Source organism: Dama dama, chromosome 19 (genome assembly GCF_033118175.1).
Source record: "Dama dama isolate Ldn47 chromosome 19, ASM3311817v1, whole genome shotgun sequence".
NCBI classification, from domain to species: Eukaryota; Metazoa; Chordata; class Mammalia; order Artiodactyla; family Cervidae; genus Dama; species Dama dama.
In genome coordinates, this window is record NC_083699.1 from 66,312,195 (window position 1) to 66,456,373 (window position 144,179).

A 144,179-nucleotide genomic window follows, 5' to 3' on the forward strand; every position below is an offset into this window, starting at 1 on the left:
TAGATGCTGAGACAACCCATAGCTTCAAATTGTTGTTGTTGTTCATTCACCAAATCATGTCCAACTTTTTGTTGGACTGCAGCATGTCAGGCTTCCCATCCCTCACCATCTTTTGGAGTTTGCCCAAGTTCATGTCCGTTGAATCCGTGATGTCATCCAATCATATTATCCTTTATCACCCTCTTCTCCTTCTGCCTTTAATCTTTCCTAGCATCAGGGTCTTTTCCAATGAGTCAGCTCTTTGCATCAAGTGGTCAAAGTATTGGATCTTCAGCTTCAGCATCAGTCCTTCCAATGAATATTCAGGGTTGATTTCCTTTAGGATTGACTGGTTTGATCTCCTTTCTGTCAAAGGGACTCTCAAGAGTTTCTCTAGCACCACAGTTTGAAAGCCTCTGTTCTTTGGTGCTCTACCTTCATTATGGTCCAGCTCTCACATCTGTACATGTCCACTGGAAAGACCATCGCCTTGACTATATGGACCTTTGTCAGCAAAGTGGTGTCTTTGCTTTTTAACATGCTGTCTGGGTTTGCCATAGCTTTCCTGACAAATATACACTGATATTTTACTTTTAGCTTGTTGTCAATTTCCCCATTTGAGAAATGTCAAGCAATGTTTATCTCATGCCTTCAGTGGGGTTCATCAGAAGCAGACTCTGAGATGAGGGTATGAACTATGGATGCAAGTGATTTATCTGGGAGTGGAGCTCCGGTGACACTGTTAGGGGAGTGGGGATGGAGAGAGGAAGGGAAGCCTGCCAGCACGGGCAGAGTTAGTGAACAGGCTATTGCTGGAGGCGCCTGGGGCTTGGTTCTGCTGGAGACTCAGGGAGATTGTGCTGAGCTGTCCTCAGAGTGGTCCCACCCAAAGGGCGAGGGAGCTGGGGTATTTATCCATTACCTGCTTCCAATCATGGGCTGCTGTCTGCTCTCACTCACTGCTGATCATGCTTCTGGCCAAAGAATACACACAGACAGAGTCTCAGGTGCTGTCAGGAGAAAGGCAGCAATGAGGGGGTGTTGGGGGATCGGGACCTATAGCCTTGTCCCATACCCTCTCACACGCCGTTCTGATGGCTTGCTGCTGCTTCTTCTTGCCTAGGCTATGTACACATCGAGAAGGCAGACATTTACTTCCTTATTGACGGGTCTGGCAGTATCCACCAAGACGACTTTCTTGCAATGAAGGTGTTCATGAATGAGGTGATAAGGATGTTCCACGTTGGGCCCGATGGAGTCCAGTTTGGAGTCGTTCACTACACGGATAAAGTCAGTTGTCAGTTCACCCTCAGCCAGCGCTCCAGTGTGGCGGGGCTGGAGGTAGCTGTTGACAGCATCCGGCAGAAGAGAGAGGCCACCAAGACAGGTGAGGCCCTGGGCAGCAAGATCCAGGTCTTTGCAGACACTGCTCGCAGCAACGTGCCTTGGTATCTCATCGTTGTCACCGATGGCAAATCTATGGACCCGGGGGCTGACGCTGCAGAGGCGCTGAGGGGCCACGGAGTCACCATTTATGCAGTTGGAGTCAGAGATGCTAATATTGTTGAGCTTCAAGAGGTCGCTGAAGACAGAATGTTTTTTGTGCATGATTTTGAGTCCTTGAAGGCCATCCAACAAGAAGTGGTACAAGACATCTGTTCCTCAGAGAGTAAGAATTTTTTTCTTCAATCTCACTCTCTCTCTTAGTATATATGTCTAATCTATTTGAATAGGCTTCATTCTGGAACTATGGATTCACAGGTCTAAAAGTATTGGACACAGAGTGACCATGAGCTAGAATAAACCAAGATGGTTCATATGACAGATATCTATCATATGAACTATCTATAGATCTATAGCTCTATCGATCTATAGATAGATCTCTATCATATGGCCGTGTCCTATTTTGAGACTGATTTGTGCTGGGTCACAGAAATTTATTTCCTTGACTTCCACTTCCACCCCCTTTATAAATATTGCCATATTGTGTATGTGTCACCCCAGACTCTCCCTGGGGACGTGTAATTAATTGTTTCAGACTCTGACTAAATGCTCTGTCCTGCTTCTTCTTCCCTCCAGCCTGTAAGAATAGGAAAACGGACATTATCTTCCTGATGGATGGTTCAGAATCCATCTCGCCAAAAGACTTTGAAAAGATGAAGGAGTTCATGAAGCGAATGGTCAAACAATCTAATATTGGTGCTGATGAAATTCAGATTGGCCTCCTGCAATTCAGCTCAGACTCCCAGGAAGAATTCAGGCTCAACCGATACACCTCAAAGGTGGACGTCCACAGAGCCATCTCAGATGTTATGCAAATCAATGGTGGCACATACCCTGGGAAAGCTCTGAACTTCACTCTGACTTTTTTTGGGAGTTCAAGAGGAGGGAGGCCCAGTGTCCATCAATATTTGATTGTGGTCACTGATGGGGTCTCCGGGGACAATGTAGCTATACCAGCCAAGGCCCTGAGGGACAGAAACATAATTATTTTTGCCATTGGGGTGGGCAAAGTCGAATTCTCCCAGCTTTTGGAGATCACTAATGACCTGAGCAAAGTGTATTATGAAGAAAAATTTGAGTCCCTGCAAAATCTGTAGAAGGAAATTCCTTACCAGGTCTGCATTCCACAAGGTGATTGACAGAGGGCTTGTTACTTGATCCACAAGCCCACAGTAGGCATTAGGGACCCGGTTGGCTCTCTTAATAAAACTAATACTTTTAGCCTTGTCCTGGGAATCTTTTTTTTTTTTTTTAATTTATTTTATTGAGTATTGATTTACAATGTTGTGTTAATTTTTGTTGCACAGCAAAGTGATTTAGTTATATATATATATATACATATACTTTTTCATATTCTTTTCCATTTATGTTTTGTCACAGGTTATTGAATATAGTTTCCTATGCTATACTAGGACCTTGTTTATCTATTCTCTGTATACTAGTTTATATCTGCTAGTCCCAGACTCCCGATCCACCCCTTTCCCAATCCTCCCCAGAGGGCAAGCACAAGTCTGTCCTCTGTGTCTGTGAGTCTGGTTCTGTTTTATAGATAAGTTCACTTTGTGTCATATTTTAGATTTCACATATGAGTGATACCACATGGTATTTGTCTTTTTCTGTCTGACTTACTTCACTTAGTATGATAATTGCTAGGTCCATCCACGTTGCTACAAGTGGCATTATTTCATTCTTTTTCATGGCCGAGTAGCATTCCATCATAGGTGGTGTTTTTTGTATAGGGCCTGGTCTTTGGACTTCCAGAGACCAGGTTAAAACATTACATCTCCCCATAACCCTGTTAATAATTAATAAATAGATATTATCAATATTTTACAAGTGAGAAAACCAAGGCACAACAGAATCAGGTTGTTTAGTCCAGGTAAATAGCAGAGATGAGATGTGAACTTAAGGCAGTCTGGTTCTAGAGTCTGCATACTAAATATTGTTCTATATTGCATTTTGGTACAGTACAGAAGGGTACAACAGGACCTCTCAAATTTTAGCGTGCATTTGAATAACCTGGAGAGCTTGTTAAAATGCAGTTTCTGATTCAGTAGGTTGGGGTGGGATTCTGCATATGTAACAAGCTCCCACATGATGCTGATCCTGCTGGGCTTCGAATAACACTTAGAGTAGGAGGGTATATGATACGGTGCATGTGTGCATGCTAAGTCGCTTTAATTGTGTCTGACTCTTTGCGACCCTGTGAACTGTAGACCGTCAGGCTCCTCTGAGCATGGGATTCTGCAAGCAAAAATACTGGAGTGGGTTGCCATACTCTCCTCCAGGGTATCTTCCCAACCCCAGGGGTCAAATTTACGTCTCTTATGCCTCCTGCATTGGCAGCTGGGTTCTTCATCACTAGTGACTCCTGGGAAGCCCAAAGGAAAGTACAGTATGGTACAATATAGTATATAGTGTAGAGTCATGTGGAAGAATATAAAACGAAGTGCATAAAGCCCAATAATCCTGCATCAACCTCATGTGCTGCTGCTGCTGCTGCGAAGTCACTTCAGTCATGTCTGACTTTGTGCGACCCCGTGGACTGCAGCCCACCAGGCTTCTCTGTCCGTGGGAATTTCCAGGCAAGAGTATTGGAGTGGGTTGCCATTGCCAACCCCCAAGTGAGGCAGATGCTATTATTGAAAGGTTGCGGCTGTGAGCTGTGAGCTACATTAGGATTCATGACCTCCGGAGGACCGTATTTTGATCTGGGTCCAGAGACGAGGCTTGATCACTCGAATCTTGTGTGTAATAAAATTTTATTAAAGTATAAAAAGGATAGAGGAAGCTTCTGACACAGACATCTGAAGGGGGTAGTAAGAGTGCCCCCTTGCTGTTAGCAAGTTGCTGATCAGATAAAGAATCACCTCAAAACTGAGAGAGTTGCATCAGGTGCCTCTCCCACAACATTTTGAGATAGCATTGGCACAAGGTGAATCATCCCATCATAAAACAATTGACATGAATCTTAAAGAAAGGCAGATTTGAAAGCAAATGCATAGTTTCATTTACATAGCTTAAGAGAACATTCCCATGAGTAAGATGTACTGGCTTGTTGAGCCATTATTGGTTCAAGGTTTAGCCTTAGGTGGAACAGATTTGAAGAAAGGCAGATTCCAAGGCAAATACATAGTTCATTAACATAGCTTAAGAAAAACATTTCCATAAGAAAAACACTTTGGTTGGCTCAAGGTTTGAAGAAAGGCAAGTTCAGGCAGAACCAGGTGTCCTCAGGACAACACGGAATTTAAAAGAAACCTCCTTTTAGTTTTGTATAGAGAAAGAGAAAAAAAGTCTGCCGCTTAACAGTTTATTTCCTCCAGTTGGGGAGCCCTAGCCTTCCTACCTGTTGCCCTCTCATTCTTATACTCAGTCTCCAGGTGAGAAAAATAAAGAGAGAGGTTATGAAGCACAGATGGGAAATAATGGAGGCAGAGTTTGAACTTCCCAGCAGTTTGGTGTCAAAGCCAGAGCCAATTTTTCAGAGTATTAAATGAACATTTTTGATTCTACTATCTCAAGAATCAATCCTAAAGGAAATCCACCCTGAATATTCATCGGAAGGACTGATGCTGAAGCTGAAGCTCCAGTTCTTTGGCCACCTGATGTGAACAGCTGACTCATTGGAAAAGACCTTGATGCTGGGAAAGATGGAAGGCAAAAGGAGAAGGAGACGACAGAGGGTGAGATGGTTGGATAACATCACTGACTCAGTGGACTTGAATCAGCAAACTCTGTGAGACAGTAAAGGACAGGGGAGTCTGGCATGCTATCGTCCGTGGAATTGGAGTCAGAAATGACTTAGCAACTGAACAACAACGAATCTCAAGATTATCACTACTTTGCAGTGCTTTTGGTAAATTCAGAAATCAACCGAGGGACTTCCCTGGTGGTCTGTGGCTAAGACTCCATGCTCCTAGAGTAGATAATCCAGGGTTTGATCCCTGGTCAGGAACTAGCTCCCACATGCCACACCTAAGAGTTCTTATGCCGCAACTAAGACCTGGCCCTGCCAAATAAGTAAATGTTGAAAAGAAAAATCGATTGAAAAGAGAGCATGTATAGAATTATTTGTTTAAAATAAGCATGGATGATGAAATGTCCTTCCGCAGTTCAGTTCTTCAGGAATCAGAGTCCTGGAGACTTTGATTTATTTTTGCTGTTGTTCTGTTTCATTTTTGTTGTCTGTCATTATCTTGGAGAGGAGTAGAGGTACAGGATTCCAGCTTCTCTTCTCAGGTCATTTTGAGCCATTTAATAAATTAGGATTTGTAGTTATCTCCAGTTCTGTGTTATCTTGTACTTTAATAATGGCTAAACCTAATTGGTTCTAGACTTATAAAGCTGAATCAGACAAACTTTAGAGGTTATCTGGTAAGAGTCAGCCCTCTTTGTTAACAGGGAAAGAAAATGCTCCTTGCATTACAGGGGAAAACCCAGTGAAAATGCTTCTGGGGAAAATGTAAATTAGAAATGTCAGAATAATATTCCATACTCAGAATTTTTTTTTTTTTTTTCTGAATTCAGATCTGATATAGAAATGGGATTTATATCTGTGAAATCTCTTTATGGCAAATTTCAATTAGAGACTTAAAAATCAAAACAAAGCCAAGATATTTTATATGGAAGGATGGGAGTAAGGCACATTCTGTCTTTTCAATTCCAGAAAGACATCTGGACAGCTCGCACAGAATGTGACATTTAGGGGATTGAACACTCATGAGTCAGCCCTGGATCTCAGATCCCTGAGAAACTTCAGCCACTGTTTATGACTATTTTAACTGGTGAAGGGTCCAATGTTTATTTATTTTCCTTGAAACTTCCTTCTCCCCAAATTTGCCGTTTTGTTTTGTGATTCTGGGCCAAATACTGCAGTTTATGCTGATCTAAAGAGAAAATGCCTGTCTGCATGTCCTGTCTTGCTTTGACAATCCAACACCATGCTTGTCAAGAAATAGTTACTAAATAGCAGTCCTTTTGTGATTGATAAGTTACCTTTTGAAGTTTTCACCCAAATTCTAATCCAAATGCATTTTTAACCATTAACTTTTCCTCCTTAGTGAAATTTTGTAGATGGTCTTATTATGAAAGGGTAGGTGTAGCCAAAGCTGTGGTTTTTCCAGTAGTCATGTATGGATGTGAGAGTTGGACTATAAAGAAAGCTGAGCACCGAAGAATGGATGCTTTTGAACTGTGGTGTTTTGGAGAAGACTCTTGAGAGTCCCTTGGACTGCAAGGAGATCCAACCAGTCCATCCTAAAGGAAATCAGTCCTGAATATTCATTGGAAGGACTGATGCTAAAGCTGAAACTCCAATACTTTGGCCACCTGATGTGAAGAACTGACTCACTGGGAAAGACCCTGATGCTGGGAAAGATTGAAGGCAGGGGGAAAAGGGGGTGACAGGATGAGATGGCTGGATGGCATCACTGACTCGATGGACATGAGTTTGAGTAAACTCCGGGAGTTGGTGATGGACAGGGAGGCCTGGAATGCCTCAGTCCATGGGGTCACAGAGTCGGACATGACTGAGTGACTGAACTGAACTGAGGTGTAGCCTGAAAGATCAGTGGGCCTTCCAATTCTAGCTACACCCTTCTAGGAGGGGTTAAATGTTTTCAGGTAGGAGAAACATAAAGTTGAGAGTGATAATCAGTCTTGGCCTTTTCTAATATGCTTCTCTGAAACAAGGTGTCTGCATGGGTGATGAATGAAACTTCCAGGGGAGAAGGGAATAGTACAGCTTGTACTGAAAGAGACTCAAGGCTGTTTTATATTTTGTCTTCATTCATTTGGGGAACATTTAATGAGCCTTTGCGTTAGACACTGGGAAAGTAAGATGACATAGTCTCCACTATGAGGGAATGTTTGTTCAGAGAGAGATCTTGTAAAGTAATAGTGGTTATGCAGGGGCATTTAATAGCTCAACTTGAGGGCGTGGGGACATGAATCACAGATGCTTTAGGGAGGGGGCTTTTGAACTTCAACTTGAAGGACATGTGTGAGTTAACCAGATTAGAATGGAGGGAATGGGAAAGGATACTTCAGGTGGAAGGAATAGGATGTGCAGAGGTTCTTTTGAAACAGGTCTTATATGAAACAGTATATATGTATCAGTTAGTTTTTGCTGCGTAACAAGCCATCCCCCAAAGTAAACAACAGAGATTTGTCAATGAAAATAATCAATAAGAATAGAAGTCTTTTCTATTTTGTTTTCTAGTTTTTTCTTTGAGCCAAACTGAGGACTAGCCTGGAAGCCCACTCTCTAGATTACTCTGAGAAACTTCTCCAGAGAAATAGAGTTTTCAGTATAGTTTTATATCCCATCAGAACAAAGAACATTAAACAAGTCAGGGTTATATTTCTTCAGAGTTTAAAAAAAAAGAAGATTCCAGCAAGGACACAGCATATCAGCATGGCCTTGGCACATGGGAAGGGTGTCTTATCATCAAAGGAGAACAAGCATTGGCATCCCAGGAAGAGAGGCATTTAATCTTTATTTTTAACAAGGGCGTTCTTTACTTCTGTGTCCCTTTTCTCTAATAATTAAAGCTGATGTACAGCATCTGTTTGATAGGCCACAAATGGGCTACTTTAGTTAGCATAAAATTCAGGTTAACTCATGTGTAAGCCAGACAGATTTCCCTATATCTCAATATGTGAAAATTTCTTTCATCACACCATTACTTCGCTTATACTTCTGTGGGTTGGCTGGAGATTCTCCTTGAAGGACCAGATTGGCTGATATCTTCTGGGCTGGGTTGTGCAGTCATAGGTGACTAATTTGACTTCTTTCTCCTCTACCAGTGTAGATGTGTCTGTAGGAATCAATCTCTCCACTTCCACGAGGCAAGTTCAGCTGAGGCTTCAGTGGTTATTGCCAAAGCTGATGCAGGAGCTGGCTGTGCTTTCCAATATCAGCTGTGATGTTACGGGCCAGACCAACGTGATGCTCTGCTACCACGGAGCATCAAAGGGCCAGCTCATCTTTGACTCAGGATTTGAAAAGTACAGTGATGAGACCATTCAGAAGTTCTTGATTCACCGGGGTGCCAGGAGCAACCATATGGATGTGGATTTTTTGCAGTCCCTGACAGAGAGTGCTATCCATCTGTCTTATGCCAATGTGAAGGTAATAAATGCTAAGAAAATCTGTTTTGGGGCCATTAGGCAGGGTTGGAGGGGTAAGACTTTTGTGACTGAGGCCAACTAAATTGTTCTTCACTGCAGAGCTTACCCAGAAGAACTCTAGGTACTCTTACTCAGTAAAGACCAAGAAGAGACATGTTTTCATTCAGTCAGCTAATATTTACCAAACCCTGGAGGCTCTGCTGAATGCCAATAGGAATAAAAGGATATAGTCCCTGCCCTCAGGTTGCCCACAGCTAGTGATCCAGATTTGTTCATGGCACAGATTCATCCCAGACATCTTGGAAGATATTAGTTCCTATGGTCACTCATTGTCACGTAGAGTAAGGCTCATTATTTTTCTAACCACCCCCTTGAGCCATATTTTGTGACAGTTAAAAGCTCCCTACAGTTAAACCTCCCTTCCTGGGTCCCCAGAACTATGCACCCACAGGAGTCCACAGGAATGAAAAGGTCTCGTGTAACATGTATTAGGAAATTACATCCCCGAACTTTGAAAGTTACATTGAATTTTTCTTTCAGTCCTGTATCCAATGGGTTTATTTCTTGAATAATGGAATTCACTTTTTAAGTTAATTTTCTCTGGGTAGAAGTAGCACATTTTATTTGTAGAAAATGTATTAAAATGTGGGAAGTTTTGCATTGATGAAGATGAATATTGTAAAAATTTTTGGAAGCTATTTTTAAGTGAATACATTAAGCCGGTTCAAATTCTTTTTTGGGGGCTGGGGAGCATGTAGGGGAAGACATTGAAATGTAAGTGAATGTGTAATAAAGTAACAAATAGATCAATGGGTAAAACCAAAGGGAACAGGGTGAAAGGCTGGGTATACCAGAAGACCTAATGAAGAGAGGTGCAATTCACAGCACCTGTCTTCTCCATTGCCTTTTCCCAATTCCCTCCCCTCCTCCTCTCTCTCTCCCGGCTTCTGCAAGCCCTTTCTCTCTCGTAAACAACAGGTCCTGTTAGTGTTTAAAGATGGGCCAGATGATGATCTAGAGAAACTGAAGGAAGTATCTGAGCTTCTTGGCAGCAAAGGTAAGTGCAGGGCATTGCCCTGTGGGGGCTGTGTTCCTGCCGCAGGGCTGACACAGTCTTGCAGATTTCCAGACGCTGACTCCAGGTCGTGGGACCTCATGCCCTTGAAGCTGACGTGCAGTCTCCCTCTTCATATGAACTGGGGACTATTCAGGGCTGAGAGACCCCAGACTCCACATCCTCAGTACTTGCTAAGGGTTGCTCTGAGTGAGACAGAACTGACCAATTACCAGCCTGGCGTCTGCTTTGGAGGGTTACAGGGGCAGCTCCTGCTTCTTGTGGAGTAGATGGCCTCTGTTCTTTTAGGCTCTCTGGGAGCCATATGTCTCTTTTTTCCTAAACTAAAGTCACCCTACACCTTCTTCCCCTGCCTTTCCTCCCGCCTTCTCCCTGATTTTTTCTCTTTAGTCAACTCCAGGGGCTGCTGCACAATATATACCTACATGTCAGGCAGTTCTGTCGCTCAGTCGTGTCCGACTCCTTGCAACCCCATGGACCGCAGCACGCCAGGCCTCCCTGTCCATCACCAACTCCCAGAGTTTACTCAGACTCATGTCCATCGAGTCGGTGATGCCATCCAACCATCTCATCCTCTGTCGTCCCCTTCTCCTGCTGCCTTCAATCTTTCCCAGCATCAGGGTCTTTTCCAATGAGTCAGTTCTTCACATCAGGTGGCCAAAGTACACATATATCCATATACTCTAAATATAGTTGGTTTAGATTATTATATTTATTTCAGGTGCCCAACATAGCGATTCCATATTTTTATAGATTGTGATCCACTTAAAGTTGTTGTAAAATATTGGCTTTATTCACTGTGCGGTACAATATATTCTTGTGGCCTATTTATTTTATACATGGGAGTTTGTATTTCTTAATCCACTCACCACTGGTAATGACTAGTTTGTTCTCTGTATCTATGAGTCTGTTTCTATCTTGTTATATTCACTTGTATGTTTTATTTTTTATCTTCTACATATAAGTGATAACATAAAGTATTTGTCTCCTGTCTGACTTACTTCACCAAGTATAATACTCTCTAGGTCCATGCATGTTGTTGCAAATGGCAAGATTCCATTCTTTATGGCTGAGTAATATACCCTTGTGTATACAGTTGACCCTTGAACAACCTGGAGGTTAGGGGTGCCAACTGTCCCTGCAGTTGAAAATCCATATATAACTTTATGGTTGGCCTGCTGTATCTACAATTTAATCCACAGTTGAATCCACAGATTCAACTGGCCATACATCATTATAGTACATGTATAGCTATACACCATTGTAGTATTATAGTACTTAATTATTGAAAAAATTTGCATTGTAGGTGGACCCTTGCAGTTCAAAGCCATGTTGCTCAAGAGTCAGCTATATTTAACCCCATCTTATTTATCCATTTATCTACCCATGAATACGTAGGTTACTTCCATATCTTGGCTATTGTAAGTAGTACTGCTATGAACATTGGGTTGAATTTATCTTTGAATTAGTGTCTTTGTCTTCTTTAGATATATACCAAAATGTAGAATTGCTAGATCATATGGCAGTTCTATTTAAGTTTTCTGAGGAAACTCCACACTCTTTTCCACAGTGGCTATACCAACTTACATCCCCACCAACAGCGTAGGAGGGTTCCCTTTTCCCCACAGCCTCACAACATTTGTTGTTTACAGACTTTCTCATACTAGCAATTCTGACAAGTGTGAGGTCACACCTCATTGTGGTTTTGATTTGCGTTTCTCTGATGATTCGTGATGTGAATATCTTTTCATGTGCCTGTTGGTCATCTGTATGTTTTGGAAAAACATCTGTGCAGGTCTTCTGCCCATTTATTGATCGGGTTGTTTGCTCTTCTGATATTGAATTGTATGAGCTGTTTATAAATTTTGGATATTAACCCCTTATTGGTCATAACATTTGCAAATATCTTCTCCCAATTCTGTAGGCTGTTTTTTTTCATTTTGCTGATGGCTTTTTTGATTTTAGGTCCTATTTCTTTCCTTCTGCTTTTGTTTCCTTTGCTTTAGGAGATAAATCCAAAAAATAACACAACAATTTATGTCAGGGTGTTCTGCTTATGTTTTCTTCTAGGAGTTTTATGGTTTTTGATTCTCTATTTAAGTCTTTTTATCCATTTTGAGTTTTTTTGTATATAGTGTGAGAAAATGTTCAAGTTTAATTCTTTTACATGTTCAGTTTTCCCAGTACCATTAGTAAAGAAATTGTCTTTTCTCCATTAGATAGTTCTGCCTCTCTTGCCATAGAGTAAATTGACTATGAGTATATGGAATTATTTCTGGGCTCTTTATTCTGTTCTACTGATATATGTGTCTGTTTTTGTGCCAGTGTGTGTCTGTTTTGATGACTGCAACTTTGTAGTATCATCTGAAATCAGGGAGCATAGTATTTTTAGCTTTGTTCTTTTTTTCTCAAGATTGCTTTGGCAAATCAGGGTCTTTTGTCATTCCATATAAAATTTTGGATTATTTGTTCTAGTTATGTGAAACATGTCATGGGTATCTTAGTAGGTATTGCATTAAATGGAATATTTCTGTGACAACTTGCTTTCAGCTGAATTTAATGCATAGATTGCCACTGGAAGTGTAAAATGTTACAACTTCTCTGGAAGGGAATTGGGAGTAAATGACAAAGGACTGCAAATTCTGCCTCTCTGCTAGATCTGCAATTCCATTTCTAGGAATTCATTTTAAGGAATACTTAAGAATATGAATACAACTTTTAACTGTAAGATTTTACGGTAGCCTGTTTACAATAGCAAAAAGCTAATGGGCATGTGTGTGGTCTGTGTATCAATTTGATGTCTAAAATATTAACGCTATTATTTGTTCTGAAATTCTACAGTACTTTTTAGCCAAATTTAAGAAGTGTTCTTTTCCATATGTTTTCCCTTTTGTGGAAAAATCCAGATGACCTATTAGTGCTTGCATCAATAGAAGAAGCTAAGTACAGTGTGCAACCTTCAAATCTCAGAGGGGCAGAATTTCCTGAGGCAGGCCTTATGTATAAACAGTATCTTTTTGGTGAAAAAAAAAAAAACACAACAGGAAACCAAAGTTAAAGAAAAAGAAACAGATCCAAAGGTGGAGTCAGAATTGGCTCTTCCTGCAACAAGACTACCCGCCCTTTGTTGCAAAACCTCTATATAACCCAGCTCCTCCCCTTGCCTCCTGGGAGCAGTTCTCTCAGGGTCACTTGAGATGCTGTCTCCTGGGCTTGAAGTTCTGAAAATTCCCACTGAATAAAACATAACTTTTAGGTTGCGAATATTTTTTAAGTTGGCAGAAACAAAAAACATGGGCTACAAGAGGGCTCTGAGAGTCCTTCCTGGTTCCACCTAACTGTTTACCTTTTAGCTGCTGGGATTGAAAGGTATCAGACCAATTCTTTAGGAAGTCACGCTGTGAGGTGGCTTTGATTTGAGGGAAAAAACACAGTTTGAGAAAAAGACAGATGAGGATATAGGAAGGATGGGATGATGGACAGATATCTGGGGCCAAAACAAGTCAGACTATTAGAAAGACATGCAAGGAAATCGCCCACCTGTTGGTCTTTTGAAGGATTCTCTGGACTCCTGACTATTGGCCTGGAAGGTGTCCATAAGTTAGAGGAGCTCCAGGAGCTAGAATTTGGCAGAGGATTTGCATATAATCAACCTCTGAGCATCACACTGCACACCCTTCCGAGCATCTTACTGAAGCAACTTGTAAATTTTCTTTTTTTAAACATCATCCTTTCCTAAGTCTGTTCATGCTAATATTTCTAAAACCTTGAGGGAATTTTGTTTCTTTAGTGTGTAATGTGCTGTAGGTTAATACAGCATTGGGAAAAAAAAACCATTATGTGAGATGGATTTTGTTTTCAGGACACAATTGTAGAAAGAACATGCTGCAATAGGTATGCTAAGTGCTTTGGAGAGGACGGGCACAGAGGTGATGGTGGGAGCCCAGGGGGAAAGGTGAGTTCTTGCTGGGTGTGTGTGGGGGAGGGGAGAGAGATTTTGTATCTGTTACACTCGAGGCCTGTGTTAGATCTTTAATACACCTTTCCTGATTCTGTCCTCTTAACAGACCTCTTTTACAGGCATAAAATTGAGGGTCAGAGAGGGAACACCATTTTCCTGAAGTTGCACAGTTACAAAGAGGCATTTTAGGGTTTCAATCCCTGTGTCTGCTTGACTCCAGGGCTCATATCCTTTCCACTATACTATGCTGTCTCCTTACTTTTATTTGACACTTTCGCAGGTTCTACCACTACACAGAAGTTTTCACTCGTCCACAAAATTTTCACTTGTCCACTATCTGTTTTCTTTATGGTATTCAAAGCCTCTTCCCCTCTGATCTAAATATCCTATTTTATACCAGTAACCTCGGAGGATAAATACAGTCACTGGTTTACTGGTGGTTGATTTGCATCTCTCTTTTAATTCTGTAGTTAAGTGATAGGAAAATTACTGCTTCCTACAGTTCCTTAAGGGGGACTGTCTCATTAGAAATGGTCTTCAGATACCCAGGGACACAAGGTTCCATTCTGACAGGACTAGAGCCTCATGATGGGTGGGTAATTGCAAATTCATGTGGAAGGTTGAATCAAACCCATTGGTTTTTACATTGTCTTTTTCTAAGGTTTTCCATGAGATGGTTGGAATGAGCTCTTACTGACTTTGTAGATCAATCTTAATTTTGAACAGTGCATAATTACTTTTTGAAAAATAAATTGCAATCATGACTTAGCACTAGATTTCCCCCCCCTCTTATTATTCTTAAATATAGGATTGGAAGGTCAGAAAATCAAGCTTGGGAACCTTGATTATTTTTTTAATAACTCGTTTTGAGACCAAAGATTGACACATCCTGAATTCTTGATTTCTCTGCCCTGTCTGTTAGTGCTTGGATGTATTACTTTCATCTTTATTAATTACAAATAGACTATGGCTCTCACATTTTATTTACTGTATTTTAGACTTAATAAACATCTCTGGCTATAAAATGGTAAGCCATACTTCCTTGAGAGGAAATAGTTTGTGTATTTAGAAATCTAAGAAGAGTAAAATGAGAGAGTAAAGGATTGAATCATACAGAAGTAGACAACCATTTCTCATAAGTTATATGGGCTCTTGTTGTTGTTAAGTCACTCAGTTGTGGCCGACTCTTTGCGACCACAAGGACTGCAGCACACCAGTCTTCCCTGTCCTTCATCATCTCCCGGAGCTTGCTCAAACTCACGTCCATTGAGTCAGTGATGCCTTCCAACCATCTCATCCTCTGTCGTACACTTCTCCTCCTGCCCTCAATCTTTCCCAGTGTCAGGGGCTTTTTAAATGAGTCAGTTCTTCACATCAGGTGGCCAAAGGATAGGAGTTTCAGCTTCAGCACCCGTCCTTCCAATGAACACCAGGACTGATCTCCTTTAGGATGGACTGGTTGGATCTCCTTGCAGTCCAAGGGACTCTCAAGAGTCTCCTCCAACACCACAGTTCAAAAGCATCAATTCTTCGGCGCTCAACTTTCTTCACAGTCCAACTCTCACATCCATACATGACCACTGGAAAGACCATAGCTTTGACTAGATGGACCTTTGTTGGCAAAGTAATGTTTCTGCTTTTTAATGTGCTGTCTAGTTGGTCCTAACTTTTCTTCCAAGGAGCAAGTGTCTTTTAATTTCATGGCTGCAGTCACCATCTGCAGTGGTTTTGGAGCCCAAAATAAAGTCTGTTATGTTTCTATTGTCTCCCCATCTATTTGCCATGAAGTGATGGGACCAGATGCCATGATCTTAGTTTTCTGAATGTTGAGCTTTAAGCCAACTTTTTGACTCTCCTCTTTCACTTTCATCCAGAGGCTCTTTATTTCTTCTTCACTTTTGCCATAAGGATGGTGTCATCTGCATATCTGAGGTTATTGATTTTTCTCCTGGCAATCTTGATTCCAGCTTGTACTTCTTCTAGCCCAGTGTTTCTCATGATGTACTCTGCATATAAGTTAAATAAGCAGGGTGACAATATACAGTCTTGACATACTCCTTTTCCTGTTTGGAACCAGTCTGTTGTTTCATGTCCAGTTCTAACTGTTTCACTTTAAGACAGGCCAAGAGTATTTGTTTTATATGTCTCTGTGCATTATGCTTGACATTTAGTAGATTATTAATAAAATGTCAACTCAGTGAGACAAGGGTGTCTATCACTAATAATTTTTATTTCCTGAAGATTTGAGAAGTGAAGGATTTGAAGTCCATGTTATTTATTTTGATTTCTTTTTTTCCTCAGGGAGAGAGAGGTTTTGATGGGTTACCTGGTTACCCTGGTGAAGAAGGTAGCCATGTAAGTGCAGAATCTTATTTTTTTCTTTAAAAGAATATGGTAAAAGGGGTCAAATATTAGTCATACTTAATTGCACTTAAGTAATAAATTAAAGAGAACCAAAGCCATTCTTACAGGATCACTCAGATCCTGTCCTGACTGGCTGAAAAGGTGATGGAGTTATAGTCACCCACTGATGGTTTGCATATAACCCTGGATGCATCCTGGGGTGAGGAAACTTCTCCAACGTGATTGACCATGGATAACAATGTGTATTGCGGAAAGAACTGTCAGCTTGGGGACTGGAGTTTACCACATTAGAGGTCAAAACTGAAATAATTTAGAATTATTCATTTTATTTCAAAATAACAAAAATAAACCCATTGCAGAAATGAGACATTCCTTTATGAAAACACCATATATTTTCCAAAATAAAATGTTTTAGTGACTGTGTTTTTTTTGTAGTTTTAAGCATCTTTAATGTCTAACTTCTTAGAGAACAACTGCACCGCTATATCTGCTTCTGTCCCGAGTCTGTTGTGATGTCACTTGGCTGTTGACATCTTAAAAACTCTGATATATACTTGGGAGAGAATGTGAATGAAAAAGAAAGCACAGCATTTTATTGTAATTGGGAAAACAGTTTTAGCTTTGTGAGCACCCTTTCTCAAAAGGTCTTGGGGACCTGAGGGGTCCCAGTACCAAACTTTTCATACTACGGGTGTACACAGGTATTAATGTTTTAATCGCTCCACTTAGAATAGCATGTCGCTTTATTATTCTGAACATTTAGAATGTTTGAACTTGCAAAGTAAGCAGAAATTAAAGAAAAATGCTGAGACCTATGTAAGTGGATCTGTTTGATTACATTTGTGGGAGAATTGCTCAACTTTTTATTTTGTCTTGGTAAGCATGGTCTCAGATATTAGAAGTACATTCAGAAATGTGAGTTGTGAACTTTTGTTATTTTACTTAGCAGTAGTGATAATATTGCTTCCTGTTTTTATGATGTTTTAAGATGTTGTCTAAGTGTTATTTTTTTCTGTTTGGTTTGTGGTTCAGTGAGCCTGGTCAAGCTTAAGAGAATAACTTAGCTAACCCTAAGGCCGTTAGGCCATTGATACTAATTTCAAACAAATACCATCTTCAAGCCTGCCTCTATCTAGGATGGATGATGATTTTGTCCCCATTCTCTAATGTCTTAACACCCTAAAATCAAGATATTTTATAAAGACCCCCTAGTACAGAGCTAGGAATATAATGTGAGTGCTATACATAGTCTTATATAATTAAAACATTTTAAGTAGCTGCCTTAAAGAAAGCTTAAAAAAAAAGTGAAGTTAATTTTAGTAACATTTTACTTAACTCAATAAACCCTAAGTGTAATCAACATGTAATTAATATAAAAGTTGAGATAGCTTACTTTAAGAAATATGCTGCCTTTGAAATCCAGTGTGTATTTTGTACTTAGATCACATCTCAAATGAACCAGACATGTTTCAAGCCATCAGTATCACCATGTGATAGCATAGCTCAGCAGGGCTTGTCTTCTTTGCATTTCTCACAAGAGAGGCAACTTCTAACTATGTAGTCCTTTGAATGGCTTTTAAAGTTGCTTCCCTTCAAAGCAGGTCAGGTTGGACTTAAGGTTAGACTTTTGCTTAACAGCAGAAGTACCACTTGCAGGCGGACAGGTTTCAGAATGTGCCCAGAATTTGTAAGTTCAAGTTCAAAGTGTCCGAGTCTTTCCGAATCCAAGTTCCTACTGCACATCTCAAGACAGGTCAATCAACTGAGAGACAGGTGTTTGGCCAGGAAACAGCAACTTTATTTGGAAAGCCAGCAGACTGAGAGAGTGGACTAGAGTCCCACAGAACCATCCAGCCCAGGTTTGAATGCCAGTTCTTTTTATGGAGTGAAGAGGGGCCAAGTGAAGAGGTCAAGGAAAAGAGGTGTATATTGTTGCAAGCCAGATTGGAGGGGTTGTGATAATTTTTTCTTTCCCACATCCATTCATGGGTAGGTCCGGTCAGGATGCTTCCTTTGGGCTAAACAAAGGTATTTTGGCTTAACACAGGAGTGGGAGGCAGGGTTAACTGAGATGGGCCATTATGTACACTTAAGCTGTAGGCAACATCCCTTTGGTGATTAACTTGCAGCAGAAGCCGTAGAATGTAAAGGTAGTTTTACTGAACCCAAGTCTGTGTTCGCATGCAGAGCAAAGCCAAACACTGCACTGGAGCTGGAGCACACAAAGGTTCATCTCAGGTTAAGAAGGAAGAAGGGGCAGGTGGTCCCCCCAAACCTGAACTCTCTGAGGGCGTGGGTTCCAGCAAAGTGTTTTAAAAGGCCAGATGGGGGAGGGGCATCCCAGGTGTGTGATCAGTTCATGCACAATTCTCTGATTGGCTGATAATGAGGTAACAGGGCTGTTAGGTTAACATTATCAGCCCTTAGGCACCAGTAGGCCTGGGGGCTACCTGCTCATGATTATCTAGTAGCTAATTTCTTCCATTTGGTGGTTGTTTTAGCATCTTAGGAACTCGGTAAATATGGTCAAATACCATTATCTAGGTACTGTAGAGAGGAGCTACAACAGAGGGTATAGGAGAGGGATCCATACCCAGTAGGGTCCTGCTTGGTTACAATTAAAGTAAAAGAAACCCATCCAACATGGAGTCAGATTTGTTCTTCCCTATTACAAGAAGACAAGTAGCTAACTGTTTCAGGTATCTATTTTCCCCTGCCCCCAACCCCAACAACAATAACAGCAAGAACACCCACGGTGGTACAAAACAACAGCCACCCCCTGGGACGCTGGGTGGGGAAACTGAAAAAGGAACTGTTTCCTGCTGTTTGCTGGGTTTCTGGGGGCTCTCCCACTTCCCTTTGCCCCTTGGTTCACTTGCCGCCTGTCCTGAAGCCTAGGGCTGGAGGACCGCTGCTGAGGTGGCTTCCTCTGCATCCCTGGAGGGGCTGGGAGGCAGAAGGGCAGGCTGAGGGGGAGTGGCAAGGCTGCAGGTTCTCACAGGGAGGGGCCATGCAAGAGCCAGGGCTGAAGCTTGCTGGCCACGTTCTGTTGGTTGCAAGGGTGTCACTAAATCCAGACCAGATTCCAGACGGAGTGGGGGGTTAGACTCCCCCTCTTGATGTGGGAGTGAAAGGCCACAGAACAGAGGAGTTTGGAGGTTTCCCTGTGGCCGTCTTTGGAAAATACAGTCTGCCAGACTCGTGGATGCTGTATATTTTCAAATTTTACCTGTAATGAGATTTAGGGATTTTGAAGAAAATTAGAGAGACCAAGGGAACATTTCATGCAAAGAGGGGCACAATAAAGGACAGAAATGGTGTGGAGCTAACAAATGCAGAGGGTATTAAGAAGAGTTATCTTTGAGAAGATAAACAAAAGTGACAAACCTTTAGCTAGACTCACCAAAAAAAAAGAAAAAAAAAAAAAAAAGAAGAATCAAATCAACAAAATTAGAAATGAAAAAGGAGAGGTTACAACAGACAATGCAAAAGTACAAAGGATCATAAGAGACTATTATGAGCAACTATATGCCAATAAGATGGACAACCTGGAAGAAATGGACAGATTCTGAGAAAAGTTCAAACTTCCAAGGCTGAATCAGGACAAAATAGAAATTATGAAGATGCCAATCATAAGCACTGGAATCAAAATTGTGATAAAAAAATCTCCCAAAACACAAAAGCCCAGGACCAGATGGCTTCACAGGTGAATTCTATTAAACAGCTAGAGATGAGCTAATGCCTATTCTTCTAAAACTCTTTCAAAAAATTGCAGAGGAAGGAACACTTCCAAACTCATTGGCCTCATATGAGGCCACCATCACCTTGATACCAAAACCAGACAAAGATGACACATAAAAAGAAAATTACAGGCCAATATCACTGATGAACTTAGATGCAAAAATCCTCAACAAAATTCTCAAAACAGAGTTCAACAACACATTAAAAAGATCATACACCATGATCAAGTTGGTTTATGCCAGGGATGCAAGGATTGTCCTAGCTATGACAATCAGAGAAGAAAAAGAAATAAAAGGTATCCAGGTTGGAAAAGAAGAAGTAAAAATCTCTCTCTTTGCAGATGACATATAACTAAACATAAAATCCCTAAAGATACTATCAGAAAATTACCAGAGCTAATCAGTGAATTTAGCAAAGTTTCAGGATACAAAATCAACACACAGAAACCACTTGCATTCCTATACACTGACAATGAAAAATCAGAAAGAGAAATTAAGGACTCGATCCCATTCACCATTGCAGCGAGAAGAATAAAATATCTACGAATAAACCTACCTAAGGAGACAAAGGAGCTGTGTATAGAAAACTGTAAGACACTGATGAAAGAAATCAAAGACAACATAAACAGATGGAGAGAGATTCTATGTTCCTGGGTTGGAAGAATCAATATTGTGAAAATGATTATACTACCAAATACAATCTACAGATTCAAGGTGATCCCTATCAAATTACCAATGGCATTTTTTAGAGAACTAGAACAACAACAACAAAAATCTCACAGTTCATATGGGAACACATAAGACCCTCAATACCCAAAGCAGTCTTGAGAAAGAAGAATGGAGCTAGAGGAATCCACCTGCCTGATTTCAGACTATCCTACAAAGCTACAGTCATCAAGACAGTATGGCACTGTCTCAAAAGCAGAAACATAGACCATGGAAACAAGATAGAAAGCCCAGAGATAAACCCACATACCTATGGGCACCTTATTTTTGGCAAAGGAGGCAAGAATATACAATGGGGCAAAGATAGGCTCTTCAGTAAGTGGTGCTGGGAAAACGGGACAGCTACGTGTAAAAGAATGAAATTTGAACACTGCCTAACACCGTACACAAAGATAAACTCAAAATGGATTAAAGACCTAAATGCAAGACCAGAAACAATAAAACTCTTAGAGGAAAATATAGGCAGGGCACTCTATGACATAAATCACAGCAAGATCCTCTATGACCCATCTCGTAGAGTAATGGAAATAAAAAAAAAATAAACAAGTGGGACATAATTAAACTTTTGCACTTTTGCACAGCGAAGAAAACTATAAACAAGGTGAAAACACAACTCTCAGAATGGGAGAAAATAATAGCAAATGAAACAACTGTCAAAGGATTAGTTTCCAAAATATACAAGCAGTTCATAGAAGTCAATACCAGGAAAAAACAACCCAATCAAAAAGTGGGAAAAAGATCGAAACAGACATTTCTCTGAAGGAGGCCTACAGATGGCTAATAAATGCATGAAAAGATGCTCAACATTACTCATTATTAGAGAAATGCAAATCAAAACTGCATTGAGATATCACCTCATACCAGTCAGAATGGCCATCATCTAAAAGTCTACAAACAATAAATGATGAAGAGGGTGTGGAGAAAAGGGAACCCTCTTGCATTGTTGGTGGGAATGAAAACTGCTACAACCACTATGGAAAACAGTATGGAGATTCCTTAAAACACTAGGAATAAAGCCACCATATAACCCAAGAATCCCACTACTGGGCATATACACTGAGGAAACCATAGTTGAAAAAGATCCATGTACCCTACTGTTCACTGCAGCACTGTTTACAATAGCTAGAACCTGGAAGAAACCTAGATGTCCATCAATAGATGAAAAGATAAAGAAAATGTGGTATATACATACAATGAAATATTACTCAGCCATAAAAAGGAATGCATTTGAATCAGTTCTAATGAGGTGGATGAACCTAGAGCCTATTATACAGAGTGAAGTAAGTCAGAAAGAGATTCTAGAAAGTTGGTACTGGTGAAATTATTTGCAGGGCAGCAATGGAGACACAGACATAGAGAATAGACGTAAGGAAACAGTGGGAGGGGGGAAGGAGAGAAGGGGAGGTGGGGAGAGAGTAACAGGGAAACACACATCACCATGTGTAAAATAGATAGTCCATGGGAATTTGGTGTATGACTCAGGGAACTGAAACTGGGGCTCTGTAACAACCTAGAGGGATGAGATGGGGAGGGCGGTGGGGGGAGGTTCAAGAGGGAGGGGAACATATGGCTGATTCCTGTCAATGTTTGACAGAAACCAACCAATACCGTAAAACAATCATCCTTCAATTAAACATAAATTAAACAAGCAAAAAAAAAAAAAAAAAAAAAAAAGCCAGCAAATTTGGAAAACCTAGCAGTGACCACAGGACCAGAAAAGGTCAGTTTTCTTTCCAGTCCCAAAGAAGGGCAATGCCAAAGAATGTTCAAACTATCACATAGTTGCACTCATATCACATGCTAGCAAGGTAATGCTCAAAAAACCTTCAAACTAGGCTTCAGCAGTATGTGAACCAAGAAATTCCAGATGTACAAGCTGGATTTAGAAAAGGCAGAGGAACCAGAGATCAAATTGCCAACATGCGTTGGATCATAGAAAAAGAAGGGAATTCCAGAAAAACATCTATTTCTGCTTCATTTACTATGCTAAAGCTTTTGACTGTATGGATCAAAACAAACTGTGGAAATTCTTTAAGAGAGGAGACCACCTGACCTGCCTGCTGAGAAACCTGTATGCAGGCCAAGAAGCAACAGTCAGTCTGGAACAACGGACTGGTTCCAAATAGGGAAAGGAGTAATCAAGGCTGTATTTTGGCACTCTGCTTCTCTTACTTCTGTGCAGAGTACATCATGCAAAATGCTGAGCTGGATGAAGTTCAAGCTGGAATCAAGATTGCTGGGAGAAATATCAATAACCTCATATGTGCAGGTGACACCACCATAATGGCAGAAATCAAAGAGGAACTAAAGAGCCACTTGATGAAGATTGAAGAGGAGAGTGAATAAGCTGGCTTAAAACTCAACATTCAAAAAGTAAAAATCGTGTCGTCCAGTCCCATCACTTTATAGCAAATAGATGGGGAAAAAAATGGAAAGAGTGACTGACTTTATTTTCTTGGGCTCCAAAATCACTGGGACTAGTGACTGTAGCCATGAAATTAAAAGATGCTTGCTTCTTGGAAGAAAAGCTTTGAAAAACCTAGACAGTGTATTAAAAAGCAGAGACATCCCTTTGCTGTCCATATGACAAACGTCAAAGCTATGATTTTTCCAGTACTTACTATGGGTCTGAGTTGGGCCATAAGGAAGGCTGAGCATTGAAGAACTGATGCTTTCAAACTGTGGTGTTGGAGAAGACTCTTGAGAATTCCTTGGATAGCATGGAAATCAAACCAGTCCTAAAGGAAATCGGTCCTGAATATTCATTGGAAGAACTGATGCTGAAGTTCCAATACTTTGGCCACCTGATCTAAAGAACTGACTCACTGGAAAACACCCTGATGCTGGGAAAGATGGAGGGTAGGAGGAGAGGGGGCGACAGAGGATGAGATGGTTGGATGGCATCACCTACTCAGTGGACATGAGTTTGAGCAATTCCAGGAGACAGTGAAAGACAGGGAAGCCTGGCATGCTGCAGTCCTCGTGGTAGCAAAGAGTTGGACACGACTGAGTGACTGAACAACCTATAATGAGATGGTGGTTTATTAGGCACAGATTAAGTCTTTGTTTATGTCAAATTAGTCAGATTCTCTAAAGTCACAAAAAATAGTTACATTACTTCCATAGTAACAAAAACAGGTAACATTCGTTGAGAGCTTCCTACCTGCCATAGGTACCACACTATACATTGTATACACATTTCTTCTTTTCATGTGCAACATAAAGATACTTTTCTTCTTCTAATTCCATTTCTCCTGTAATAACTTGCACCAGTCCAACATTTGAAAAGCTCTTAGTGATGTAATTCCTTCCATTAAGTCATGACTATAATTTTTAGCTTTAATAAAGCAACTGCTGTTGAGCAATTGAACACCAATTTTTAAACAGGATAGAACTAAATTCTGAATGAGAAACTCAGTAAGCCCGAATTTTCTTCTCAAAACAATTTAACATATATGCCCATTTTAAGACAATTCCTATTTTCTCCCCCATTGTACGCAGACACTTTTCCATCTGAGCCATCAGGGAAGTCATTATTTTCTCATGAGAACATTCTAAAATTGTTTTGCACAGTTAGAAAATATGAATTTATAGAGATGTAGGTGAATGAGACCAATGTCTACTTATAATATTTAACTTAGTTACACATAAACATTTTAAAGTCTTTCATTATATAAGAAGTATACTAAATTAGAAATTATTCTTTTTTCTCTTTCTCATGTTTTATCAAACCATTTTATTAAAAATTCTTCCCACATAGTTTCTATGTCAGTTACTTTAGTGTTATTGAAGCCACTTCATGGAAGCATCTCACCTGGCTTTCTAGAGTATATTGTGTTCACTTTTAAGTCTGTTTTTGAAGACTGTCCTTGCAAATTTTGCATTCAGCTTCAAAAACCCTTTGCCTCACTTTCCTTCCAAGAATATTTTTATGGTTTCCACTATAAAACAAATTTATTGTTTGTAAAAGTGACTGTTAGAAGTCTTATTTCAAGGTGTGTGCTAAGGTGCTTCAGTCATGTTTAACTACTTGTGACTCTGTGGACTGTAGCCTGCCAGGCTCCTCTGTCCATGGGGATTCTCCAGGCAAGAATACTAGAGTGAGTTGCCATGCCCTCCTCCAGGGGAGCTTTCCAACCCAGGGGTTAAAGTCTTGTCTCTTATGTCTCCTGCATTTGCAGGCAGGTTCTTTACCACTTACTGTCACTGTTTCATGGTAGCTAACATTTTAAATCATAATAATCTCTGTTAGATTTCCTTACCACACCCTTTTTTCTCCTTTTTAAACTAATCTGATGGGTGACCTCCATAAACATCCCATAAATATCTCAAATTATCTCTGACTGCGTGTCAATACAATGCTGTTCAAAGTTAAGTAATGGAGTCTTCCAAATATGAGAAACTTTGTAAAAACTTTGGAAGATTCAAAATTAGGAATACTCTTTTCTGAGGACTGATTTTGGAAAAAAAAAGCACACACACAATCATGTATGTACAGCAAGTGTTTCTATTTTTAGAAACTAAAAATAGGACTAGGGGGTCTTTTCCTTCACCATTTTCTTTCTAATTTTTAATTGTGGTAAAATATAAAATCAACTTTATATCATCACCATTTTAAAACATTCAATTCAACGGTGTTAAGTGCATTCATGTTGTGCAGTCATTCCCCACCATCCATCTCCAGACATCTTTCCATTTTGCAAGCTGGAACTCCGTACCTATTAAATGCTAACTCCCCATGTCCTCTCTCCTCAACCCCTGGCAACCACTATTCTACTTACTGTCTCTATGCCTTTGACCCTAAGTGCCTCATTAAATAGAATCATAAAAATGTTTGCCTTATTTCACTCAGCATAATTGTTACTGAGTGCAAGTCTGCGTGCCCAATGTACAGTGAGGCCAAACAAACCAAAACCAAGCTTGGAGCAGAGAAAGGTTTATTTCAAGGCCCTCCAAGAAGACAAGTGGCTCAGGACCCCAAAATCCTGAACTCCTCAAAGATCTGGAGATGTACCTGAACCCACATCTGTCTGAAGCCAGAACCTGTGTTTGTCTCATTATCTCTTGCTGTCTGTTAGGTGTAAAACACCTCATTTGTCTTCTCCATGCAATTTGAGGAGTACTTCCAATGTAGTATTTCATGTATGCATTGCAGCAATCCTATAAATGGTTAGAATCAGTACCATCCAGATTCATATTTTATCAGTGGAGGAAACTAATTTATTGAGTCATGTGCTCACAAAACAAGCAGAGCTAGTGTTACTGAGTCCAAGCTTGAGCTGCTTGCCTCTTGACAGGCCCATAAATTGAGAGATGAGTTGTCAGGGTGAGGAACAGCAACTTTATTTGGGTAGCTGGTGGACGGAGAAGATGGTGGACTTATGTCCCAACGAACTGTCTTGCCTGAGTTAGAATTCTGGCTTCTTTTATACTGAAAGGGGAGGGAGCAAAGTCAAATGCCTCCAGGTTCCTGTCAGCTTCCAGAGGGCATATGTTAACTTATTCCCCCTGCAGTCATCCCCCTGCAGTCATCCCCCTGCAGTTACCCACAAGTGAGCCTGGTCAGGAGGTTTCCTGCTGAAAGGTTGCAACTGTGAGCTGTGAGCTATGCCGGGATTCATGACCTCCAGAGGAGAGGATTTCAATCTGGGGTCAGAGACGAGGCTTGACCACTTGAAACTTTTGTGTAATCAAGTTTTATTAAAGTATAAAGGATATTAATCCTTTGTTTCTTCATTTGCTATTATTTTCTCCCATTCTGAAGGCTGTCTTTTCACCTTGCTTATAGTTTCCTTTCTTGTGCAAAAGCTTTTAAGTTTAATTAGGTCCCATTTGTTTATTTTTGCTTTTGTTTCCATTACTCTAGGAGGCGGGTCATAGAGGATCCTGCTGTGATTTATGTCGGAGAGTGTTTTGCCTATGTTCTTCTCTAGGAGTTTTATAGTTTCTGGTCTTACATTTAGATCTTTAATCCATTTTGAGTTTATTTTTGTGTATGGTGTTAGAAAGAGATGGATGTAACTGGAGCCCATTATACAGAGTGAAGTAAGCCAGAAAGATAAAGACCAATACAGTATACTAACACATATATATGGAATTTTAAAAGATGGCAATGACAACCCTATATGCAAAACAGAAAAAGAGACACATATGTACAGAACAGAATTTTAGACTCTGTGGGAGAAGGTGAGGGTGGGATGTTCTGAGAGAATAGCATTGAAACAAGTATACTATCAAGGGTGAAACAAATCACCAGCCCAGGTTGGATGCATGAGACAAGTGCTCAGGGCTGGTGCACTGGGAAGACCCAGAGGGATGGGATGGAGAGGGAGGCAGGAGAGGGGATCGGGATGGGGAACACATGTAAATCCGTGGCTGATTCATGTCAATGTATGGCAAAAACCACTACAATATTGTAAAGTAATTAGCCTCCAACTAATAAAAATAAATGGGAAAAAAATAAAGTATAAAGGATAGAGGAAGCTTCTGACACAGACTTCAGAAGGGGGCAGAATGAGTGCCCCCCTTGCTAATTTTAAGCAAGGAGTTATATATCTGTTAAAGAATCACCTCAAAACTGAGAGAGTTGCATCATGTGCCTCTCCCGAAACATGCATTTTGAGACAGCTTTGGCAGAAGGTGAGTCATCCCTTGGCATAGAACAATTGACATGAATCTTAAAGAAAGGCAGATTTCCAAGCAAATGCATAGTTTCATTAATATAGCTTAAGAGAATATTTCCATGAGTAAGACATAGTGGTTTGTTGAGCCATTATCGGTTCAAGGTTTGAGTCTACTGAGAACCTACTTGAAGAAAGGCAGATTCCTAGGCAAATACATAGTTTGTTAACATAGCTTAAGAAGAACATTTCCAGAAGAAAAAATGCATTGGTTAGCGCAAGGTTTGAGGAAAGTTAAGTTCAGGTGGAACCAGGTGTCATCATGACAACACAGAATTTAAAAGAAACCTCTTTTATTTTTGTATAGAGAAGGAAAAAAGAAAATTTGCCACTTGCAGTTTGTTTCCTCCTCCTGCTTAAGAGAGAAAAAAATCATCTGCCACTTGCCGTCTATTTCCTCAGCTTGGGGACCCCTAGCCTTCCTACCTGTTACCTTCTCATTGTGAGCTAAACAAGTATATTTTAGTTTAACACTCAGGGCTTCCCCAGTGGCTCTGCGGTAAAGTATTTGCCTGCAATGCAGGAGACACAGGAGATCTGGGTTTGATCCCTGGGTCAGGAGGATGCCCTGGAGGAGGAAAGGGCAACCCACTCCAGTATTCTTGCCTGGGAAATCCCATGGACAGAGGAGCCTGGTGGGCTACAGTCCATGGGATTACAAAGAGTCAGACACCACTGAGCATGTACACGTACAGGCATGGGAGGTAGGATTCCCTGAGAGAGGCTGGCATGTCTAATTTATAGGCAACATCCTTTAGTGATTTACTTGTGTGTGTGTGTTAAGTCGCTTCAGTCGGTCTGACTCTTTGTGACCTTATGGACTGTAGCTCACCTGCTGGGTTCCTCTGGTCCACGGGATTCTCCAGGCAAGAATACTAGAGTGGGTTGCCATGCCATTCTCCAGGAGATCTTCCCGACCCAGGCATCGAACCTGCATCTCTTATGTCTCCTGCATTGGTAGGCAGGTTCTTTACCACTAGCGCCACCTGGAAAGCCCTATACTTGTAACAGAATACAAAGTTTCTTCTTTATTACATTAGGACTCAAACCCAGCTCCTTTCATTCTAGACCCAAAGTACCTCTCCCTTTCCCATGTTCCCTTTTACTCTACTGGGCAGTGTATGTAGGGAAGTTATCTGGCCTCATTAAGTCAAAGTTAACTGTTCATATTTGCAGACCCTCTTTTGATGAAAACCTCATGGTTTCATCACGGTTTCACTACTTTCTACTTTATCTTGAATCAGTTCAGCAAAAGGCATGATATTTACCATCCCCTTTCACATCCAGTATTAGATCAAGAGGTCCTATTACTTAGTAGGATTCAGAAAGTCATTCTTCAGATCTTGATTGGATGATACTGTGTGCTAGGCACTATGCCTATCACTGGAAACCCAGAGACAGAGAAATGAGACATTGTCCTTGTCTCTAAGAACTTATACTATAGCAGGAATGTAACACAGAAAACAGACCGTGACACAGTATAGCAGAAAAAGCTTCTCAGGAGAAGAGGTGATATATGGTCTACACCTTAGGGGTGAGCAGGATTTCACCAAGAAGAGAGAGTTAAACAGTGTGGTTTATTCTCTGTGGAACACAAGGAAACTTTCATCTAGTTTTAGCTGCCTGGAGGAATGTGCAAATGCACCTTCTGTTTTGTTTGAATGCTTAAGTTTTCCCAGTGTGGCTTGACTGCATGGATTAAAAATCTAGATAATTTGGATTTGCATGATTTGGAGTCATCAGTGTGGGCAGTTGCTAGATGAACATTCTGATTGCCTTGCAGGTGATCCAATTGGGTCTTTGAGGATGTGAAAGGAATTATAAGGATCGTGCCATATTTTAGTCATTGTGATGGCTGTTATCGCTAGTTGGAATCGATTGTGTGGTGGCTGAGATAGTTGCTGGATTGTCTCTATGTGTGCCTTTATTCCACAGGGAGAAAGAGGCCCCCGAGGCCTTTCTGGACCCCGAGGTGAGGAAGGTTGCTGGGGTGCACGAGGTCACAAGGTGAGTGTGACCTTGACCTGTGGCATTCTTTCCTTGTCTCTGTTCTATCCCTTGAGTTTTTTTTTTTTTTTTTCATTTATTTTTATTAGTTGGAGGCTAATTACTTTACAATATTGTAGTGGGTTTTGTCATACATTGACATGAATCAGCCATGGTTTTACATGTATTCCCCATCCCGATCCCCCCTCCCACCTCCCTCTCTACCCGCTCCCTCTGGGTCTTCCCAGTGCACCAGGCCCGAGCACTTGTCTCATGCATCCAACCTGGGCTGGTGATCTGTTTCACCCTAGATAATATACATGTTTCGATGCTGTTCTCTCAAAACATCCCACCCTTGCCTTCTCCCACAGAGTCCAAAAGTCTGTTCTGTACATCTGTGTCTCTTTTTCTGTTTTGCATATAGGGTTATCATTACCATCTTTCTAAATCCCATATATATGTGTTAGTATGCTGTAATGTTCTTTATCTTTCTGGCTTACTTCACTCTGTATAATGGGCTCCAGCTTCATTCATCTCATTAGAACTGATTCAAATGAATTCATTTTAACAGTTGAGTAATATTCCATGGTGTATATGTACCACAGCTTCCTTATCCATTTGTTTGCTGATGGGCATCTAGGTTGCTTCCATGTCCTGGCTAATATAAACAGTGCTGCGATGAACATTGGGGTGCACGTGTCTCTTTCAGATCTGGTTTCCTCAGTGTGTATGCCCAGCAGTGGGACTGCTGGGTCATATGGCAGTTCTATTTCCAGTTTTTTAAGAAATCTCCACACTGTTTTCCATAGCGGCTGTACTAGTTTGCATTCCCACCAACAGTGTAAGAGGGTTCCCTTTTCTCCACACCCTCTCCAGCATTTATTGCTTGTAGACTTTTGGATAGCAGCCATCCTGACTGGCATGTAATGGTACCTCATTATGGTTTTGATTTGCATTTCTCTGATAATGAGTGATGTTGAGCATCTTTTCATGTGTTTGTTAGCCATCTGTATGTCTTCTTTGGAGAAATGTCTGTTTAGTTCTTTGCCCCATTTTTTGATTGGGTCATTTATTTTTCTGGAATTGAGCTGCAGGAGTTGCTTGTATATTTTTGAGATTAATCCTTTGTCTGTTGCTTCATTTGCTATTATTCTCTCCCAATCTGAAGGCTGTCTTTTCACCTTGCTTATAGTTTCCTTTGTTGTGCAAAAGCTTTTAAGTTTCATTAGGTCCCATTTGTTTATTTTTGCTTTTATTTCCAATATTCTGGGAGGTGGGTCATAGAGGATCCTGCTGTGATTTATGTCGGAGAGTGTTTTGCCTATGTTCTCCTCTAGGAGTTTTATAGTTTCTGGTCTTACATTAAGATCTTTAATCCATTTTGAGTTTATTTTTGTGTATGGTGTTAGAAAGTGTTCTAGTTTCATTCTTTTACAAGTGGTTGACCAGTTTTCCCAGCACCACTTGTTAAAGAGGTTGTCTTTTTTCCATTGTATATCCTTGCCTCCTTGTCCAAGATAAGGTGTCCATAGGTTCGTGGATTTATCTCTGTCTATCCCTTGAGTTTAAGGAAAATCTTAATTTTTCAACATAGCCGTGATGTTTTCTCTCTTTCTCACAGGGATGGTTTCCTAGAAGTAGAAGTAGAGCCTGAGAAAAGGAATCCAATGTAAATAGTTTGTTGGGAGGGGACCAAAGTAGTGGAGTGTGAGATGTGGAGAAGTGAGCTGGAAGGGAAGGTGGCTTCAAAAGGCTGCCTTATTGTTCAGTAACCACTGTGGGTGGACGGAGCTTAATTCTGCTTGGAAACGGTGGGAGCCGGCGTGGAACAAACGTGCACTTCAGTGTTATCCCACTTGAGGGTGGGGGGGAGGTGGGGGTATTCACGCACCCAAATGCTGTCAGGCATTAGCTGAGGCCTGCTGTCAAGGGGCATTAATTTCCCAGTACTTTTGGACCGCCTTGTGTGTGGACAGGCTCTGGTTCCAGGAAAGAACCCTCAGGAGAAGAGTCATAGAACTGCCAGCTGGAGGCGAGGCTTTAGATCCTTAAAAGCTGATGGGTGGGGCATCGTTGCCTTAAATGTTTCTTAACCTTCCAGGATTAGACAGTCTCCTTCAGGCTGGAAAGCCTTGTCTGCGACTTCAGAGACCTATATAGTTTTTCTGACCACAATGACCGTATTCTGCATAGCCTAATAAGTTTCTCTTTCAATCAATTTATCCTGTTGTTCCTGGAAGCCTTCTCATGCTTGTTATCCAGTGTATTCTCATTTTTGTGCGACAAAATATGATTGTTATAAGTGGAAGGTCACTGCTGTTTCCAGCTCAGCCCTTACGGTGTGAGGAGTGGCAAGGTGCAATTTTCTTCACAGCACAGGTGCAGGGAAGTGGTAGTGATCAGAAGGCTGCAATGTCTGTCATGGTTACTGGAGGAGATGTCTTCATTTTGATCTAAAAAATGACATTTTCTTGAAATTAGGGACATATGGTTCTCTAAGTGAAACAATAGTTTTAAAGCCTCATTCAATCTCAGTCACTTTTATTTCTTCTTAACTGTAGGGAGCAAGAGGATTTTCAGGAGAAAAAGTGAGTGACCTTTCTTACTCTTTTCAAACTGGAGAACTGACGCTTTGGGAAACATGATAATGAATTCACTTGTTTTTCCTTCCTTGCGTGAGGGGGGACTTAAAGGTTTCAGAAAAGGGAATATGTCAGATGCTATGAATGGCCAAACTGCCATGCTAATGCATGGCTAGTTGTAGGGCATGTATTTCAGGCTCACAGCGTGGATCTATGTGATAACTTTTAAGCCTTGCTAGTTCTGTAATAATTGAGCCATCTGTTTATCATGTTTATTTGGAAGAGTTTGTCCTGAATTCAAGGCGTGGTCAGGAGGGTCTGGTCAAGCTCGGTGTCAAGTAGGAGAGAGATGCTAGCACACGGCTGCAAAGGAGCTGCCCTATTAGGGAATGACTTTGTATTCAGAAGCAAAGTATCCATTTGCTCACTCATTCATTCAGAAAAGTTTATTAGGTATCTTCTCTGTTCCCCACATTACCCTTGGGAATGCTTCCAAAGTGGTGAAAAGTCAAACAGTGGCTGAGAGAACTCCTTTACTCAGGTCTCCTGATACCACTGATTCACCCCTGTGGCCTGTGCCCAACACAGCATGTAATTTTAGCCCAGCAGTTTCATGTGCTCATATGTGCCTATTCATTCACTAACTCAGTCATGTGTTTGCTAAAAAAAATGCCTGAAACTTGATTTCCTTGGGTGGCCAATAGGAGTAAATCAACCAACCATCCCACATATGCGACACACATCTTATTCTGCTTGCAGAACTGCAAATATTTTTCTTCAAAAGATGCTTTATAAACTCTTTTCTTCAAAAGCATTTCCCTGGTGGCTCAGACGGGAAAGCATCTGCCTACAATGCAGGAGACCCGGGTTCAATCCCTGGGTTGTGAAGATCCCCTGGAGAAGGAAATGGCAACCCACTCCAGTATTCTTGTATGGAAAACCCCAAGGATGGAAGAGCCTGGTAGGCTACAGTCCATGGGGTCGCAAAGAGTCCGACACGACTGAGTGACTTCACTCACTGAGATAGTTGGCAAAATGAAGGATCCGTAATTTGAAAATGATGGAATGCTTGGTGAGCGATCACAATACAGTGGCCAGTTTTTACTTTCATCACTAGTTAACCCCAGTTTCTCAGTTCTTTTCTAAAGAAGATTTTTTTTTTTTTTTAATTGTGAGTCTTTCAAAATGCATGCACTTGCGTACACACTCATTTAATTCCTACTTATTCTACAATGATCCAAGTTTCCATTATGCAGATTCATTCAGGGATATTTGCCAGTCTTTTTAAACTAAAAAAATAGTAGCATATTCTCAGGCTGCTTTTGTGTGCCTTAGCATCAGAATAAAAGAATGTAAAACTATGGGAAAAAAAAAGAAACCCAACGGCAAAAGGACCAACATTAGCATGTAGACATCCTTTGAGGAATGTCTCATTCAGTCTTGTGAGGGTGTTACAGTACTTGTTCCAGTGTAAAAATTTAAAAGGAAGTCTTTCTGTCCATTCAAAATCTGAGTTCCTTTTCTTTAGCAGCTGAGGTGTCTGGAAAAACAGTATATAGAGTTACTATCCACCTCAGGAAGAAAATAATTACTGCTTTTTAATGCTTGAATGCAGTATATAAATGTTGTTTCAGGAGGTCTAGATTCTTGTACCAACTGAGAACAATATTAGCAAAGAAATTAGCATCAGAACAAGAACATGTACCCTGGCCCTCTTTGCCTAATGTTCTCATCTTCCTTTGTACCGCAGGGCAACTCTGGTGAGGAGGGTGTTGATGGCTTGCATGGAGACCAGGTACAGAAAGCCTCTCATTCTGTGGCCTCAGCCCTCTCTGCCCCCACTAGTTTGGCATTAATAGTCTCTATGGTTGTCACGATTGGTCTGGAAATGTAAGTAAATATGCATGCTTAACAATGTCAAAAGTTAGCTTATATATTTGCTATTATCTTAAAAATACAAGGGCCTTAGAAACTTAACTCCCATTTCACATGTTATTGTCCAGTATTTTATTTCTGTCTTTTTATTTTGTTAACTTCTACTAATGAGACATTGTTATAATTATTGTTTAATTTAGTTGATCCTTATCTGGCTTTACCCTCATTTCTGTTGCTATCACTGATACCTTCAAAGGAACATGTAAAGATGGTGTTTCTTTTGCCTAAAGTACAACTTTTAGAGTTTTTCTTTAATAAAGGTTGTAAACTCCCTTGGTTGTTTTTTATCTGGAAAAGAAAAATCTCATGATTTCACACTTTTACTTGAAAGATTGTTCTTTGGTAAACTATTTTCTCTCAGACTTTGGAAATGTGATTTCATATTCTCCTGGGTTTCTATTGTCTTCTCTTGTTAGCTTTTACTGTTAAGAAGGTATCCACTAAGCTGAAAACTTAACCCCAGCTCACCTCCCGATGGCCAGGGCCACCATGCCTGCCCTCCCCTTGAACACTCCACCATAGCCAGTCCTGTTTTCACCTTATAAAGACGGTGGTGTGGGATCGCTGTAACCTTTAGGCTAATGACTGTCTGAAACATTGCCTCCATCTGTAATATGGTTGCAGTATTCTGTGATGATTTGACAGAGAAGGACACCTCATTCTCAAATATTCTGAGTGGTGCCTCAAAGGGCACCAATGCCTCTGCTCTGGTAAAAGACATTGATTCAGTGCAGTTTCCAATCAATGAACACTGCTTCGAACTGGTCAACTTTGGAAACACATGCTGCTGTGGTTCCATGCTGTGGCCTTGAACTCCTGCCAGAGGTTCTGGGAGAATGTTCTGGCACACAAGGCCCAACCCAGTAGGAAGGAAAACTTGTTGACCTGTCTGGGAGAGCGTTTCTACAGCATTGCCACTCTGAAGAAGGTTAGTGTGACCCCACCAAAGAAGTGCATTTCAAGCTTAAGACATGAAAGCGATCTCTTAGATGACTACCTGCAGCAGGATACTTATGAATGTTTAAATTATTTGCTAAACATGGACATCCTGCAGGAAGAGAAGAAACAAAATGGGAGATTAAAAAAATGGCAGTATGAAGCAACAGCAGAGAATGATTAACCAGTACTCACTTGTGTCCATGAGATTTCTCAGGGAGCACTCACCCATGAAACTTGATGCTTGAGCTATGAAACTGTTTGTAGCAAGAGATGAAGATTTTCTTGACCTTTGTGTTGACATGGAGCAGGTATATCTATTGCTCCCTGTCTAAGAGACTTCAGCAACACAGAAACACTGCATAGAGGACAGGAATATTGGCATGAAACAGGTTGCAGCAGAGGCCCAGCAAAGGCTGAGAGTCAGAAAGCTGCCCATGATTCTGGCCTTGAACCTCGAGCGGTTCAAGTACATGCTCCACATACACCAAACGATCTTACCAGGTGGTCTTCCTGCTGGAACTGCAGCTCTTCAATGCCTGCAGTGACGTGGTACATCTGGACTGCATGTACGAGCTGGTTGTGGTGGCGGTCCACAGGGGCAGTGCTCCTAATCATGGCGTTATGTCAATATTACGGTGGTGAAAAGTCATGGCTTCTGGATTTTGTTTGCTGATGATGGGGTAGAGAAAATGGATGCCCAAGCTATTGAAGAACTCTATGGCCTGACTTCAGATATTAAAAAAAAAAAATTAGAATCTTGAAATATTTTATTCTATCCATCAAGATAATAACTTAAAGGACTGTGGGACTCATTTGAGTGGAGGGAAATGTTCAAAGCACTCTGAGCTGCAGACATTTCTCTTTAGACGCCCATCCTCCCCAGAGACCCACCAGCAGTGTACTCTGCATCTTGGGGGTCTGACTGTGTGACTCCTTCCCCTTCCCTCCGGCTCCCCTTCATTTTCCTACATGCAGCACTACTTGTGGCTTTAAGTTAGTCTGAGGTCGTGTTAACTGCAGTCAGATTGTAGTAAGGTTTAGATGAATGACATTTGCTAATTTTAGGATTGAAATCAAGATTGCTGGGAGAAATATTAACAACCTCAGATATGCAGATGATACTACTCTAATCTCGTCAAGGCTATGGTTTTTCCAGTGGTCATGTATGAATGGGACAGTTGAACTATAAAGAAAGATGACCACCAAAGAATTGATGCTTTTGAACTGTGGTGTTGGAGAAGACACTTGAGAGTCCCTTGAACTGCAAGGAGATCCAACCAGTCCATCCTAAAGGAGATCAGCCCTGGGTGTTCACTGGAAGGACTGATGCTGAAGCTGAAGTTCCAATATCTTGGCCACTTGATACAAAGAACTGACTTCTTGGAAAAAGTTGATGTTGGGAAAGATTGAAGGTAGGGGGAGAAGGGGACAACAGAGGATGAGATAATTGGATGGTATCACCAACTCGATGGACATGAGTTTGAGTAAACTCCGGGAGCTGGTGATGGACAGGGAAGCCTGGCGTGCTGCGATTCATGGGGTCACAAAGAGCAGGACACGACTGAGCGACTGAACTGAACTAAACTGAATGGCAGAAAGAGAAGAGAAACTAAAGAGCCTCTTCATGAAAGTGAAAAAGCTGGCTTAAAGCCCAGCATTCAAAAAACTAAGATCATGGCATCCAGTCCCATCTCTTCATGGCAAATAGATGGGGAAAAATTTGCAGACTTTATTTTCTTGCACTCCAATATCACTGTGGATGGTGACTGCAACCACAAAATTCAAAGATGCTTGCTCCTTGGAAGAAAAGCTATGATAAACATAGACAGCATATGAAAAGGCAGAGGTCTGTCTGTCAAAGCTATGGTTTTTCCAGTAGTCATGTATGGATGTGAGAGTTGGACTATAAAGAAAGCTGAGTGCAGAAGAATTGATGCTTTTGAACTGTGATGTTGGAGAAGACTCTTGAGAGTCCCTTGGACTGCAAGGAGATTAAACCAGTCAATCCTAAAGGAAATCAACCCTGAATATTCATTGGAATATTCTTGCCTGAAAAATCCAATGGACAGAGGAACCTGGCATGCTGTGGTTCATGGGGTTGCAAAGACTCAGACAAAGGATTGAGTGACTGAGCACATATTCATTGGAGGGACTGATGCTTACGCTGGAGCACGTACTTTGAAATTCATCAAATAATTGTTCTTTGGCCACCTGTTATGAAGAGCTGACTCACTGGAAAAGACCCTGATGCTGGGCAAGACTGAGGGCAGGAGGAGAAGGGGGTGACAGGATGAGATGGTTGAATGGCATCACCAACTCAACGGACACGAGTTTGAGCAGGCTCTGGGAGATGGTGAAGGACAGGAAAGCCTGATGTGCTGCAGCCCACAAAGTCGCAAAAAGTCAGACATGACTGAGCCACTAACAACAACAACATGCTACGCCACTGGCTCTGGCTGAATTAGAATGGCATTTCTTATCAATGTGGGCAGTCTATTTTATGTCTTCACTAATCTTCATAAATGACTTCCAGGGTCTCATTTCAATGCATTCCTTTAACTCATCTTTGGAAACACTGCTCCCCAATTTTAGCTTCTCTGCATCTGTTCCAAAGGAAGAACAGAGGAATGGGGTGGATGCCCACCTTTTAAGAGCTGAAACTATAGCTTTAAGTTTGTGTGAGTGAAAATGTTTAAAAGGAACCGCGACATTGAATTCATCCTCCAGGTAGAACCTGGTGAAGAGAAGCTGTTGAGGGTGTCTAGTGTCTGCCCTGGGCTGTGCCTACCGGCTGTTAGAATCCCAGGAACTGAGGCAGTGTGGCACTCAGGGCAGGCAAAGCTGAGTGGGGGAAGCTTTTATGCACAGTGGAAAGTTGCTTTTCTCATCTATCAAAGCCAAGTTTCAGGAGAACAGCTCCTTGCGCTTTATTTCCAGTGCTGCTTTTCTTCTGTCCGTGAGTTGTATCTAGCCTTTATCTGATGCTGCTCGGCTCTCCAAGGGATCTTTCCAATCCTGCTGGTGTTTCACAGTCGGTGGTGCCAGGGCGGAGACCCCACGGAGACTGCCTGCGGCCCAGTTCTCCTTAGCCAGGCGGTACCTTTCCTCGCAGGAGTCGCATTGCACAACTGTTCACCTGTTGGCATTTCGGTCGGCGTGCGAGGCCCCTGCAAGGCCCAGGACTAACATGGAACCTTCCCCAGAGGAGATACTGGAGTTAGCTGGGGACACAGGTGGGTCAAAGGGAGTGTCCGTGGGCGGGTAGAGAGATGAACCAAATAGCAGTGTCTCCTTGGCTCAGATTCCCAAGGTGCTTGACAGGACAGAGTTTTGTTTTTTTTTTTTTTTTTAGGAAGAACCTCATCTCACCATAGTTATTTTACTTTTTCACTTTTGTTTTATATGTATTTATTAGATCATTTGAGTATTGGCACCTTTTATTAAAAGGGTCCTTATGGGGGAAAAAAGTTATTCATCAAATAATTGTTCTTTTGTCAGCAGTCTTTTAAAAAATATCAGGCTGCTTCACAAAGTTCCCTTTGTTTCCAGTTTTCCGCCGTTTCATGTGATGTGTCCAGGTGTGGATTACTTTTCACTTATCCTGTTTGGGACTTATTAAGCTTCTGAATCTGAGCATTTTTACCTTCTCTTAAGTTTTGGAAAAGCCTTAGCAGATTATCATTTCAAAGTTTTTATTTTTCCCATTTTCTCTATGATCTCCTTCTGGAAGTCTAATTGAAAATTTGTGGACCTTCTCATTTTATCTTCAATAGCTTGGTCTCTCTTTTATATTTTCTATTTCTTTATCTTTCTGTGCTGGATTCTGAGTAATTTCTACAGTTTCTAGCTCACCAATTCTTTTGTCACTGGTATTTAATATACAGTTTAACCTGCCAATTGGATTTTTAATTTTGGTTATTCTAATTTCCACTTCAAGAAGTTCTATTTGATTTTTCTCTCAAATCTGCTTGATCTTTTTTAAAAATAAAAAATATAGTGGCTGTTTTACTCTTTCTTTTTGTTATTTAAATGTATTAAAGATACAGTAATTCTGGTATCTATAGTCATTTGAAGCCTGATTTGTTGTCTGTTGGTTCTGCTGGTGTCTCCCTCATGGTTTCTTCTCATGTGTGTTGTGACTTTTGATTGAAACTCATTTTTGATGGAACTTTATCTGCAAGAAGTCACTGAAGCGTGAGTAGAATGCTTCTGCCATGTACTCTGTGGCTCTGCCTCCTGGAAGCATGTTAAAATAAATGTGGTTTTCACACCACATACTTGCAGAATGATCAGAAGTCCTTAGGGAAGCCAATGGTTATTGCTCCCCTAGATGCCTGCTTTCTCTTTATTAGGAACTCCAAGGATTTATCTTTTCATTTATCAGCTCATAGATGTAGGTAAGGTATAATTTTTCAGGATATCTAGTCTGTTGTAGAGTCAGAGTTAGATCTTCCTGCTCTTGGCTAGAATGTGAAAGAGTGTGAAAGCTTCCGGTGTGACTCACGTAACAAGGATTCTTTGTATGTGTCCTTTTCTTTTCCTAGGGTGATCGTGGAGTCCCAGGGTCATCAGGAGAAAAAGGAAATTGAGGAAATAGGGTAAAGTGTGAGGATATCCTTCTCTCCTATTTTTCATATTCCTGCTGTGTAAACTCACCTTGACAGCTTGTTTTTAAGCTCTGGGAAAGAATCATCTAGTGACTTTATACTAGACTGGGAGTTAAAGGGCAATAGACATTAGGTGAGTATCTGGAATCTTTACTGAAGGCCTGGCTCTGCTGATAGAGGAATATGTAAACCAAGTTGCCTGCCTTTTGTGGTTTATTACATGCGTCACTCCCTGTCTCACCAGCTGGCTGTGGCTCCCTGTCACCAAGGATTTCATCTCACATCCAAGGCCTTTCAACCACACCCTTCTCTATTCTCGGCCAAGAACCTGTCTTTCCCAGCCAGACTGTGCTTCCTACCATCTCCTGAGGGTTCCTTCTGCATCCCTGCCACTGTGTCTCAGCCTGCACCAAGCTCCCCATCCTTGGATACCCTTTCCCTGACTCCATCTTTTTACAAGATTTTTAAAAACTTTATTGAAGTGTAGTTGACTTGCAATAATTGTAATATTGTAAGTTGTAATAACTTCTGCTGTATGGCAGAGTGATTCAGTTATATGTATTTATTCTTTTTCATATTTTTTCCATTCTGGTTTATCACATTTACTGTTCCCTGTACGATCCTGTAGGACTTTGTTGTTTAATCCTGTGGATACTAGTTTGCCTTCTGCTAACCCCAAGCTCCCACTCTCTGCTCCCCCATCTCCTCCCTGCCTCCATCTTCAATGCTTATTTGAATATCACTTTTCCTTCAGTTCCCATCTTCTTTCTTTCTCCCTTGTGATGCCCTCCTTGGCCCTGTCGGTCTGGCGGTCTCCCCCTTCTGTCCGTCCTTCCCGTGTGTACTGTTCGCCCTGTCAGCTTGAAGTTATCTCTCTGTGTGAGGGAAGGCAGATACCCGATGTCAGTATCGCCACTCCCCCTTGCTGTGCCTTTGGTAGACATCACTAGTCAATTATGGAATCCAGCCTGAAGGGCACAGCACCATAATCAGCTTCTGTTGATTGGATAAAGGGGGTGAAATTTATTTATTTCTTTGTACCCCTCTTGGAATTAGAATAATGCGTTGATTTCCTGATAAGTAAAATGGAGAGTTATAAGGTGTGGCCTTTTATTGAGGTTCAACTTCCAACCTGTAGTTTGTAGACCAAAATTACGGAGAAGGTGGGGCATACCACACTTCCTTCAAGACTGGAGAGCCTTCAGTTTCCACCAAATTTTGTTCAACTCAGTAAATGCCCTTCAAGTGCTTCCTATCTGCAGGGCATTTTGGTAGATACAGAGATGGTTCAAAGGTAAACAAGTCATGGTTATGACCAACAAAGTCAGTGAAGTGAAGTCACTCAGTCGTGTCCGAATCTGCGACTTCATGGACTGTAGCCTACCAGGCTCCTCCGTCCATGGGATTTTCCAGGCAAGAGCACTGGGGTGTGTTGCCATTTCCTTCTCCAGGGGATCTTTCCAAGCCTGGGATTGAACCCAGGTCTCCGGCATTGTGGGCAGACGCTTTACCATCTAAGCCACCAGGGAAGCCTATGACCAACAAAGAGCTGGTTAACTGGTGCAGGAGATTGGATTTGTGTAGGAAGAGCTCTAACACAAGATAGGGTAAAATAAAATCTGTAAGAAAGGTGCAGATGAAGAAGAATGGGAACACACAGTGACTTGGAGAGGAGTCTAAAAGAGAGTATGCTCCATCCAATCAATCGTAAATATTTTCTGAGCATCTATTGTAATTCAGGCATGAGTTCTGTGTCTCAGAACTGGCCTTTCATGGGGAAAGACAGACATGAATGAAATAATCATGGAAATAGATGTAAGATTACTGCTGAGATAAGTAAGTGAAGAGGAGGTAAATTTCAGGGGCATCTGATCCAACCTGTGCAGTCAGGAAGCCTTCATTGAGGAAGTAAAGACAGGAGGCAATTTGGATTAGTAACAACCCAATGGTGAGGAACGAGGAAGGGGGAAGAGACCAGACCTCCCTACTGATGTCCTGTGGGCCTTTGAGGATGAGCTGAGGGCAGGCAGGACTCAGGCATTTCAGGGAACACAGAAAATCAAGACAGTCTTCACTCTGACCTCTGTGAGAGGCACATACAGGGTATTTCAGGCTAAGTTTCAGCTGGCTTAGAAACTTTCAGCAGGAAGGTTTATAGGCAAGGAAGAACATATTCAAAGCCATAGATGTGGAGGATTACTCTGGAAGCCAGCATCTGGGTCAGCAAAAGGAGGAGCTAGTTGTTGGACAAAACAAAATAGGAACCGTATGCCAGATTTTATACTTAGCATTTTATTTTTCCATTGACTCCCTGTAACAGCCCTAATAAGATAGGTGTATCAGTTTTACAAAAGAGAAGATTGTCTTAGAGAAGTCAAATAAATTTGCCTTGCTAGTAAATTAATCAGCAGGATGGGAATTTGAAGTCATGAATTCCCTCTTATCACTATTTCAGGCCAGGGATGAGTTGGGGAGGGGTCTCCAGTAACGTGAGGCGGTGGCTTCTTGTAGAGCCCAGAGAATAGCCGTTTCCTGTGTGTCTGAGACCCAGATCTCAGAGGGGGTGCCCCACGTCACTATTCTCAGAGTGTGTATACCCTCCATCACTTCAGTTCAGTCGCTCAGTCGTGTCCGACTCTTTGTGACCCCATGGACTGCAGCACGCCAGGCCTCCCTGTCCTTCACCGCGTACATAACATCCTCCACAGAAGGTTCCTGCGGTGGAGTGGCTCTCTCTGACTCTGTGGCTCTATAGGAACTAGGACACGGAGATGGCACCATTAACGGCAGATTTTAAGAGAAGCAACCATTTGCTCATCATGTCATAGTCTCATAGCAAGTGGCTCCACCTCTCTTGTTCCCCATCTAGAGCAGTTAGGACCTCTGCAAGCATGTTTTATCTCTTTCTCCTCCTTTTTTTTTTTCTCATGAGATCACTTGCTCTGCTAATGCTGTGCACATCTGTGATGAAGAAAGCCTTCTTCTTTTTGTTGCATGTGTATATATATATGTAGGAGCGCAGGAAGCTGTGGAAAGATCCAGGGATTTGGAGGTGGGGAGGTGAGGTCCAAGTTCCTCATACCCAAATGGGTTAATTCTTGACTTGTCAGTGTTAAATGAGGTAATATACATCTAGGGCTAGGGGTGTCACAGATTTCCAATAAAAGTGTGTTTTTTTTTCCCCTGTGTCTCCTTCTCACCTCTTTGGCAGTGAATGCTTTAAAGTTCAAGTCCTAAATTGTTCTTTTAATTTAAGTCTCACTTCTCTCCCTTTAGGCAATAGGTGACTTTAAAAAGTGACAGTTGTCTTTCAGTGTGATTTAAGGGCTTGACGGGACCACCCGGACAACCTGGAGAGCATGGAGCGCCTGGGTTAAGGGGAGATCCTGTGAGTTATGGTTGAGGGGTTTCTACTGCTTTCATCCAGGGACTGTGAACTGTTTTCTTGGGCACAACAGCAGAGAACAATGAATTGCTAATTAATGAGGTGTCTGTTCAGCCTATGTAAGTACTGCAACAGATAAGAGATTGTAGAGAAAACCCATCTTATAGAACAGCTGGGTTCTTAAAAAGTTTGGAATTTTAGTTGCATTGGGTATTTGGGATGACCGAGCGGATCCAGACAATGAAAAGACACCACTTTGGTACTTTTATTTTTCCAATCTTACTTCCTGTACTTTCTTTCCCTGTCTTTCTTGCCCAGTTGAGCTAAGAAACTTTCCTTTTCTCAGGGGGATCCTGGAGTTGATAGTTTCATCCAAGGCCCTAAGGGAGAAAAGGGAAGGCGTGGACACCAGGTAAGCCGGTCTCTTGTTTGCCTGGGGACACTGGTACCCAGGGCAGCAGATGCTAGCTGCTGCAGAAGACTTGGGCATCAGGTTGGATCAACACAGAAAACCAGAGAACAAACCCGTAGGACTCCATTATCCACAGAGACAGGAACTCTGAATGCTAATCCCCACCTATATCCTTGCCTCTTAGGTTTTTTGTTTGTTTGTTTATGAATCTTATCTTACACAGCATTAATAATACAAGTTATTTACATTTCTGGTCCTTGGTTTCCTCATCTCCAAAATGAAACCATTAGACTCAAGGATGCCTAAGATCTTTCCAGTTTTAAAATTCTCCAATTTTATAATTTGAACAATGCTCAGGGTTTTACACTGCTGGCTTGTTTTCTGTTACTGCCTGTGTTAATTGATGTGTATCAGGTACCAGTCATTTTAAAAGATAAGACTCTTGTCTAGCTCTAAATACTAGAAGTGTCCTGACAGGAGTCATCACAGAAACAAAAGGACTTTATACCTTGGCAGACACTAAGTTTTTTGTAAGTTAATTTTAGATTTTTATGTCCTAGACACTAAAATGCACGACTTGGAAAAAGACTAAAATGACCCAAGTCCTCCCAGTTCATCATTCCGAGTTTCCAGGAATGAAGTCTGCATACCACATGCTTATGTAACTATAGAGGAAACACTCTTACTTTGAACTCCAGTTTGCATCCTTTGACAAAACCTTCCTGGGTCTCCTCCCGGGAATATGACTGGTTCACAACCATTTGATACACATCCAGGTACTGAATAAAATCCAGTTTGTAAAAAGATAATTATTATCTAGCTATGTGAGAAAATTGCCATGACTTGCTGCAAGAATGTCTCATCCTTTTGTCAATTGCAGTTATTTTGGACCAGCTGGGAGGATTTTCTTTGGTGAGTTGAGATCAGAGGCCCTGTGAATAGCCAGCCACTCCATCAGCTATGGTGTTGAGCTAAGGGAACAGCAGGGAAACAACTCTTAACCTGTGTGGGACCCAGTTTCCTCATCGGCAAGGTTGGACTATTAGAGAAATCTTTTCAAAATTTCCAGGAGTCAGTGGGTGAAAGGACCTGATCCGTATAAAGCGTGGTTTGCTCCTGTTTCACTGCTGGGAAGAAAGGGCCCTGTACAAACTGTCTCGTGTGTGTCCACCACAGCACCACGGCCAGGCAGAGAGCCTCCTGCTCACAGCCTTCAGAGGCCTCCATGGCTGACTTTAGCTGAGGGTTATTAACCTTGAACACCAGATCCCCAAATTGTGTGTGCAAACAAGAGCTGCAACTGATGCAGTGTCGTAACATATTGCATCTAGGTTCCCTATACTTTTTACTATGCAGAGCTCAAAGAAAGATCTTAACTAAGTATTCTTTGAATAGATTCAGATAATAGAAGTCACTCCTATAGCTAGGTAAGCAGGCAGCTAGCTGGCGTCTCAAAATTCTCTAAGCCAGGCTTCAACAGCATGTGAACCATGAACTTTCAGATGTTCAAGCTGGATTTAGAAAAGTCAGAGGAACCAGAGATTAAATTGCAAACATACGTTGGATCATCGAAAAAGCAAAAGAATTCCAGAAAAATATCCACTTCTGCTTCACTGACTATGCTAAAGCCTTTGACAGCATGGATCACAACAAACTGTGGAAAATTCTTCAGGAGGTGGGAATACCAGACCATCTGACCTGCCTGCTGGGAAATCTGTATGCAGGTCAAGAAACAACAGTTAGAACCACACATGAAACAACAGACTGGTTCCAAATCAGGAAAGGAGTGCGTAAACTCTGTATATTGTCACCCTGCTTAACTTTTATGCAGAGTATATCATGCAAAATGCTGGGCTGGATGAAGCACAAGCTGGAATCGAGATTGCCAGGATAAATATCAATAACCTCAGATATGCAGATGACACCACCCTTAAGGCAGAAAGTGAAGAAGTAAAGAGCCTCTTGATGAAGGTGAAAGAGGAGAGTGAAAAATTTGGCTTAAAGCTCAACATTCAGAAAACTAAGATCATGGCATCTGGTCCCATCACTTCATGGCAAATAGATGGGGAAACAATGGAAACAGTGACAGACTTCATTTTCTTGGGCTTCAGAATCACTGCAGATGGTGATTGTAGCCATGAAATTAAAAGATGGTTGCCCCTTGGAAGAAAAGCTATGACCAACCTAGACAGCATATTAAAAAGCAGAGACATTACTTTATCACCAAAGGTCCGTCTAGTCAAAGCCATGGTTTTTCCAGTAGTCATGTATGGATGTGAGAATTGGACTATAAAGAAAGCTGAACATTGAAGAATTGATGCTTTTGAACTGTGGTGTTGGAGAAGACTCTTGAGGGTCCCTTGGACTGCAAGGAGATCCAACCAGTCCATCCTAAAGGAAATCAGTCCTGGGTGTTCATTGGAAGGACTGATGTTGAAGCTGAAACTCCAATACTTTGGTCACCTGATGCAAAGAACTGACTCATTGGAAAAGACCCTGATGCTGGGAAAGATTGAGGGCAGGAGGAGAAGGGGATGATAGAGGATGAGATGGTTGGATGGCATCACTAACTCGATGGACATGAGTTTGAGCAAGTTTCAGGAGTTGGTGATGGACAGGGAGGCCTGGTGTGCTGCAGTCCATGGGGTCAAAAAGAGTCGGACATGACTGAGCGACTGAACTGAACTGAGCTGACACTGTAGCCTGTGAAGTGCTATGAGAAGAGAGCCCTCTAGAGAGCAGTCTTGCCTTGGTGTTAGTTCTGAGTTGACTTGCAGTGCAGATTCAATGTAATCTGGAAAGAGAAACTTGACCATGAGCCTAGTGTTTGGGGAAGGAAGGGAAAACCGGTCATGGCTTCACACTTCTGGGGAAAACGAAAACCAATACAACTTTTCTGGAAGGCAATCAGATAACACCCATCCATCAGGACTGCTGATTTTCATGTTTTTTTGTTTTTTTTTAAATATGCAAGTGACAGAAAGCCTGACTGGCAGTGGTTAGCTAATAAATGTGTTTGATAGTCCAGGGGTGGGTGACTCCAGGTCTTGTTACACCAGTTCGATGATGTCATCAAAACCCAGTCCTCAGGGACTCAGCCCCTTCCTTTCCACAGTGCCATCCTCAGCGTGGTTCTTGGGCTTGACACCATAAAGCATTTAGTCTTCACCTTTGCATAAGATGCACATAAGATGCCAGAAGGAAAGGGGCTTTTCCTAACCTGAGTACACCCAGCAATATTCTCTTTAGAGCTCATTTGGCCCATTGGCTGGGTTCTGTTCTCCCCACCCGCCCTCACCCCGTTTTAAGAGAGCCAGAGAAAGCAAGTCTCTGACAAAGGTCCTGAGATCGCGATGATTGGTTTAGACCCGTCATAAACTGGCCCCTTGCAGCCTGGTGTGTTGTTGCAGCGAACAAAGCTGAGGATTTCTTAGCAAGGAAGAAAGGGTTGAGAGAGCATTGTGTAGTCACAACTGTGTCTATCATGGCTTGAGGTGTATACGTACTTGGACCCAGTCTTCACCATTCTAGAAATTTACCCAGACACTCATTATGGGCCAACTGAAAGATTTAGCTCCAAGGATGGTTGATATAGAGACGTTTAATCACTTCTACACTTGAAAGTCCAGTGACAAGTTGTTCATATAAACAGTGGCACCTTCACACGTTAGGCTATTATTAAACCATGAAAAATAGTTTAGAAGACTATTTTGTAATGAGGAGAACATCCATGGTATAATACTCAAGTGAAAAAAACAGATTACAAAACTCTGTATTCAACAAAGGGTCCGGATTGGTAGAATGTATCTATATCTATTTATCCTAGAAGGATAAACACCCAGCAGTTTATACAGTTCTTTTCCTTAATCTTATTCTCTGAATTGTTGAGATACTCTGTGATGAACATGTATTATTTTCCCCCAACTTTTTTATTTTGAAAAAATTTAAAACTACAGAAAAAAGTTGTAGTTTCAAAGAACAGCATTGTGAACACCCATTGTTATTATTGAGCCATATTTGCTAAATGTCTGTCTGTACAAATACATAGATAATATATGTACATATTTTGCTGAGGATCAATTTGAGGATCAGTTGGAAGTATGGCATTTTGCTTCTGAATATTCAGCATGTATCTTTCAAGAGCAAGGATATTCTCCTATATAAGCACAGTAGAGTCATCACATTAAAAAATGTCTATATGGATGCAAAATTATTTTCTAATATATAGTCTCTGTTCAGATTTACATACTTGTCCCAGGAATGCCCTTAAGGCTGTTTCCATTGTTGTTCTGGGACCCAGCCAAGCATTGTACGGTGCATTGAGCTGTCTTGGCTCTGAGGTATCCTAGTCACAACTGTTTCCCAGTTATTGGTCTATTTACAGGACACTGACATTCCAGACCAGTTATTTTGCTAAATATCCCTTAATAAGGATTTTTCTAATTGTTTTCTTATGAATGTGTGTGTGTGCTCAATCGTGTCCAACTCTGTGACCCATGGACTATAGCCCACCAGGCTGAACATTTTTGGAAGCTTAATTAATCCTGAATCCGAGCTCTCAGTCAGTAGAAGAATCACTGTCATTTATCTCATTGCTGTGCTTAGTCACTCAGTCATGTCTGACTCTGCAACCCCATGGACTATAGCCCAGCAGGCTCCTCTGTCCATGGAATTTTCCAGGCAAGAATCCTGGAGTGGGTTGCCGTGCCCTCCTCCAGGAGATCTTCCTGACCCAGGAATTGAACCGGTGTCTTCTGCATTACAGGCGGATTCTCTACCGGCTGTCTCTTTATTGGTGCATTGATTTTGTCACTTGATTAAGATAATGTTCACCAGATTTATCCAGGGTGAACATGCTTTTCCCTCTTTCCAGGATTAACTAGTCTGGGAAGTGACACTCTGAGACTGTGTATTTCTTCTTTCTGTACATTCTTTTATCCAATGGTTCTAGCATCTGCCCAAATAATTCCTCTAGTATGCTGGCTGCAAAAAAAATAATAGTGAAATGAGAAAATGATAGTTTAAGAAAGAATATTATATCTAGAGCAATTGTGAGAGTGCTTTAGTAAAGCCTTTTCCCTCATACTACCTACTTTATTATTTAAAAAATTCTCATTATAAAGAGAATTTATTTACTAGAGATACTTTGAAATTCAGGAAAGTAAAATGTAGGGATAAAAATCAGTAGTTCCAGTAACCAAGAAAGTCATCAGTCTATTGAACTTTTGTTGGTGGCAAAGTTTCTCTCCGTGAGAAAGTCAGGTGAGGATTTCATGAGCTTATTAAAAAATGTTCTAAAACAATATAAAAAGTGAGGAATCATCATTTTGTCTTTCTCCTTATTTGGAATAAATTATTTTTTCATAAAATTTAGCATACTTGAAAAGAACAACATGATAGCACATTTTTTTCTTACCTTAAAAACTTCTGATAAACATAATTTCAATAAGCATTCCTACCATAATGTAAATAACACTTCCCTCATATTGTAGAATATGTAAACTTTTTAGAATCTCATCTTTTATAAATAGCAGTTGGGAGAACAGCTTTGCATAAAGTGTTTTCATTTCTGCATTTCATATACTTTCCCAATTTACGTATTCTTACTAAGGGCTTCCCTCATAGCTCAGTTGGTAAAGAATCCGCCTGCAATGCAGGAGACCCAGGTTTGATTCCTGGGTTGGGAAGATCTGCTGGAGAAGGGATCGACTGCCCGTTCCGGTATTCTTGGGCTTCCCTTGTGGCTCAGCTGGTAAAGAATCTGCCTTCAATGTGGGAGACCTGGGTTCGATCCTGGGTTGGGAAGATCCCCTGGAGAAGGAAATAGCTCCCCACCCCAGGATTCTGGCCTCGAGAATTCTGTGAACTATGCAGTCCATGGGGTTGCAAAGAATCGGACATGACTGAGCGACTTTCACTTTCACTTTCTTTCACTTTCAGCCACGTTGGGCTCGTTAATGGATTCCGTATGGGACAGCCCACATCTAGAGAGTCAACCCAGACATCTAAACTGATCTTCCCTTTACCTCTTGCCTTCCAGGACAGTTCCGGTATTGAAGGACTTCCGGGGGAAATAGGAAATGTCGGCCCTCAGGTAGGTGTGGCTGCTCGTGGGATGTGTTTCATCTGCTTTTGTGGAGGAGAGAGGTAGGCTGGGGGAAAACCTGCCTTGTTTCCTTCTGTAAGGTCTCTGCTTCCCTCCCGTCCTGAGGACTCCAGAGGAAGAGGAGGCCTGCCAGGGCTGAAGGTCAGTGCTTGCTGGGAGAGTTGCTTTTCTGTTCCACATACTTGGCTATTTCATCTAAGTCCTCTCTGGGGTCAAGGGGAATGCTGGTTGGGTTGTTGGTGGCTGTATCATCCTTGGGAAGTTTCCAAGAAGAAAGGAAAGTTTATATGGTTCTCTGCTGCCTCCCCAACCAGCTATTTCATTTAGATGGAAAATAAGCTAATACCTCAGAGGGTTGCTTTTACCTCTGAAGTAATGATTTTTCCATTTAAAGAAGCAGGACTTTCAATGGGTGCATAAGGGGATCTCATAGTCACTAAATAAAGGTAAAAGACTGAGAGTTTGCTATTTCCAAAGAAAGAATGGTAGGATTTGCAGGTGGAATGGGACATCTCTGTGATTTTACCGAGCGCTTATCCAGTACCACTCACTGCACTAGATCTTCATTTATATGGCCTCTTGTAAACCTTTCTGCAACCCCAGGAGTTATGAGCACCATTCGTTACTTTTTATGGCTAAGAGAGGAAATATCAGTTTAGCAAAGTGAAGTTGTTGTCAGAGGCCGCATAGCTTTGTATTCAAATCCAAAGATCAAGGTTACTCTTGGAAATTTTTGTACAAAGTAGAGTAAAATTTGTTATGTAGATTCCTTTCTAACAGATTCTGGTCATGCTGTGCTGGTATTTTTTTCTAGAATTCTCTTGTTTGAGGATGAAGGAAAAGTCAGAGACTGATTTAAGTTATCTCTGAGGTTGGGAATGGGTGAGCGAGTGAATGTGCATGTGTGTCTTCAAGCCACACATATTGCAAAAGCATATCTATTGAGAAATCCCAAGTCTCACACATCCAAACAAGTTTTGTTGACACCAACTAAAGTATTATTTCTCGTAAAACGTTAAAACTTGAAATAAATTCTTAAATAGACCGTTTCTGTGCTTTGAATTCAGTTTCAACACTTGTGAAAGAAATAATGTCTTGAACTGTCCTTTTAGCCTATTGTTTTTATCCCCACACAAGGCATAAAGAAATAGACTGTGAGTTGACCAGGCTCAGTTTCGGAGAAATTCAGTGGCTCTACTTGGTGGAAGGAATTTCCTACTCTTGAATTATTTAATTCTTTTGCTATGCTATGTGCAGTTTATCTAAACAGCCACTGATAGAAGGTCTTCTTCTCAGATGGGTGTTGGGTTTTTGGCTCTCTAAACTAAACTCCACCTCCTGTATCTTTCCTTTTTATTTAATTTAAACCAGAGCTGAGCCTGTACATAAATTTAAAATTCAATTGCACTCACAAGCATATCATGAAAAATGTTTCCCTGCCTGTTCTTTCCCAGGTATTCAGGAGCGTTCATTTTCATCCCGTGGGGCTGTTCCTTTTGGTATTTTTTGCCATTTTCCTAAAGAACATGCATCCTTTGTTATTTCTTGGTTTTCAATTTTAGATGTGTTCTTCTGATTTGTTCCAGTGGAGGAGAAGAATATTTTTTAACCTGTCCATCTCCTCCACATGCTGCCCCCCCACCTCATCTTACAATATACATACTTCTCCACTATTGGTCAAATCAATTTGCTGTTCAGATGGTGGCTGACACATAGTACTTACAGCTATTTAACTTTGGTCTTCCTTGAGCCACCCTCTCTCCCCATTTGCTTTGTGTTCTGTTCAAGTATTACTAGTTAATCATGAAGATCTTTGACAAAACTGATTGCCTCCAATATTCTCAAAAGTAAGGGTTATGACTGAATCACTTTGCCATACACCTGAAGCTAACACAACATTGTAAATTAACTGTACTTCCATAAAAAAAGATTGAAAAATATATAGGCATGGAATTACAATAAAAGAGTTTGGGCTTTGCTGTCTACAACCACATCACTTTCTGACGTGTTACACCATGGATGTCACTAAAGTGATATGCAGATTAGGCAACATTTCATAACCAGTTTCAACATTTCTAGCTTCATGCCTCTAAAATCTGGTCCACATTTATAAATCAAGACATCAACTCTTAAAGAACATAATGATTTAACAGTAAGGACTAACAGATGTGCTTCCCATTTATCTGAATGGTCTCAAAACTTATGAAACACAAATAATTGGTCCATGGATAGATTAATTCTGAGTATAGGATTTCTTCTGTTTGTAAATCTATATGAGTGATCAGTGATCTGGGCAACTTGTGAGCCACATGAGAAAGAAGGCAGCATCATTCGCAAAGTAGTTCATCACCCTCAGTCATGGAAAATGTATCTTCTCTGTAGAAATGAAAGTGTTCATTTGAGGGAGGTATTAAATCGGTTACCAGATGAATCATTTTAACAGATCATCCCTTGCCTAGAAAACTAGCTTCATGCTGTAAGAATTTGTAGGGTTTTAAAGTCAGTTTTTTTGGCGATTTTTTGGTGTGCTTTTTTGCTTTGTTCCAAAATGTCATGCTTGCCACTGAGCTCAACATTTGAGTCTCCTCAGATGGGATAAAGGTCCTTAACACCAGTGAGCATTTAGCTCACAGCCCTTAAAAGGAGTGGATGAACTTTTAAGAACCAGTTATTATGTAAAATAGGAGTTAGGGTTGTTTAAACAAAGTGTTTTTGCTTCTATCACTAGCTTAGGTATTGGAAGGAGACTAGGAAAGACAGTAAGAATATGATTTTTCATTTTCCCAACCAAGTAGGTGGGACCTCCTTATTTTCTCTTCAACTCTGATCCTAGGATGACTGAACACACACTCGCAGATATTTTTTTGTCTTTCTCTTACTGTTTTCAAGTGCCATCTTGCAAGGAAAACTGCCTTGCAGGAATGCTGAAGATGTATGAGTGAACTCAACTAAGTTCTCTTCATTCTGACAGGGTGTGCGTGGAGAATCAGGTGAAGAGGGTTCCCAGGGAGAGCTTGGGTCTCCAGGTTCACAGGTTGTATCCCTGAGCTTGTTTTTAGTGCTGAAGAATATTTGCTTGAAATTTTAACTTAGGTTCTTTGATAGGATTTGACATATATCAGGATGGTCCAGGATGCTGCCCTCCCAAAGGAAACTGCCTCCCAAAGAAAATTGTATAGCCTCTCTTCTGGGCAGGTTAAATCGCAGTAGCTAATATTTACTAAGCAATTACTATGTCCTGTGTATGGCCCCCAACACTTGTATTAGCTCATTTAATCCTTCAGTGGGGGAATTTTTATCATGCCTGTTTTACAGGGGAGAAATGCAGTGAGGATAGAAAAATCAGGTAAATTGGCCAAGCTCACATTGGCCAAGTGACAGAGATGAGATTGAAATTCAGGCAGCCTAGTTACAAATCTATGCTCTTAATGACTGCCTCTGAAGCTGTGTATGCAAATTACTTAAATAGTATTTACTTCATTAAAATTAGGTTCAGTTTGTCAGGAAAAATCAGCAAAGTGTTTATTGAGCATTAAGTATATAGAGGGTGCTTTACAGATATGCCTGAGTCGTTCAGAAGTTCAAGTCCAGTGGGGCGTTGTGAACCACTGAGTGATAACCAGAAATTACACTTCCAACCATTTCTTTTGCAGTCTTCAAAGCGTAATCCAAATCTGTCATTCTATAAACCTCTTTGGAACACTTTCTGCATCTTTCTTTCCAAAGCTAAATTGTTCCCAGGGATCCTCAAAAAGAGAAATTTTAAACAACAGATTTTGCTAACACATTGAATCAATCTCCATAATTTTGAAACTCATATGAGTGTCAGATAGTCATTTGAGAAGGTTTATGCTGTCTTTTTGACTTGACTAAGGTGCTAACAAAAGAAATGGGTCTTCAAAGTGTAATTAGAGATTGTATATATTTTATAATAGAAAGTATTGTCTGAACCTAAGGGAAAACAACTGAGAAATATTCTTGGCTTTCCTTTTTCTCACTGGTTTAATTCAAATGTGGACCCCACCTCTCCTACCACTGTTGTATTCTGGACTTCCTCTTTAAGTTTACTTTATTATATGGCTGAACATAAGGGGAGCTGATCATGAGTAAGATAATCCAGAAAACCTCCCTTGATTCTCACCTTCCCACTGGGGTGTGGATAGGATGGTCTGTTTAAACAGATCATTACAATACCTCACTCAGGAGTATAGAAGCCAGGATCAGTGCTTCTAGTGGGAAACCATTTCTCAGAAATGCTGAAGAAAAATTAAAATGTCAAAAATCAGTGAAGTCAAACAGATTGGAGAGAAAATGAAGAACTCCCCAGCAATTGCCCAGTGAGATTAAGCCAGTTAAAATGTGTTTGGTTTCTTGATAATACCAGAATGCAAACTCTTGCCCTCAGCCCTTGTGTGGATAAGGACATAGTTGATTTTTCAAAGGAGATCAATATCTCAGCTGCTCTTCTCATTTCCCTTTTAGGACTTAAAATTTTTGAGGATTTAAAATTAGTTGAGTGAAAAAAGCGATTTTTAAATTTTAGTGTTCTTTAGATTCAACTGGAGAAGTGGCTAAGAATATAGATACTGCTTAGACAGAGGGAGTGTGGAATGAATGAGCTGTGGGTGCTTCTGGGAGCAGTGGCTGCTTGACTCCAGTGTGATGAATCCGGCTGTGATGGGTCAGAGCCCCTTAATTGGTGCTTTAATGGGCATCCGAGGTGATTTTATGGTTACATGGAAAATAAATAACTCTATAAAAACTGGTTGAATTTTAATGTCATCTCTGGACCAGGGACCAAGAGGAAGGCAAGGACCACCAGGAAGTTTTGGAGAAAAAGGCTTCGTGGGTGCTCAGGTGGGTTTGACAAACTCACGGCTCAACACAGCTGCTCATTCCCCATGGCCAGTTCATAGACCTGTGTGTCCCCGGACAGATAATGTAAAGATACACTGCTTGTTCTGGGATCTGTGGGTATCAGGACTTTCTAGAAATAGTTAATTTGAGGAAATAGACTCTGACCACCAGCTATGTTCCCCTTGCACTCTCAGGGTATGTAGGGTTGTGGGAATACAGTAATGAAGTAGATTCAGTTTGAGCCACAAGGGTGTGTAACACAAGTTCATGCTTACCTGTCGTACAAGAAATAGTACTATCAAAGGGGCGTAAATGGCTGATTTATTCCTCATAAACATATAAGGAAACATTACTTAAAATCATCCCAATTTTATAGAAGAGAAAACTGAGGCTCTAAGGGATTTAATGATTTTTCACCTGAATGGTAAGTGGCTGAACTGGCCACCAACTTGGGTCTTTCTACTGCCTGTTTAGTGCCTCCCCCAGTTGCTATCCCGTGGTTAATGGAAGGGTCAGATGAGGTTGAAGCAGGTGATGAGAAGTGGCTTCCTATGGAAGGAGGTTTTGAGACAGCTTTAAAAACCCAAGCAGCATCATTTGAGCCAGGTATTAAAGTATCTGGAGATTCAAAATGGCCTACACCATATCTCTCTTGGTTGGCCAAGGTCAAGTCCTATAACTGATCGTATCATTTTCATTCTCATTTGATCATATTTCCTGTTTGGAGTGGGTAGAATTTCAGACATTTGCCTTCCCAATTTCTTAGTCAGAGGGTGTCTTTCTCTAGTAGCCAGGTGATTGCTCCAGTTCTTGGTATCTGGAGGATGTGGCCTCTTGCATATCACCCTGCTCCCTCACCTCAGTCCCCTGCTCAGAGGTTAAATGTGCATGTTATGCTCTTTGGAGGATAAAATTAATTGTATCAAACATCAGAGCTGATTTGGGTTTTTGTCTTACTACAGGGGAATCCTGGGCCTCCAGACCCAAATGGTTCAAAAGGAAAAGATGGACCAAGGGGAATGAAGGTAAGTGTCAGAAAGCACACTCTTTCTTGTGCAGCTGGATTCTTTTATGCGAATGTCTCCTTACATGATCATTTCCAGCGTGAGAGTCTGACGTGCTTGGTGATGACACTGACTCTTCATTACCTTGTAGTTAAATAGATGGAGACCGAGAAAGAAAGATGCTTAGACAGCCATATAGAAAGATGGATGGATAGATGGTCACATACATCGTAGACATGGACATATCGATAGTTAGATAGACATACAGACTCACCACCAGTGTGGATTCACATTCTTACACCTAGAAAAAGCCATAGTAATATAAAATTCTGTAACTGGTGCTGCGTACCTGGTTTGTTAATTTTCAATACCAAAATCTTTACTGTAATAAAGTTATCTGTATTTCTCAAAGTCTAGAGGAAGATTTGACGTTAGACTGCAGGATGATGTCACGAGGACTTAAAAGGAATGTAAAATCTCTAAGGAAAATGACATAAAATTGATTGAACTTAGAAAATTAACCTCATGTTTGCCTTTTATTATAAAAGGGAGAGCTTGGTGATGTAGGAGAAAGAGGACTGCCAGGTCTACAAGGAGGAAGAGGGCAACCTGTAAGTCTAGTTTCTCTGTTTTGGACTCCTGATAGAATTTCATGTCACTTGTTCTTGCTCCACACAAAATTCTAACATTCTTGATGAAGACTTAGGGTTACGAATATGGCATGAATCATCAGTAGAGCCTTGTAAATCTCCATAGTTCAAAGATTCCCAGACTCCTTATGCCAATAAAGACTCCAAAGCTATCTTGGGATTTATTGTTGGAGAGGGAGGTTCCAAAAAGACTCTTCTGTTTGACAGATATTTTACGAGCATTTGAGTCTTCAAGAATGCAAAGATGTTCAATGAAACTTTTTTTTTTTTTCTGGAAAAACAAGTAAGACAGTCAATCAGAGTTGCAAGCTTTTAAAGGTCTCAGTTTGATTATTCAGAGCCTGGCATCATCTCTGGAGACCAAAGATGATCTGCAATGCTGTGTCTCTTCACCTTAGTTATTACTCTGAAGGTGAGAGCAAGTTAGTTAGTTCATGACCATTTTCAACTCTACCTCACTATTACAGAGTAATGCCATCATTCTAACTCACATTTCTGAGATTTTTTCATTACAGTAGGAAGGACCTGCTGCTGTTTTGCCCTCAGTATTGAACTTGCATTTTTTCTTTTTTTTTTTAGCAAGCAGAAGAAACAAAAACAGGCCTAAGAAGCTTAAACTTAAATGTGGAGAGGGGAAGAAAATAGGATTACTGTCAAATGCATCTACACGCAAGTCAGATGATAAAGTTAACACTGTTGATTAAACTATCTTGACTTGAAATAATGCTGGCCTATCCCTGGAACAGGCCAGCACTGGAGAGCAGTGCCTTTCTGGATGGTGTCCCCTCAGAGGGGACATCTCCAAAACATACATTTTGGGCCTCTGGAGTTACAGATGCTGAAGGCCTTGCATGCCATCGTCATCACCTCCGTGTGGAATTCCACCATCACTGCTTCCACTATCATCAGTGCCGTCACCATGACCGACATCACCATCACCACCACATCACCCCTCCCCTACCAGCACTACCAGTACCACAGCCACCTGCAGAGGCAGAATAACGGCACCCCCTTAGTCTTTCCAAAAAGAAAAATCATGCTGTGTAGATGTTATTTTTATCCCCATGTAACAGACAAGGAGGTCGAAGCTTATAGAGGTTGAGTAACTTGGCCAAGGTCACTTATAGAACCACTGTTGTAAGTGGAAGAAAATTCAGGTCTGTCTGGGTTTATATCGTATGGACCACATTGGCTCTATCCATCCCTCCTCCCCCAAAATTTCTTTATCCCTAGAGACTTACAAGTTCTGAAGCTTCTTCTGTTGTGATTTTATCCTGCAAACAAAGCAAGTTTAGCCCAAGGGGAACTTTGTACAGTGACTTGGATTCCTATAACCAAGATAGCATCTTGCTGAGGTCAGAATCTTGCTGAAGAGGTGGTCAAAAAATGAACACACACACACACACACACACACACACACACACATGAACTTACTTATCTTGTGGTCTTTTAAAGTTTTAAACCCTTGTCCCCTCCTTATCCTGTGAAGGACATCTAGTGTTTATGCTGTAGAGGTGGGAGAAATCTCCACCAAATCCCTCCAACCTCCACCAAGCCCCTTCTGCCTTCCCTACTTCCTTGCCGTGCTGGTTTGTCCAAGAGTTCAGAGAATATTATCGACCAAGTGTGGTTGTGGATGACTCCACAATTCATCACGTATCTTTTTCTTAGGGTCTTTCCGGTCCAAATGGATATGGACATCCAGGAAGAAAAAGAACAAAGGTGAGTGTTACCTTACAGATTATTCTCAGCTAAAGGCTGTAGTTTTTTTTTTACTTGACTAGAATAAGAGTTAATATCCAAGTGGTGTACCAGAAATGGTTTCCGTGTATTTTTTTTTTTTTATGACATATATCGTAGCTGCCAGAGTTCGCTCCTTAAAAAATAAAGGCTGATTTTGTCACTCCCTTATTTAAAAAACAAATTCCTAGCCCCACCCTAGCACTGTGCATGCCAGGCACTGTGCAACTCCTTGTCTCTGGGAATGCTCTTGCCTTGATTTGGGATGGCCTCCCCATCTCCTTCTTTTGGACCATTTTTACTCACTTTCTTAGACCAACTCAAACATCAGCTTCTTTCTTCTGATGCCCTGTTGGGCTTCCCCGGGTAGAAACTGTGCTGCTCTCTGTGTTCCTAAAGCCCAGGGTCCATGTTTCTACAGTAAGCTTCCCCATCTAGATTGGATTATAATTTATCCCTGCAGTTACCTCCAGTTTGTGAACTTGCCAGCAGGCTTGCACCGTATTCATTGACAGAAATGCTACATGTTTTATTTATTTATTTTTAAATTAATCTATCTTTAAAACATTGCCGTGTGGTTGGTTTACACTGCCGTGTTAGTTTTAGGTGGACAGCAAAGTGATTCATCTACCCATCTGTCCATCTAAAGCTAGTCCTTTTCAGATGCTTTTCCATTATCGCTTGCTACAAGTTTTTGAGTATAGTACCCTGTACAGTAGACCCTTCCTGGTTGTCTATTTTATGTTTAGCAGTGTGTGTTAGTCACTCAGTCGTGTCTGACTCTTTGTGATCCCATGGACTGTAGCCTGCCAGGTTCCTCTGTCCATGGGATTCTCCAGGCAAGAATACTAGAGTGGGTAGCCATTCCCTTCTCCAGGGGATCTTCCTGACCCAGGGATTGAACCTGGCTCTCCTGCATTGCAGCCAGATTCTTTACTGTCTGAACCACCAGTAAAGCCCCCATGTTTAGTAGAGTATAAATGTTAATCCCAAACTCCGCTTTTCCCCTTTGGTACGTTTGTTTTCTATGTCTGTGAGTCTGTTTCTAATAATAAATTCATTTGATCATTTTTTAGACATTTTATTCATTTTTGTATTGCTGGAACAGAGCCTGGCACTGAGGATAGGTGCTCAATAAGTATACTTGAATATTTCCCCTCCTATGTGAATATAGTATTTTAGCAAAACCTCAGGGACAGAGGTTTTGAAGCTTGGAAGCCACATGAAGCTTGAATCAAATGTCATTCGCTACCATTATTCTGGGGGCTTCAGTCTACAAGTTACATTTCTTGCCTCACAAAATAACAAACCCCTGGGCCGCACCATGGTGCTCAGCTGCTGAACAGGACTCTGGGCTGACTCTTCTGCAATACTCTTGTTTCCTCGCGGCTACCACATGGCACCACTGCCGTTTTATCAATCAGAAACGAGCCCCGAATGCCGTCAGTTCTTGGTGAATATCTGTGGAATGATGGAACATCTTGTTTAGCCTTGTCAGTGTACAGATAAGAATATGGAGATTCAGAGAAGTGAAGCAACCTACCTAAGGTCACACAGCTTGAGCCAGATCTGAGTGTAGAAGCTAGCCTTTGGAGTCCCATCCTGGCAGATTAAATCTGTCTTCTCTAAGCTAGAGTTTGCAGAGAGGGGATTCTGGGTGGAATTCAAACCGGCACGTTTGGAGCCGCATGCCAGCTTGAACTAAGCACAAGGGTAGCCCGTGTCACTGTGATACAGTTAACCCTGTGGGACACAGGGCTGCCGTTTACATTTCCCGGCACTGTTTCCTGGCAAGACATCACAGTCTCCCTCAGGGCCCTTATGCTGCCTGGCCTACGACCTTTTCCTCATTGGTTCACTCCTCTCCTCTCCAAGTTGACTTCTTCATACCCTCCTTTCTCCACTCAAGCCTCCAAGACCTGCTTTCTCTTCTACATTTTCAGCAGGTGACTGTGCCTCCTATTTCATTAAGTAAGTAGATCAGTGAGGAGAAAACCGCGGCGTGCATCCACCACCGTGAAGGCCGCCTGCTTGCCTCCGTGCTTGCTTATCACGCCTTCCCTTGCCCTGGATGAGAGTCCATGCCATTATCTGCCTGTGAGCCTCCTCTCACCTCTTGTGGACCAGATTCCATTCTTTGTTTGTTTGTTTCCTTAAAGCCCTGGCTCTTGCAACAGTCACCTTTCTTCCCTGCGTCATTAAATTTTCTTCCCTTGCCATAGACCATTCCCATTAGTATACAAAGAGGTGGAAATACCCCTCATCTAAAACAAACAAACAAACAAACACATTAAAACAAGAAAAACACCCAAACCAAGAAAAAAAAACCCTCTCACTTAACTATGTACTCCCATTGCCCCAATTCTGTCTGATAAAACTCTCCGCAGGAGCAGTCTGTACTAGTGGTTCTTACCCAGGGGTGATTTTACCCTCCAGGGGGCATCTGGCAATATCTAGAGATGTTTTGGTTGTCTGAGCTGGGGCAGGAATGCTGCTGGCATCTCGTAGGTGGAGACCAGACATGCCATTTTATGTCTGTGATACACAGGATAGCCCTTCATGGCCAAGAACCATCACATCTAAAATGTCAGTAGTGCCAAGGTTTGGGAACACCTCCTTCTCTCCTCTGGTTCTCTGAAGCTGATGACAACTGAGCCTTCACTCCTTGGCCCTCCCCTCTCATGACGTCTGCTGCAGTCGTGGTAAGTGTGTGCTGCGTTTGAGGAACAGTGGTGCTAAGTCCAGCGGTCAGTTCTTTGCCCACATCATGCTACGTTTCTCAGCAGCATTTGACAGCGATGATCACAAGGGCTTGTTCTTTAAACCTTTCCCCACCCAACTTCCGGCACACACCACTTCCTTGGTTTTCACTGGCTGCGCTTGGCTGGACCTTCTCAATGTTCTCGAGCGCTAAATGTTGAAGACTCGAGACGACTATATCATCACCTTTCGCTCCCCCGTTAGTTATTCCTGAGATGATCTGATTGATGGCATCAAGTGCCATCCGCCCTCCAATCTTCAGTTTATTTCTCTCCTGAACCAGTCTCTTAAGTTCCAAATATGTTTCCCTTGGTTATCTAATAGGTACATGAAAATTGGCATGTCCCAACCAACTTTTTACTTCTTAAATTTTCTAATCTCTTATTATGGAAAAATCCAAACATATATATAAGTGGAGATACGAACATAATGATCCCTCTTCCGATGTACACATTACCTAGCTCAAACAATGAGAAACACTTGGCCAGTTTAGTTTTATTTGTGGTCTCACCCACTTTTCTTCACTCCCCTCCCAATTATTTTAAAGTACATCCCTGATAGTGTATCAGTTCAGTCGCTCAGTCGTGTCTAACTCTTTGCGACCCCGTGGACTGCAGCACGCCAGGCCTCCCTGTCAATCACTAACTCCTGGAGCTTGCTCAAACTCATGTCCATCGAGTTGGTGATGCCATCCAACCATCTCACCCTCTGTCGTCCCCTTCTCCTCCTGCCTTCAATCTTTCCCAGCATCAGGGTCTATTCCAGTGAGTCAGTTCTTCCCATCAGGTGGCCAGAGTATTGGAGTTTCAGCTTCAGTATCAGTCGTTCCAATGAATATTCAGGACTGTATATTTCATGCATAAATATTTCAGCTTGCATTTCTAAATATCCTTTAAAAATGTACAATACCATCATCACCTGCATGCATGCTAAGTCACTTCAGTCCTGTCCAACTCTTTGTGACCTACGGACTGTAGCCTACCAGGCTTCTCTGTCCATGTGATTTTCCCAGGCAAGAATACTGGAGTGGGTTGCCATTTCCTTCTCCAGGGGATCTTCCCAACCCAGGGATGGAATGTGTTTCTCTTACATCTCCTTCATTGGCACTGGCAGGCAGCTTCTTTGCCACCAGTGCCATCTAGGAAGCAATGATGCTGATAGCTTACGGTGGGTGGTGCTGCCAGATTTCTGAGCTCTGAAGGATACAGTTTCACTCCACGACCAAAGACAGTCTCAGGCACCAAAAGCTTTGTGAAGTGAAGATTTTTATTTAAAGTGAAAGTGAAAAAGAAAGAGTGAAAAGTCACGTCTGACTTTTCGTGAAGAAAAAAGAAAAAGAAAAAGTGAAAAAGAAATAGTTTCTGGCACAGACATCAGAAAGTGGTAGAAAGAGTACCCACTCCCACTATTTTAAGCAGGGCATTGGATACTTCTCAACTGGCTGCTGAAAATAGAGAAAAAGAATACCTCGAGGTCGTAAGAGCTCCCCCAGACCCTCCCCCAAGGCAGACATCCTGAGATAACTGGCCCGAGACTAGCCAGGGAGAACGGGTTTGGGGCAACGTCTGGGGGCGAGGCAGACTGTTGCTGTGTCATCAGGGGGACAAGTCTTGAGAAAGAGGTCCCCAGGCAAGATTTGTTACAATTACAGTCATTAACACAGAGCCTAAGAAAAGCATTTCCACAAGTAAGACACTGGCTCACTCTGTAATTATCAACTCCAGACCTAAAGAAAGGCCAGTTCTCGGGCAAGATGCATTGTTGCACACAGCTTAAGGAAAGCATGAGCGAGAATGTTCATCTCCTCCTGAAAAGGCCCCGGACTCCCAGCCTGGGTTAACTCTGTCAATCCTTTAATATCAAGCATGCAGTCAGTCAAAACTGATTCACCTGCCCGTCACCCTGCCTTCCCCAGCATGGGAAGTAGAGACTGCATCCTGCCAGTTACTCACGACAGATGCTTGTTTCATCTTTAATGTCTCCTTCTCTCCCTGCCTGCATTTAATCCATCAACAAATGTGGGTGAGTCTATCTTCAAAATACATACACGGGGTGAGATTTCATCCCATTTCATTATGGCCAGTGCTGCCGCCCAGGCGAAGCCAACATTCTGTGCTACCTTAATGACGGTCATCGCCACCTGACTGTTCTCCCTGCTTCTGCCCTCCTGGTTAGCTCTGCTTGAAGGAACCAGAGCCATGTTTAAAATACAGAGTCAGACCATGTCACTTCTTTACCCAAAGCCCACCCGGGGCTCCTGATGGCATTCAGAGTTAACTGTGCTGTTCCGTGACCTACAAGACTCTCTGTAATCCACCCTCCCCACCCCCTTATTCTGTGTCACTGTTCCTCAAACTTGGCACCTGTTCATACTCTTGTCTATGGTTTTCACATACTCCTTCCTCTGCCTGGATGCTCTTCTTTGGCACAACTGTTTGGGTCGCTTCCATAATTCTTACTGGAAGAATTATGGAAGAATTCTTTCCCCAAATACCACCTCTCCAAAATGGTTTTGCCTGACACCCTTATATAAAATAGTTACACCCCTCACCCTTACATGTCAATATCTATTCCTTAATCCTTTTTTCCAGAATAGCATTGATCTCACCCTGGCAGAGTGTATGTCCCTTTCTCACTAGCAGGTAAGATCCCTGATGGCAGGATCTTTGTTCTGTTTACCATGGAATTCCCAATGCCTAGAGACATGTCTGGCAGACAGTAGGTGCTAAATACATACTCGTTGACTGAATGCTTGCTTGGTAGCAGTATGTCTTTGGTCTGACAGTGATCACCTACTTCCCTGTAGCAACTTAGTGGCCCTTCCCTTGGTTTCCATTGGATCATACCTCTGGTTACTTTAACTGATAGATAAAAAATGCACAAGGAGAAAGTTTCGTTACACAATATATCAAGGAAGGAGGAAGAATTTGTAAAAATCATGTGCACAGTGTTTTGCATTAAATTGTAGAAGGAAAATATGGCCACTAGGGAGTAGCTGAAGATAACAGCCGTGATCGTTGTTTTTTCTGGCACTTGTTTCTGAGTCTGTTTCCTCAAAATTGTAGCTTCTTCTTTTCTCCCCAAGGAATGTCAAAGAAAGTTTTAATCATATGACACTAAACAAAGCCCTTATCTCGTTTCTGCCACTAGGGTGAACCTGGATTTCCCGGCTACCCTGGTGCACAAGTAAGAAGATATCTTTTTGGCCCTGACATCTGGTATGCAGCATGTGTCATTTGTTTGTCCTTTATTTTTCTTTACACTCATGGTTCTGCTTTTAATCCTATTAAGGGAGAAGATGGTGACCCAGGCCACCAAGGAGAGAAGGGGGCAAAGGGAACCAGAGGGAAGAGGGTAAGAACCAAAGGAATTTCCCCGTGTCTACAGAGGCCACATCGTGACTCACAGGACTCTGGGTTAATGGATTTTTTTTTAGCAGGAAACCCATGTCCTCCTCAGAATATTCTACACCTCTCTTGGTCACTCCCCACTTAATGATAATTAATAAATTATCATTTATCATCTGAATGCAAATGAGCTCACCAAACCATAACACAGAAAATTCAAGTTGGAGTTTCAGTTATGCAGTATCAACTTTTTAAAGAAAGCCTTCGGGGATACCCTTGTCTTTGGTAAATCTAGGCATTATTTGAAAAATGATGGCTTAGCTGCAGGACAAACATTACTGTTTCTTTAAGATTCTTCTAAGCCTTGACTTTCTCTTAGTTTTTCTAGGACTAGGCTCTTAAGAATGTGGCTGCCCTCTTGGTGTTCTTAGAGTCATATTTCCTCTGTACTTTAGGGAGTCTACCATTAAAACCATTAAAATCTTCAGGTTTGGAAGATTCTGTCTTGAAGATCCACAATCACTGGCAGCCCTTCTTGGAAAAAGTAATTGGTGGATACCCAACACCTTGGTAGTGCTTAGCTGATGGATAAGGGGCTTCCCTGGTGGCTTTCAGATGGTAAAGAATCTGCCTGCAATGTGGGAGACAGATCCTTGGAGACTGATCCTTGGGTTGGGAAGATCTCCTGGAGAAGGGAATGGCTACCCACTCTAGTATTCTTGTCTGGAGAATTCCATGGACAGAGGAGCCTGGCAGGCTACAGTCCATGGCATTGTAAAAAGTCAGACATGACTGAGTGACTAACACTTTCACATTAGAGAGTAAGGTCTTTAAGAACATGGACTAGGGTTCAGGGTAGAAAAGAAGAATGGAAAGAGAGTGTGTATTGTCTGGGCACCCAATGACTGGTATTTTCATACACTGGCAAGGACATAAAGAAAAATTTGATCTATGTCTAACCAGACTTGCTGTTGGCTAATATTGTTGTTATTCAGTCACCAAGTCATGTTTGACTCTTCATGACCACATGGACTGCAGCACTCCAGGCTTCCCTGCCCCTCACCATCTCCCAGACTTGCCCAAGTTCATGTCCATTGAATTGGTGATGCCACTCAACCATCTCATCCTCTGTTGCCTTCTTCTCCTTCTGCCTTCAATCTTTCCCAGCATCAGGGTTTTTTTTCCCAATGAGTCAGCTGTTTGCATCAGCTGGCCAAAGGACTGGAGCTTCAAACTTCAGCATCAGTCCCTCCTATGAATATTCAGGGTTGATTTCCTTTAAGATTGACTGGTTTGATCTTCTTGCTGTCCAGGGGACTCTCAGGAGTCTTCTCTAGCACCACAGTTTGATCGGAAGCATCAGTTCTTCAGTGCTCTGCCTTCTTTAGGGTCCTGCTCTCACTTCTGTACATGACTACTGGAAGGACCATAGCCTTGACTATACTGGCTAATATCACCTTGCTCAGTTAAACTTCTCTCTCTTGTTTAAAATTTAAAAAGATAAAGTGTCAGTTACACGCAGATAATTCAGTAGCAGTTCAAATACCTGTAAGATAACAAGCGAGTCCGTGGACAGCATAGACTTCTGAGACACTAAAGATCAGAAGCTAATAGGAACTTTTCCATTCTCTTGATGCCTGACCCTCAATACTCATTTCTTGCATTCATTTAATTATATGACCTGGAGTCTCAGCTGAGGACTGAGACATAGTTTAAGGCTCTGTTTGGAAGTATTTGTGTGAATGCACACACATTGACTGCAGTTAAATATGTAAAGTGGGGCCTCAAGTGGTTCTCACAAAGAGATACATCCCCCCAGTCTCTATGTCCCACTCCACTAACTGGTCCACACAGACTCATTAGACCTTGTATATATGGACAACTTGGAATCTCAAAGTGGGTCTATTGGTCTTAATCAAGCTGTGTTCAAGGGGGATGCTTACTCCTTTGGTTTGGTCATTTTCAGGGTAATGCTGGACTTCCTGGATTTGCTGGAACTCCAGGTGACCCAGGCCCTCCAGGACCAGTGGTAATACAGATTTCTCCTTTCTTTTATTTGAAAGTAAAAGTGAATAAGGATTTGACAAGAGGCATCTCTAAGAAGAAATAAACGTTTAAAATGCACAGGAGAAGCTTTATAGGGAATAAGCCAAACTTGCTTTAGAGGACGTTAGCTTCAAGTCCTTACACAGTATCAGTTCAGTTCAGTCGCTCAATCATGTCCGACTCTTTGCGACCCCATGAATCGCAGGCCTCCCTGTCCATCACAAATTCCTGGAGTTTACTCAAACTCATGCCCATCAAGTTGGTGATGCCATCCAGCCATCTCCTCCTCTGTCGTCCCCTTCTCTTCGTGCCCCCAATCCCTCCCAGCATCAGGGTCTTTTCTAACGAGTCAACTCTTCGCATTAAGTGGCCAAAGTATTGGAGTTTCAGCTTCAGCATCAGTCCATAGTATTTATTAAATATAGATATTTTGACTTAAATGTGGGGCAGATGTTAGAGTGGCTGAAGATTCATGAATCTGTCTAAATGCAAAAACAATACATAAAGTTCACTGGAGAGTGAGTTTGTCCTTGTAAACAAGATGAATGACAACATTTTGCAAAAACCAGGAAGAAATCCTAACAAAATATGACATTTATAAAATCTTTCCTGCATGGACAATGTTACAGGTCCACAGATACTTGTAAAATTCCCTGAAAGATCACTCAGTATGAAAGAGAAAAACTTGAGGTGGTTGTCATTTTGCCTTCTGCTTCATCCTGTGAGGCCAGACTGTCATCCATGAAGGAAGGTGCAGTGAGTCAGCAGTGGGTTGAACCCGGGATCTTCACTCCAGTTTAGTGTTTGCTGGAGAGGTGCACAAAAATCTCAAACATAGATTAAAAAATCTTAAAAGTAGAAGGACCACCATGCCCATTTTACAGATGAAGAAACAAAGGCTGAGGAGGTTATAGTGAACTGCAGGAAGTCACAACTGACTACCTCACAGAGTCCGAATAAGAACAGAGAACTTCAGAGTCCCAGGGTGGCTGGAGCCGGGTGGGTCTGTTGGGACGGTTTCCAGGGGAGACTTGTGTGTGCTTGAGAACAGATAGGGTGGTGGTGGGTGGGAGGAGAGGGAAAGGGGAGGGCTGGGGTCCACTTTAGCACTGCCTATCAGTGGTCCTGGAATCTCAAATGACCTTTTCCTGATTTTGATCCTCAACCGTGGCTTGCTCTCGAAATGACCTGGTCTCTTAAGGGTCTTTCTGTACCGTCTCCCTGGGCACCCTGAACTCTGAGGTCTGGGACACCTCTGAGGTCTGGGACACCTCTCCTAGACACTCTGACTTGCTTCCTTAAGGAGTCAGACAGAACTTCAGGCCCAGAAGGGAGGCAAAGAGTGGTCTCTGTACCTTGGTAAACTTTCTCAAGTTCTCTTGCCAAGTCTTCAGAATAATGTGCTAGACTTCCAAAATCTTGTGTTTGAAACCCATTTCTGTCTTTTCCAGGGCATCAAGGGTCCCAAAGGTATGGTAGATATGATGGTAGGTGAAGATTTTTTTTTCATATTTTCAAGGATCTTTCTTATTTCTTTAAACATACAAAGCATAGTTATTTTGTATTCTCTGATTATTCCAGTATCTGAAATGGCTACAGAATCTGTTGTTTCTCCTAGGTGTGAAGATTTTATTTCTAAACTTTATTTTTTTTTTAAACACAAAAATTTCCACCTTTGCAAGATAGAAATCTGTAAAAATTCTTTAGTTTCTCCTCTTGTAAGTTCTCTTGATATTTTAAAGTTTGTCGACCTTACTCCAGTTCAGTTCAGTTGCTCAGTCGTGTCTGACTCTTTGTGACCCCATGAACCGCAGCACGCCAGACCTCCCTGTCCATCCCAACTCCCGGAGTCCACCCAAATCCATGTCCATCGAGTCAGTGATGCCATCCAACCATCTCATCCTCTGTCGTCCCCTTCTCCTCGTGCCCTCAATCTTTCCCAGCATCAGGGTCTTTTCCAATGAGTCAGCTCTTCGCATCAGGTGGCCAAAGTATTGGAGTTTCAGTCTCTTGATATTTTAAAGTTTATAGACGTCACTCTAGTTGGTTATAGCCAAATCAAGTAAAAGGAATAGAATAATATTTTAAACATTTAAACAATATTTTAAAGAGTGGAATAATATTTTAAATCTGGATGTTTTTGAGTTTTATTAGTTGGCATCAAAGGAAGACTTTGAGGCCTATTTGGGAAGATGCCCTGGAGAAGGGAAAGGCTACCCACTCCAGTATTCTGGCCTGGAGAATTCCATGGACTGTATAGTCCTTGGGGTCACAAAGAGTTGGACAGGACTGAGCGACTTTCACTTTCTTTCACTTTTCACCCCTGTGCAAAAAACAAACAAGTCTTTTTTGTGAAGCTCAAAAATTGCTTATTTGGCATTCATCTTTCTCTTTTTGACTCACTTCACTCTCTAACATACATATACAGAATCTAGAAAAATGGTACTGAAGAATTTATTTACAGGGCAACAATGGAGAAACAGTCATAGAGAATAGACTTATGGACATGGGGAGAGGGGAGGAGAGGGTGAGATGTATGGAAAGAGTAATGTGGAAACTTACGTTGCCATGTGTAAATAGATAGCCAATGGGAATTTTCTGTCTGGCTCAGGAAACCCAAACAGGGGCCCTGTATCAACCTAAAGGGGTGGGATGGGGAGGGAGGTTCAAAAGCGAGGGGATATGTGTCTACCTGTGACTGATTCATGTTGAGGTTTGACAGAAAACAGCAAAATTCTGTAAAGCAACTGTCCTTTAATAAAAAATAAATTAATTTAAAAACTTGCTTATAGAGTTTTTATAAGCCAACACATAGTATAGTACAGGCCACTGTGTCTTATGGCGCCCCTGAAAAGGATTTCAGCCTTATGATTATTTTTCATGTCCCAAGTGCAAAAGTACAGTGGGGGGAGGTAGGGAAGGGCGTGGAGCAACTGAGGAGCAGAAAGTACTGGGGTCGATTGGAGAAGAGGACAGAGCAGAGAGGAAGGGGTCAAGGGAGCCATGAAGGGTTCTAGGGGAGGTGCTGGGGGTAGAATGTCTTGCCTGTCACTCTGAAGAAATATTACAGGAGTCACTAATGTAGAGACCCAAGAACTGAAGGCATTTCTCTGCCTTTTGTGCTGAGATTCCTGGATTAAACTTCTTCAAAATCAGATTTGATTCCATTCCTTTGTGAAGCAGATTTAAAAAAAAAGAAGAGTTTCCCTTATCTACCTATCTCTAATAATATGGGCAGTGTATTATATATAAAATAATTTAAAATATCCACTGGATCCAGAAATATAACTTCTGGAAAGTTTCATCTGCTGTGACAAATTTGGGGTTTTCTGCTGTGGATTAAAAAGCGTCAGATAGGCACTGATTCCTTATAAGCTTTCTAAGTCATGAGGGTGAGGAGGAATATGCTTCAAATTAAATCCTCTTTATTTTACCATCTTTCTAACAGCCTTGTGAAATCATCAAGTTCGCTCGTGAAAATTGCTGTAAGTTGTTAGAAAGGCTCGAAAGGAGACAGCGCTGTAAAGTGGGGATGGAACATGCTTTGGGAGCATAAGTCACCTGGGATTTGGAGAGGCATGGTCCATCCTGGAAGGGTTTTATAATTTATAATACATTCGGCTCAGTTCCCCCTTGGGTAAGTAACCTTCTTCAACATGATCTCAGAAATGAAGTGGATGATATGGAGAACAGTATAAAGGTTCCTTAAAGAACTAAAAGCAGAGCCACCACACTATCCTGCAATTCCACTCCTGGGTGTGTATCTGGAGAAAACCATAATTTAAAAAAATACATGCACCACAGTGTTCATTGCAGCAATATTTACAATAGTCAAGACATGGAAGCAACCTAAATGTCCATTGAGAGATGAATGGATAAAAAAGAATGTGGTATTATAGTGAAGTGGTCATATTAAGTGAAGTAAGTCAGACAGAGAAAGACAAATCTCATATGATATCCCTTATGTGTGGCATCTAAGAAAAAAAGTTATAAATGAACTTATTTACAAAATAAAAATAAAGCCACAAACATATGAAACAAACTTATGGTTACCGAAGGGGAAATGGGGAGGAACAAATTAGGAATTTGGGATTAATATACTGGCTCAGATGGTAAAGGGTCTGCTTGCAATGCAGGAGACCCAGGTTCGACCCCTGGGTTGGGAAGATCCCCTGGAGAAGGAAATGGCAACCCACTCCAGTACTCTTGCCTGGAAAATCCCATGGACAGAGGAGCCTGGTAGGCTATAGTCCATGGGGCCACAAGTAGTCGGACACGACTGAGCGACTTCACTTCACTTCATATATAAAATAGATAACCAACAAGGACCTACCGTATATAGCACAGGGAACTATACTCAATATTTTGTAATAACCTACAAGGGAAAAACATGAAAAAGAATATATATACACATGTGTATATAACCGAATTACTTTGTTGTACACCTGAAATGAACATGACATTATAAATAAACCATACTTCAATAAAATGAGATTAAAACAAATGAAATGGACAAAAGGCATGCTATCTCAACAGTGAAGAATCATTCCACTACAGCATGGCCCCTCACACAATGGTAATTGCACACCTGCCTTTCTTGGTGCTTCTTAACACACAACAGGCAAAGAGAAGCTCTGTTCTTTGATTTCATCCATTTAAACAAGGGAGATCAACAATGAGCCTTCAGTAACTAATGGACCCTTTTAAGTTGACATTTGGGTTTTAAAAATGGAACTATGAATCATCAGATCTGAAGTAATGTTTGTCATATTCCCAGATTGAAATTCATTGACCGTCTTCAATGTACTGCAGGATACTTGCACTCCACAATATCCACTGGTGATAGGAAGTGAGCATTGACGTGGCAAGTTGCTTAGTTTGGGTTTTCTCCAAAACCATCTCACCCCTCTTACACTAATTCTCCCATGTTCTGTCCCTTCCCATTCAGTTGCTGTTCAGAAAGATTCTGAATTTTTTTCTCCTAGAAATCATAAAACATAATACTATTATCTTGACCACAAAGGAAAAGAGTTTCAAAGTTAAAAATGAAACTCCTTTTACATTCAAAAGCATTGTGAAGTAAAAAAACAGAAAAAACAAGGGAAAACATATGCAATATAAGCCAGGAACCCAGGGAAATGCCCTAACTTCCTTACTCTATCATGTTGAAATATATAAAATCACTGCTACTCAATCATTTTCATCTACAAAAACAGACATTTCATAATTTGCTAAACCTGAGTGTAAAAAACTCTTTTAGATTGAAAATGGGTCAACCACATGAATGGAAGACTCAGGAAAGAAAAATTATAATATACCTGTAACAATGATTGACTTCATAAGCAGTCAAAGAATACAAATTAAAATATCTTTTGTTTCAAATTGGAAATATTTTTAAGATGAGAAAAAAGTCCCTATCCAAGGTTGAGAAATGTAGGCATGTCAATTGGCACAACTTTTCTGAAAAGCCACTGGACAATATATTTATCAAAAGCCATAATTGTAGAGACTTATTTGGGGCTGTAATTGGACAGATATGTAAGGTTCAAGTATTCTCATTACAAAGGGATGTTGGCATGAGACATCATAGTTCTCCAGATGATATTGCTCTAAATTTATTGATGGAAGGAATAGATGTTCATCATATATGAAGTGAAAAAAGATTCAGTATAAAACATATCATAAGCTCCAAGTTTTATAAAATAAAACAAAGCAAAGCATGTGTTGTTGTTGTTTAATTGTGTCTGACTCTTTGCGACCCCATGGACTGTAGCCTGCCAGGCTCCTCTGTCCATGGGATTTCCCAATCAAGAATACTGGAGTGGGTTGCTATTTCCTTCTCCAGGAATCTTCCTGACCCAGGGATTGAACTCGAGTCTCCTGCATTGGCAGGTGGATTCTTTACTGCTAAGGCACCATGGCAGCCCCAAACAAATTATACATATATACACATGTATGTGATAAAGTAAGGGTGATTTTAATTTTTGTTTTCTAGTATCTTCCATAAAAATACATTGCATGTGTACACACATTTATACATAATATATGCAACATATTAATAATTGTTATTAATAATATATTAATAAATAATAATATAGTATCAATACTTGAGCTTCACTAGTGGCTCAGAGTGTAAAGAATCTGCCTCAATGTGGGAGACCCAGGTTTGATTCCTGGGTCAGAAGATCCCCTGGAGAAGGGCATGGCAACCCACTCCAGTATTCTTGCCTGGAGAATCCCATGGACAGAGGAGCCTGGTGGGCTACAGTCCATAGCGTCGCAGAGAGTCAGACATGACTGAGCAACTAACACACACAATATTAATACTTAATTACTAATATTACTATGTTTTGCTATATATATGGTTTAAGATAGGTGTGTATATACATATGTGTGTGTGTGTATAGTTTCCGAGTAGCTCAATGTATTATATTTAAGTTCAGTACAGTGTGACTCAGCACTCAAAAGCAAGGACACAAACATAGTTCTTGATCAGAGCCTGAGACAGTTCAGTCTGGAGTTGGTGGAGTGTACAGGCTCTTTGTTATATCATATATATTATAATAATATAAATTTTCCTATTCTGGCATTGGGGCGGGGATGCCATTTCCCATATCAACTCATGACCCAAGATGTCTGTCAATCTTCAGCCAGTAGGTAAAGGAAAGGAAAAGTATACTTTTTTGGAGTAAGATGCTATCCCACTGAGAAATGTAGCCTTTGTTGCAGGCAGCCACACACCCAGTCAGAGACTGGGGTTCTTTCACTATGGGCAAAAGTCGGGAGTGGGTATTGGAGAGCAAGCTGAGGTCTCTGCCACACTCAGGCGGGAGTCACAGAGGCTTGAATTTCTCAGAGGAGATGGTTTTCATATTGATGCTGGCAAACATGTCTTTGCCTATATCAATTAACAATGTCCTCTTTTCTCTCCCAAATCATTTCCCTTCCAGCGTGTTCAGCAGGTAAATAACATTTGTTAATATTCGTTCTGGCCTTCACCTGTGTCTGGGCATTTCCAAATGCCCAGTGTTCCCGACCGAGGTGGTCTTCGCCTTGGACATGTCAGATGACGTCTCCCAGTTGGATTTTGAGAGGATGAGAGACATTTTACTGTCTCTGCTGATGAAGATGGAAATCAGTAGGAGTAACTGCCCCACGGGTGCCCGGGTGGCCACTGTCTCCTACAGCAATGGAACCAATTACCTGGTTCACCTCTCTGATCGCAAGGGGAGGCCCGTGCTCCTGCAGGCGGTCAGGGGCTCTCGCCGGCAGGCTCATCTGGCAGCAGGCACCTTGGGGACGCCGTGAGGTTTGTGGCTAGACACGTATTCAAGCGCGTGCGTGCAGGCCCTCTCCTGAGGAAGGTGGCCGTGTTCTTCCAGGCGGGCTGGACCCGGGATGCAGGTTCTATCAGCACCGCCATGCTGGAGCTCAGCCTGTTGGACATCACTTCTGTGGTCATCACCTTCACAGAGGACCACAACCTCCCGGATGCCCTGCTGGTCAGTGGGGGACTGAGGCTGGGCAGGGGTCCAGGGGTTAGTGCTTAGCATGTGGGGAGTGAGAGCTGGTCAGAGGAAGAATTCTCCAGAAACTGAGTTTGGGGGAGACAGGTGCAGGGATGTCTCATTACAGACTCGGCTGCCAGTGTTACTGCTGGTAGCCAGTGGCCATCCTTGAGTATATACTCCATGCCATGTGCCTTTTAAAGAGTCTTATTGAATTCCCCTCAAACTCTATAAGGTAGATGTCATTGTAGATCTCCTTTTCAGAGTTAAGAATACTGAGGCTTAGACAGGTTAAGTATGTCTTCAAAGGTCAAATATCTTGTTAGGTGCAGGCTGATTTTTATCTAACTTGAGAGCCTGTGCTTACCCACTCTGCTAACCTGTATGATGAGGCAGGGGACAGGGCAGGCAGTCCACAGACTGTAATTTATCTTCTCTATTTTACTTGGGGTATAAAACCCATGGGGGCTTCCCTGGTGGCTCAGTGGTAGAGAATCTGCCTGCTAATGCAGGAGACGCAGGTTCAATCCCTGAGTTGGGAAGATCCCTGGAGGAGGAAATGGCAACCCACTCCAGTATTCTTGCCTGGGAAATCCCATGGATAGAGGAGCCTGGTGGGCTACAGTCCATGGGATTGCAAAAGATTTGGACGTGACTAAGTACTCAGCACATGCATTCTTAAAATCCATATCCATATACAAAGTGGATAAGGGGTGCTTATTTTAAGGATGCAGCAAGATGGATTTTCATATGTGTTAAAAGCCCAATGACGAAGACATAGTTCAAGATAACTGAATACTTCAGGCATTCTGTATGTTTCCTCCTATGACCTTTCCAGCTTCTGTCACCATCGAATGGTTTCATCTGATCTGGTCCTTTGTGCAGATGGAATCTGACAGCATGTCTCTCTTTGTATCTGGCTTCTTTCACTCAGCTTACTGTCTGTTCTCTTGTTCATCCATATAGTTTAATTTTTTATTGAGTAATTTTTTAAACCTAAAGTTCTCTAGCGTTGTATGTATATAGCACATTTTATTTTTTGAAATGGAAAGATAGTTGATTTATAGTTTTGTGTTTCAGGTATATAGCTGATTCGTGTATATATATATATATGAATATGCATATCATATATATATATGTATATGAGTCTTTTTCAGATTCTTTTCCATTATAGATTGCCCCAAGGTGTTGAATATAATTCCCTGGCTATACAGTGGATCTTTGTTGTTTATCTGTCTTATATACAGTAGTATGCATATGCTAATCCCAAACTCCTAACTTATCCCTCCTTCCTTTTAGTCTTCCTTTTAGTCTTCTACATGTACCACAATGTATTCATCGATCTAGTCTCTAAACTTTACTTTTCTAACTAAAACCCATGTAAAACCTTCTTATGGGACATCTGGGATGATTTATAAGAATGAAAGATGATTTCCTTCTTCAGTGATTTCAATAGGCTGATGCATATAAGTTGGAGCTATGTTCCATTGTCAATATTCAACTGTTTCTGACCTGCAAAAATGGAAATGTCATATGGTTCAATCTAATTGCTAAAAAAGTCATCTGTACTGGAATCTTTAGCTTTCTCTGAAGGTTGGGTGTGCAGTTTGTGTGGTAGGTGAGAGATTTTGTTGACATAGCTGTGAATATGCTTCTAGGAATCAATAGGTAAAATTTGACAGCTTGTGAACTGTTGAGAATGATGGACAAAATATCTTTAGTTTTCAGAAATTAAGTTAAGATACTGACGATTAGTCCCTCTTGCCTCCCAGGATGTCTGGGCAGGAATGGGTAAGGGATGGTGGCAACTCTCAGTAACTGCCTTGAATCGATTAGTAAAGACAGAGTGAGACAAGTTGTTCTCGTTCAGTCACTAAGTTGTGTCCAACTCTTTGCTACCCCATGGACTGCAGCACACCAGGCTTCCCTGTCTTCCACTACCTCCCAGAATTTGCTCAAGTTCATGTCCATTGAAAGTGAAGAGGAAATAAAGAGCCTTTTGGTGAAAGTGAAAGAGGAGAGTGAAAAAGTTGGCTTAAAGCTCAACATTCAGAAAACTAAGATCATGGCATCTGGTCCCATCACTTCATGGCAAATAGATGGGGAAACAGTGGCTGATTTTATTTTTTGGGCTCCCAAATCACTGCAGATGGTGATTGCAGCCATGAAATTAAAAGATGCTTACTCTTTGGAAGGAAACTTATGACCAACCTAGACAGCATATTAAAAAGCAGAGACATTACTTTGCCAACAAAGATCTGTCTAGTCAAGGCTATGGTTTTTCCAGTGGTCATGTATGGATGTGAGACATACATACATTGGACTCTAAAGACCAATGAGCAGGAGGAGAGGGGACAACAGAGGATGAGATGGTTGGATGGCTTCACCGACTCAATGGACATGGGTTTGGGTAGGCTCCGGGAGTTGGTGATGGACAGGGAGGCCTGGTATGCTGCAGTTAATGGGGTTGCAAAGAGTCGGACATGACTGAGTGACTGAACTGAATTGATGTCCATTGACTCAGTGATGCCATCCAACCATCTTATCCTCTGCTGCCCTCTTCTCCTTTTGTCTTCAATCTTTCCCAGCATCAGGGTCTTTTCCAATGAGTCAGCTCTTCATATCAGATGGCCAAAATATAGGAGCTTCAGCTTTAATATCAGTTCTTTCAATGAACATTGGGGGTTGATTTCCTTTCAGATTGATGAGTTTGATCTCCTTGCAGTTCAAGGGACTTTCGAGAGTCTTCTCCAGCACCACAATTCAAAAGCATCAATTTTTTGTTGCTCAGCCTTCTTTATTGTCCAACTCTCACATCCATAAGTGACTGCTCTAAAAATCATAGCTTTGACTGTATGGACCTTTGTTGGCAAAGTTATGTCTTTGCTTTTTAATATGCTGTGTAGGTTTGTCATAGCTTTCCTTCTAAGAAGGAAGCTTCTTCTAATTTCATGGCTGCAGTCACCATCTACAGTGATTTTGGAGCCCATGAAAAGAAATCAGTCACTGTTTCCATTTTCCCCTTCTAGTTGCCATGAGGAGATGGGACCAGATGCCTTGACCTTAGATTTTTTTAATGTTGAGTTTTAAGGCAGCTTTTTCACTCCCCTCATCAGGAGGCTCTTTAGTTCCTGTTTGCTTTCTGCTGTAAGAGTGGTATCATCTGCATATCTGATGTTAATATTTCTCCCAGCAATGTTGATTCCAGCTTGTGATTCATCCAGCCCAGCATTTCCCATGATGTACTCTGTATGTAAGTTAAATAATCTACAGCCTTGTCAAGGTCCTTTCCCAATTTTGAACCAATCAGTTGTTCCATGTAAGGTTCTAACTGTTGCTTCTTGACCTGCATATAGGTTTCTCAAGAGATAGGTAAGGTGGTCTGGTATTCCCATCTCTTGAAGAGTTTTCCACAGTTTGTTGTGATCCACATAGTCAAAGGCTTTCTCCTAGTCAATGAAGCAGAAGTAGATGTTTTCCTGGAACTCTCTTGCTTCCTGTATGATCCGACAAATGTTGGCAATTTGATCTCTGGTTCCTTTGTCTTTTCTAAACCCAGGTTGTGTATCTGGAAGTTCTCAGTATATATACTTCTGAAGCTTAGCTTAAAGGATTTTTAACATAACCTTGCTAGCATGGGGAATGAGTGCAATTGCCCAATAGTTTGAATATTCTTCAACACTGCCCTCCTTTGTGGTTGGAATGAAAACTGACCTTTTCCAGTCCAGTGGACACTGCCGAGTTTTCTAAATTTGCTGACATATTGAGTGCAGCACTTTAACAACATCATCTTTTAGGATTTTAAATAGCTTAGCTGAGATTCCATCACCTCTACTAGCTTTGTTCATAGTAATGTTTCATAAGGCCCACTTGACTTTACATTCCAGGATGTCTGACTCTAGGTGCGTGACCATACCACCCTGGTTATCCCAGTCATTCAGACCTTTTTTGTATTGTTCTTCTATGTATTTTTGCCACCTCTTCTTAATCTCTGTTAGGTTTTTACTGTTTTTGTCCTTTATCATGCCCATCCTTGCATGAAATGTACCCTTGATATCTCCAATTCTCTTGAAGAGATCTCTATTCTATTGTTTTCCTCTATTTCTTTGCATTGTTCATTGAACAAGGCCTTCTTATCTCTCCTTGCTTTTCTCTGGAACTCTGCATTCTGTTGGGTATATCTTTCCTTTTCTCCCTTGCTTTTTGCTTCTCTTCTTTTCTCAGGTGTTTGTAAAGTCTCCTCAGACAACCACTTTGCCTTCTTGCATTTCTTTTTCTTTGGGATGGTTTTGGTCACCACCTCCTGGACAATGTTAGGAACCTGTTTCCATAGTTCTTCAGGCACTCTGTCTGCCAGATCTAGTCATTTTAATCTGTTTATCACCTCCACTGTATAATCATAAGAAATTTGATTTAGGTAATACATGAATAGCATAGTGGTTTTCCCTACTTTCTTCAACTTAAGCCTGAATTTTGCAACAAGGATCTCATGAAATGAGTCACCGTCAGCTCCAAGTCTTGATTTTGCTGACTGTATAGAGCTTCTCCATCTTTGGCTGCAAAGAATATAATTAATCTGATTTTGGTATTGACCATCTGGTAATGTCTATGTGTAGAGTCATCTCTTGTATTGGAAAAAGGTGTGGGAAAGGGATTGTTGGGAAGGATTTGTTGTTGTTGGAAAATGGTGTTTATTATGACCAGAGCATGTTTTTGGCGTGGTTCTCCCCTTCATGTATCACAGCCTTGAAGTGGTGAAGGGGCTTGCATAATTCAATGAAGCTATGAGTCGATGCCATTCAGGGTCACCCAGGATGGATGGGTCATAGTGGAGAATTCTGACAAAATATGATTTTCTGGAGGAGGGAAATGCAACCACTCGAGTATTCCTGCTGCAAGAACCCCATGAACAGTACACGAAGACAAAAAGATGTCACACTGAAAGAAGAATTCCCCAGGTCAGAAGGTGCCCAATATGCTACTGTGGAAGAGGGGAGGACAGTTACTAATAGCTCCAGGAAGAATGAAGCCACTGGGTCAAAGAGCAAATGACACTCAGTTGTGGAGGTGTCTGGTGGTGAAAGTTAAGTCTGTTGCTCTAAAGAACAACATTGCATGGGGACCTGGAATATTAGGTCCATGAATCAAGGTAAGCTGGACATGGTCAAGTAGGATATGGCAAGAGTGAACATCGGCATCTTAGGAATCAGTGAATTAAAATGCTTTTTTGTACTGTTCATGGGGTTATTGCGGCAACCAGTGAACTAAGATGGATGAGTATAGGCGAATTTAATTCAGATGACCATTATGTCTGCTACTGTGGGCAAGAATCTCTTAGAATAAATGGAGTAGCCCTCATAGTCAATGAAAGAGTCCAAAATGCAGTGCCTTAGTTCAGTGTCAAAAAAGACAGAATGATCCTGGTTCATTTCCAGAGTAAACCATTCAATACCACAGTAATCCAAGTCTATGCCCCAACCACCGATGCCGAAGAAGCTGAAGTTGACCAGTTCCATGAAGACCTACAAAACCTTCTATAACTAACACCAAAAAATATGTCCTTTTCATCATAGAGGATTGGAATGCAAAAGTAGAAAGTCAAGAGATACCTAGAGTAACAGGCAAATTTGGCCTTGGAGCACAAAATGAAGCAAGGAAAAGGCGAACAGAATTTTTCCAAGAGACAAGTTATGCCTTATTTTTATTTTTATTGAAGTATAATTGACTTAACAATATTTTACGGCTTCAAGTGTGTACAACATAGTGATTCAATATTTTTATACATTACAAAATGATCACCACAGTAAGTCTAGTCATGATATGTCACCATGAAAGATATTGCATAGTTACTATCTTCCCCATACTCTACATTTCATACCTGTGAGTCATTTATTTTGTAATGGGAAGTTTGTATGTCTTAACCTCCCTCACCGACTTCTCTCATCCCCCTACACACCCCTCTCTGGCAACCACCTGTTTGTTTTCTGTATCTACAAGTCTTTCTGTTTTGTTACATTTGTTCATTTGTTAGATTCCACACATGAGTGAAATCAGGTTGTAATTTGTTTCTCCATCTGATTTAGTTCACTTAGCATAATACCATCTAGGTCTGTCCATGTTGTTGTCACATATGGCAAGATTTCATTCTGTTTATGACTGATAGCTCATTGTGTGCATGTGTATACATATCTCTCTCTATGTGTGTGTGTGTATGTATATATATATATATATATATCTGTATGTGCGTGTGTGTGTGCATGCGCATGCAATGTGTTCAGTCACTCAATCGTGTCTGACTCTTTGTGACACCATGGACTGTAGCCCACAAGGTTCTTCTGTCCATGATGTTTTCCTGTCAAGAATACTGGAGTGGATTGCTATTTCCTACTCCAGGGAATCTTCCCAACCCAGGAATTGAATCTGTGTTTCTTGTACCTCCTGCATGGGCAGGCAGATTCTTCACCATTATGCCACCTGGGAAGCCTATATATGTATATAGTCCCCTCTGTCCATGGATATATATGAAAGTGTGAAGGGGAAAGTGTTAGTCACTCAGTTATGTCCAGCTCTTTGTGACCTCATGGACTGTAGCCTGCCTGCCAGGCTCTTCTGTCCATGGAACTCTCCAGGCAAGACTACTAGAGTGGGTAGCCGTTTTCTTCTCCAGGGGATCTTCCTGACCCAGGGATTGAACCTGGGTCTCCTGTATTGCAGGCAGATTCTTTACCCTCTGAGCCACCAGGGAAGCATACACACACACACATACACACACATGACATCTTTTTTATTCATTCATCTGTTGAGGGATACTTGGGTTGCTTCCATTTCATAGCTGTTGTAAATAATGCTGCCATGAACACAAGTGTGCATGTATCTTTTGTATCTGTATTTTGTTCTGTTCACTTCCCAGAAGTGAAATTGCTGGATCATATTGTAGTTCTATTTTTAGTTTTTGAGGAACCACTATACTGATTCCACAATAGCTGCACCTGTTTACATTCTCACCAACAGTGCATGAGGCTTCCCTTTTCTCCACATCTTCACCAATGACTGTTCTTTCTTTGACGATACCATTCTGACAGGTATGAAATGACGTTTCATTGTGGTTTTTATTTCCCTGGTGATTAGTGACGTTGAGCATCTTTTCATGTATCTTTTCATACATGGCCATCTGTATGTTTTTGGAAAAATATTCAGGTCCTCTGCCCATTTTGTAGTCGGGTTGTTTTTTCAATGCTGAGTCGTATGCATTCTTTCTATACTCATTGGATATACGGTTTGCAGATATATTCTCCCCTTCAGTGGTCTGCCTTTTATTTCTGTTGATAGTTTCCTTCACTGTGCAAAAGCTTTTTAGTTCACTGCTGGCTGAAAGGTACTTGCATCTCAGTTCTATCATTTTTTTTTTTTTGGTGTTGTTCCACTCTCCTCTTCATTCCTTAGACATATTCTTGTCCCAAGATGCTGAGGAATCACTCTGTGCCTTAAATTTAACATTTAGGAAGGATGTTAAGCAGTACTTGCTAGCTCAAATGTAGCGAATGACCTTGTTTCTGGTGACATTGGCAAGGAGATAAACCATAAAAACAATAATCACATCCTCAGAGCCTTTTTTTTTTTTTTTTTTAGTTGGAGGCTAATCACTTCACATCATTTCAGTGGGTTTTGTCATACATTGACATGAATCAGCCATGGATCTACACGTATTCCCCATCCCGATCCCCGCTCCCACCTCCCTCTCCACCCAATTCCTCTGGGTCCTCCCAGTGCACCAGGCCGGAGCACTTGTCTCATGCATCCCACCTGGGCTGGCGATCTGTTTCACCATAGATAGTATACATGCTGTTCTTTTGAAATATCCCACCCTCACATTCTCCCACAGAGTTCAAAAGTCTGTTCTGTATTTCTGTGTCTCTTTTTCTGTTTTGCATATAGGGTTATCGTTACCATCTTTCTAAATTCCATATATATGTGTTAGTATGCTGTAATGTTCTTTATATTTCTGGCTTACTTCACTCTGTATAAGGGGCTCCAGCTTCATCCATCTCATTAGGACTGGTTCAAATGAATTCTTTTTAATGGCTGAGTAATATTCCATGGTGTATATGTACCACAGCTTCCTTATCCATTCATCTGCTGATGGGCATCTAGCTTGCTTCCATGTCCTGGCTATTATAAACAGTGCTGCGATGAACATTGGGGTGCACGTGTCTCTTTCAGATCTGGTTTCCTCAGTGTGTATGCCCAGAAGTGGGATTGCTGGGTCATATGGCAGTTCTATTTCCAGTTTTTAAAGAAATCTCCACACTGTTCTCCATAGTGGCTGTACTAGTTTGCATTCCCACCAACAGTGTAAGAGGGTTCCCTTTTCTCCACACCCTCTCCAGCATTTATTGCTTGTAGACTTTTGGATAGCAGCCATCCTGACTGGCGAGTAATGGTACCTCATTGTGGTTTTGATTTGCATTTCTCTAATAATGAGTGATGTTGGGCATCTTTTCATGTGTTTGTTAGCCATCTGTATGTCTTCTTTGGAGAAATGTCTGTTTAGTTCTTTGCCCCATTTTTTGATTGGGTCATTTATTTTTCTGGAATTGAGCTGCAGGAGTTGCTTGTATATTTTTGAGATTAATCCTTTGTCTGTTTCTTCATTTGCTATTATTTTCTCCCAATCTGAGGGCTGTCTTTTCACCTTACTTATAGTTTCCTTTGTAGTGCAAAAGCTTTTAAGTTTCATTAGGTCCCATTTGTTTAGTTTTGCTTTTATTTCCAATATTCTGGGAGGTGGGTCATAGAGGATCTTGCTTTGATTTATGTCGGAGAGTGTTTTGCCTATGTTCTCCTCTAGGAGTTTTATAGTTTCTGGTCTTACATTTAGATCTTTAATCCATTTTGAGTTTATTTTTGTGTATGGTGTTAGAAAGTGTTCTAGTTTCATTCTTTTACAAGTGGTTGACCAGTTTTCCCAGCACCACTTGTTAAAGAGGTTGTCTTTTTTCCATTGTATATCCTTGCCTCCTTTGTCAAAGATAAGGTGTCCATAGGTTCGTGGATTTATCTCTGGGCTTTCTATTCTGTTCCATTGATCTATATTTCTGTCTTTGTGCCAGTATCATACTGTCTTGATGATTGTGGCTTTGTAGTAGAGTCTGAAGTCAGGCAGGTTGATTCCTCCAGTTCCATTCTTCTTTCTCAAGATTACTTTGGCTATTCAAGGTTTTTTGTATTTCCATACAAATTGTGAAATTATTTGTTCTACTTCTGTGAAAAATACCGTTGGTAGCTTGATAGGGATTGCATTGAATCTATAGATTGCTTTGGGTAGAATCGCCATTTTGACAATATTGATTCTTCCAATCCATGAACACGGTATGTTTCTCCATCTGTTTGTGTCCTCCTTGATTTCTTTCATCAGTGTTTTATAGTTTTCTATGTATAGGTCTTTTGTTTCTTTAGGTAGATATACTCCTAAGTATTTTATTCTTTTTGTTGCAATGGTGAATGGTATTGTTTCCTTAATTTCTCTTTCTGTTTTTTCATTGTTAGTATATAGGAATGCAAGGGATTTCTGTGTGTTAATTTCATATCCTGCAACTTTACTATATTCATTGATTAGCTCTAGTAATTTTCTGGTAGAGTCTTTAGGGTTTTCTATGTAGAGGATCATGTCATCTGCAAACAGTGAGAGTTTCACTTCTTCTTTTCCTATCTGGATTCCTTTTACTTCTTTTTCTGCTCTGAGTGCTGTGGCCAAAACTTCCAACACTATGTTGAATAGTAGTGGTGAGAGTGGGCACCCTTGTCTTCTTCCTGATTTCAGGGGAAATGCTTTCAATTTTTCACCATTGAGGGCGATGCTTGCTGTGGGTTTGTCATATATAGCTTTAATTATGTTGAGGTATGTTCCTTCTATTCCTGCTTTTTGGAGAGTTTTAATCATAAATGAGTGTTGAATTTTGTCAAAGGCTTTCTCTGCATCTATTGAGATAATCATATGGTTTTTATCTTTCAATTTGTTAATGTGGTGTATTACATTGATTGATTTGTGGATATTAAAGAATCCTTGCATTCCTGGGATAAAGCCCACTTGGTCATGGTGTATGATTTTTTTAATATGTTGTTGGATTCTGTTTGCTAGAATTTTGTTAAGGATTTTTGCATCTATGTTCATCAGTGATATTGGCCTGTAGTTTTCTTTTTTTGTGGCATCTTTGTCTGGTTTTGGAATTAGGGTGACGGTGGCCTCATAGAATGAGTTTGGAAGCTTACCTTCATCTGCAATTTTCTGGAAGAGTTTGAGTAAGATAGGTGTTAGCTCTTCTCTAAATTTTCGGTAGAATTCAGCTGTGAAGCCATCTGGTCCTGGGCTTTTGTTTGCTGGAAGATTTTTGATGACAGTTTCGATTTCCTTGCTTGTGATGGGTCTGTTAAGATCTTCTATTTCTTCCTGGTTCAGTTTTGGAAAGTTATACTTTTCTAAGAATTTGTCCATTTCATCCAAGTTGTCCATTTTATTGGCATAGAGCGGCTGGTAGTAGTCTCTTATGATCCTTTGTATTTCAGTGTTGTCTGTTGTGATCTCTCCATTTTCATTTCTCATTTTGTTAATTTGGTTCTTCTCTCTTTGTTTCTTAATGAGTCTTGCTAATGGTTTGTCAATTTTGTTTATTTTTTCAAAAAACCAGCTTTTAGCTTTGTTGACTTTTGCTATGGTCTCTTTAGTTTCTTTTGCATTTATTTCTGCCCTGATTTTTAAGATTTCTTTCCTTCTGCTAACCCTGGGGTTCTTAATTTCTTCCTTCTCTAATTGCTTTAGGTGTAGAGTTAGGTTATTTATTTGGTTTTTTTCTTGTTTCTTGATGTAAGCCTGTAATGCTATGAACCTTCCCCTTAGCACTGCTTTTACAGTGTCCCATAGGTTTTGGGTTGTTGTGTTTTCATTTTCATTCATTTCTATACATATTTTGATTTCTTTTTTGATTTCTTCTTTGATTTGTTGGTTATTCAGAAGTGTGTTATTTAACCTCCATATGTTTGAAATTTTAACAATTTTTTTTCCTGTAATTGAGATCTAATCTTACTGCACTGTGGTCAGAAAAGATGACTGGAATGATTTCAATTTTTTTGAATTTTCCAAGACCAGATTTATGGCCCAGGATGTGATCTGTTCTGGAGAAGGTTCCGTGTGCACTTGTGAAAAAGGTGAAGTTGATTGTTTTGGGGTGAAATGTCCTATAGATATCAGTTAGGTCTAGCTGGTCCACTGTGTCATTTAAGGTTTGTGTTTCCTTGTTAATTTTCTGTTTAGTTGATCTATCCATAGTTGTGAGTGGGGTATTAAAGTCTCCCACTATTATTGTGTTACTATTAATTTCCTCTTTCATACTCGTTAGTGTTTGCCGTACATATTACGGTGCTCCTATGTTGGGTGCATATATATATATAATTGTTATATCTTCTTCTTCGATTTATCCTTTGATCATTATGTAGTGTCCTTCTTTGTCTCTTTTCACATCCTTTATTTGAAAGTCTATTTTATCTGATATGAGTATTGCGACTCCTGCTTTCTTTTGGTCTCCGTTTGCGTGAAATATTTTTTTCCAGCCCTTCACTTTTAGTCTGTATGTGTCTCTTGTTTTGAGGTGGGTCTCTTGTAGACAGCATATATAGGGGCCTTGTTTTTGTATCCATTCAGCCAATCTTTGTCTTTTGGTTGGGGCATTCAACCCATTTACATTTAAGGTAATTATTGATAGGTGTGGTCCCGTTGCCATTTACTTTGTTGTTTTGGGTTCACGTTTATACAACCTTTCTGCATTTCCTGTCTAGAGAAGATCCTTTAGCATTTGTTGAAGAGCTGGTTTGGTGGTGCTGAATTCTCTCAGCTTTTGCTTATCTGTAAAGCTTTTAAATTCTCCTTCATATCTGAATGAGATCCTTGCTGGGTACAGTAATCTAGGTTGTAGGTTATTCTCTTTCATTACTTTCAGTACGTTCTGCCATTCCCTTCCGGCCTGGAGGGTTTCTATTGATAGATCAGCTGTTATCCTTATGGGAATCCCTTTGTGTGTTATTTGTTGTTTTTCCCTTGCTGCTTTTAATATTTGTTCTTTGTGTTTGATCTTTGTTAATTTGATTAATATGTGTCTTGGGGTGTTTCGCCTTGGGTTTATCCTGTTTGGGACTCTCTGGGTTTCTTGGACTTGGGTGGCTATTTCCTTCCCCATTTTAGGGAAGTTTTCAGCTATTATCCCCTCGAACATTTTCTCATGGCCTTTCTTTTTGTCTTCTTCTTCTGGGACTCCTATGATTCGAATGTTGGGGCATTTCACAGTGTCCCAGAGGTCCCTGAGGTTGTCCTCATTTCTTTTGATCCTTTTTTCTTTTTTCCTCTCTGCTTCATTTATTTCCACCATTTTATCTTCTACCTCACATATCCTATCTTCTGTCTCCATTATTCTACTCTTGGTTCCCTCCAAAGTGTTTTTGATCTCATTCATTGCATTATTCATTTTTAATTGACTCTTTTTTATTTCTTCTAGGTCTTTATTAAACATTTCTTGTATCTTTTCAATCTTTGTTTCCAGGCTATTTATCTGTAACTCCATTTTGTTTTCAAGATTTTGGATCATTTTTATTATCATTATTCTAAATTCTTTTTTGGTAGATTCCCTATCTCCTCCTCTTTTGTTTGACTTGGTGGGCATTTTTCATGTTCCTTTACCTGTTGGGTATTTCTTTGCCTTTTCATCTTGTTTAGATTGCTGTATCTGGAGTGGGCTTTCTGTATTCTGGAGGTCTGTAGTTCCTTTTTATTGTGGAGGATTAACCCAGTGGGTGGGGTTAGACGATTGGCTTGTCAAGGTTTCCTGGTTAGGGAAGCTTGCGTCAGTGTTCTGGTGCGTGGAACTTGATTTCTTCTCTTTGGAGAGCAATGGAGTGCCCAGTAATGAGTTTTGAGATGGGTCTATGTGTTAGGTGTGACCTTGGGCAGCCTGTATGTTGACATTCAGGGCTATGTTCCTGCGTTGCTGGAGAATTTGCGTGGTATGTCTTGCTCTAAAACTTATTGGCTCTTGGGTGGTGGTTGGTTTCAGTGTAGGTATGAAGGCTTCTGGACAGTCACTTATTACTTAAAGTTCCATGTAGTCAGGAGTTTTCTGGTGTTCTCAGGTTTTGGGCTTAAGTCTCCTGCCTCTGGATTTCAGTTTTATTCTTCCTGTAGTCTCAGGACTTCTCCAACTATACAGCACTGATAAGAAAACTTCTAGGTTAATGGCTAAAAGATTCTCCCCCATTAGGGACACCCAGAGAGGTTCACAGAGTTACATGAAGAAGAGGAGAGGGAGGAGGGAGATAGAGATGAGCAGGAGGAGAAAAAGGGGGACTCAAGAGGAGAGAGACAGATCTACGCAGTTGTCTGTTCCCAGAGTGTTCTCCATAGCCCCGTCACCTACAAAGATTCACAGAATTGGATTGGGAAGAGAAGGGGAAAGGAGGAAATAGAGGTGTTCTGAGGTAGAAAACAGAGAGTCAGGATTGGGAGAGAATAATCTTCGGTTTAAAAATAGGGCTTCTCTTCTTTTTTTTTTTTGTAAGGTTATAGTGTATTGAAAATGAAAATTAAGGAGTAGTAGAGGAGTACTAGAGGACTTTCAAAGAAATAAGAGAAAAAGAAAAATAGAAAATAGAAGAGAAAAAGGAAAGAAAAAAAAGAAGAAAAAAGAAAGAAAGAAAAAAAAATTTTTTTCCCCTAATTAAAAAAAATCATAAAAATCTATGGAAATGAATATTAAGGTGTAATGGGGGAGTAATAGGGGATTTTAAAGGAAAATAAAAGAGAAAAAATAAAAAATAAAAAATACAAAAAGAAAAAAAAAAAAAGAGAAAAAAGTAAAATTATATCTAGGAGTTTCTCTGGAGCTGTTGCGGTCAGTGTGGGTTCGGCTCAGTTTCAGATAGCTCCTCGTTCCAGCTTACGCTTCTCGATATCTACAGGCCCCTTCCGGTGTAGTCGGTGTTTTCTAGAGGGATTTTAATCTGTTGCACCAGTCCCTTCTGAAGCAGTTCCCTTTGTTTATTTGGCTTCTGTTTGCCGGTCTCTTCAGAGCCTCATTTCCGCCCTGACACAGGCGGGCGGAAGTGGACTCTTATTCAGGTAGCTAGTTCCGTCGCTCTGCGGGGAGGGGCTGGCGCTGCAGGGAGGGGCTGGCACTGTGGGGACGGGCTTGCGCCACGGGGACTGGCTGGCGCTGCCGGGAGGGGCTGACGCTGCTTTCTCCATCTGCGCTGCTCAGGCTCCCGGCTGTTCTATATGGAGCGCGCCCCGTGCTGCGCGAGGTTCCAGCCCTCGGGTGTTCCACAAAAGTGCGGAACGAAAAGCTGCGCCCGCTCTCAGTGCCTTCCCCGTCAGAGCGGTCCAGGCAGCCAGGGGCTTGGTGGACGCACTCTCTCCAGGTGTGGCACGCCCACTCCCTTCCGCGGACCCAGTCTCAGTTTCCGCTGGCGCCAGTCGGGTGCCTGCACCTTCTGCCCTCCGCGTCCCCAGCCCCAGTCCCCGCCCGCGCCGGTCGGGTGCCTGTGCCCTGTGTCTCGCCGCGACCTTCCCCTACCCCCTGCCTCCTGCCTCCGGAGGGGCTGGGCCGGTCCGCAGCCTGCAAGCTCTTCTCTGGACTCTCTCAGTCTCTTTGCTCTGCGAACGGCCGGCAGTGTGTTCGGGCCGGTCAATTTACCCTCTCTCTTTTGGTCTCCCACAGTTCAAGTTGGCATCTCACAGAAGCTCCCTCCGATTGTCCTCAGGGCACTCAGGCCCAGACCCTACCCCAAGCAATGCCGCCTAAGACTTCCCGGGACGGATCTCCGTCCTTAGCTCTTTTGTCTCCCTTTTTATCTTTTATATTTTGTCCTACCTCCTTTCGAAGACAATGGGCTGCTTTTCTGGGCGCCTGATGACCTCAGCTAGCGATCAGAAGTTGTTTTGCGAAGTTTGCTCTGCGTTCAGTTATTCTTTTGATGAATTTGTAGGAGAGAAAGTGGTCTCCCCGTCCTACTCCTCCGCCATCTTGGCTCCTCCCTCTCCTCAGAGCCTTTTAGAAAATCCTCATTTCTTCACAATCGGGCAGATTGCATCCCATAACCTCCCCCACTCTGTGCTTTATCCTTTGTGGAATTGAGTTAGGAGAGTGAGACTATCCTGTAATTTTCCTTCTGAATCATCTGCCTGAGGGCTCCCTGTGGTGATCTGTGGGGCTTTTTGTCTTTCATCTCTATGTTATTTTATTTTTTAGAATAACTTATTATTCTAATGCTTCTCAAAAAATGATGGTTGTTCAATTTAAAATGATTGTCTTAACTGATCCCCTAATTTCTCAGTCCATTTAAACATGCTTGGAAGTTGTGGGGCATGTTAGAAAGATTTCTTAAGCCATCCATTTTATCAACCTGAGCTCTAAATAAAGCAGTATTATAACACTTGGGCTATTTGTGTCGAATCCCATTAAGAACTGTCCAGTTGTCTTGTGTCCTAAAACATAAGACTTAATTTGCACCCCCTTTTAAAGTCTAAAAATGGAGCATTACAGGGGAAATACAACTTGTGTGCCTCATTTTAAATTTCATTTTTCTTCATGAAAAATCTAGCATTTGTTCCTTTGAAACAATAGCTTTTAAAATAGCTCACATTTATTGATCCAGGTGCTATTCAAAGATCTTCCCATGTATAGATTCATTTAATCCTTACAACAATTTGAATAGATAACTGATGTTTTTTCAGATGATGAAACTGAGGCACAGAGAAGAAAATAAGTTTCTCAGGGTCTGGAATCCCCATTCACAATGAGATTTTAATCCAAAAGTCAAAAATAGGAAAATAAGATAATCGAGAAGTTCTCAGCTCCTCCTGCATATTAATTAGTTTTATCTATACAAGAGAAGGAAATGGCACCCACTCCAGTATTCTTGTCTGAAGAATCCCATGGACAAAGGAGCCTGGTGGCTACAGTCCATGGGGTCACAAAGAGTCAGACTGAGTAACACACACACACATACAAGAATACTGTGAGAAAGATTGATGAACTGGCTCTATTTCTCTTTCTGTGTATTGCTCTTAAAAAACAATTCCTAAGAATTGGCTATCATGGAGACAAAAGCCATTAGCTGTAGAAGATGAAAATATTAACAGGAAGGCCAAAGGGATTTGGTGGGGTGGGGTGGGGGGTGGGTGTAATTTAAAAATGGTATAATTTAGAAGTCAGAAAAGTTGCAGGAGGACATTCATCTTCTTTTTTTTTTTTTTCTGAAGGATCTGCTGGGTTGTCCAGACACACACCCAGAGGCCATGGATGACCTGTTGCTGAGGCCCTGTGGGCTGCTGGTTTTGACCAGATTGTTACCACCCAAGAGGGACCACCAGGATCAGAAGCCAAGGACAGGAATTAAGCAGTGAGGCTTTAAACTCCGGCTTTGCCCCTTGTGTAACCTGGACATGTGATTTGTCAGTGGTGCTTCAATTTAGTCACATGTGGAATGGGGATAAACTCACAGATTTGCTGTGAGAGCTACAAGAGGTCATGTTTACAGGGACATCCAACACTTTCTGTGTATACAGAATGCAGGCCATTGTTACTGCTGTCTCCTCAAGGGCATTCATTACCAGTGCGCCTTTGCCTAGTAACTGCATGTGAAATTGGAAAGCTTCCATTTATTTATAGCACCTGGGAAGTTCCAGCCACCATGCTATATGCTTTTCGTGCCTTGTCATCATCACTGCACACTCCCCAAGGTGTGTTCACGGGACTATAAACCTATGAGGCTTACCCAGGTTTGCAAGAAATGCCAAATCTTAACCTTTCTCCCTGACCCAGTCCATCAGGCTCTGTATCTTTAATGAGATCCCCTCATGGTTTCCATGAATGGTAGAGTCTGAGGGGTCTTGGGCTGATCCTCATACTAATCCTGCAAGTTAATTATGATAAAACATTTCCCAGAGGAAGTGAGGGAAGGTCAGAGCTGAACTGACTTGTTCTAAACGACACAGTCTTGAATCCGCACCCTGGAGGTCTGATTCCCGGGTTCCTCTCTGTCACTCAACACCCCCAATCCAAGGTCGGCTCCCAGCATTTGCTGGGATGTCCAGGAAGAGCCAGCAGCTTCATGGCATTCCTGGTGGGGCCATGTCTCCTGCCTGGAGCTGAAACGAGATGCCAGATGGTTTCTAACTCTGCCTTCCTGGGGTCCCATCAGCCCTTCCTCAGCCCACGGTGACTCCTGCTTCTTAGCACTTGCTTCCTTCCCCTCTTCTCCCATCTGCCCGAGCCAAGAGCCTCCTCCAGCTCATTCCCAGGAAACAGCATTGTCCTGTGGCCTCTGGGAACTCAGCTCAAAAGCAGTCAAGAATTGATTTGAACCTTGTGGGTTTCTTGAGCTCAGGGCCCACAGAGTGTTCTTTAATGCTGGGGGCTGAGGTTTGAAGGTTGTCTGTATCCTTCAAGAATGTTATCTGTTTTAAAAAAAGAGAAAGTTTATGCAAATCCCCTTGCTTTATCCTTTCCTGCCCCTCCCCCATGCACTATGTCTTTCAGTTCAGTTCAGTTCAGTCCCTCAGTCATGTCCGACTCTTTGCAACCCCATGGACTGCAGCACGCCAGGCCTCCCTGTCCATCACCAACTCCCGTAGTTTACCTGTCTTTAAAGAGGAGAGTGAAAAAGTTGGCTTAAAACTCAACATTCAGAAAACTAAGATCATAGCATCTGGTCCCATCACTCCATGGCAAATAGATGGGGAAGCTGTGGAAACAGTGTCAGACTTTATTTTTTTGGGCTCCCAAATCACTGCAGATGGTGATTGCAGCCATGAAATTAAAAGACACTTACTCCTTGGAAGGAAAGTTATGACCAACCTAGATAGGATATTAAAGAGCAGAGACATTACTTTGTCAACAAAGGTCCGTCTAGTCAAGGCTATGGTTTTTCTAGTGGTCATGTATGGATGTGAGAGTTGGACTGTGAAGAAAGCTGAGCACAGAAGAATTGATGGTTTTGAACTGTGGTGTTGGAGAAAACTCTTGAGAGTCCCTTGGACTGCAAGGAGATCCAACCAGTCCATCTTAAAGGAGATCAGTCCTGGGTGTTAATTGGAAGGACTGATGCTGAAGCTGAAACTCCAGTACTTTGGCCACCTCATGCAAAGAGTTGACTCATTGCAAAAGACCCTGATGGCTGGGAGGGATTGGGGGCAGGAGCATCACGTAGCTTGTGTTTCAGGCTCCCTGTTGGTGAGATTTCCTTCTCTGGTGCTGAGGGGTGTCTGCAGTGGGGATCATGGAGCCAGGTTCCTCTTTTCACGTTGACATTCCCTCCCACAGGATCTCTCTGCTTGAGCCTTCTTCAGAATCATCTTGTCTACCTTATCAGTGACTGTGCCAGCAAGCCCGAAGTCAAAGTAATGAGATGTTAATAAATAACAGCTAGATGCGGATAAGTCTAAAGTGAATCAGAGTTCCCCATAGACCTCCACTGTGTCTTTGTGTACTTGTTCCCACAATTTGATCTTTGCAAGAATAGTAAAAAATTTTAAGCATTATCATAAAAGCATTCTTCCTTGGAGTTTAAAAAAAGATAAAAGTTTTGTAGTGATTCCAATTCAGTTGGATTTGGTTGTTCTCCAGCCAGCAGAGCAGCAGATGGAGGAGTTCAGCTGCTGTGAGCAGAAAGTTAACACTGTTTCGAACAAGGCAGATGCAGAGGACACTAATGAAGAACCAGGCTGTGTTGAGACAGGAAGAAACCTCAGCAGCATTGACTCCTACCCCAAATTCTGTTGTTGAGGAAATAGGCCAAAGGCTTGTCCAAGGGCACCCAGCCAATTCTGGCAAACCAAGGACTAGGACCTGAGTTCCTGACACCTAGTTCCATTGATGTTGCCTAGAACTTTTCCTGTGAACCTTTCCTTTATAGTTAATGCAAATTTGAGGGTGTGCTTGAATTTATTTGAAGTCTTTCATACTACCTCTAAAAGTCTCATCAATTTTGCATTTTATAAGACACTTTAACCATGTTTCCCACGATTTAAGCATAATATTCCCCAGGTTAGCCTTTCCCCACAACTCTTGGAGGAAGGTCCACGCTCCCAGTGTGACCCCAGACTTCTCATATCTGCTGGAACACTGCTGTGGATCCTTGTTTCAGAAGCCTTCCAAGCTGCCTCACGTGGTTTCCAGGAAAACTGTTAATGTGCCGCATCCATGCCGACATTGTTGTCTCTAATGCTTGGTGATTTATTACGCCCACTTTAGTTTGGTCGACACTCAGATCTGATGACCGTGTGGGATGGATCTGAATGTTGGGTGTTGGCAACTTCACACTCACTGCTCGTGTCAGCCTCCTCCATCTGGCTGGGTGTTGCAGGGTTTCAGATGTGCTGCCTGTTGGAGTCTGTCTTCTCCTATCTCTGGGGGTGGAGGGTGTTGAGAAGAATCATGAATAATCACTGCTTATCTCTGGGCATCCGTGCATGCTGTTCCTTCACACCATAAAGCTTCTTTGCCAGTTGAGGATCGTCCTGATTCTCCCCAAAGTGCCAGATGTCATTATCCTTATCAGGTTCCCTTTATCCCTCCACTTTGAAATGAATCTCCAGTTCCTGTGTTACTAAAACGTGTTATGGGGTCTCTTTCTTTCTTGAAAATGGTTTCTCCATCCTTCCACTTAGGTTTTTAAGCTCTTTGAAGGTGTGACTCTGTCATTTTTGTCTCCAAATGGTTTGTTATGTCTTTTACCTAGCAGCTGTTTCATCAGTCTTGGTTGACCCAAATGTCTGAGTCAGGAAAAAGCCTCATTTTGGATGGCTTTTAGCACGGAAGACTTAGGAATGGTCTCATGTTTGTTTTGTGTTATGAAAAGTTCCACTCTCGGTATTTCTTTCCCCACAAGGGTTTTTCCTTCAGGGAAGCTCAGTGTGAAGGATCACGCTGGGGATACATGGCAGTCCTAACAGAAAGTGTGAATGCTCTGTAAGAAGTGTGTGTTCCAGAATGTTCTTTTCCAAAGTAAACCCCGCCCATCTGCTCCCTGAGGACAGGCATGACATCTTTGCATGCTGAGCACCTTGCCACCAGAGGAGGGGCCAGGTCTGCTTGGTCCCAGCCAAAGGGATGCAGGGGGCAGTGCTGACTCCCAGGGAGGTACTGTCCTACACGCTTTAAAAAAATGCTTTATTTTATATATTTATTTGGCTGTGCTGGGCTTTAGTTGCAGCGTGCAGTCTTCCCTTGTGGAGCACAGGCTCAGAAGCTGTGGTACATGGGCTTAGCTGCCCCACACGGGCATGTGGGGTCTTTCTCAACCAGGGATCGAACCTGTGCCCCCTACACTGGAAGGCAAATTCTCAACGAGGGAAGTCCCTGTCCAACATGCTTTGACAGAGTGGAAAACCACATGGCCATGACTAAGCTTAGATCTGGCTCTTTGCAATCCACACCTCAATTCCTGACAGAAATAATATGAAAGTGTTTCTAATCATTACAAGGTGGAAACCCTGCAAAGAGCCTGCATTAATCAGAGCGTTCCTGCCCCAGTCTCAGGGGCTCAACACCAGAAAGTGTAATTTCTCCATCTGTCACCAGTAATGTGGGTTCTTTGGGGGTGTGGGTGAAAGGAAGGGTACTTTGTTGCATTCAGGACCCAGGCTCCTTCTGTCAGTGACCCCATCATGCCCTAGGGATTCAAGGCCTTTTCTGAATCCTCCACAGCTGGCTGGCAAAGGAGGCAGGGGAGCTCGTGCATACCCTGGAAATGGCATTCACCGCTTCCACCTTCATGCTGTTGGCTAGACCCTGGTCATATAGTACAAGTGACTGCAGAGAAGGATGAAAATGTAGTCTCATTTTCAGAAGAAGAGAGAATAAGTTTGTTGATTGTCTAGCCAATTATCACATGGACCTTGCTGGATTCATTACTGTTAATATAATTTGTCTTTTAAACCTGATATCAGTTACTAAATTAATCATTATAGGAAAGGTTCTGTGAAGGAGACAAATGGATTTGCCATCCCTACAAAACCTTCCCTGATTCTCCCTCCTTCTTACCAGCTCTGGCCTCTCTGATGATTTCTGCCTCCTTCCATCCTCGTGGCTTATGACCTAGATCTGTGGCCATGTCCTTGAAGGGTCTGCATGTTCATGATTAATAACTCCCACCACACTGCATCACACATGGTGGATAATTCCTGAAGATTTACAGAATTTATAGAAGACTGAAGCCTTAACTCCCTTACCCTTACTCCAACACAACCTGACATTGGTTGAGTTTTATACACGTGGCCACACCTCATGTGCCCACACCAATGGTATAGTCCACCCTCCAGGTTAGGACTGGAGAACTAAGTGACTGTAAATAGCTGGACTAGAAATGCCAAATTATATAGACATAGAGAGGTACACATGTTCTTTAAAAATACCGTATTAATGTTTTTCTCATCTGAATTGGAAGGTGTCTGAAAAATATGGCCTGAGATTTAGCTCTGCTAATGATAACCTCGTGTATGTGTTGGCACTAGATGAATAGAAGCAACAGATTTCATCTGTATGTCTGGGAGGTGAAGAGCCAGCAGCATGTAGAAGGCATGGCCCACTGCACTCTCTGCTGTGGTAAGCCTGGACGGCACTGCTGGTGGGATTGATGTCTTCAGAGCAGGGTGAATTAGCTGGTGGCCACAGGCCAGCTCTGCTCCGCAGATGTGTATCAGTTTTTCTTGGGAAGTCAGAATGGGCTGGAGAGTCTCAGACACGGCATTCCCTTGTGGCCACAGTCAGCCAGAGATGCGCGGTGCCTGCCCTCTTTGGAAAGCAAGTGTCAGCTAGTGCCCCGCCATCCCGTCCCTCCCGCTCCCTAGCTTCTGATCCCAGCCCCTCTGCCTCCTTACCGGTCCTGCCAAAGCTCCTGGATATGCCTGGGTTCGTGTCCCTTGCTCATTGGCCCATTAGTATGATGGGCAGACCACTGAACGAAGGTCAAGAGCCTTGAGTTCTCGGCCTGGAACTGCCATTGGCCACCAGCAGGGTCTCGGAGAGACCCCAGCTTCCCACACCTAACACCGGCCTGGACACAGAAAGAGCAGTGTTGCTGAAACCCACGCACGCCCACGTGTGAAGAGCTGTCCTGCACATCACCTCCCCTGGGGCCACCCCGAGTCCTGGACAGGAAAGCAAAAGGGGATTCTGTGGCTCCCTCTTCTGGATCCACACTAAGTCCTAAAACTGCCATGAGAGGCGTGGCTCTGAAAACCTGGTCAGATACAGGAACTGCTGTTCGTAGAGCTCGTTACAGCTGATGAACTGCTTTCCCGTTCATTATTTTGTTTGACGCTGTGGTCTCTCTGGGCCTCTACCCACTTCCTGCACAAGCGAAAACCCAGCAGGAGTTTATGGAGCCTGAGCTTTGACTACACAGGCATTGTTCTGAGCACTTACGTATATTAACTCATTTTAAAGTTAAAAACTGCACAAACAGCTCCATAAGGGAGGTTTATTATTATGAATATCATTATCTCCGTTGGTGGAGAAGGCAATGGCACCCCACTCCAGTATTCTTGCCTGGAAAATCTCATGGACGGAGGAGCCTGGTAGGCTACAGTCCATGGAGTCGCAGAGTTGAACACGACTGAGCGACTTCACTCTCACGTCCACTTTCTATCTCCATCAGACAGATGTGCCCCAGGTCACACACCCATAAGAGGCCGGCCTGACTGTACCAAGTAGGGGGGCTGTGAAACTAGGGGTTAGGAAGCCATGTGGCCCAGTGGCTAGAAACATTAACTGTGGAATCAGATGTACTCTCAACTCTTCCTTCTGAAAACCAGGCATGTTTATTTACAGCGCCCATCTGCTGGCCGAACTCAACCCCAGGCAGGCAGGCTTCAGCAGCCTCTCTCCCTACTGAGTGCGGGAAGCATGTGTGCCTAGAAAGGGAAGGGACACGTGGTAACCCGGCTTCTCCTCCACAGATCAGTGCCTCCTGGCCCCGGAGTGCGGGCAGGGCACTCCCAGGCCCCTGCAAGTGGACGTGGACATCGCCTTTGTGGTGGATGGCTCTCGCGGCATGGGCGCCGACCTCTACCGCGCAGCCTTGACCCTGGTGGATGCCGTGCTCGAAGAGCTGGAGGTGGCTAGGCAGCTGAGCGCATCCCCCCGCGGAGCCCGCGTGGCCCTGGTGACACACACGACCCCCGGCTTCTGGCCTGGAAGGGGGGGCAGGCCCCCGTGCTCGAGGGCTTCCACCTGACTGCGTATGGCCACCAGACGCAGATGCAGAGGAGCGTCTGCGAGGCCGTGGGCCACCCTCTGCGGGGAGCACCCGCCCTGGGCCATGCCCTGGAGTGGCCGCTGGAGAAGGTGCTCCTGGCTGCCCCGCTGCTCCGGAGGGCTCAGGTCCTCTTTGCCATCGTGGCCAGCGAGACCAGCAGCTGGGACAGGGAGAAGTTAAGGACTCTATCCCTGGAGGCCAAGTGCAAGGGCATCACTCTGTTTGTGCTGGCCTTGGGCCCAGGCGTGGGGACCCGCGAGCTGGCGGAGCTGGTCCATGTGGCCAGCTCCCCCTGGGAGCAGCACCTGCTGCACCTAGAAGGGGTCTCAGATGTGGAGGTGACTTATGCCCTGGGCTTCACGTGGGCCTTCCTGAACCTCTTAAAAAGTGAGCAGATGGGGATGTCGGGCAGGGTGGGAAGAGGCAAGCACAGAGCCTGGCATATGGGTGGGTGGGTACCCATGGCACCTTCACCCTTGCTGAGCTGTAGGCTGCCCCGGGGTCTCCACCTCTAGGGGAGACCCCAGGGAGCACCCCGCTTCCTGAAAACCCTAAGCTATGTTGCCCTGACACTGTGCCAGGCTTAGTGTTGGCTTCTTGTCTGGTGGCTGGGAGGCCTCGGGTTTCCACGGAATCTTTTGATTTTGTCATTTAGCAGAACGAGGATAAAAATCTCTTCCCTATTTGTGAAGCCTGTGCTCAGATATGTGCGTGGAAGCAGCACTGCGGTACACGCATGAAGCACAGTTACTGTTATTACTGTGTCCAGGGATCCAGAATACACTGCTATGGAATGGTGCTGCTCAGATTTTAACATGTGCATGCTTTTCCCGGGGATCTAGTTAAACTTTGGATTTTGATTCAGTGGGTCTGAGCTGGGGCCTGAGAGTCTGCATTTTTCAAAAAAATTTCATTGGAATATAGTCAGTGTACAATGTTGTGTTTAATTTCTCTGTGCAGCAAAGTGGGCAGTCTGCGTTTTAAATAAGCTCCTGGTTAATGCTGCTGCTGCTGGTTCAGACACCAGGAGTTTTCAGGGACTTGCTAGGAAATGAGGGAGACAGGACAGGAATCTGAAACCTCCCATCTCAGGTTGGAGCGCCAGTGAAAAGTGCTGTGACCGTGCATCTTGGCCAGAATTCTTTCCTGTATCCTGTTCTACTTCCTCACTTCCAGTCAGAACAAGTTGAATGAGATTTATGGGTAACTGGCACCAAATCTGTATCCTAGCATGATGATGGAGATGGTTTGGTTGGAGGGTGGGTATTATGCTGGTCACATTTGTAGGAGTTTGTCTTGGGCTTTGTCCAGCTGTGCATAGTACCAAACAACTCATGTGTGGGTACCTCCTTGGGACATGGGAGGCCTTCTTGGCCTCTTTGCTGGGAGACACCAGTTTCTCAGTTTATAAGTGGGTATGACATCCCGTCACATAAAGCTCCTCTGTCACAGAGGGAATAGAGGAAGTCTGATGGACACCTTAGAAGTATAGACACAGCACTTGCGCCTCTGTAACTTGAGAGACATGGACATTAATGAATTGGTTCTAGTCTAAGCTCTGCCACTCAAGAGCTGTGTGATTCTAGAAAGGTCAGTGAACCTTGAGATTCCTTACCTTTGCAAAAGGTGGAAGAAAGAATTGTAAAAGGTGACTGAAGGCTTAGTGATTCTTTGAGGGAGAAGGAGGCTAGAAGATTATTTTTCTAGTCTATTTTAATTTCATTTTACATGTTTTATTACATTAGGTTGCATTTCATATAATGTTATAGTTTTATTTTATATTGCTTATACAATAGAATTCATTTTATGCTTTTATTTTTATTTTTTTTTCACATTTTGTTTGTATTTAATTAGGTTAATTTTCACACATTAATGTATCCATAAGTCTTTCAAAATTATCTCAATTATCATTAAATTGATTGGTGTTCTTCTTTTTTTTTCCCCCAATTATTTTTATTAGTTGGAGGCTAATTACTTTACAATATTGTAGTGGTTTTTGCCATACATTGACATGAATCAGCCGTGGATTTACATGTGTTCCCCATCCTGAACCCCCCTCCCACCTCCCTCCCTATCCCATCCCTCTGGGTCACCCAGTGCACCAGCCCTGAGCACTTGTCTCATGCAATGAGGTAAAATAGAGCACAAGACCAAAATGTTATCCATTAAGACATAAGACATAAAATAAAATCAATTAAAGTATACAATATACAATGAAGCAAAATAAAGTATGACAAAATAAAATACAAAACAAAGAAGTCCATTGACATAAAATCAAAAAGATGTAAACTCAAAGCATAAAATAGTTTACATATTTTTGATTTTATGTCAATGGACTTTTTTGTTTTGTATTTTATTTTGTCATACTCTATTTTGCTCATTGTATATTGTATACTTTAATTGATTTTATTTTATATCTTAATGGATAACATTTTGGTCTTGTGCTTTATTTTACTTCATTTTATTTTTGAGTTTCGTACTATTTTGTGCTTTATTTGTTGTGATGTTTTATTTCATTTTTAGGCGGCACTAATCAGTGCCCACCTCCAGAGCTCATTGAGCAGTGTGGGGGCCCAAGCCGAGGGGACACCCCGCTACAACCCACCTTGCCTGTCAGGAGGTAGGCTGAGGGCAGGGCTGGGCTTGTCCCACGGTTCTGTGTCCTGCAGGGACCATCTCCCTCAGGTCACAGGCAAACCAGCCCTTGACTCAGACCACTGGGGTTCAGATGCTCCTGTGTTTGATGATTCTGATATGCTTTGATTTCTGTTTCCTTGTTTTTCAATAGTAAGAGTAATACAGGACTGATAAAATTCAAGGAGCATATAAGTGTATTAGAGTAAACAGTAACAATTTTCCTGTTCACTGCATTTCCCATCCTCTAATCCCACGTCCTGGAGGTAAAGTTGATAGTGCTAAACATATTATTCTGATGTTTGTCCCAGCGACCCTGCAAACCTAGGACAATGGCTGGTTTGGTAAAGGAGCTGTCCGCAGATACCCAAGTCTGAAGCCCCCGAGCCCAGAGGTGCCAGGTGGGACTCACCCCCTCATTCTCGCAGTCTTTTCTTTCTGTGCAGGTTGCCCAAGCGCCAGTGTGGCAAATCTGGCCTTACTGATGATTTGAAAGCCCTCGAAGCAAAAGACTCTTTTCAAGAGGAGGATAGAGAAGCCGCAATGACGTCTATCACTCAGCAAGAAGCCCTTGAGAACTATGAAAAGAGTGGCTACGATGCTGAAGAAAATCATCAAAAAGATCCAGCAAAACTGAAAAAAACTGGAAAAGAAAGAAGTCCAGGCAATGTCTATGGTAAAAACACAACTACTTCTTGCTCCTTGGGTTGAATTTACCTTTAAAAATCTTAAAAAAAAAAATCGTGTACACTGTGTTAGCATGCAGACCTCAGCTGTTTGTACAGTTTGCTTACAAGAGCACAGATCTGTGTATGCAGCTAAAAATAACTGGTTTAAGGAAACAGTAGAAGGCTGACTTTTATTTGACTATAAATCTGGAGCTAACAGAAGCTGTCTCAGGGAGTGTTACAGAGTCTCACCCCATGGAGTGTCTGTACTTCATTGTGGAAACAATGATCTACTGCAGAAGTGGTGAACATACCCTTAACCTTGAGGGAAGATGCTCTGGCTTGTAGAAGACTCCTTCATCTGTGAGTGGCCACGTGTGTTCTGACCGAGTTTAAGGAACATTTTAGATCCATCTACGACAACTGTGCTTCCCTGGGGCTCAGACAGTAAAGAGTCTGCCTGCAGTGCGGGAGACTGGGGTTTGATCCCTGGATCAGGAGGATCCCCTGGAGAAGGGAATGGCAACCCACTCCAATGTTCTTGCCTGGAGAATTCCGTGAACAGAGGAGCCTGGTGGGCTATAGTCTATGGGATCTCATAAAGTTGAACAGGACTGAGCGACTAACACTTTCACTTTTCAAGGCAACTGTAGCATCATTTTGGATTACAGCCAATGCCACTGCCACCTCTTACATGGGATCAACAAGTTAAGCCAAACAGTAAACACATTAGAAAGAGATCTGAGGGCATTTGGTTCTGAAGTTTCTAAAAGGCAGGGAAAGGATAGCTGAGAGTTTCTAGTGAGTGGTATGGTCGGTCTCGCTTAGATTAGATGAGAGGTCACCCCCCAGAGGTTTTTGAATGTGCCTGCATGATTCTGTCTCTGGTGCTCTATCTAGATGGCCATGGAAAAGTTAATTACTCTCTCGGCAGCTCGGTTTTCTGATCTGTAACATGGGGATTATGTGAGTACCTACCTCATGGGGTTGTTTTGAAGATGAAACTTGATAATATGTTTGCCACACAGTAAGCATACGAGCTAGCTGTTAAGATGCCGATATGTCATATATGTCTTTTCCAAAGAAAACACATATCCAGAGGAAAGGAAAAACTAGACAGACACAGAAATAGTAGGCAGGTCAGTAACATTTCCCCTCCTTAGGTTACACATTAACCACAGAAAAACTTATCTTGTTGACTCTTCCGCTTTTGGTGTATAATGTCTGCCAAGTGTGCTAAAGGTTACTAAGGCAGTGGTTTTCAATCTTGGCTGTAAATGAGAATCATCTGAGAATTTTTAAGCATTCTCACTGCCCAGGCCTCATCCCAGCACAATTCAATCAGAATCTCTAGGTGTGGAACTGAGCTGGTGATTCCACCGAGCAACCGAGAGTGAGGAGCACGGCCCAAACGAATCCTTCCCCGCAGAATCAAGGTGAACAGGGTGGAAGAGAGCTTCCTCGTGATCAGATTCAGTCCTGTTCGCAGGGGCGTGAAGGCTTCCAGATTCCCCTGGAGCTCTGTTCCTTGGCTGCGGCCAGGGCCCACCCCCACTGCATCCTAAGGCTGTTCTGTGCCTTGACCTCCTCCTCGCCCTCCTTCCTTCACATCTCCTCCTCTAGCGCATGCCCTGTTTCCTTGTTTGCAGAAGTAAAGGCAGCCAAGTGCAACCTCCTGCAACTCCCTGCGTAGCTGACAGCCTTGCTCCCTGCCCTCCAGTCAGAAGAAAGAGCTGTCTCTGGTCTCTAAGAGAGTGCTGAAAGCCATCAAGGGACCAAAGGGCTTATCAGACCTCACTGACTGCAGTTCCTCGGGGCTGAATCACTGCGACCCACTGCCTTCCTCGTCAAGTCCTCTCCTGTGTTAGCTTCAGAGATGACACTCATTTTGAAATTTATTCTTTGTTTATTTTTTAATGGAAATATAGTTGATTTCCAGTGTTCTGTTAATTTCTGCTCAGTGACTCAGTTATATATATATGTGTGTGTGTGTGTGTGTGTGTGTGTGTGTGTGTGTGTGTGTATTCTTTTCCATTATGGCTTATCACAGGATGTTGAATATAATTCTCTGTGATTTATAGTAGGACCTGGTTGTCTATCCATTCTATATGTATTAGCTTGCATCTTCTAACTCCAAACTCCCAGTCCATCCCTCCCCTAACCATTTTCCTCATAGCAAGAAACACACAGAACCACAAGTTCTATGACCAGCAAACTTCGACTCTTTGTGACCCCATGGATGGTAGCCTCCCAAGCTCTTCCATCCATGGGATTCTCCAGGCAAGAATACTGGAGTGGGTTGCCATTTCCTTCTCCACGGGAACTTCCTGACCCAGAGATCAAACCCAGGGATCAAACCCGGCTCTCCCGCATTGTTAAGGCAGATGCTTTAACCTCTGAGCCACCAGGGAAGCCCGCATAGAACCACAAGTCTGTTCTCTATGTATGTGGGTCTGTTTCTGTTTCATAGATGATTTTATTTGCATCATATTTTAGGTTCTACATATAAGTGATATCATACAGTATTTGTCTTTCTGATTTATTTCACTTAGTATGATAATCTGTAGCTCCAACTGTGCACATGTGTCTGAAGTTGCTTCAGTCGTGTCTGACTGTTTGGAACCCTGTGGACTGTAGCCCACAGACTCCTCTGTCCTTGGGATTCTCTAGGCATGAACCCTGGAGTGGGTTGCCATGCCCTCCTCCAGGGGATCTTCCCAATCCAGGGACTGAACCCACATCTCTTATGTCTCCTGCATTGGCAGGTGGGTTCTTTACCACTAGCACCACCTGAGAAGCACCTAGGTCCAATGCTGCAAATGGCACTCATTCCTTTTTATGGCTAGTATTCCATTGTACCCATGTATCTTATTTCCTTTACCCATTCATCGGTTGATGGATATTGGGTTGTTTCCATGTATTGGTGAATTGTGAAGAATGCTACTTGTGAACACTGGGGTACATGTATCTCTTTGAATTATATCTTTTCTCAGATATATGCCCAGGAGTGGGACTGCAGAAACATATGACAACTCCGTTTTTAGTTTTTTTGAGGAACCTCCACACTGTTCTCCATAGTCGCTGCAGCAATTTATTAATATATTCCCACCAACAGTGTAGGAGAGTTCCCTTTTCTCCAAACTTTCTCCAGCATTTGTTATTGGTAGACTTTTTAAAAAAGTTAATTTATTTTTTAATGGAAGGATAATTGCTTTACATAATTTTGCTGTTTTCTGTCAAACCTCAACATAAGTCAGCCATAGTTGTACATACAACCCATCCCTCTTGAACCTCCCTCCCATCTCTCTCCCCATCCCACCCCTCTAGTTTGATACAGAGATCCTACTTGAGTTTCCTGAGACACATAGCTAATTCCTGTTGGCTGCCTATTTTACACATGGTAATGTCAGCTTCCATGTTACTTCTCCATACATCTCACCCTCTCCTCCCCCTCCCTGTGTCCATAAGTCTGTTCTCTGCATCTGTTTCTCCACTGCTGCCCTGTAAATAAGTTATTCGGTACCATCTTTCTAGATTCCGTATATATGCATTAGTATATGATATTTCTCTTTCTCTTTCTGACTTACTTCACTCTGTATAATAGGCTCTAGGTTCATCCTCCCCCTTAAACTGACTCAAATGCATTCCTTTTTATGTATGTCTGAGTAATATTTCATTGTTTATACGTACAACAACTTCTTTATCCATTCATCTGTTGATGGACATCTAGGTTGCTTCCATATTCTAGCTATTGTAAATAGTCTGCAGTGAACATTGGGGTACATGTGTCTTTTTCAGTTTTGATTTCCTCAGGGTATATGCCTAGGAGTGGGATTTCTGGGTCATATGGTGGTTTTAGTCATAGTGTTTTAAGGAATCTCCATACCATCTTCCATAATGGCTGTATCAATTTACATTTCCACCAACAGTGTAAGAGGGCTCCCTTTTTTCCACATCCTCTCCAGCATTTATTGTTTGTAGATTTTTTGATGAGGGCCATTCTGACCGGTGTGAGGTGATATCTCATTGTAGTTCTGATTTGCATTTCTCTAATAATGAGCGATGTTGAGCATCTTTTCATGTGTTTGTTAGCCATCTGTATGTCTTCTCTGGAGAAATGCCTGTTTAGGTCTTTTTCCCGCTTTCTGATTGGGTTGGTTGTTTTTCTAGTATTGAGTTGTTTGAGCTGCTTGTATATTTTGGAAATTAATCCTTTGTCAGTTGCTTCATTTGCTATTATTTTCTCTCATTCTGAGGGTTGTCTTTTCAACCTTTATAGTTTCCCTTGCTATGCAAAAGCTTTTAAGTTTAATCAGGTCCCACTTGTTTATTTATTTATTTTTATTTCCATTACTCTAGGAGGTGGGTCATAGAGGATATTGCTTTGATTTATGTCATTGTATGTTCAGCCTATGTTTTCCTCTAAGAGTTTTATAGTTTCTGATCTTACATTTAGGTCTTTAATCTATTTTGAGTTTATCTTTGTGTACGGTGTTAGGAAGTGTTCTAATTTCATTCTTTTACATGTAGCTGTCCTATTTTCCCAGCACCACTTAATGAAGAGGCTGTCTTTGCCCCATTGTATAGTCTTGACTCCTTTGTCAAAAATAAGGTACCCATAGTTGCATGGATTTATTTCAGGGCTTTCAATCTTGCTCCATTGGTCTATGTTTCTGTTTTTGAGACAGTAGCGTACTGTCTTGATGACTGTAGCTTTGTAGTATAATCTGAAGTTAGGAAGGTTGATTCCTCCAGTTCCATTCTTCTTTCTCAAGACTGCTTTGGCTATTCAGGGTCTTTTGTATTTCCATATGAATTGTGAAATTCTTTTATTCTAGTTCTGTGAAAAAAATGCCATTGGTAATTTGATAGGGATTGCACTGGATCTGTAGATTGCATTTGGTAATATACTCATTTCCACAATATTGATTCTTCCTTCCCTGGTGGCTCAGTGGTAAAGAATCTGCCTGCAATGCAGGAGGCCCACATTTAATCCCTGGGTCAGAATGATCCCCTGGAGAAGGAAATGACAACCAACTCCAGTATTCTTGCCTGGGAAATCACATGGACAGAGGAACCTGTCCTCCATGGGGTTGCAAAGAGTCAGACACGACTGAGTGATGAACAGTTGCACACTTGAACCCAGGAATATGGAATATCTCTCCATCTGTCTATGTCATCTTTTATTTCTTACTTCAATATCTTATAATTTTCTGTATACAGCTCTTTTCTCTCCTTAGGTAGAAGGATATTCCTAGATATTTTATTCTTCTTGTTGCAACGGTGAATGGGATGATTCATTAATTTCTCTTTCTGATTTTTCATTGTTAGTATACAGAAATGCAAGTGATTTCTGTGTACTGATTTTATATCCTGCAACTTTGCTAAATTCACTGATTAGCTCTATTAATTTTCTGATAGTATCTTTAGTATCTTTAGGGTTTTCTATGTATAGTATCATATCATTTGCAAACAGTGAGAGCTTCACGTCTTCTTTTCTGATCTGAATTCATTTTATTTCTTTTTCTTCTCTGATTGCTGTAGCTATTACTTCCAAAGCTATGGTGAATAATAGTGGTGAGAGTGGATACCCTTGTCTTGTTCCTGATCTTAGGGGGAATGCTTTTGGTTTTTCACCATTGAAAATAATGTTTGCTGTGGGCTTATCATATATGGCCTGTACTATGTTGAGGTAGGGTTCCTTCTATGCCCATTTTTTGAAGAGTTTTAATCATAAATGGGTGCTAAATTTTGTCAAAAGCTTTTTCTGCATCTATTGAGATTATCATATGGTTTTTATCTTTCAATTTATTAATATGGTATATCACATTGATTGATTTGCATATGTTGAAGAATCCTTGCATCCCTGGAGTAAACCCAACTTGATCATGGTGTATGAGCTTTTTAATGTATTGTTGAATTCTGTTTGCTAAAATTTTGTTGAGGATTTTTGCATCTATGTTCATCAGTAATATTGGCCTATAGTTTTCTTTTTTTGTGTTGTCTTTGTCTGATTTTGGTATCAGAGTGATGGTGACCTTGTAGAATGAGTTTGGAAGTGTTCCTTCTTCTGCAATTTTTTGAAAGAGTTTTAGAAGGATAGGCATTAGCTCTTCTCTAAATGTTTGATAGAATTCTCCTGTGAAGCCATCAGGTCCTGGGCTTTTGGGAGATTTGGGGGGATTTGTTTTATCACAGTTTAGATTTCAGTGCTTGTAATTGGGTTGTTCATAATTTCTGTTTCTTCCTGGCTCAGTCTTGGAAGATTGAACTTTTCCAAGAATCTGTCCATTTCTTCCAGGCTATCCATTTTATTGCCGTATAGTTGTTCATAGTAGTCTCTTATAATCCTTTGCATTTCTGCATTGTCTGTTGTAACGTCTCCTTTTTCATTTCTAATTTTGTTGATTTGATTCTTCTCTCTTTTTTTCTTGATGAGTCTGGTTAAAGGTTTGTCAATTTTGTTTATCTTCTCAAAGAACCAGCTTTTAGTTTTATTGATCTTTACTATTGTTTCTTTCATTTCTTTTTCATTCATTTCTGCTCTGATCTTTATAATTTATTTCCTTCTGCTAATTTTGGGGTTTTTCTTTTTTTTTTTTTTTCCATTTGTTTTAGGTATAAAGTGAGGTTGTCTATTCAATGTTTTTCCTGTTTCTTGAGGTAGAATTGTATTTTTATAAACTTCCCTCATAAAACTGCTTTTGTTGCATCCCATAGGTTTTGAGTTGTAGTGTTTTCATTGTCATTTGTTTCTAGGAGTTTTTTGATTTCCCTTCTGATTTCTTAAGTAACCTGTTCGTTATTTAGAAATGTATTGTTTAATCTCCATGTGTTTGTGTTTTTTACAGTTTTTTTTCCCTTGTATTTGATATCTAGTCTTGTAGCGTTGTGGTTGGAAAAGATGCTTGATACGATTTCAATTTTCTTAAATTTCTTGAGGTTTGATTTGTGACCCAACATGTGGTCTATCCTGTAGAATGTTCCACGTGCACTTGAGAAGGTATATTCTTCTGCATTTGGATGGAATGTCCTGAAGATATCAATGAGACCCATCTTGTCTAATGTATCACTTAAGACTTGTGTTTCCCCTTGATTTTCTGTTTTGAAAATCTGTCCACTGGTGTAATTGGGGTGTTAAAGTCACCTACAATTATTGTGTTAATGTTGATTTCTCCTTTTATGTCTGTTAGTGTTTGTCTTATGTATTGAGGTGCTCCTATATTGGGTGCACAAATATTTCACTTGTTATGTCTTCCTCTTGGATTGATCCCTTGATCATTATGTAGTGTCCTTCCTTATCTCTTGTGATATTCTTTAAGTTCTACTTTGTCTGATATGAGAATTGCTATACCAGCTTTCTTTTGCTTTCCGTTTGTATGGAATATGTTTTTTCATACTCTCACTTTCAGTCTATATGTGTCTTTAGGTCTGAAGTGGGTTTCTTGTAGACTGCATATATACAGGTCTTGTTTTTGTATTCATTCAGCCAGTCTGTGTCTTCTGGTTGGAGCATTTAATCCATTAACATTTAAAATAATTATTGAAATATATGTTCCTATTGCCATTTTCTTAATTGTTTGGGGTTTATTTTTGTAGATCTTTTTCTTCTCTTATATTTCCTGACTATGTAAGTCCCTTTAACATTTGTTATGAAGCTGGTTTGGTGGTACTGAATTCTCTTAACTTTTGCTTATCTGAAAAGCTTTTGATTTCTCCATCAGTTTTGTTTGAGATCCTTGTGGGGTAGAGTAATCTTGGTTGTAGATTTTTCCCTTTCAGTACTTTAAATATATCCTTCCATTCCCTTCTGGCCTGCAGAGTTTCTGCTGAAAGATCAACTGTTAAACGTATGGGGTTTCCCTTGTATGTTATTTGTTGCTTTTCCCTTGCTGCTTTTAAGATTCTTTGTGTTTAATCTTTGTTAGTTTGATTAGAATGTGTCTTGGCATGTTTCTCTTTGGGTTTATCCTGTATGGGAGTCTTTGCCCCTCTTGGACTTGATTGACTATTTCCTTTTCCATGTTGGGGAAATTTTTAACTATAACCTCTTCAAAAATTTTCTCATATCCTTTCTTTTTCTCTTCTTCTGGGACCCCTATAATTCGAATATTGTTGCATTTAATATTGTCCCAGAAGTCTCTGAGACTATCCTCAGTTCTTTTCTCTCATTTTACTTTATTCTGTTCTTCAGCAGTTATCTGCACCATTTTATCTTCCAGCTCACTGATCCATTCTGCTTCAGATATTCCACTATTGATTCCTTCTAGAGTATTTTTAATTTCAGTAGTTGTTGTTTGTCTCTCTGTGTTTATTCTTTAATTTTTCTAGGTCTTTGTTAATTGACTCTTGCCTTTTCTCCATTCTATTTTCAAGGTTTTTTTAAAATAATCTTTACTGTCATTATCCTCAGTTCTTTTTCAGGTAGTTTGCCTATTTCCTCTCCATTTATTTGGACTTCTATGTTTTTAGTTTGTTCCTTCATTTGTGCAGTATTTCTCTGCCTTTTCACTATTATTTTTTAGACTTAATGTGTTTGAAGTCCTTTTTCCCTGGCTTCAAAGTTGAATTCTCTCTTCCTTTTGGTTTCTGCCCTCCTAAGTTTGGTCCAGTGGTTTGCGTAAGCTTTATATAGGGTGAGATTTGTGCTGAGGTTTTTTTTTTTTTTTCCTTTCATGGGCAGGGCTGAGTGAGGTGGTAATCCTGTCTGCTGATGATTGGGTTTGTATTTTTGTTTTGTTTGTTGTTTGGATGAAGTGTCCTGCACAGGGTGCTACTGGTGGTTGGGTGATGCCAGGTCTTGTATTGAAGTTGTTTCCTTTGTAGGAATTCTCACTATTTGATATTCCCTAGGGTTAAGAGTTCTCTGGTAGTCTAGGGTCTTGGGGTCAGTACTCCCACTCCAAAGGCTCAGGGCTTGATCTCGAGTTTTGCGTGGTTCTATATATTCTTTTCTTGTGTTCAGGTATTCTTGTCCATTCTCATCTGATGTTCTGCAAGCACTTCTGTGTCTGAAGGTGTATTTCTGATGTATTTGTGGAGAGAGATGTATTCCATGTCCACCTACTCCTCCACCATCTTGTTCAATCTCTGGTAGACTTTTTAATGATGGCCATTTTGACCAGTGTGCAGGTACCTGTAGTTTTGATTTGCATTTCAGAGACAACATCACTATCTTTTCTTCCACTTCTGACCAGCCCATATTTGTGGGCTCCTCTGTCTAGGTTCATTCTCATGGGGCATCCAGGTTTCATGGAGCCTGAAGTTCATAGAACTTAGGGGACCCTCTGTAAGAAAAAGATACAAAATTATTTAAGGACAAAAATAAATACTTATTTTGAAGAAGAGTATGCACATATGGGCCCTTTGTGCATAAGGGCCTTGAAGTTTAGGCTTCATTAATTTCATGGTAAATCCACAATGCCTTCCCCAAGTCTTGTCTTCAGACCTCAAAGCTGTCTACACATACTAGCAGGCAAGCTTTACTACCATGACTTCAACTATCCCCTCTGGATAAATGATTCCAAATCCATGTCTTCCAGCTTTAACTCTGTCCTAAGCTGCATATGTTCAACCACCCTCCAGACTGTATCACTGGGAATGCTGATGGGCACTCTCATACAAACCCATTTAAACCGACTGGCCTTGCCGGCCCTTGGAATATTCTCTTCCTTTACTCCTGTACTGGAAGGAACCAGAAGTTTCTATTCTTCTGTGGTCCCCACTGTTATGGAGCATGTCCAGGTGCCTGGATAAGGCACACAGGCTTCTACCTGGTCCCGGGGGCAGCACTGGCCACCACTGCCCTGAATATACACCTTTTGTGCCACCGAAGTAACCCTTTTATCTTCATCTTTACCCCATGTCCTCATTCCGTCTCTCTCATCACCTGCCTGTCCCTGCATCCTCTCCACAGTGTCCATCTGGACCACATCTGCTTGTCTTTTACTGCTCAGGCCCATATTATTTGAACTTAGAGCCCTCTTCAGTCCTGAATAGTGTTAAGCTCCCAAGGCCTCCTGCATCTCAGGCCAAATTCTGCCAGAGCTCTGGTCTCTTTTGCTGTATCTAGTTGTGAAGAATTAAATGGACGTCCTTTCTCTTCCCAGCAATCAGGCTGATCTTGGTATACTTTCAGTTTCAGTGCTATCTCCAGAGTGCACAGATCTATTCTGTGGTTTTCTCCTCCCAGTAGGACTATGTTATAAGATGTACATTAAGAGACAAAACTGACCTTGGCAAAATTGCAGTTTCCCTGCCATTGCTGTCTGTAACTTCCCAGTGCTCATCTCTCTTTCCTCCCATTTTCTTTCCTTTCTTCCTGAATTCCATGGACTTGTTTCAGTAAAATTGACACCTGCTGCAGGGTTCTTCTGAAGTGGCAAAAAATAATATTTATGGTGAAAATAGCACCAAATATAAAATTGGAAGCTATCAATAATTACGTGGGTGAAATGGCCCCTGATACTACTATATCATACTGATTAAAAAAAAATTGAAGAGTCTGAGGTGTCCTGAATGTTAGGTTACAAAGAACACCTTAGAGATAATTAGTTCAAAGCAGTAAGAGTTTACTTACCTAGAGCTGCACCACACTGTCTATTTCCATTTTCATTTCAATAATTTGCAATTGAATCAAAGGAAAAATGTAGTTCCTTGGTTACAATAGCCACATTTCTAATGCCCAGCAGCCACATGGGCAGTAGCTCCTGTATTAGATGGGGCAGATACAGAATATTTCCCTCATGGCAGCAAGTTCTGCTGGACAGTGCGACCCTAAGAAGTATAATATAGAAGAAGCAACCATGTTTGATTGCCTCAGGCTAAAGACAAGGGTGGAGCTTCTAAAGATGAAAACCACAAAGGGTCACTGGAAAGTGTGTATGATTTATTACACTAGTGCTTGGCTTGTCTGTTTGGAATCAGTTTGTAATGGTAGAGGTTGGGGCCAGCTGATTGTTGAGCCCCAAGTCCATTTGTTGATCCTACAGAGCACAAAGGTCACCACTGGATTGTTTTTCTGTTGATCACCCCCACCTCCCATGTTTTTGGAGAAGCATTTTCTCTGGTTTATCCTGGGTGCTTGCTACTTGCTGTGTTACACCCTCCATGGAGTCATGGAATAGGCTAGTTCTGATGTGCTTATTTAAGGTAGAAGACAATTCCCATGAATATATCTCATTCACTGGGATCCAGCACATCTGGTCACTCAGGAAAACTGATCTGTGCTGATTATACTAGTGGGAGGTGAGTAGGCAACTTCCCGGGAACAGGCCATGAATTTGTTTCTGAAGACAATATCCTCTTTATTTGGGAGTACTTGGAAGGCCGAGGGGAAATTATTTGGAAGACACCATCATTCTGCACTTATAAGACAAGAATATTTTCCTCCCGTATAGAGTGTGCACAAGGAAATCTGTTCTCCATAGAAGATAGAGGTTACAGACCTGGGAAAATTCATGTCTGGTTTAAAATTTAAAATAGGCATTCCAGATCTTGCTCTTGCAGCTGGTGGATTCTCAATGCTATTTTCCAGGAACATTGTATTTTCTTTTATTAGATAACTTCTTGGGCAAGTGTCAGGCTGCAGTAAATAATAAATTAGCTTGATTTGCTCAGGCCTTTAGAAGCCTGGAACATTTGGGGATTAGGCAAGGGATTGAGAGATGGTTTGGAGAAAAAAAGAGGAAAATAAGCATAAGCAAGTGAGGAGTTCTCTTGAATTTTGTCAAGTGCTTTTTTTTCATCTGTTGAGATAATCATGTGATTTTTACACTTCATGCTGCTAATGTGGTGAACATGTTTATTGATTTGTATATGTTGAACCGTCCTTGCATCCCAGAGGTAAATCCCACTTGATCATGGTATACGATCCTTTTAATGTGCTGTTGAATTTGGTTTGCTAGCATTTAATTGAGAAAAGCTTTATTGATTCATTCATTCACTCATTTATACATTGTCTGGTATATCTGCCATATACTATACACTGTGCCAAATAATAGCTCTAATTGTATTGCCCTTTTCACATACATTATGTGACACCTTATGATGAACTTGTAATGTAGGTTTTTTTTCTTAATATTGCTTTTATGGTTGAGGAAATTGAGGCTCATAGAGGGTAGTTACCCTCAAGGTCACACAGCCAGTTGTTAGTGAGGTTAGGGTTCATTTTTAAGCTGACTCGCTCATGAAATTCTCTCTTTTCTGCATTCACTTTCTTGTAGATCCTTGTTCCCTGGCTCCAGTGAAAGGAGAGTGCCAGGATTATGTCCTGAATGGTCCTATAACCAGAAGGAACAGGCTTGCCGACAATTCTGGTATGGCGGCTGTGGGAGTGATGCCAACTGGTTTGAGACCAAGGAAGCATGTGAAACTGGTGTGTTCCAGTTTCCCTATAGAGTCAGGAAGAGCCTCAGAGCTGCTGCCTCTGTCTTAAAAACTCATGGAATGCAGGTGACCTTTCCTGAGACAGTGCCACCCAGCTCAGAAGTGATGAAGCCCACACCATGACCTCAGAGTTTGGACCCCTCAACCTGTGAAGTGTTTTCTGCTGGCGAGGGCTTGGACCAGATGATTTGTGAAGGACTTCACTCTAGTAGTTTCAAAAAAAGGAATTGAAACTTTCCTGAAAACGCTTTCAATGATTTAAAAACTTCATAAGAAAGAAACTTGACATTACCTAAAAATTTTCTTGGCATGGTAGCAAAAAGAAATTTTTCTTGACATTGTAAGTAAAACCTCATTTGGAAATGAGTTGAAGCGATATCCTTTTTTTTATCATTAAGACGACATGGAAGCATTAGTTCAAGGGGTGGGGGGAGGGATCTGGAAAAGGGATATCCAATGTGAAATTTCATCTTTATTACCTAGTGTAAGAATAAAGGCATTCTTGATTAAACCACTTGGTGTGAGACGATATATGATACCACTCACTATGCTCTGCATTATACTGTGTGAAGTAGCAATAGAGGGAAAGGAAACAGCAGTGAGTTTGTGTTGGGCTGGATCCACTGACATCAACTACAATGACTTTTGTCCTCCAAAATTTGGGGATTGGGCAATTCAGGTGATCTTGTCAATACATACATGGGACGAAGGGTCTAGGTTCACCCTGCAGAAGGAATTTTGCAATATGGTAGGATGACTGTGATATTTACAAGATCTTCCTCCAACTCACAGCTCAGTTAGTTCTCCAGGCTCTGAACTTGGGTTCAGCTTCAGGGAAGAGCCGAACTGCATGGAATTCTGGAGCTACAGGGTATTGAGGGTGCCTGGTGCAGGGCCTCTGGGGCATCATGTAACAGCTCAGGCTGCCATGACAAAACACCATAGACTGGGTGTCTTAACATCAGTAATTTATTTCTCATGGTTCTGGGGGCTGCAAGTTCGAGATCAAGGTGTTGGCTAATTGGTACCTGGTGAGAGCTCTCTTTCTGGACTGCAGAAAACTGCCTTCTCACAATGTCCTCAAATAACCCTTCTTCTCTGTGGAGACAGAGACACAATTCAGTTCAGTTGAGTTTCTCATTTGTGTCTGACTATTTGTGACCACATGGACTGCAGCACGCCAGGCTTCCCTGTCCATCACCAACTCCCAGAACTTTCTCAAACTCATGTCCATTGAGTCAGTGATGCCATCCAACCATCTCATCCTTGGTCGCCCTCTTCTCCTCCTGCCTTCAATCTTTCGCAGCATCAGGGTCTTTTTAAGGAGTTAGTACTTTGCAGCAGGTGGCCAAAGTATTAGAGTTTCAGCTTCAGCATCAGTCCTTCCAATGAATATTCAGGACTGATCTCCTTTAGGATGGACTGGTTGGATCTCCTTGCAGTCCAAGGGACTCTCAAGTGTCTTCTCCAACACCACAGTTCAAAAGCATCAATTCTTCAGTGCTCAGCTTTCTTTATGGTCCAACTCTCACATCCATACATGACTACTGGAAAAACCATAGCTTTGACTAGACAGACCTTTGTTGGCAAAGTAATGTCTCTGCTTTTTAATATGCTGTCTAGGTTGGTCCTAACGTTCCTTCCAAGGAGCAAGCTTCTTTTAATTTCATGGTTGCAGTCACCATCTGCAGTGATTTTGGAGCCCCCCAAAATATAGTCTGTCATTTCCCCATCTATTTGCCATGAAGTGATGGGACCAGATGCCATGATCTTAATTTTCCGAATGTTGAGCTTTAAGCCAAATTTTTCACTCTCCTCTTTCACTTTCATTAAGAGGCTCTTTAGTTCTTCTTCACTTTCTGCCATAAGGGTGGTGTCATCTGCTTGTCTGAGGTTATTGATATTTCTCCTGGCAATCTTGATTCCAGCTTGTGCTTCATCCAGCCTGACATTTTGCATGATGTACTCTGCATAGAAGTTTAAATAACCAGGGTGACAACATACAACCTTGTTGAACTCCTTTCCCAATTTGAAATCTGTCCATTGTTCCATGTCTGGTTCTACCTGTTGCTTCTTGACCTGCATATAGGTTTCTCAGGAGGCAGGTAAGGTAGTCTGGTATTCCCATTTCTTTAAGAAGTTTTCCTTTGTTGTGATCCACACAGTCAAAGCCTTTGGCATAGTCAATAAAGCAGAAGTAGATGTTTTTCTGGAATTCTCTTGCTGTTTCTATGATCCAACAGATATTGTCATTTTGATCTCTGGTTCATCTGCCTCCTAAATCCAGTTTGAATATCTGGACGTTCTTGGTTCATGTACTATTGAACCAAGCCTAGCTTGGAGAATTTTGAGCACTACTTTGCTAGCATGTGAGATGAGTACAAATGTGAGATAGTTAGAACATTCTTTGGCATTGCCTTTCTTTGGGGTTGGAGTGAAAATTGACCTTTTGCAATCCCGTGGACACTGCTGAGTTTTCCAAATTTGCTGACATACTGAGTACAGCACTTTCACAGCATCATCTTTTAGGCTTTTAAATAGCTCAGCTGGACTTCCATCACCTCCACTAGCTTTGTTTGTAATGATGCTTCCTAAGGCCCACTTGACTTTGGACTCCAGGATGTCTGGCTCTAGGTGAGTGATCACACCATTGTGGTTATCTGGGTCACTAAGATCTTTTTTGTATAGTTGTTCTGTGTATTCTTACCACCTCTTCTTAATATATTCTGCTTCTCTTAGGTCCATACTCTTTCTTCTGTTAGGTCCATACCATTCTTGCCTTGAGAACCCCATGTACAGTACGAAAAGGCAAAAAGATATGACACTGTAAGATGAACTCCCCTGTTGCATAATATGCTACTGGAGAAGAGTGGAGAAATAGCACCAGAAAGAATGAAGAGACAGAGCCAAAGCAAAAACAATGCTTAGTTGTGGATGTGACTGGTGATGGAAGTAAAGTCCAATGCTGTAAAGAACAATATAGTGTAGGAACCTCGAATGTTAGATCCATAGATCCATGGAATGTAAGGTAAGTTGGAAGTGGTCAAACAGAAGATGGTAAGAGTGAGCACTGACATTTTAGGAATCAGTGAACTAAAATGGACCAAAATGGGTGAATTTAATTCAGATGACCATTATATCTACTACTGTGGGCAGGAATCCCTTAAAAGAAATGAAGTAGCCCACCTAGTCAACAAAAAAGTCCAAAATGCAGTAATTGGGTGGAATCTCAAAAACAACAGAATAGTTTCTGTTCATTTCCAAGGCAAACCATTCAATATCACAGTATTCCAAGATTATGGCCCACTAATGCTGAAGAAGCTAAATGGTTATATGATGACCTACAAGACCTTCTAGAACTAAAACCAAAAAAAAAAAAAAAAAAAAGATGTCCTTTTCATCCTAGGGGACTGGAATGCAAAAGTAGGAAGTCAAGAGATATTTGGAGTAACAGGCAAGTTTGGCCTCGGAGTACAGAATGAAGCAGGTCAAAGTCTAACAGAGTTTTACCAACAGAATGCACTGGTCATAGAAAGTACCTTCTTCCAACAACACAATTAGACAACTCCACACATGGACATCCCCAGATGGTCAATACTGAAATCAGCTGATTATATTCTTTGCAGCCAAAGATGGAGAAGCTCTATACAGTCAGCAAAAACAAGACCAAGAAGTGACTTTGGCTCAGATCATGAACTACTTACTGCCAAATTTAGACTTAAATTGAAGAAAATAGGGAAAACCACTGGACCATTCAGGTATGACCTAAATCAAATCCCTTGCAATTATACAGTGGAGATGATGAATAGATTCAAGGGATTAGATCTGGTGGACAGAGTGCTTGAAGAACTATGGACAAAGGTTTGTAACATTGAACAGGAAGCAATGACCAAAACCATCCCAAAGGAAAAAGAAATTCAAGAAGGCAAGTGGCTGGCTGAGGAGGCCTTACAAATAGCTGAGGAAAGAAGAGAAGCAAAAGGCAAGGGAGAAGGAGAAAGATATACCCGATTGAATGCAGAATGTAGCAAGGAGAGATAAGAAGGCCTTCCTCAGTGATCAATGCATATAGAGGAAAACAGTAGAATTGGAAAGACTAGAGATCTCTTCAAGAAAGTTGGAGAATCAAGGGAAAATTTCATGCAAATATGAGCACAATAAAGGACAGAAGTGGTATGGACCTAACAAAAGCAGAAGAGATTTAGATGAGGTGAAAGAATACGGACAAGAAGAACTACACAAAAATGGTCTTAATGACACGGATAAATAGAATGGTGTGGTCACTCACCTAAAGCCAGACATCCTGGAGTGTAAAGTCAAGTGGGCCTTAGGAAGCATTACTATGAACAAAACTAGTGGAGGTGATGGAATTCCAGTTGAGCTATTTAAAATCCTAAAGATGATACTATTAAAGTGCTTCACTCAGTATGTCAGCAAATTTGGAAAACTCAGCAGTGTCCACAGGACTGGAAAAGGTCAGTTTTCAGTCCAGTTCCAAAGAAGTGCATGCAATACTGATATTCAAACTACCATACAATTGTGCTCATTTCACATGCTAGCAAGGGTATGCTCGAAATCCTTCATGCTAGGCTTTAGCATTATGTGAATCCAGAACTTCCAGATGTACAAGCAGGGTTTAGAAAAGGCAGAGGAACCAGAGATCAAATTGCCAACATTTGTTGGATCATAGAGAAAGCAAAGGAATTCCAGAAAAGCATCTACTTCTACTCCACTGACTATGCTAGAGCCTTTGGCTGTGTGGATCACAACAAACTGTGGAAAATTCTTAAAGTTGTGGGAATACCGGAACATCTTACCTATTGCCTGAGAAACCTTTATGTGGGTCAAGAATCAACAGTTCGAACAGGACATGGAGCAACTGACTGGAAAAAATTGGGAAAGGAGTATGACCAGGCTGTATGTTGTCACTCTGCTCATGTAACTTCTGTGCAGAGTGTTTGTGCATGTGCATGCTAAGTCACTTCAGTTGTGTCTGACTCTTTGCAACCCTATGGACAGTAGCCCACCAGGCTCCTCTGTCCATGGGATTCTCCAAGCAAGCATACTGAAGTGGGCTGCCATTTCCTTCTCCAGGGCATCTTCCTGACCCAGGGACTGAACCTACATTTCTTACATTGCCTGCATTGGCAAGTGGGTTCTTTACCACTGGCGCAACTGGAAGCCTGTTCTGGAGTCTACAGAGTTGCAAAGAGTCAGACAGGACTTAGCCACTGAACAACAACAAACTCCCATGAGGATTAGGACACCGTTAAATGAGGATTATGGCCTCACTTAACCTTAATTACCTCCTAAAGTCATATCTCCAAGTACAAATGCAGCCATATTAAAGGTTAAGGCTTCAATATATGAACTGGGGAGTGGGGGCAGGCACAAACATCTGGTCCATAACAGACCACCAACAGCTGGGACCCAGAGTGGAGCTTGCTTTCTGGCAAGTTCCCAGTTCAGTAATGAAAGCAATGATTTCTAGACTCTCTCTGCTCCTCTCTCAGCCCATTGACGTTGCAACAGGAGTGGGAACATGCTTGATCATAGAAACATGAGAATTTTAACCTATTGTTATGACAGTTGTTTCATCTGATCACAAAAGGATAATTGTGTGTTTATGGTAATAAACATAAGTGCACATGGAAGATATAATAATTATCTGTCCTCTTTTATCCCAAAGATAACCATTTTGGCATGATCTAGCCTTTTTCTTTTTTTTTCTTTTTCCTATATTTAAAAAATTTAAATATTAATTTTTTTTTTTACATTATTGTACTGGTAATGGCAACCCACTCCAGTATTCTTGCCTGGGGAATCCCATGGATGGAGGACTCCAGCGGGCTACAGTCCGTGGGGTCGCAAAGAGTTGGACATGAGTGAGCATTGGTCATATGCTATCAGTTGTAGGGTGGCTAGCTGATGAGAAGTTGCTGGGTAGCACAGGAAACACAGGCTTTCTCTAATGCTTAGAACGTGTGCAGGAGTGCTAAGTCGCTTCAGTAGCGTCCAACTCTTTGCAACCCCATGAACTGCAGCCTATTAGGCTCCTCTGTCCATGGGATGCTCCAGGCAAAAATACTGGAGTGGGTTGCCATGCACTCCTCCAGGGGATCATGCCCGACCTAGGGACTGAACCTCTGTCTCATGTCTCCTGCACTGGCAGGCGGGTTCTTTACCACTAGTTCCACCTGGGAAGCCTAATCCTTAGAATACTATCTTTTTATTTTTCCTTCCTTAACAGACTACATTGCAACTAATTTTGGACCAAGTATCTGCATGATGGGAAAGAAATAGCAGGCGTTCTTTCTTACCCATCCAGAGCTGCTCATTTGCAATATGTGTTTCTCTTTTAGACATGGCCTCAGCTGCCTGGGCATAAAGGGGCCAAGCTTATCCATTCTGAGGATGGGATGCAATTTGGGATCTGTTTTCCACCATCCATTCCTACCTTGCCCTTCCCATGTCCAGGAGTTGGGGATGCAAAGGCAGAGATTCAGTGATAAGAGGACATGTTCAAAGCTGTTGGTTGTTCCCATCCTTGGTGTGTTCACCTCATCCACTGCCGTTCTCCCAGCAATGACAAAGTGGGGCTATAACCCTTCCGTGGGGCTCCTCTGACTCCTGCAGAAAGTTTACTTGAAAAAAAATAAAAAGGAAGTTTACTTGAAAAGCCCTGAAGCACAGCCACAATCTGACCAAGGGACAGAAACAACTATCAGATATTTTTACATAGTTTTCACTGAAATGATGAATACACCATTTATGAAGCGCTTCCCCACAGTATCTTATGAATTTGCTTGCTTCCACCACTAAATCTTGGATGTGCATTTTATTCGCAATTTTTCCTCTTGTTCTTCTCATTCTCAAAGGAGTGAAATGACTCATTTTTCTGGACTTTCAGTCTTTTCTGGCTGAGAAAATTGGTAATGAGAGAATCACCTTTTGCCCCTCTAAATTCTCTCTGACTTCTGCATACAAATTAAATCTTTCTTCAAAAAAATATCCCAACTCATCTTTGGCAGCTAGGAGAAGCAACTGCAACTGAGGGCAAAAGAACCCACCCAGCTGAGCCCTATACAAATGAATGAGCTATATAAATGGCTGTTGTTTTTAAAACCCTAGCTTTGGGGTGATTATTATTCGACAAAAATGTGGCTGAGTTTGTTCATGTGTCCACCACCAGCTTCTAGTTTAGGGCACATGGATGGGCTCAGGTCACTTTTTTTTTTTCATTTATTTTTATTAGTTGGAGGCTAGTTACTTCACAACATTGCAGTGGGTTTTGTCATACATTGACTTGAATCAGCCATGGAGTTACATGTATTCCCCATCCTGATCCCCCTTCCCACCTCCCTCTCCACCCGATTCCTCTGGGTCTTCCCAGTGCACCAGGCCCGAGCACTTGTCTCATGCATCCCACCTGGGCTGGTGATCTGTTTCACTATAGATAATATACATGCTGTTCTCTCGAAACATCCCACCCTCGCCTTCTCCCACAGAGTCCCAAAGTCTGTTCTGTACATCTGTGTCTCTTTTTCTGTTTTGCATATAGGGTTATCGTTACCGTCTTTCTAAATTCCATATATATGTGTTAGTATGCTGTAATGTTCTTTATCTTTCTGGCTTACTTCACTCTGTATAATGGGCTCCAGTTTCATCCATCTCATTAGAACTGATTCAAATGAAAAAAAAAAAAAAAAAAAAAAGAAGGAAAAAAAAAAGGCAATAAATGCTGGAGAAGGTGTGGAGAAAAGGGAACCCTCTTACACTGTTGGTGGGAATGCAAACTAGTACAGCCGCTATGGAAAACAGTGTGGAGATTTCTTAAAAAACTGGAAATAGAACTGCCATATGACCCAGCAATCCCACTCCTGGGCATACACACCGAGGAAACCAGATCTGAAAGAGACACATGTACCTCAATGTTCACTGCAGCACTGTTTATAATAGCTAGGACATGGAAGCAACCTAGATGCCCATCAGCAGACGAATGGATAAGGAAGCTGTGGTACATATACACCATGGAATATTACTCAGCCATTAAAAAGGTCACTTCTTAATGATGGAAATTTTCTGTATTTGTATGCATCTCTGATGGCTCAGGTGGTAAAGAATCTGCCTGCAATGGAGGAGACAAGGGTTCGATCCCTAGGTCGGGAAGATCCTCTGGAGAAGAAAAAGGCAACCCACTCCAGTATTCTGGCCTGAGAATTCTATGGACAGAGGAGCCTGACAAGTTACAGTGCAAGGGTTGCAAAGAGTCAGATGTGACTGAGCAACTAACACTTTCACTTTCAATAACATAGCCTCAAGATACACGAAAGGCCAACGCAATTAAATTAGAGAAATCATTTGGGGGCAGACAAATTGGAAAGGAAGAAATAATACAACCTCTACCTGAAGATGACATGAATCTATGTCTAGAAAAGTAAAAAGGTCCAGGATAACAGCAGTTAAAGCCCACACCATCAGCCAGGTCCCTGCTGTGATCATGCAACAGTGTCCTGTGATGGACATGGAGCAGAACTGAGAAAAACATCTTTGTTATTGTATGCCACTGAGATCTGTGGTTTACTATAGCATTACCAAGCCTATTCTCCCAGATACAGGCAGATGGCAATGGGGACTCTCAGACACAGCTGCTGGCAGTGAAAACTAGAAAGCATTTTGGCATTATCTAGTAACATGGAAACACAAATACACTGAAGTAGCAATTTTACCCTTAAGCATATTCCCTGAAAATTCAAGTGCATGGTCATCAAGATATATACTCATTCATGAGCAATGTTTGGAGAAGCATAATTTAAAACCCAAAGTCATGATTAACCCATAGGTCTGTTAATTAGTGGAATGGGTGTACCTGCTGTGGTATATTAAAACAGCGTGTACAACAATGCAAATTAATGAGTTAAGCTAAACTGAAATTCAGTAACATGGCTCAGTCTTAAAATATTTTTGGGAGAAAGACAAAAAACATGCATACAGTAGTATTCTATTCATCTAAACTTCAAAAATTTGAAAAGTAAATTCATCCGTATGTTTGCAGCAGCAGTCTTTGCAATAGCCACTTGTTCACAAGACATGGAAACAATCTAAATGTTCATTGACAGAAGAATGGATAAAGAAGATGTGGTACATATATACAATGGAATATCACACAACCATTAAAAAGAACGAAATACTGCTAGTTGCAGCAGAGTGGATGGACCCAGAGATTATCATACTGAGTGAAGTAAGTCAGAGAAAGACAAATCTCATACAATATCTTGCCTATATGGAATCTAAAATATGAAACTTATCTATGAAGTAGAAACAGACTTACAGACATAGAGAACAGACTTTCAATTGCCAAGGGAGTAAGGGGATGAAGGATTGGAAGGCTGGGGTTAGCATACACAAGCTATCACATATAGGTGAGGATGAATAAACAACAGGGTCCTACTGAGAAATATATTCAATATCCTGTGATAAACCGTAATGGAAAAGAATATGAAAAAGAGTATATTTGTATGTATCACTGAGTCACGTTGCTCTGTAGCAGAAACTAACACAGCATTGTAAATCAACTATCCTTCAATAAAACAAATTTTAAAAGCAGACAAAAATGAATTATAATGTTATTCCTTATGTGATTAAATAGAAAAGGGGGCACAGGTACAACTCCTGTTGAAGTCAGGATGGCAATGCAGTGGAAGCTGGGATGTGTCACCCACATGCCCCTTTAGGAATAGGGGACTCAGCCCTCCTGCTGCCATGAAGTGAGGTGTTAGTTGCTCAGTCGGGTCTGACTCTTTGCAACCCCACGGACTGGGGCTTGCCAGGCTCTTCTGTCCACAGGATTCTTTAGGCAAGAATACTGGAGTGGGTTGCCGTTTCCTTCTCCAGGGGATCTTCCTGATCCAGGGGCTGAACCTGGGTCTTCTGCATCACAAGCAGACTCTTTACTGTCTAAGCCACCGGGGACGCTCTAGCACCAACTGCCGTGAGTGCTGTAGGAAGGTGACCCTCAGAGGTCAACCTTTATTGGAGATTTCTTCAGTTGAAGGACAGTTCAAATCCTTCCACAGGTAGATATAAACAGTGACCGATTAGCAGTGAGTTATGAAGACCCAGCCCTACAACTTGGGACAGCCCTTGAAGGGCCGTCCCAGCTCCAGAGTTGCCTTTGGGGTGGGCTGAGACCTTCATTCGATTACAGCCCAGCCCAGCTTCTCTCCCTGCCCAACTCAACTTTCTCCCCTCTCCTTCCACATGTGTTGATCTCAAGGGCACTCCCTTATAAATATCCCGTGTGCTCATCTCTGTTTCAGAGACCGCTTCCTGGGGCTCTCAGCCCATAATCCTGTTGCAGAGGGAAATGCCTGGTACTGGGAAGCAGAACATGAATGCCGAAAATTTCCCATTCTTCTATCAGAGTTACATTTCCATAGTTACTCACTTTATATGTATTCATTGAAGAGTACATTGATGTTTTATGTACTTGATTTATGGGCTTCCCTGGTGGCTCAGTGGTAAAGAATCGCCTACAATGCAGGAGGTGCTGGTTTGATCGCTGGGTCAGGAAGTGCCCCTGGAGGAGGAAATGGCAGCCCACTCCAGTATTCTTGCTTGGAGAATCCCCATGGACAGAGGAGCCTGGCGGGCTACAGTCCATGGGGTCACAAAATGTCGGACATGACTGAGCGACTGAGATTAAGCACAACACAGCACAGAAATTCCTTAGAAACCTAAATCTAGTACATGTGAACTGATATTATCTTCACATGACCCTTGATTCAGGGAAGTATAGCATGTTCTATTTTGGCCTTACTTAATCTTTTTCTTTGGAAGTGGCAGCAAATTCTTTCTTATGCATTTATGAGTGGGTGCATTTTAAAAGCATGATTTTTTTTTTTTTTTCATTCATCAGAACACAGCGATTGCATCAGAATTCTTTCTGCTAATAAGCAAATAACCCAGGCGGGGTCCCGGTCTTGATTTCTTAATCACATTCCTCAGGAGAAACTAAAGTGTGATATTAGAATGTTTGATCTCATCTTAATGTCAAGGTACTTTAGAAATAACTTAGTTTTGACTCCTAGAACTGCACAGGGGCTTAGAGAGAAACTTGTAAGAGGAAATGTAAGAAGTAATACCTATTCATTCAAAAATTATTTACTGAGCACTTACTGAGTTCTTATATGCTAGGAACTCTTCTATTAGATTGAGATATATCCATCATGAATTAAGAAAAAAAAAATCCTTGCTCTCATCTGCTCACATACTTACCATTTTTTGGTGTGTCGTGAGAGCACCTGAAACCTACCATCTTAGCAAATTTCCAGTGTAAAATGTAGTAAATACTGAATACAGTAATTTGTTGTTGTTCAGTCTCTAAGTCATGTCTGACTCTTTGTGACCCCATGGACTGCAGGGTCATGGGGTACTTCACTATCTCTAAGAGTTTGCTCAAATTCATGTCTATTGAGTCCGTGATGCTATCCTACCTGTAAACTTTTTCATCCTGCATAATTGTAACTTTGTACCCTGCATTTCATCCACCTCCTTGACCCGAGTCTTGTCCAACTCTTTGCGACCCCATGGACTATACAGTGCATGGAATTCTCTAGGACAGAATACAGGCATGGGTATCCTTTCCCTTCTCCAGGGGATCTTCCCAACCCAGGGATCGAACCCAGGTCTCCTGGGATCAAACCCAGGTCTCCCGCATTGCAGGTGGATTGTTTACCAGCTGAGCCACAAGGGAAAGCTACTGCTTTTGTCTGTTTCTGCATACTTGACTTTTTTAGATCCCACATGGCAGAGAGATCATGTAGTATTTTCTTTCTGTGTTTGGCTTGTTTCCCCAGTGTAATGTCCCTTAGGTTCATCCGTATTGTTACAAATGACAGTATATCCATCTTATTAAAGGATGAATAATATTCTGTTGTATATATCAGTTCAGTTCAGTTCAGTCGCTCAGTCATGTCTGACTCTTTGTGATCCCATAAACCACAGCACGCCAGGCCTCCCTGTCCATCACCAACACCCGGAGTCCACCCAAACCCATGTCCATTGAATCAGTGATGCCATCCAACCATCTCATCCTCTGTCGTCCCCTTCTCCTCCTGCCCTCAATCTTTCCCAGCATCAGGGTCTTTTCCAGAGTCAGTTCTTCGCATCAGGTGGCCAAAGTATTGGAGTTTCAGCTTCAACATCAGTCCTTCCAATGAATATCCAGGACTGATCTTTTCCGGTGGTCATGCATGGATGTGAGAGTTGGGCTATAAAGAAAGCTGAGTGCAGAAGAATTGATGCTTTTGAGCTGTGGTGTTGGATAAGACTCTTGAGAGTCCCTTGGACTGCAAGGAGATCCACCCAGTCCATCCTAAAGGAGATCATTTGTATATATACACAACCATGATTTCTTTATCTATTCCCCTATCAGCGGACACTTTAAGTTGTTTCCACATCTTGGCTGTTGTGAATAAGGCTGAAGCAAATCTGAGATCACAGGTATCTCTCCCAAGTACTGCTTTCATTTTCTTTGAATGTATTCACAGAGGTGGGTTTGTTGGATCATGCAATATGAAAGTTCTATTTTTAGATTTTTGAGCAGCCTCCATACTATTTTCCATAATGGTTATATCAATTTACATTCCCACCAACAGTGCACAAATGCTTTTTTTTCTCTACATCCTCACCATTTGTTATCTCTTGCTTTTTTAATAGGAACCATCCTATCAGGTGTCAGGTGATAGCTCACTGTAGTCTTGATTAGCATTTCCCTGTAGGTTAGTGATTTTTCATCTTTTCACTACCTTGGTCATTTGTATGTCTTATTTGGAAAAATGCCTACTCAGGTCCTTTGCTCATTTTCAATCAGGTTGTTTGCTTTTATTTGCTGTTGAGTAGTATGCGTTCCTTATTTTTTAAGATATTAACTCCTTATTGGTTATATGGTTTACAAATACTTTCTCCCACTTAATAGGTTGCATTTTCATTTTGTTGACTGTTTCCTATGCTGTGCGAAAGTTTTTTAGTTTGATGTCGTCCCATCTGTTCATTTTTGCTTTTGTTGCCTGGGGTTTTTGTGTCATATTCAAAAAATCATTTCCAGTCAGCAAGATGGCAGAGTAGAATATACCAGCTTTTGTCTCCGATCTCTCAAAAAAACACAACAACAACAACAAAACAACAACAAAAAACCACAACAGCTAGCTATCCATGACAAAAATAACCCTGGAAGGGCTCAGGAGTCCAACAAAGAACCTGCATTAACACAGGGGAGCAAAAAATGAATGCTGCTGCTGCTGCTAAGTCTTTTCAGTCATGCCCGACTCTTTGCAACCTCATGGACTGTAGCCCTCCAGGCTCCTCTGTCCTTGGGATCATCCAAGCAAGAATACTGGAATAACTATACTGAAAAGATTGCTGAAGAGATTATCTTAGTTGAGATGTTTGGAGATGACTAGGAACAAAAAAGGGGGAAGGGCTCTCAGGATCAGTCATGTGGCAGGTGCTGTCTGCCAGTGACTGCTGCAGATTCTTAACAGTGTTACAGCAGAGGACCCTATAATGTTCATCAGCATGGACCCCAAAGCTTTGCTTCACAACAGTTGCCAACAGCTTTTGCCACTGAGATATCAACAGCCATAGCTACTGTGGACCCCTGGAAGGGAGATGCTGCTATGCAGGAGGAGGAGGAGCTGTTGCCGTGCTTCTGTGGGTCTAGGACTGCCAGTCTTCGCCAGCCCATGCATGCCCTAGATGTCAGAGCTAGAGCTCCTCCACATGGGCCCATGCTCTAGACCCTGACTGTGTGATTGTTCTGTGCACACCCACATCACAGGGCCTGGAGTCACTGTTGTGGGCTAACCAGCATCCTGGGCCCCAGAGTGCCATCTCTCCATGTATGCCTTCACTCCAGAACCTGGATCCTTGGCCACTTGGTGCTTGCCCACCTCTCAAGCACCCAAGTCACCATGCTATGGGCTAGCTGGTGCCCTAGACCTTAGAGGGAGTCACTGTTGTTCTGTGAGTGCCCAGGCTCCAGACCCAAGCTCCGTGGCTGCTCCACAGGTGCACATGTGTTAGACAACAGCACCACCACCATCACCATGAGGGCATCCATAAACCAGACCCAGGATAAAGAGGAAACCCCTTGGCCATGACATCCCTTGTGGGAAAAAAGATCAGCAGCCTCCACCACTGAAGACCCTAGCAGCCTTTACTGCTGCTACAGAAATCAATAGCATTGGTTGTTGAAGGTTCCTTCAATCTTTGCCAACACTGACTTCAGTGCACCGAGACTGTACCATCGGCCTTCCCCAGGTCTGAAACCACCTAACTCACCTATCTGCAATCCTAAAACCTACCTGCGGGTGAACTAGTTGGTATATCTGAAAGAGGTAAATGTTCCAACAAATGTGTAGACATCAACCAAGGCTACAAGAAACATGAAAAATCAAGTAAAAATAACACCATCAAAAGAATAGAGTAATTTTTCAGTAACTGACCCCAAAGAAATGGAAATATACAAATTGCTGAAAAAAATTCAAAATAAGTATTTTGAAGGAAGCTCAGCAAACAAGAGAACATGGATAGACAACTCAGTGAAATTAGGAAAACAATACATGAACAAAACAAGAAGTACAATTGAGAGACAGAATTCATAAAAAAGAAAAAAATAGAAATTCTAGAACTGAAGAATATGATGAATGAAATGAAAAAATGCAATAGAGAGCATCAACAAAGACTAATCTGTCAGAAGCAAGAATCTGTGATCTTGAAGATGGGACATTTGAAACCATCCAGTCAGAATAGAAAAGAAAAAAGAATGAAAAAGAATAAATCAAGCCTATGTGAATTATGAAACACCATCAAGCAAAATAATATTCAAATTATGGGAGTCTTAGAAGGAGAAGAGAGAGAAGAGGAGAAAACTATTTAAAGAAATAATAGCTAAAAACTTCCTGTCTGGGAAGAGATGCAGATATCAAGGTACATAAAGTCCCCAAACAGACTGAACCCAAAGAGGACTTCATGGAGACACGTTATAATGAAATAGCTAAAGATCAAGGACAGAAATTCAAGAGCTACAAAGAGAAGAAACTCATTACCTACAAGTGAGCCCTTAAGAGGTTTTCAGCACATTACTCAGCAGAAACTTTGCAGGCAATGAGATAGTGAGATAGTATATTCAAAGCCCTGAAAGAAAAAAACATGCTGCCAACGAAGAATACTTAAAGCTGTCCTTCACATAAAGGAGAGATAAAGACCTTTTCAGATAAACAAAGGCTGAGGAAATTCATCATCACTAGCCTGCCTTACAAGAAATTCCAAAGGCAGCTCTTCAAGCTGAAATGGAAGAATACTAATTAGTAATATGAGAGTGTATGAACCATGGTAAAGTTAAGCATATAACCAAACTCAGAATATCCTAATACTATGAAGGCGGGACGCAAATCACTTCACTCTAGTATAAAGGTTAAAAGATACAAGTATTAAAAATAGCTATTAATGCAAAAAACCTCAACAAAATTCTAGCAAACAGAATCTAACAACACATTAAGAGGATCATACATCATCATGATCAAGTGGGCTTTACACCAAGGATGCAGGATTCTTCATATATGCAAATCAATCAATGTGATATGCTATATTAACAAATTGAAAGATGAAAGCTGTATGGTCATCTCAATAGATGCAAAGAAAGCTTTTGACAAAATTCTATACCATTACTGATAAAAACTCTTCAGAAAGTAGGCATAGAAGGAACGTACCCCAACATAATAAAGGTCATATATGACAAACCCACACCATGAAAACCTGAAAGCATTTCCTCTAAGATCAGGAACAAGACAAGGATGCTCATTCTCACCACTATTATTCAACATAGTTTTGGAAGTCCTAGCCACAGCAAACAAAGAAGAAAAAGAAATGAAAGGAATCCAAGTTGGAAAAGAAGTAAAACTCTCACTGTTTGCAGATGGCATGATGTTATGTAAAGAAAACCCTAAAGATGTCACCAGAAAATTACTAGAGCTAATCAATGAACATAGTAAAGTTATAGGATATAAAATTAATACACAGAAACCTCATAGAAATATAGTTGCCTTACAAGGTTTCAGGTTCACAGCAAGGTGATTCAGTTATACAAATGCACATATATTATTTTTGAAATTATTTTCCACCATAGGTTATTATAAAATATTGACTATAGTTCCCTAAGCTATACAGTAAATCTTTGTTGCTTGTTGCATACCTATTTTAAAATTAGAAACCTAGCATTCTGTTCATACTAAGTCAAACAAGTGGAATCAATATGTCATATTTTTTTTAGTTAGGCAAAAATTAGTAAGTTTTCATATATATATATATATATATATACACACTGTACATATTTTTATATATGTATGCAAAAGCTTTTCTGCTACACTTAATGAAGACTTGAGAAATAACATTAAAAAAGTGATGCAGAAATTGGAGAACATAAACTAAATGAAATGGGAGCATTGGATAAGAAATAGAAAAAGTGTAACAAGCTAGATAAAAGTAAATCATCATCGTATAGTCCAGTCATTTTTAAACATGTCTGCCCTTTAGGAACATTTCTGAAACTCTGGAGAAAAAAAAGCAATACTTAAGCATTTGTATTTTTCAAAAAATTTCAAGATAATTCTGATATGCGTCTGGATTTTAAAAAGTGATTATAGGTTTTTCTATTAGATCCTAATTTTAGTGATATAGAGTTCTATTATTATTCTGTTGACCAATCATGATACAATGGTATTAAGTGAGCAATAGTTGCATAATCACTACCCTTGTGACTCAGTGAGTAAAGAATCCACCTGCAATGCAGGAGACCCCAATTCAATTCCTGAGTCAGGAAGATCCACTGGAGAAGGAATAGGCTACCCACTCCAGTACTCTTGGGTTTCCCTTGTGGTTCAGCAGGTAAAGAATCCACCAGCAAAGCAGGAGACCTGGGTTCAATCCCTTGGTTGGGAAGATCCCCTGGAGAAGGGAAAGGCTTACCCACACAAGTATTCTGGCCTAGAGAATTCCATGGAATGTATAGTCCATGGAGTCACAGAGTCAGACATGACTGAATGACTTTCACTGTCAGTTACATAATTACAATAGTAAAATATGTTTATCAGTTTTTACAAATAATAGCCAGACGCCCGCTCCTCCAACAAAAAGATAATTACGATTGCAAGCCATAATGGAAGCATGATTAACTTAACAATATAAAGCAATTACATACAATCTGGGGGGGGGGGTGTGGGTCAAGCACAGTGATGTGGTAAGTGGAAGTGCATACATGCACATGTTTTCATCCACCCAGCCAATCTATGCCTTTTTGTTGGTGCATTTTAATCCATTTACATTTAAGGTAATTATTGATATGTTTGATCCTATTACTGTTTTGGGTTTCTTTTTCTGCAGGTCTTTTCCTTCTCTTGTGTTTTCTGATTAGAGAAGTTCCTTCAGTATTTGTTGTAAAGCTGGTTTGGTCGTGCTGAATTCTCTTAACTTTTGCTTGTCTGGATAGGTTTTGATTTCTCCATCAAATCTGAAGGAGAGTCTTGCGGGGTAGAGTATTCTTGGTTGTAGGTTCTTCCCTTTCATCACTTTAAATATATCATGCCATTTCCTTCCAACTTGTAGAGTTTCTGTTGAGAAATCAGCTGGTAGCCTGATGGGAGTTCCCTTGTATGTTATTTGTTGTTTTCCCCTTGTTTGTTTTAACATTTTGTCTTTGTCTTTCATTTTTTTCAGTTTGATTACTGTGTGTCTGGGTGTGTTCCTCCTTGGGTTTATCCTTGCAAGGACTGTCTGTGCTTCCTGGACTTGGTTGACTATTTCCTTTCCCATGTTCAGGAAGTTTTTAGCTATTATCTCTTCAAATATTTTCTCAGGTCCTTTCTCTGTCTCTTCTCCTTCTGGGGTCCAACACCAGCTAGAATGCTAGTGTTGGTGAGTTTAATGTCCCAGATGTCTCTTATTCTGTATTCATTTCTTTTCATATTTTTTCTATATTCTATTCTGCAGCAGTGATTTCCAGCATTCTGTCTTCCCAGTCATTTATCCATTCTTCTGCCTCAGTTATTCTTCTATGGATTCCTTTTAGTGTATTATTCACCTCCGTTTGATCTTCAGTTCTTCTAGGTCTTTGGTAAACATTCCTTGCATCTTCTCAATCTTTACCTCCATTCTTTTCCCAAGATCCTGGATCATCTTCACTATCATTATTCTGAATTCTTTTTCTGGAAGGTTGCCTATCTCCACTTCTTTTAGTTGTTTTTTCTGGGATTTTATCATTTCCCTTCATTTGGGATGTAACTTTCTGCTTTTTCATTGTGATTATCTTTCTGTAATATGGTGTTTGTCTTAGCTCCTGTGAGACTGTGCTTCTTCTTGCTTCTTCTGTCTGCCCTCTGATGGGTGAGGCTGAGAGACTGTAAGCTTCTTGATGGGAGGGACTGGTGATGGGAAAAATGGGTCTTGCTCTGGTGGGCAGAGCCTTGCTCAGTTAAGCTTTAATACCATTATCTACTGATGGGTGGAGTTGTACTCCCTCCCTGGTAGTTGTTTGGCCTGAGGCGACCCAGCCCTGGGGACTATGGGCTCTATGGTAGGGTTAGTGGTGAACTCCAAGAGGGTTTACACCAAGGGGGACCTTCCAGTGCCCCCATCCCTGTGGTGAGCTCCTGCCAACCCACGCCTCCACAGGAGGTCCTCCAAGGCCAGCAGGTAGTTTTGGTTCAGTCTCCTGTGGGGTCACTGCTCCTCTCTTCTGGGCCCTGGTGCAGTCTGTGCTTCCCCCAGTCCTCTGGAAGACCTGTCATCAAATCCTGCTGGTCCTCTAGGGGATTTCCCGGCCCTTTGTCAGATCCCTAGGCTGGGAAGCCTGACGTGGGGTTCAGAACCTTAACAGTGTGAGAATTTCTTTGGTATTATTGTTCTGCGCTTTGTGGGTCATCTTCCTGGTGGATATGGGATTTGATTTTATCATGATTGCACTCCTTCCATCTTGCTGAAGCTTCTTCTTTGTCTTTGGACATGGGATATCTTTTTTGGTGGGTTCCAGTGTCTTCCTATCAATGGTTTTCAACATCTAGTTGCAGTTTTGGTGCTCTAGCAGGAGGAGATGAGTGCACGTCCATTTACTCCACCATCTTGAACTGGAAGCCTATTCCTAGGAGATCACCATCATGTTCTCCACAGCTGACTGTATCAATTTACATTCCTACCAACAAGGCAAGAGGGTTCTCTTTTCTCCACACCTTCTCCAGCATTTTTTTTTTTTTGTAGACTTTTTGATGATAGTCATTATGACTGGTTTGAGGTGACATCTCATTATAATACAGGAGGAAAGCTATAAAATTCACAAATATGTGGAAACTAAACAATACACTCATGAGAAATTAATAGGTCAAAGAAGAAATCAAAAGAGAAATTGAAAAATATCTAGAGACAAATGAAAATAGAATTGTGGTATTCCAAAACTTTTGCATATAGTAAAAGCAGTCCTAAGAGGTTAGTTTATAGTGATACATGTGTACAGTAAGGAAAAAAGAAATCTCAAATAAACAACCTAAATTTTCACCTCAAAGAGCTAGAGAAAGAAGAGACTAAGCCCAAAGTTAGTAGAATGTAGGAAATAAATACTGGAGCAAAAACTAATAAAATTGAGTCCAGAAAGATAATTGAAAAGATCAATTAAAGCAAATGCTGGTTTTCTAAAAAAGGTAAGTAAAAGTGTCAAGTCTTTAGGTAGACTAAGAAAAAAAAATAAAGGCTCAAAACCAGATGGAGGAGATATAACTGATACCACAGAAATACATGAATCATAAGAGATGTGGTGCTAGTTATAAAAAAGCTGCCTGCCGATACAGGAGATGTAAGAGACAGACATGGGTTCGATCTCTGTCTGGGAAGATTCCTCTGGAGGAGGGCATGGCAACCCACTCCAGTATTCTTGCCTGGAGAATCCCATGGACAGAGGAGCCTGGTGGCCTACAGTTTATGGGGTCACAAAGGGTCGGGCACAACTGAAATGACTTAGCACACACACTTGCATGAACAATCATACACTAACAAATAGAATACTCTAGAAGAAATGGCTAAATTCCTAGAACTAGACAACTTACTAAGACTGAGTCATGAAGAAGTAGAAAATCTGACGCGACCAATAAAGACTAAGGTGGTTGAATTTGTAGTAAAAAAATCTCTCAACAAAGAAAACCATGTGTGTCAGCCTCAGGCTATTGATAATAATGCTACTGAGTAGAAATGCCTGGGGATACTCCTCTGAGCTGATTCCACTTGCAGTGAGCTCTAACGGATGTTTTCCTGACTAGAACTAAAGTTGTGGCTGAGCTGGCCCATGCAGTTCTTATGAGTTCTTATGCAAGATGCACCTCAGTGACAACTATCAGGGACCTTTGAGAAAAACAAGGCTTATTATAAGCCTGGAAGGCAAACAGTATGCCCAGGGCCACCCAACAAAGTTGCAGGTAGAGACAGTGTATATAAGCCTGGAGTTCTGCCTTTATTAGGGTTGACTGTGCGGCACCTAAGGTTTCAGAAACTCACTGTTTTTTGGTGAAACTGAAACATAAGAGGAGAAACGCAGGATGACTCAAATGGTCAGTCATCTAGGTCACTTGGAGCTTTCTAGATGGGAAGATTCATGGGTAGGGTAGCCTGGATCTTTATCCAGTTGTGTAGCTGGTGATGTGTTTGTTTGGGATGTCTTTGTTTGGATGATGTCTTTGAAATGGTTGCAATGGCAGTCAAAAGCGTCATGTCAGGCACTTATATTACAGTCAAAAGAGTGAAATGTCAGGCACTATAATACAGCCCAGAACCAGATGGTTTCAGTGATGAATTCTACCAAACATTTAAAGAATTAACACAATCCTTCTCAAACTCTTCCAAAAAATTGAAAAGGACTAGACACTTCCAAACACATATTATGAGGCCAACATTACCCTGTCACCAAACCCAGATAAGAACACTGAAAATGAAAGAAAAGGAAACTATAGACCAATATCCCCAATGAATATAGAGGCAAACATCTTCAACAGTATGCTAGCAAACCAAATTTAATAGCACATTAAAAGGTTCCCGGTTGGATGGCATCACTGACTCAATGGACATGAGTTTGAGTAAACTCTGGGAGTTGGTGATGGACAGGGAGGCCTGGAGTGCTGCAGTCTATGGGGTCGCAAAGAGTCAGACATTACTGAGCGACTGAACTGGTACATGATCATATGGGATTTATCCCTGGGATTCAAGGATGGTTCAACATGCACAAACTACAAATGTGATACACCACATTAACAGAATGAAGGATAAAAATCATATGATTATCTCAATAGATGAAGAAAATTCATTTGACATATTCAACATCCTTTCATAATAAAAGTTCTCAACAAATTGAGTAGAGAAGAAATGTACCTCAACACTATAAAGGCTATATATGAGAAACCCACAGCCAAAAAACTCAGTGGTGAAAGACTGAGAGCTTTTTCTCTGAGATCAAGATTAATACAAGGATGCCCACTTTCTTGACACTCCTATTCACTATTAGTACTGGAAATCCTAGCCAGAGCAATTAGGCAAAACAAAGGAAATAAAATATATCCAAATAAGGAAGGAGTAAAGTTGCCTCTACTTGTAGATGGTATGCTCATGTATATAAACAACCCTAACAACTCCACCAAAAAGCTTTAAAAACTAATAAAGAAACTTAGCCAAATTGCAGGATACAAAATCAACATATAAAAACCAATTGCATTTTATACATTAACAACAAACTACTTGGAAGGAAAACTTAAGAAAGCAATCACACAATAGAATCAAAAAGAATAAAATATTTAGAGATAAATTTAACCAAGGCAGTGAAAGACCTGTGCACTGAAAATTACAGGACTTTGGTGAAAGAAATTGAAGATGACACTAATAAATGGAGAGATCAAATATTCTTGAATTGGAAGACTTTAGTCTACTTAACCTATTATCCTATGGATAGATGAGCTGATAATTTCCAATTTTAGTCAGTACATAAATGTTTAAGACTGATATTACATATATTGCATGGGCCCTTATCAAACAAATGGACATCAGCAGAGGGCCATATCAGCTTTGATCACATTATGTCTTAACAAATGTTAATAAATGAGCTCACTACAAGCAACAAGATTGCTGCAGAAAAAAGGTATGCATCTTAAATTGTGCTAGGTCTTGCCATATATCCCTCCAAATGGTAGCATTAATTTCAACTCCCACCGACTGTATGAGAATGCCCACTTCCTCATATATTTGTCAACACTGCTTACATCAAATTTCAAAACTGATCAATCTGATACATCAGAATGGTATATGATCTATAAATGATAGATAAGCTATGAAATGATGGCTTGCTTTAATTATGGTTCTCTAATTATGAATATGATGACCATCTTTTGGATATTTGTTTCTTTTTTTTCCCCTGGACACTGGCTATTTATACCCTTTCAGTCAAACTTTCTACTGACTTGATAATTTTTTTCTGAAAGATTTTAGGATCTCTTCACAAGTAAAGATTATCTGTTATATGCACGACTGATGTTTTTTCAGTTTGTTGTTAGTTTTTAGACCATGTTTTATTTATATATAATATTTAAGTATATATATGTACATATGTATTCATATATATGTCTGTCAATATATATGTGTGTGTGAAGTCAGAAGTCAAGTTGCTCAGTCGTGTCCGACTCTTTGCGACCCCATGGACTTAGCCCACCAGGCTCCTCTGTCCATGGGATTTTCGAAGCAAGAATACTGGAGTGGGTTGCCATTTCTTTCTCCAGGGATCTTCCCAACCCAGGGAAGACATATATATATATATATATATATATATATATATATATATATATACACACACACACACATACATACATACATATATACATATGGAGAAAAACAGAATGAGAGAGAGAGGTTTGAAATTTTAAGTACTTAATTTACCAATCATTTCCTTTATGGTCTGTTTTTCTGTGTATTTTTGGTGAATTTTTTCATATACTTTAAAAATAAACAGAAGGATATGAATGATACTTGCAGCTATCACACCCCTTAACTGCAGAAGTCCCCCATCCTCAGGACTCTCCCGAGTTGGCAGCAGGAAGAGACTCTCCCAGCTCAGAGGACAGTTGACAGAGAAACGCAGTCCCTTGACTTCCTTTTTTAGTGTCTCTTTTGCTCACTGCCACCACCCCATTGTCTGTTTGAGTTTCCACCTTTCTGACCCTCCTCTGTGGCACAGTCTGGCAAGCTGGAAACCCCACTGCCTGGACCTCCTCCTTGTCAGCAAGGAGGCCATGTGACGCAGTCATGGCTGATGGGAAGGACCGGGGAGGCTGCCGGGCTGGCTTCCCAGCTTCCTCTTCTCTCCACCTGGAATGTGAGTGTGAGGCCGGAGATGCAGAAACCTGCTCTAAAGATGGCAGAAGACTGGAAAAGTCTCTATTCTTGAGGGTACAAACCTCTGGCCTATCCGTTACAGACTGCCTAGCCTGGATTTCTTGTCATGCGAGATGGATTCCTTATGTGCTTGAGTGATTATTTGTTGGTGGTGTTTGCCTTTTGTTTTAAATATTTACATATTTGCTTATTTGGTGGAGTGGAATCTTAGTTGCAGCGTGTGGGATCTTTTTGCTTCCACCCAGGCTTCTCTCTAGTTACAGGTCTAGAGCACCCAGCTTCAGCAGCTGTGGTGCTGGGTTTCGTTACCCTGTGGTGTGTGGGATCTTAGTTCCCAGACCAGGAAACGGACCTGTGTTCCCTGCACTGGAAGGCAGAGTCTTAACCTCTGGAGCACCAGGGAAGTCCCCAAGCAATGGTTTACTAGATTTTCTGGAGCCAGCGACCAAACAAGACCTTAACGGATACGTAGCATTCAAATCTCTGGTTCAAGTGTAGATGAGTCCCTTATTACTTGTGTTTAGTGAAGACTGTTGAATAGAAGTGACAGGAAACAAACTGAAAACAATCACTTAAGACAATAGTAAGAATTCATTGGGGAATTATACTTAGTATTTTGTGATAACCTAAAATGAAGAAGAATGTGTATATATAGTCTTTTTGACATATATCACTGGTGTACCCCTGAAGCTAATACAACATTGTAAATCAACTATACTTCAATTAAAAAAAAAAGGAATTCACTTGCTCTTATATCCCGTTGAAGGAATGGATACAGTTGAGTTTCTGGAACCAGGGACTCAAACACTCACTAGGGCCCATATTTCTGCCCATAATTCTATTTCTCTCTGTGGGTCAATTCTAGTTTTTCAGGCCAGTTCTCCCTAGGCATATTGAACCATCATTCCAAGATCTCCCAGATAAACTACCAGAAAATAAGTATCCTTTTCTTGTTTTGTGAAATTAGCACACTTGCCACAGAACTCTGTGTCCCCTTCACCTAGGGGTCATCCAAAATCTACCACTAGGAAATTTCTTCTTTGATGATCTGACTCTGAGTAGTCAAAATTAGAGTCTCCCTTGCATGCTACCTGGCTTGCCCCTTCTCCAGATTTCCTGTCAGAAAGACTTACTCTCCAGCTGACATGTTTAAGAGTGTAGCTTTTATCTTGACAAATTGTTAGAATACTTTAGTAAAGCATAAGCATCCTTTTACTTTAGTAAAGCATAAGCATCCTCTTAAATGTAACTACATACCTAGGCAAGAGGAGAGGAGAAAAACATGCTGTTTGTTCATAAGTCTCCCCTTACCCTCACTCCAAATTAAGTGAGAATGCACTTTCCTAAGGAAAACCATAAAAGGAATTGCAAACTATTTGTCATAAATGAACTAAGGCTCAAGGGGATAGACAAGCGTTGAGTCATCATGTGATTTTTGGATTCTGGTTGTATCTGAATAAAGAGTGGCTGGATTTCAAGAATTTTCACACCATTGATTTATATAGAATAAAGCCAAAGTAGAAAAATGAGAAAGGAAAGCGTCCCTACAAATTTATCATAATGAATGAAATAAATAGATCTATCCAAAAAGAGATGGTAGGAGGCCTCCAATTAAGATGAGCAGAATCAAGGTAAACCAACCATATTTTCCTCCCTGACAGAACAGAAAATGAGAGAGGAGAGTAAAGAAGAAGAAAACTCCAAACAACAATCTATAATGTTGTTCAGTCACTCAATCATGTATGACTCTTTGTGACCCCATGGACTTCAGCACACTAGGCTTCCCTGTCCTTCACCATCTCCCAGAGTCCACTCAAACTCATGTTCATTGAGTCACTGATGCCAACCAACCATCTCATCCTCTGTCGTCCCTTTCTCTTCCTGCTTTCAATCTTTCCCAGCATCAGGGTCTTCTTTAATGAATTAGCTCTTTGCATCAGGAGGGCAAAGTATTGGAGCTTCAGCTTCAGCATCAGTCCTTTCAATGAATATTCAGGGTGATTTCCTTTAGGATTGACTGGTTTGATCTCCTTGCAGTCCAAGGGACTCTAAAGAGTCTTCTCCTACCTCACAGTTTAAAGGCATCAATTCTTCAGTGTTCAGCCTTCTTTATGGTCCAACTCGCACATCCATACATGACTACAGGAAAAATCATAGCTTTGACTAGATAGACCTTTGTCAGCAAAGTCAATGTCTCTGCTTTTTAATACACTGTCTAGGTTGGTCATAGCTTTTCTTCCAAGAGGCAAGTGTCTTATTATTTCATGGATGCAGCACCATCTGCAGTGATTTTGGAACCCAAGAAAATTGTCACTGTTTCCACTGTTTTCCATCTACTTGCCATGAATAGATGGGACCAAATGCCATAATTTTAGTTTTTTGAATGTTTTAAGCCAGCCTTTTTCATGCTCCTCTTTCACCCTTATCAATAGGCTGTTTAGTTCCTCTTTGCTTTATGCCATTAAGATGGTGTCATCTACATATCTGCATGTCATCAGCATATCTGTTACCATACAGTGTTCATTTTTTTTTGTCCCTGAGCTCCTGAAGCTCATTTTATCCTCTTTAATTTACTTGATTTTAAGGAAAGTATTTGTTTAATATTTTCTTCAGTAGCTGATCAAGAAAGATTGGCTTTCATGAAAAGATGACCAATAATCAAAGAAACATGAGCTGAAAACTATGAGAAAAATATTGAAAGATAAAAATAAACTCAGTATAGCAATAATAAGAGAACAATGAGTTTGCAAAGCAGAATATGTTGAACAGATAATTTTCTTGAAATCAAATAAAGAAGATGAATTAAAGGAATTATGACCTTTTTGCACCAAAAGCTTAGAGAAGTGAAGTGAAAAGAAGATAGGGAAAAATGCTAAAATGAGAAAAAATGAGCTAGAAGAGCACAGGAAAAAGAATAATTAAAGGAGAGACTGAAGCCTTTACATTATTATAACCATATTAGAAACAGTAAAAAAAAAAAAATGGTACTAAAAATACAAAGATATAAAAAATAGATTTCAGAAAATTGAGAAAAATAAAATTTAAAGGAGAGTTTAAAAGAATCCAAGAGAAAATAATAGAAAAACAATTTTTATATGTAATTAGTATCCTTGAATCCAGGTTGAGAACAATGAAACATGAAAAATTCAAACAAATAAATAAAGAGAATTTTTCTAAAACACATACAATTAAGCAAAAGTCAGAACTTTTCTAGTTACTATGATTGAAAAAAACAAACGATCCCCAAATCTAGGGATGTAAAAACTGTTTGTTATGTTCACTGATACTGTGGATTGTGAATATGGACTGGGCATGGTCAGGAGAGCTTGACTCTGTTCCACAATGTCCAGGGCCTCAGCTATGGAAAACAAAGAGCATCTCTTCCACTGTCTTCTATTTATCAGTGTGGTCACCAAGCCTTGTCCAGATTCAAGGAGGACAGTACACATTATCACTTTAGAGAGTGTCAAAGAGCATTTGAAACTGAAACTATTGCTGTGGTCAGTTTTGGAAAACAATCTCACAAAAATAAAATATGAGACATAACTATAGATAAAATAGAGGTAAAGGAAACCTGAGAAAATATTAAAATGCAATATTACTAAAGTTGAAAACTTAGATAAAAAGATAATTTTCTAGAATTTAGTCAAATTGACTTGAAATAGGGAAAATGAAGTAAATTAGTAACCAGTAACTAAACTAAATCTGAAATCAAAAGTCTTTCCACTCAGAAGACACTGAACCAGTATCTTGTAGGTAAGTTTTATCAAATTTTCTTTTTCTTTTCCTAGAACTTTCAACATTAAATAATGCATATATATGATTTTTCCTCCCTGGATTTAATAGTCAAACAAATATATGTTATCTCTATTAGATATTTAAGATTTTAAAATTATAAATTGAACCTAAGAAAAACATGCAATAAAAATAAATTGCTTAGTATATGTCAAGCACAATAGCAAAAAAGGAAAGAAAGAGAAGTCATGTACTTAACTTTTTAGGTACTTTACTTCTATGATGTTCAAATTTTCAAGGAATAGATAACCTATATCTAACCCCCAAATGAATTCCAAGGATAGGAAAAAAATGACTTAACTATTTCATAAAGCTAGTATAAACTTCATATTAAAAACAAAAAGAACTATACAACAAAATTATTGCAAAAATCTTAAATACATTATTAACTAATTGACTTGTTGCATATGAAAAGATATCTCATGTTCAAATAGGATATATCCCTAGAATCCAAGGATGATATTGATAAGATCCATCATGGTTAAATATCAACAGAATAGAAATTGTATGATCATCTCATATTTACAAAAAAGGCGTTTGATAAAATGCAACACATTTATGATTTTTAAAAATTTTTACTTTCTTAACCTATGAAGAGGAACTACGAACAACCATAGCAAATATTATACTTAATGGTTAAAGTTTAGAAATATTTTTGTTAAGCAAGGGGAAAATATCGATACTATCACTTCCTCTTTCATGGTTTTACTAGAGATTCTTACCAATGAAATAAGACCAAAAAAGGAAACACTAGGGCATACTGATCAGAAAGAAAGGGACAAAGTAAATGTTATAGACTTGAAAATGAAAATCAAATGGGATTAGGGGTGGTGGGGAAAATTTTAAGAGTGTTCTCATCGTTCATAGTAGGATATCAATTGAAAATAACATGTAGTTAAAAAGAAAAACAACTCGCTGCCCACAATCTCATAATTTTTTTTATGACTATAGGCTTTTTTTTTTTTTTAAACTTAGATGGCTAAGGGATACTTTAAGGAATACTTTTTGTGCTGAAGTGTCTGCCTTCATGTTCAGCAACTCCTTTGCTTTTACTCACTTTAAGTTTCTTATGCTTGTGCTACATTCAAGGTTTAAGACTTTCATGGGTGAAAAAATGGCATATGGATTTTTGTTTCTGACTATGATAGAGTTAACAGATATTTACTACCCTCTTGCTGTAAACAAACATAAAACTGGCCCAAACATATGCAGCAGCTATTTTCAAACAGTAAACAGTATGCACAGCTGTAATTCTCAAGAAAAGGGAAAACATTCACAGCAGCTGTCTGCACTGAGGCTTTCTCAAACTGCCCCACAGGAAAGTAGATTCCTGCCGAGGAAGGGATGCACAGGGACCTCTGCCTCTGTGTGGCTGCCAACCCTGCCAGTCTTCTGTCAAGCTGCTGGTGTTCGGCCTGGGTTGATCAACAGCACCATCGATTGGGAAGATCCAGAAATGAAGCAGAGAGAGCAAGGATAAACTGCATTATCCCCACCAGTACCCCCATCCTCACCAACCCTTGTCACTCTGTTTAATCATGTCAGCCTTCAGTGACCTTCCAGGCTTCCCTGGTGGCTCAGACGGTAAAGAATCCCCCCTGCAATGCAGGAGACCCAGGGTCGATCCCTGGGGTGGGAGGATCCCTGAGAGAAAGAAATGGCAACCCATCCAGTATTCTCGTCTGGAGAATTCCATGGACAGAGCAGCCTGGCAGGTTACAGTCCATGGGGTCACAAGGAGTTGGATACGACTGAGTAACTTTTACTTTCACACTTTTTTCAGTGACCTTCCCTTTTAAACTTCCAAATAGAAAGCAAATACCTCTTCTGTCCAAATTGAGCCTGTAATCATACAGCAAAGAGAATTCCGGGAAATGTGGTTTTAAATGAACTGCCACAGTACCAACTACCATAATTGGGTACAAGCATTTTTGTAGTTTTATACAGCTTTGGATTCATATGAATACTCTTAACCTCCCTCCCTACTTTATAACACAGCCTTCAGATCACAAAATATACTTTAACAAATTTTTAAAAAATTAATTTTGTTGAAGTATAGTTGATTTACAATGTTGCATTAATTTCTGCTGTATAGCAGAGTGACTCAGTTATACACACACATATACATATATTATTTTTCATATTCTTTTCCATTATGATTTATCACAGGATATTGAAAATAGCTTCCAGTAGGGCCCTGTTCATCCATTCTCTATATAATACTTTACATCTGCTAACCCCAAACTCCCAATCCATCCCTCCTCCCCTACTCCACCTTGGCAATCACAGGTCTGTTCTCTAGGTCTGTGAATCGGTTTCTGTTTCATAGATAAGTTCACCTTTGTCATATTTTAGATTCCAAACATAAGTGATATCATATAGTATTTGTCTTTCTCTGTCTGGCTTGTTCCACTTAGTATGATAACCTCTAGGTCTATCCATGTTGCGAAAAAGGCATTATTTCATTCTTTTTTTATGACTGAGTAGTTATTAACATATATTTTAACTTCTTTTCTGTTATGTATAATGTGTATCCAGTTAAAACAATTCTCCAAGATGCTTGTATTTGCATTTGATCATCTGTTCTTTGGAAGGGCTCTGAGCCTCAGAAGCTTTTATTTTTATTGCAAACATTAAATGGGTTTTCTTCTTTGGCCTATTTAATAAGTTGTTTCATGAAACTTTCTATTACTGAATACTTCTTACAAATTTCATTTTCTTGTGGTATGTTCTTTAAATCCAATGCCAATTAATCTATTTACATCTTTAATTTAAGTATTATTAATGATTAACATTGAACAATATCAGATCATGCTTTTTTTCCCTTTGTATCATTGTCAAAATTTGAGCCTTCCTCAGGGCAGAAGACCTAAATAGACATATCCCCAAAGAAGACATACAAATTGATGTTCAACATCACTAATCAGTAGAGAAATGTAAATCAAAACCACAATGAGACATCACTTCACACCAGTCAGAATCAGTTCAATTCAGTTCAGTTCAGTCGCTCAGTTGTGCCTGACTCTTTGCGACCCATGGTCTGCAGCACGCCAGGCCTCCCTGTTCATCACCAACTCCTGGAGTTTACCCAAACTCATGTCCATTGAGTCAGTGATGCCATCTAACCATCTCATCCTCTGTTGTCCCCTTCTCCTCCAGTCAGAATGGCCATCATCAAAAAATCTACAAACAATAAATGCTGGAGAGGGTGTGGAGAAATGAGAACCCTCCTACACTATCGGTGGGAGTGTTAATTGGTACAGCCACTGTGGAGAACAGTACGGATCTGGTGGCTCAGATGGTAAAGAATGTGCCTCCAATGCAGGACACCCAGGTTTGATCCCTGGGTCAGGAAGATCCCCTGGAGAAGGAAGTGGCAGCCCACTCCAGTATTCTTGCCTGGAGAATCCCATGGACAGAGGAGCCTGGTGGGCGACATTATAGTCCATCGGTTCACAAAGAGTTGGACGTGACTGAGAGACTAACACTTTCTTTAAAAAAAAAACAAAAATAGAGTTACCCTATGATCCATCAATCCCTCACCTGGGCATATATCCAGAGAAAAGCATACCAAAACGATATATGCACCCCACTGTTGATTGCAGCACTGTTTATAATAGCCACGAAGTGGTAACTACTGAAGTGTCCATCTACAGATGAATGGGTAAAGAAGATGTGATACACAAATACAGTGGGATTGTACTCAGTCATTTAAAAGGATAAAATAGTGCCATGTGCAGCAACATGGATGGACCTGGAGATGATCATATCAAGTGAAGGAAGTCAGAGAGAGAAAGACAGATATCATATGATACTGCTTATATGTGGAATCTAAAAAAAAACGATTCAAGTGAATTCTTTTACAAAACAGAAACAGGCTCACCGATTTAGAGAATGAATTTATACTTACTGGAGGGAAGGTTGAGGGGGAGGGATTGATTGGGAGTTTGGAATTGGCATGTATGCACTGCTATGTTTAAAATAGAAAATCAACAATGGCCTAATGTATTAAAAAATAAAAAAATATTTTTAAAAAGCAATTTGGAAGCTCGTTTTCTTTTTCTGGGGCTAAAGCAATTCAAATAGTGCCAAGTCTTTGTGCTTTGTTTCAAATGAAAAATTGACTAAAATATTTGAAACTTTAGTTTTTTTTTTTTTTTTTTTTCCTTGGGGAGGTGTAGAGTGTAAAGAAAGAATTTCTTTGGAAACTTAGTCATCTTCCTTTATGAACTTAATTCATTTTTTCCTATCTCTTCTTAAGACAGTTTTAATAATTGCTGTCTTAAGACAGAAAACAATTCTTTCAATCCAGATGGAAATGGTAATCTAAATTAGTATTATTGAAAATAGAACTTCATAGCGTTTTAAATTTCATTGACATCTACATATACTGTACAAATATTTTTCAAATTTGTTGTATCATTTGTGAGGCTACCTTGTTCCTACTTCATGTTTTTCAGTCTTTTTAAAAAAAATTTAAACAAATTTTCAAATTAAAAAAATTTTATTGACGTATAATTGATTTACAATGCTGTGTTAGTTTCTGGTGTACAAGCAAAGAGATTCAGTTTTACATTCTTTTTTTTTGTCATTCTTTTAATGAACTAATAATTTCAAGTATACTTAATAGTTTGTTTATATCTGATGAGTCTATTATCTAAAGTTCTGAGACCCTAATTATAGTGTATGTTGCTTCTGCAGACTCTTGTTCATGGTGGACTGATATTTGCTTCTTTCCTTGTTGCTTTATACTCTGTTTTCTAACTTTGTGTTTGGGCTGATGTTAAGGCAGAATTTTATGTCGTCAGAATCCTGTGATCCCCAGGTAAGTATATGTCTCTCCGGAGAGGATTTGTGTTGGCTTTTGCCAGGAATCCCAGGGTTGTTGTTAATCTAAGACTT

The 144,179-nt window shown here is 41.2% G+C and overlaps 1 protein-coding gene and 1 pseudogene across 1 annotated transcript; both read left to right on the forward strand.

The window, feature by feature from the left end:
* The first annotated feature begins 676 nt into the window (after window positions 1–676).
* Window positions 677–112,123, forward strand: LOC133074095 (collagen alpha-4(VI) chain-like). Its single transcript, XM_061168039.1, is given in 35 exon segments — window positions 677–686; window positions 1,103–1,648; window positions 2,059–2,613; window positions 2,979–2,991; window positions 8,293–8,617; window positions 9,595–9,673; window positions 13,249–13,394; window positions 13,554–13,646; window positions 15,954–16,007; window positions 29,098–29,169; window positions 31,710–31,736; window positions 33,481–33,525; window positions 39,149–39,202; window positions 42,537–42,599; window positions 42,943–43,008; window positions 49,049–49,102; window positions 49,220–49,255; window positions 52,086–52,148; window positions 53,909–53,971; window positions 54,934–54,996; window positions 55,524–55,586; window positions 57,297–57,347; window positions 63,276–63,311; window positions 63,417–63,479; window positions 65,439–65,501; window positions 66,970–67,005; window positions 68,967–69,006; window positions 72,522–72,773; window positions 72,776–73,020; window positions 94,580–94,670; window positions 96,026–96,264; window positions 96,267–96,711; window positions 98,848–98,944; window positions 99,405–99,634; window positions 111,851–112,123. Coding segments are annotated over 35 exon segments (4,590 nt in total). The 3' UTR covers window positions 112,063–112,123.
* On the forward strand, window positions 34,247–35,392 carry LOC133073982 (ubiquitin carboxyl-terminal hydrolase 46-like; annotated as a pseudogene).
* Window positions 112,124–144,179: the final 32,056 nt, after the last annotated feature.